Source organism: Cnephaeus nilssonii (assembly GCF_951640355.1).
Source record: "Cnephaeus nilssonii genome assembly, chromosome: X".
NCBI classification, from domain to species: Eukaryota; Metazoa; Chordata; class Mammalia; order Chiroptera; family Vespertilionidae; genus Cnephaeus; species Cnephaeus nilssonii.
In genome coordinates this window covers 119,694,722-119,838,900 of record NC_137071.1, presented here as the reverse complement: position 1 = coordinate 119,838,900, position 144,179 = coordinate 119,694,722, and the positions used below count along the sequence as shown (strand labels likewise).

The window sequence follows — 144,179 nt, the reverse complement described above, 5'->3', positions numbered from 1 at the left end:
GACTCCACCAAAAATCTATTAGAAGTAATAAACAAATCCAGTAAAGTCGCAGGATACAAAAATCAATGTACAAAAATCCACTGCTTTCCTGTATATTAAGAAAGAAACTTCAGAAAAAGAAATGAAAAAATTCCTTTCTCCATTGCAATCAAAAGAATAAAATACCTAGGAATAAACCTAACAAAGGAGTGAAAGACCTATATACTGAAAACTACAAAGCATTATTAAAAGAGATTGAAAAAGACACATGAAATAGAAAGACATTCTGTATTCATGGACTGGAAGAATAAACAGTTAAAATGGCCGTATTACCCAAAGCAATATACAGATTTAATGCAATCCCCAACAAAATCCCAATGTCATTTTTTAAAGGAATAGAAGAAAAAAATTTATCAGATTTGTATGGAACCATAAGAGACCCCTAATAGCAAAGCAATCCTGAGGAAAAAAAGAACAAAGCCGGAGGTATCACACTACCTGACTTCAAATTATACTATAGAACTACAATAATCAAAACAGCATGGTATTGGCAGAAAACCAGGCACACTGGAACAGAATTGAGAACCCAGAAATAAAACCACATGTATATGGGAAGATAATTTTCAACAAAGGAGCCAGAAACACACACTGGAGAAAAGAAAGCCTCTTCAATAAATGGTGCTGGGAAATTGGAAAGCTACCCACAAAAGAATAAAACTAGATTACAGTTTGTCCCATGTACAGAAGTTAACTCAAAATGAATTAAAGACCTACATATAAGATCTGAAACAATAAATTACATAGAAGAAAACATAGGTACTAAACTTATGGACCTTGGTTGTAGAGAACATTTTATGCAAAAGAAGTAAAGGCAAAAATAAATGAATGGGACTATATCAAACTGAAAAGATTTTGCACAGGAAGAGAAACTGACAACAAAACAAAAAAGCAACAGACCCAATGGGAGATGGTATTTGCAAACAACACCTCCAGCAAAGGGTTAATATCCAAAATACTAGTATATAAAGACCTCATGAAAGAACCAAGATGGCAGCATAGGTAAAAGCCTGTACTCATGCCTCTCACAATCACATCAAAATTACAACTAAAATACAGAACAACTATCATTCAGAACCGCCTGAAAGCTGACTGAATGGAAGTCCTACAACTAGAGAAGTAAAGAAGAAAGCACACTGAGACTGGTAGGAGGGGCGGAGGTTTGAAACGGTCTGGACCAGCACCCACGTGTGTCATTATTTCAATTGGGAGGGAGATAATTTCTGTGAAGGCTGCCCATGAGGAGCCAGGGGACCCAGCCCCATATCAGACCCCCAGCCCAGAGTTCCAGAGCTGGGAAAAGAAGTCCTTGTAACTTTGGGCTGTAGAAACCAGCAGGGATTGGGGCTCAGTGGCATGGAGGCTGCTGGAGATGCAGGGGTTTCTTTTAAAGGGCTGGTGCATGAACTGCACTTACAAGGTCCTAATTCCTCTGAGCTCAAGTGCCAGGGCAAGGCTCTGGGGGACTCAGACACATACAAGGAAGAATAGGATTGTCTGGCATTGGGGCAGGAACTTGGGGCGGCTTTCTCCCAAATAGACGTGGTCCCAGGGGTCATTGTTTCTGTGCTGTGACTTTCTCAGTCACAGGGCTGACTGGCAGCCATAGCTGTTTGTTCCACCATGGTGATTCCCTGAGACCCCAACCCATCCAATTTTCAGCCCCACCCAACCTGTTTGCAGCTGCTTTTGCATATGAATGGTCTGTCCTTAGTTAGGCTTCAGACTTTGCTAAAATCTCTCAAACAAACTGAAGCTTGGTCAGGGAGCCCCAAAACTATCAATAAAAGGTGCAAGACCCTGCACTAGCATGAGCCTGCTTTGCTTCACAGCTGGACCTCACCGGAGCACCTCCAAACACAATACAAATAGCTCCTGCCAGGTGGCCCCAGGAAATGGCTGACTTTGCACCTCCCTGGAGGCCCTAGAGCCAGTGCATCTGGTGGACAGCTTCAGACCATAGCAGATTACAACTCTACACATCCATAAGTGACACACTCAAGGGGCAGACTCAGTGAGCACCAAAGCACCACTGAAGCAATTCCTGCTCCATAGGGGTGTTTCCTGCACAACAGCTCTCCCACTGTAGCAACAACTGGTCCTCATAGCCAATTGACCTGGAGGTCAATTCCTCCCAATGATGCCAACAGCAATCAAGGCTCAACTACAAGACTGTGCACACAGCCCACATAGGGATGCACCTAGAGTGCCCAGCTCAGGAGACTGGGGTGGCTGAGTCACTGGGCCCTACAGGACACCTACTATACAAGGCCACTCTATCAATTCCAGGAGACATAGCAGCTCTACATAATACATAGAAACAAACACAAGGAAGAAGCCAAAATGAGGAGACAAAGAAACATGTCACAAATGAAAGAAATGGAAGCAAGCAAACTTCTAGATACAGAGTTCAAAACCATGATTATAAGATTGCTCAAGGATCCTCATGAGACTTTCAAGGATCTTAGTGAGAATGTCAAAGACATGAAAAAGGACCAGTCAGAAATTAAGCATACACTAACTGAAATAAGGAATAATTTATAGGGATTCAACAGTTGGATAGAGGAGCCTAAGAATCAAATCAACTATGTGGAATATGAGGAAGCAAAAAATACCTAATTAGAAGAGCAAAAAGAATCCAGAAGTACGAAGATGGTGTAAATAGCCTCTGGAACAACTTCAAGCATAGCAACATTTGCATTATGGGGATGCCAAAAGAAGAAGAGAGAGAGCAAGCTATTGAAAACCTATTTGAAGAAATAATGACAGAAAACTTCCCCTACTAGACTTACATGTCCAGGAAGCGCAGAGAGTCCCAAACAAGAGCAACCCAAAAAGGCTCACACCAAGACACATCATAATTAAAATGCCAAGGGCTAAAGACAAAGAGAGAATCTTAAAAGCGGCAAGAGAAAAACAGTTAGTTACCTATAAGGGAGCACCCATATGACTGTCAACTGATTTCTCAACAGAACCTTTGCAGGCCAGAAGGGAGTGGCAAGAAATATTCAAAGTGATGAATAGGAAGAACCTACAACCAAGATTATTCTACCCAGCAAAGCTCTCTTTTAGAATTGAGGGTCAGCGAAAGAGTTTAAAGAAGAAAAATCTAAAGGAGCTCACCACCACCAAACCAATTTTACATGAACTGTTGAAGGGTATTCTTTAAGAAGAGGAAGAGATACAAAATGCAAACAATAAAATGGCAACAAATACATATATATCAATAATTGAATCTAAAAATCAAAAGAAATAAACAAGAAATCTAATGAACAAAATAAACTGGTGAATAAAATAGAACCAGAGTCATGGAAGCATGGAACAGACTGATGAATGTCTGAGGGAAATGGGGGCAGGGGGAGGCAGGAAGAGATTAACCAAAGATCTTACCTATGGACACAGAAAATAGGGTGGTAAAGGCCTGGAGCAGGTTGGGAACCGGGTGGAGAAGGGCAATGGGGGGCCGGGGGGAGGAGGGAAGGAGAACATCTGTAATACTCTCAACAATAAAGATTTTTTAAAAATCATAAAAAATAAAGAACACATAAAACTCAACACCAAACAAACATAATCCAATTAAAAATGGGCAGAGGACCTGAACAGATACCTCTCCAAAGAAGACATACAAATGGCCAATAGATATATGAAAAGATGTTCAAGCTCACTGGCAATTAGGGAAATGCAAATCAAAACCACAATAAGATACCACCTCATACCTATTAGAATGGCTATTATCAACAAGAAAAGTAAGTATTAGAGAGGTTATGGAGAAAAGGGAACTCTTATTCACTACTGGTGGGAATGTAGATTGGTACAACCACTATGGAAAACAGTCTGGTGATTCCTCAGAAAATTAAAAAGAGAGTTACCATATGACCCAGCAATCCCTCTCCTGGGTATCTACCTGAAAAACTAGAAAACATGTATTAGCAAAGATATGTGAACCCCAATGTTCAGTACAGCAAGATGGCCAAGACATGGAGACCTTTAATAGAGGATTGGATAAAGAAGATGTGGCACATATACACAATGGAATACTCAGTCATAAGAAAAGATGAAACTGCCATTTGTGACAACATGGATGAACCTTGAGAACATTATGCTAAGTGAAATAAGTCAGTCAGAAAAAGCTAAGAACCATATTATTTCATTCATATGTGGGATATAAAACTGAAACTCGTGGATGCAGACAACAGTGTGGTAGTTACCAGAAGGAAGGGGCTGGGGGTTCTTGAGGGGGGAGGGGCTTAATATATGGTGATGGAAGATGATTTGACTTTGGATGGTGGGCATACAGTGCAATATACACATTGTGTATCATGGAAATGTACACTTGAAACCTATATGATCTTATTAACCATGTCACCCCAATAAAAATTTTTAAAAATAAATAAAAAACTACAAAATCATATCAATAGATGCAGGAAAAGCATTTGATAAAATTCAACATCCGGTTGTGATAAAAGTTCTCAGCAAAGTGGGAATAGAGGGGACATACCTCAACATAATAAAGGCCATATATAACAAACCCACAGTCAACACCCTACTCAATGTGCAAAAACTACAAGTATTTCCTTTAAGATAAGGAAAAAGAGAGAGATGTCTGCTTTCACCACTCTTATTCAACACTAGTAGCCCATTTGCAGGATTCAATCCTGCAAGCGGCCGCTTCGTCCGCGTGCACTGCCGCTGCCGCAGCTGTTGTGGCCACCACACCTGCACCCGCGCCGCTGCCGCCCGCCGCGCTCCACCCAGCCGCACTCCGCCCCGCCGCGATCCGCCCCGCCTCGCCCCGCCGCACCCCGCCCCACCGCACTCCGCCGCGCTCCGCCCCGCCGCGCTCCGCCCCGCCCCGCCCAGCCGCGCTCCGCCGCGCCGCGCTCCGCCCCGCCCCGCCCCGCCGCGCTCCGCCCCGCTCCGCCCGTGCTTTCCCTCTGGCAGCCACCTTGCTTTCTGCTTTTCCTCCCTCTTCCTTCTAAGTTGTCTTCAGTCTTCACTCCTCCCTCCCTCAGCATATGCAAATTAACCGCCATCTTTGTTGGGTAATTTGCATACTCGCCCTGATTGGCTGGTGGGCGTGGCTTTGGCTGGTGGGCGTGGCTTGGGTGTAGCGAAGGTGCGGTCAATTTGCATATTACTATTTTATAAGGTAAGATTGTACTGGCAGTCCTAGCCATAGCAATCAGACAAGAAAATGAAATAAAAGGTATCCAAATTGGAAAGGAAGAAATAAAATTGTCATTATTTGCAGATGACATGATACTGTATATAAAAAATCCTAAAGATCCCACCAAAACACGACTAGAACTGATAAATGAATTCAGTAGATAATAAACATCCAGAAATTGGTGGCATTTTTTAATCCACACCCAAGGATATATTTTTATTGAGTTTTTAGAGAGAGAGGAATGAGAGAGAGAGAAAGAGAGAGAGAGAGAGAGAGAGAGAGAGAGAGAGATCCATTGGTTGCCTCCTTGATGTGCCCTGACTGGGGATCAAACCTGCAACCTAGGTATGCATTCTTTTTTTTTTAATTTCTTTATTGATTAAGGTATCACATATTTGTCCTGATCCCCCCAATCCCATCCCACACCCCTCCCCACGAATGCTTCCACCCCCCTGTTGTCCCTGACCACTGGTTAGGCTTATATGCATACATACAAGTCCTTTGGTTGATCTCTTCCCATTACCCCCACCCTCCCCTACCCTCCCTCTGAGGTTTGACAGTCTGATCGATGCTTCCCTGTCTCCAGGTCTGTTTTTGTTCATCAATTTATGTTGTTCATTATTTCCCCTAGATGAGTGAGATCATGTGATACTAGAAATACACTTATAAGAACCGAAAATGAGACAAGCAATAATGGTTATGCTGACAGGCAAATGAATCAGTCTGTAGTGAGTTTCTTTCTGGGCCAACAGTTCTTTTGAGTCCCAATTTCAATGTGAAACAGTTCCTTATGTGTACATGTTAACAATGATATTTCAGTTCTGGATGGCAGACAAATGGTGGTAATTCAGGTCCGACCCTCTCTGGTTTGGTCCTGGTCAACCTGCAGCGACGCAGAGCTGCTGACTGCTAGCATGGCAAGGCGTCGTCAGCGTCTTCCATCTCTGGACTATTTCTATTCTGTCTTCATGGCCTGTCAATTCCTCTCTGTTGCAGGAATCCACATGGTCTTGGAGTTGTTTTCTGAAAATATACAAACATATTCTCGACCAAAAATTAATACAGGAATCTTTTCTATAAATTTGACTTGGGATCCTTTTTAATTTTTTGCCCTAACGATTTTCCTTTGGCTTTTTCCCCCCATTTTTAATTAAGGTATTATATGTGTACATATCTTACCATTGGCCCCCCCACCCCACTCCCATACATGCCCTCACCCCCCAGTGTTTTGTGTCCATTGGATATGCTTATATGCCTGCATACAAGTCCTTCGGTTGGTCTCTTATCTCCCCCACCTCTCCCTAACCTTCCTGTTATAATTTGACAGTCTGTTTGATGCTTTACTGTCTCTGTATCAATCTTTTTGTTCATCAGTTTATAATGTTCTTTATTATCCATACATGAGTGAGATCATGTGGTATTTTTCTTTCATTGACTGGCTTATTTCACTTAGCATAATGTTCTCTAATTCCATCGAGGTTGCTGCAAATGGTAAGAATTCCTTTTTTATGGCAGCATAGTATTCCACTGTGTAGATGTACCATAGTTTTCTGATCCAGTCATCTGCTGACGGGCACATAGGCTGTTTCCAAATCTTAGCTATTGTAAATTGTGCTGCTATGAACATAGGGGTGCATATATCCATTCTGATTGGTGTTTCCAGGTTCTTAGGATATATTCCTAGGAGTGGGATTACTGGGTCAAATGGGAGTTCCATTTCCAGTTTATTGAGGAAACTCCGTACTATTATCCACAGTGGCTGCACCAGTCTGCATTCCCACCAGCAGTGCACGAGGGTTCCTTTTTCTCCGCATCCTCGCCAACACTTGTCGTTTGTTGATTTGTTGATAATAGCCATTCTGACAGGTGTGAGATGGTACCGAATTGTCGTTTTGATTTGCATCTCTCAGATAATTAGTGACTTTGAGCATGTTTTCATGTGTCTCTTGGCCTTCCTTCTGTCTTCTTTCGAAAAGATTCTATTTAGGTCCGTTGCCCATTTTTTTATTGGATCATTTATCTTCCTTTTATTAAATTGTATAAGTTGCCTGTAGATGTTGGAGATTAAAACTTTATCAGTGATAACATTTGCAAATATGTTCTCCCATACAGTGGGGTTTCTTGTTGTTTTGTTGATGGTTTCTTTTGCTGTGAAAAAGCTTTTTATTTTGATGTAGTCCCATTTGTTTATTTTCTCTTTAGCTTCCATTGCCCTAGGAGCAGTATCACTGAAGAAGTTCTTTCGGCATATGTCTGAGATTTTGCTGCCTGTGGATTCCTCTAGTATTTTTATGGTTTCCCGTCTTATGTTTAAGTCCTGTATCCATTTTGAGTTTATTTTTGTGTATGGTGTAAGTTGGTGATCTAGTTTCATTTTTTTTTGCATGTATCTGTCCAATTTTCTCAACACCATTTATTCAAGAGACTGTCTTCGCTCCATTGTATGTTCATGCCTCCTTTGTCAAATATTAATTGAGCATAGTGGTTTGGGTCGATATCTGGATTCTCTATTCTATTCCATTGGTCTATATGTCTGTTCTTGTGCCAGTGCCAGGCTGTTTTGAGAACAGTGGCTTTGTTATACAGTTTGAAATCTGGAATTGAGGTCCCTTCTACTTTATTATTCTCAGGATTGCTGTGGCTATTTGGGGTCTTTTTTTATTCCAGATGAATTTTTGGAGAGTTCTTTCTAGGTCTGTGAAATATGCCGTTGATATTTTAATGGGGGGTGCATTGAATTTATATATTGCTTTGGGTAGTGTGAACATTTTAATGATTTTGATTCTACCAATCCATGAACATGGTATGTTCTTCCATCTGTTTACATCTTCCTCTATCTCTTCTTTCAGAGTCCTGTAGTTTTCCACGTATAGGTCTTTTACCTCCTTGGTTAAGTTTATTCCTAGGTATCTTAATTTTTTTGGTGCCATGGTAAATGTGATTGCTTTTGTAGTCTCTTTTTGTGTAAGTTCACTATTGGTGTATAGAAATGCCATAGATTTCTTGGAGTTAATTTTGTATCCTGCTACATTGCCAAATTCATTTATTTAGTCTGATAGTTTTTTATGGAGTCTTTCGTTTTTTATTTTTTTATGTACAATATCATGTCATCTGCGAATAAGGACAGCTTTACTTCTTTTCCAATTTGGATGCCTTTTATTTCTTCTTCTTGTCTGATTGCAATGGCTAATACTTCCAGTACTATGTCAAACAGGAGTGGTGAGAGTGGGCATCCCTGTCTTGTTCCTGTTCTTAGGGGAAATGGTTTATTTTTTGCCCAGTGAGTCTGATGTTAGCTGTGGGTTTATCATATATAGCTTTTATTATGTTGAGGTATGATCCTTCTATTCCCACCTTGTTGAGAGTTTTTATCAAGAAAGGGTGTTGGATTTTGTCAAATGCTTTTTCTGCATCAATTTATATGACTATGTGATTTTTATCTCTCAATTTGTTTATGTGATGAATCACATTTATTGATTTGTGGATATTGTACCATCCTTGTATTCCTGGGATAAATCCTACTTGGTCATGGTGTATGATCTTTCAGATGTACTGCTGGATCCGATTTACTAGAATTTTGTTGAGGATTTTGGCATCTATGTTCATGAGTGATATTGGCCCGTAATTCTCTTTCATTGTGTTGTCTTTATCTGGTTTTGGTATTAGGGTGATGCTGGCTTCATAGAAGGAGCTTGAAAGTGTTCCTTCCCCTTTAATTTTTTGGAATAGTCTGAGGAGGATAGGTTTTATTTCTTCCTTGAATATTTGGTAAAACTCTCCTGTGAAGCCGTCTGGCCCCGGGCTTTTGTTTGCTGGAAGCTTTTTGATGACTGCTTAAATTTCTTCCATAGCTATTGGCCTATTGAGCTGTTTAGATTCTTCCTGATTGAGTTTTGGAAGGTTATATTTTTCTAGGAATATGTCCATTTCCTCCAGGTTGTCCAGTTTGTTGGAATAAAGATGTTCGTAGTATTTTGTAACAATCCTTTGTACTTCTGTGGGGTCTGTTGTTATTTCTCCTCTTTCATTTCTGATTTTGTTTATTTGGGTCCTCTCTCTTTGCATCTTGGTGATCCTGGCTAGAGGTTCATCAATATATATATATATATATATATATATATATATATATATATATATATATATATATTTATATATATATATATTTTTTAAATATTTATCTTATTGATTTTTTTACAGAGAGAAAGAGAGAGGGATAGAGAGTTAGAAACATCAATGAGAGAGAATCATCCATCAGCTGCCTCCTGCACACCTCCTACTGAGGATGTGCCCGCAACCGAGGTACATGCCCTTGACCGGAATCGAACCTGGGACCTTTCAGTCCACAGGCTGACGCTCTATCCACTGAGCCAAACCGGTTAGGGCTCATCAATCTTTTTTATCCTTTCAAAGAACCAGCTCTTGGTTTTGTTGATCTTTTGTATTGTTTTTTTGGTTTTTATGTCGTTTATCTCCACCCTGATCTTTATTATTTCCTTTCTTCTGCTTACACTGGGCTTTTCTTGTTGCTCTCTTTCTAACTCTTTGAGTTGTAGGGTTAGGTTATTTATTACCATTGTTTCTTGTTTTTTGCAGTAGGCTTGTAGAGCTATGAACTTCCCTCTCAAGACTGCTTTCGTTGTGTGCCATAGATTTTGGATTGTTGTGTTTTCATTGTCATTTGTTGCCATGATGTTTTTTATTTCTTTCTTGATCTCTCTGGTAACCCAGTCATTGTTTAATAGCATGCTGTTTAGTCTCCATGTGTTAGATATTTTTGGATTCTTTTTATTGTAGTTGATTTCCAGTTTTATGCCACTGTGATCTGAGAAGATACTCAGTATGATTTCTATCTTCTTGAATTTGAAGAGACTTTGCCTATGTCCCAGCATATGGTTTATCTTTGAAAATGACCCATGTGCACTTCACAAGAATGTATATTCTGTGGCTTTGGGGTGAAATGTTCTTAAGATGTCAATTAATTCCATCTGGTCTAATGAGTCATTTAGGATTGATGTTTCTTTGCTGATTTTTTTGTTTAGAGGATTTGTCTAATGGTGATAGTGGGGTACTAAAGTCTCCTACTATGAGTGTATTGCTGTCAATCTCTCCCTTGATATCCTCCATGAGTTTTTTTTTATGTATTTGGGTGCTTCTGTATTGGGTGCGTATATGTTTACCAGAGTTATTTCTTCTTGATGGATTGCTCCCTTTAGTATTATGAAGTGGCCTTCCTTATCTCTTGTTATGTCCTTCACTTTGAGATCTAATTTGTCTGATATAAGTATTGCTACCCCAGCTTTTTTTTTTTTTTCATTTCCATTCGCCTGGAAAACCTTTTTGAATCCCTTCACCCTCAGTCTGTGTGCGTCTTTTTTTCTGAGGTGGCTTTCTTGTAGATAGCAGATATATGGGTCTTGTTTTCTTATCCAATCCATTACCCTGTGTCTTTTGATTGGGACATTTAATCTAATTACATTTAAAGTTATTATTGATAGGTACTTATTTGTCGCCATTCTTATTCTTTACCCCTGTGTTCCTTCTTCGCTTCCTATATTCTTTTTTACAGCAGACCCTTTAACATTTCTTGCATTGCTGGTTTAGTAGTGATAAATTCCCTTAGTCCTTTTTTGTCTGTGAAGCTCCTGATTTCACCTTCAATTTTGATTGATAGCCTTGCTGGGTACAGTATTCTTGGATTCAGACCTTTCCTTGCATGACTTTGTATATTTCATTCCATTCCCTTCTGGCCTGATGAGTTTCTGTTGAGAAATCAGTCGCTAGTCTGATGGGGGTTCCTTTGTATGTAATTTTCTGTCTCTCGCTAGCCGCTTTTAAGATTCTTACTTTGTCGTTGGTGTTTGCCAATTTAATTATAATGTGCCTTTGCATCGGTGTTTTGGGGTTCATTTTGCTTGGGACTCTGTGAGCTTCTTGGATTTGTGTGGGGGTTTTCTTCCCTATATCAGGGAAATTTTCTGTCATTTCTTCAAACAGGTTTTCTATTCCTTGCTCAGTTTCCTCTCCTTCTGGAACCCCTATTATGCAGATGTTGTTTTGTTTCGTGTTGTCCCATAGTTCCCTTAGGCTCTCCTGCTGCTTTTTAATTTTTTTTTCTAGAAGCTGCTCTAATTGGGTATTTTTTCCCACCTTGTGTTCTAGCTCACTGATGTGGTCATCTACTTCTTCTAGTCTACTCTTGATGCTTTTATTGAGTTCTTTCAGCAGCGATGTCATTTTTCATTTCTTCTTGGTTCTTCTTCATTTCCTCTTGGTTCTTACTCATATTGTCGAATTTCTCTTCCATTCTTTTCATTCACCTTATGACCAATTCTCTGAATTCTTTCTCTGACATGCTGTTAGCCTCTATTTCGTTTACTTCCTTTTCTGGTGATGCCTGCTTTTCTTTCATATGCGGGCTGTTTCTCTGTCTCCCCATGGTCTCTCTTCTCTGGATGTCTAGTTATGTAGTTCTCTCTCTCCTTCTTAGATGCTTCCACTCTGCTCGCTCAGTGTGAAGTAGACTGGGTCTCATGCAGGGTTGGAGTCTTCAAAATGCACACTCTGCACCCAACTCTCTTCTGGGTTTTAGCTGAGTTCGTCGGCCCTTTTGCATTCCCTGGGTTTCAGTGCTGAGTAGTGAGCTGTTCTGAGCAGTGGACTGTTTCGTTTGTGTGCTGTTCCAAGAAGTGCAATGAAATCTCCTAGGTATGCATTCTGATGAGAAAACAAACCCACAACCTTTTGGTGTATTGGACGATGCTCTGACCAACTTAGCCACCTGGCCAGGGTGAAATTGGTGGCATTTTTCTACACTAATAATGAACTGTTGGAAAGGGAAACTTAAAAAAAAAAACAATCCCATTCACAATTGCTTAAAAAATACCTAGGAATACATTTAATCAAGAGTGTAAAAAAAACCCAACCCTATAGTTCGAAAATTTTAAGACAGAGAAGAAAGAAATTGAAGACGATACAAATCAATGGAAGCATATACCTTGTTCATAGACAGGAAAAATTAACATCATTAAAATGTCCATACTACCCAAAGCAATCTATGGATTCAACACAACTCCTATCAAGATACCAATGGCCACCCAGCTGGTGTAGTTTAGTGGTTGAGCATTGACCCAGGAACCAAGAGGTCATGGTATGATTCCAAGTCTGGGCATATGCCTGGGTTGCAGACTCAATCCCTAGTAGGGAGCAAGAAGGAGGCAGCTGATCAATGATGTTTCTAAATCATCAATGTTTCTATCTCTCTCCCTTCCCCCATCTCTTTAAAAAAAAGAAAGTAACTAATGGTGTAATTCACACAAGTAAAATAAATATTTCAAAAATTTATATGGAACCACCAAAGACCCTGAATAGCCACAGCAATCTTAAGAAGAACAAAATTGGAGGAATCACTCTACCTAATATCAAACTATACTACAAAGCTATAGTAATCAAAACAACATGGTACTGGCATAAAAAAAACACAGACATATAGATCAATGGAGTAGAACAGAGAGCTCAGAAATAAGCCCATGCCCTCATGGTCAATTAATATTTGACAAACGAGGCAAAAACATACATTGGGTAAAGATAGTCTATTCAATAAATGGTGAAAATTGGAAAATTGGATACATGCAAAAATATGAAACCTTCTTATACCAATCACAAGAAGAAACTAAAAATGGTTTAAGGACTTAAAGTTTGGATTCGAAACCATAAAAATCCAGGCAGAGAACATAGGCAGTAAAATCTCAGACATTTCTCATAGCAATATTTTTTCTTATATAATGTCTCCAGCAAGGGAAACAAAAGAAAAAATAAACAAATGGCACTACATTGAACTTAAAAGTTTTTGTACAACAAAGAAAACCATTAAAAAAAACTGAAAAGACAACCCACTAAATGAGAGGACATATTTGCCAATAATACATCTGATAAGGGGTTAATGTCCAGAATTTATAAAGAAAAAAAATTTATAAAGAATTTATAAAACTCACCCTGGACAGTGTGGCTCAGTTATTTGAACAACGTCCCATGCACAGAAGGGTCTCTGGTTTGATACCCAGTCAGGACACATGCCCAGATGTTGGGCTCAGTCCACAAGTAGGGGGCATGCAGGTAGGTGTTTCTCACATGGATGTTTCTCTCTCTCTCTCTCTCTCTCTCTCTCTCTCTCTCTCTCTCTCTCTCCCTTCCTCCATCCTTCCCTCTCTCCCTTCCTCTTTCCTTCCCTTCTTCTCCCTCTTCCTCTCCCTCTCCCTCTCCCTCTCCCTCTCCCCTCTCTGTCTCTCCAAAATCAATTAAAATATATAAAAAGAAGAACTTATAAAACTACACACACACACACACACACACACACACACACACACACACACATACACTCTGATTAAAAAGTGGGCAAAGGTCCTGAATAGACACTTATCTAAAGAGGACCCACAGATGGCCAATAGACATATGAAAAGATATTCAACATCACTAATCATCAGAGAAATACAAATTAAAATCTCAATGAGATATTACCTCATACCTGTCAGAATGGCTATCAGCAAGAAATCAACAAATAACAAGTGTTGGTGAGGATGTGGAGAAAAGGGAATCCTTGTGCACTGTTGGTGGGAATGTAGATTGGTGCAGCCAATGTGGAAAGCAGTATGGAGTTACCTCAAAAAATTAAAAATGAATTGCCTAATGACCCAGCAATTCCACTTCTGGGAATGTATCTGAAGAAATCCAAAACTCTGATTCAAAGGAATATATGCACCCCTATGTTCATTGCATTATTATTTACAATAGCCAAGATTTGGAAGCAACCCAAATGCCCATCAGTAGATGGGTATATAAAGTCTGTGGTACATTTGCCTTTTGCGACAGCATGGATGGACCTGGAGGGTATTATGCTAAGTGAAATAAGCCAGTCAGATAAAGATAAGTATCATATGATTTCACTCATATGTGGAATCTAATAAACAAAATGAACTAACAAACAAAATAGAAATATACTCATTGAGTGAGAACAGACTGACAGCTGTCAGATGGGAAGGGGGTTGTGAGGCTTGGTGAAAAAGGTGAAGGGATTAAGCAAATAAAACCATAGACACAGAAAACAGCATGGTGATTACAAGAGGGAGGTAGAAGAGGGTATGGGGGGATAAATGGTGATGTAAGGAAACTGGACCTGGGGTGGTGAAGACACAATATAATATACAGTTGATGTACACCTGACTTGTACACCTGAAACCTATATAATTTTATTAAGCAATGTCACACCAATAAATTCAATAAAATAAAAAGTATTTTAAAAAGTCACACTAGGCATATTTTTTTAAAGAATTGCTTATGGAAATATTTAGCATCGACATTTGTAACTTACTTTCAATACCTCAGCAAAAAAGCCCATATTTGAAAAAAAATGTCAAAATACTAACAATTGTTAAAATCTAGGTGATATGTATATGGTATTATACTATTCTCTTTACTTTTCTGAATGTCTGGGTATCGTCATGATGAAAAGAGAGAAAACCCTATGTGTGTTTGGGGGGATGCTTTCCAGGGGCTCAGTCTAATGGAGGAGACAGAGGTGAAGAGATAAATAGAATCCGGAGTGATAGGGAGAAGCCTGGGGCACTCTGGGCCTACAGGAGTCTCAAAATCAGGCTGATATGGAGAGAGTGGTTCAAGAATTGTTGACCAGGCAAAGGTGACCCTTAAGCTAATTCTTTTTAACATCAGTTCTATTACAAAAGTAATGCATGCCCACTGTTGAAATGAGTAAGCCAAGCCGCATGCAGGGAGACTGGCATTGCACGTGGATGGACTCTCTGTATCAAGTAACAAAATCAAGAGAAAAAAACATGGAATATTGAGGAGACAGAAAGCAGTTCTCGGGCTACAGAGGATGCTAAAAAGAAAGTGAGAGGGTATATGTGGCCCAGCCAGTGTGGCTCAGTGGGAACCAGGAGGTCACAGTTCAATTCCTGGTCAGGGCACATGCACAGGTTGCAGGCTTGGTCCCCAGTGTGGGGCGTGTAGGAAGTAGCCAATCAAAGATTCTCTCTCATCATTGATGTTTCTATCTCCCTCTCCCTTCCTCTCTGAAATCAATAAAAATATATTAAAAGAAAATTTAAAAATTAAAAAGAAAGAGAAGGTAACGTAATTAGAGCAGATCAGTTAAGGTCTGAACTTTAGTTTGAAGGCCATGAAGAGCTATTGAATGAAGCATTCAGTAGGGTACTGACATCTCAGATTTGTGCTTTAAGGAAGTCTATTCTTCCAACAATGAGGAAGAAAAGTCACAATGGGTGCCAGGAAACCCAGGTGACATGAGAGGAAGGGGCACCTTTGTGTAATGTGTCCCCAGAGGATATACCCTCTGTCAATCATTAGCCAGGACTGGGCACAAAAAAAGGTGGCTTTTTGATGCGTCACCCACAGGGGTGTCTTCCTTCCTTAAATCAGCTGCCAGCCTGAAGGGAACCCTTTTGAAAATTGCACAAAGGTTCCCACGGAGTGTGAGAATTACATAAAAGAGCTGCTCCACTGGGCTGATGCAGCCCTGTACGGCTTGGTTTGGCACCACACGCCTTGCAGCCCAATCCCAACTTGGTTCAGTGCCACAGGCCTTGTACAACTACACACAAACAATCTAGAGTCACACTGCTTAGGTTTGAATCCAAAATGTGTGACCTTGAGGGTGGTACTTTAAGCTGCTCTGTGCCTCCCTTTCCCCATCTCTAAGATGTACGCTACAGTTACTGTGTAGATTAACTAGCAAGGACTTAGCAGGGTGCCGGGCACAAAGTCAGTGTTAAAAGACTCTTGACCATTATTATTGTTTTTAAGAAACTACTTCTGAAATAAACTTTAAGAAGTGAAAGTAGTTTTGAAGCGAGGCTTGCAGAATGATGTTGACTTTCTTACCACTGGAGTCTGTTTCAGAATCAGAGTCACTGTCGCTATCGTCAGAACACTTCTTGAGTTTTCTTCTAGATGATTTTTTCTTTCTCCTTTTCTTGGACCTTCCTTTTGAATGACTAGACTACTTCTTCTTTTCCTCTACATAAAATACAAATAAAAACTAACTTCTAAAGAAGTATTTCTGAGTATCAATTTTATTATATTTGAAATACTGTCAAGGCAAAGATGATGGGTAAATTGAGTAAAAGCAAAGTTTAATGTTCAATTATTTATAAACTTAGTTTAACTTCCCAATATAAAAAGCTCTGATCTGGCCAGGTGGCTCATTTGGCTGGAGCCTCATCCTGTATACATTCCCGGTCAGGGCACACACCTAAGTTTCGTGATGGATCCCGAAACTTATGTTTGGGGCACATACAGGTGGCAATGGATCGATGTTTCTCTTAGTCTACCGCCTTCATAATAATATAACTATTTACACTTGCATAACGCTTTAGAGTTTACACAAAGTGCTATTCAAACTTACAGCAGCATGTAAGATTAATATTTTCAGAAGAAGCCTCAGAGCAAATGTAGGGAACCATAAGGAAGGATGAAAGAAAGTAGAGATAAGAAGAGCAAGAAAAACCTCACACACAACAGTATAAGCACATTTTGTTCTGTTGTAGAAAGTTCTGAAAGCTATTAAAATTCTATAACAGTTTAAAAAATTAAATTTTCATATCTTATAATCTTTTCCTCTGGAGATCGAATTTGGAATAACTTAGGCATCACCTGGAAAATTATTTTTTAGGAAGGGAAAGGGAGAGAGAGAAATATCAATGACGAGAGCCCAAAACCTGGGCATATGTCCTGCCTAGGAATCGAACCATGGCCTCCTGGTTCATAGGTTGATGCTCAACCACTGAGCCACACAGGCTAGGCTGAAAAATTATTTTTAGGGTTCCTTCTAACTCGAATTCCATTTCAGGTTGTTATAAGGATATCCGTAATAACAAGTTTCTGATAATAATGCTTATAACCCTGTCACAAATTACAAAGTTTACCTGTGAAGTACATTGTCTCAACTCAACCTAAAGTAGACACAGCAGCTTATAAATAGCACCAAAGAGAAAAGAAATAAGTAAAAAGAAGCACTAAGATTTCAGATAATATTAGATATAGGAAAGTTAAGTAAACAAAACCATACTGGTACATTCATTGTTAAAAATCCCTTTGTAATGCTAAAATCTGGCATGCAATCTGCCATTGGGTTAGTTGAGAAAAAATAATATAAATGTATTTTTGTGGTTAATCCTCACCTGAGGATATTTTCCCATTGATTTTTAGAGAGAGTGGAAGGGAGGGAAAGAGACACACAGAGAGAAACACTGATGTAGAGAGACACATCGATTGGTTGCCTCCAGCAAGCACCCCGACCTAGGTACATGCCCTTGACTGGAACTGAACTGGGGACTGGGCCCTTCAGTCCGTGGGCCGATGCCCTATCCACTGAGCCAAACCAGCCAGGGCTAAATGTATTATTTGCTTTAACACTGAACCCTTTTATGAATAATAAATTAGCACTCTGTGGATTATAATTTAAAGAGAACAATTAGCATGGTAAAATCCCCTGGCAGCATGTTTTAATTCTTAGGTATGTTTCATGTTTTTAAAACTTAAGGGATAGAGCCGAAACCGGTTTGGCTCAGTGGATAGAGCGTTGGCCTGCGGACTCAAGGGTCCCAGGTTCGATTCCGGTCAAGGGCATGTAACTTGGTTGCGGGCACATCCCCAGTAGGGGGTGTGCAAGAGGCAGCTGATTGATGTTTCTCTCTCATCGATGTTTCTAACTCTCCCTCTCTCTTCCTCTCTGTAAAAAATCAATAAAATATATTTTAAAAAAAACTTAAGGGATATAAGAGGATAAGTCACAGGGAAGAAGAAAAATGTGAGATGTACTTAAAGCTCTTTACTTAATACAAAATTTTTTTAAATATATTTTATTGATTTTTTTTACAGAGAGGAAGGGAGAGGGATAGAGAGCTAGAAACATTGATGAGAGAGAAACATCGACCAGCTGCCTCCTGCACACCCCCTACCGGGGATGTGCCCGCAAACCAATGTACATGCCCTTAACCGGAATCGAACCTGGGACCTTTCAGTCCGCAGGCCGACGCTCTATCCACTGAGCCAAACCGGTTTCGGCAACTTAATACAAAATTTAACAATAGATTCTGGACTTAACAAGTGTTATAAAATTTTTAAAATATTTTTAAAGAAATTACTCTGCTTCAGGATTGTATTAGTCAGCTAGGGCTGCCATAACAAAATACCACAAACTGGGTGGTTAAACAACAGAAATTATTTGCTCACAGTTCTGGAGGTTAGAAGTTGAAGATTAAGGTACCATCAAGGTTGGTTTCTAGTGAGACCTCTCTTCCTGGCTTATAGACTCTTGCCTTCTCCCTGTGTCCTCCTGTGGTCTTTCCTCTGTGCACTCCTGTTGGGCGTGGGGGCGGGGAGGAGAGATATCTCTGGTGTCTTTTCCTTTCAAATCAGGGCCAATCCTTATGCCTCATTTAGCCTAATTACCTCCTTAAAGGCCCTATGATCAAATAGTCACTTTGAAGGCTAGACTTCAACATATGAATTTGGGGGTAGGGGTTCACATTCAGTCTATAACAAGATTCTTTGGAGAAAATCCTCATACTTCAGGAACTCCCAATCCTTCAATCCTCTCTCACTTAATCTCTCAGAATATATAGATATGTCAATAATTCAATGGCTGAATTCTATTTTGTTCGTGTGTGTGTGTGTGTGTGTGTGTGTGCGCGCACACACACACACACACACAAGATTCATTAGATCCAGTTAGGTTCAAGTATCTCTTCTCGTTTTAAACTTCAATAAAACTTGGTATAAATGTAAACTCAACATTTAGGATTTGATGTTCTGATATCAAATGGTACAGACTACAGACAGCCTGAGAGGCTGGGCTAGAAATGCAGCCTGGGAGCCTATCAAGTGCATCCTTTCTGTCACAGGCATGACATAGCTCCCAACTGCTCATGTGACAGAAACAGTTTTCATTGGGAAATAACTGCATTTGTTGACACACATTTATAAAAGCAAAAAGAAGTCTGTTTCAGTTTGGTTAAAACTTTAGTTTTCAGAAACCCAGGAAGTAGTAAAAAACGAAGCACTAGAAGTAGTAGAAAATAAACGGAGCTCTGAAAAAAAGCTCCATGTAACAAAAATTAAATTCCATGAAATTCATTCAGGGTTTCTTTCCTCTGTTTCTTCCTTTAATTCCTTTATGTTTGTCATTTTTTGTTTTAATTTTTGCAGTTACTCATAAAGTGAAAACAAACAACTAACAGGGTCTCAATTTCCCAAAGTTTAGCTATGTCTCTATTTGTGTTTTTAAAATCTTTACCAAATAAATATATGTGGTTTCATTGTTTGAATAAATTTATTTTTTACTTCTTTATTCAGGGGAAAAGATACAACTATGCAAGGTTGGAACGCAGTGTCTCCCACTTCAAGAAGCAGGCAATCTCCTCCCCATGTCTCTATCCCCCTTGTCTCCTGCAGTCTGCTCTGCAAATGGGCTCCTTGGCCTAGTGCTCTCGTCCCTGCCACCTATGATTACACATTGCTTGAGGCCCTAAGGAAGCATCCTGGTGGCCAGCTCACCAAAGCCAACGCAGGGACCCCCATCCTTAGTGGCCACTACCAGGCACCAGATTTCCAGAGGCACTAGGCTCTTTTGAGGGCCCTCACCCCTCCTCCTTAACCCCCTATCCCCCCCCCCCCCCACCTCACCCATAGACTAGGCAGGCTTCAGCAAGTAGAAACAGTTGGGTTCTTTTTTTTGTCAAAACAGCAAAACACCAAAAAGGAGTTGCGAGAGGCCTGCTCTTGACTATCCAAGCCACAGGGGAGCTTTCCTGATACCCTGTAACCACAACCTCTTGCCTTTCACCAAGTGGAAAATAAACAAAAAGCAGCCAAAAAAAGAAAAGAGAGAAAAAGAGAAGCAGACAACCTAAAAGTAAACATAAGTAAACATGCAAATAGTAGTTCTTCTAATATATGAGTGTAGGGGCCAATGGAGCCTGCCAGACTATAAAGACACACAGTCTTTAAAGTGTAAAGCATAAAATTAACCTTTTGCACTCGGATGTCGAGTGTGACTCGACACGGTTAGCATTGGTAGCAGCTTTTTTTATACTCTTTGAATGTATCAATAATTTGAAATATAAAAAAATCCAAATAAATAAGTTTGTATGAAAAGAAACTCCAGTTTTTTATTCTACTGTCGCGCTTTGTAAAATCTGGGGTATTTAAAAAATTAAATCCCGAGTAGAATAAAGGAATCGAGAAAAAAGCAAGCGAGTGCCAAGGGTTAAGGCCCACTATTATGTACTGCCTAGACATCTGGGGAAACCAGAAGGGCATCCAATGGCCTAATGACAAATTACCCTCCCCACTTTGCTCCTGCCTATAGGTCCCCTAGCCAAACAACCTTCTTTATCAAAAGGTACAGTTCCAGATATGCCTGGGTAGTGAGTCTGAGTACCCTGTCAGTCTGTGGATCTCATTTGTCCAGTGTCAAGTAACCTGTGTTCAGCCTCCCCATAACTCTAGGGAGGACATCCCTTCCTCTCTCACCAACAAGGTGAGTAGGAGAACATTAAAATGGTCCCTGCTGCTAACTGGTTTCATCTGTACCCTTAAGATGAATTATCTTCTACATGCACAAATGCAAATGTCATCCAAGCTGTTCTTACATCTTTTGGTTTAGATTCTAAAATAAGAAGCTGTTTTGCCCTGGCTGCCACTGTGGCTCAGTGGGTTGGAGTGTCGTCCTATATACTGAAAAATTTCGGTTTCAATTCCTGGTCACATCAATGTTTCTTTCTCTCTCCCATTCCCTCTCTAAAAAAAATAAATAAATAAAAATAAATCAACAAACTTATCCTCAGGTGCGGATTTAAAGAAAAAGAAGCTATTTTGTTTTTGATTGTCAGACTGGCAGCACCTTTTTGAAACATTTAACTTGGAGAGGTAGGTCTCCACTATTACTCAGAGGACTGTTTTTACCATTTCTGCTCCCAGGCATGAAACCATAATAGCTAACACGGAATGTGTATTATGTTCCAGGTATTAAATCATCACAATACTAACAATGTCAGTATTATTTTTATCCCCTTTTTATAGGTGAAGAAAGGAAGCTTATAGAGTTTAAGGAACTTACCCAAGGTTTTGACTTCGTTAAATTAACATTTGTTAAGTGGATGGTGAGCCGAAGTTCAACAACAGACCACAAGAGTAATTGAAATAGAGTAGTTTATTACTCATAGGTCTGGAAGGACGTACACAGCATGCCTGGAGGGTCCACATAGGGAGGTCAAGACAGAATACAGATAAAGATGACAGGACCTGGAGCACATGCCTTTATTAAGGTCTGTGGGTGGAGTGCTTTGGGGTTCCCCGGCTAGGTCCAGATCAGTCCATTTGAAACAAAAGAGTGAGGTTTTGCTGAACCCCAGGGTGTCTTATCTTAGGGGCCATATAGTACACAGGTGCTAGGAGGCAGGGGAGACTGTTGATCACAAGGGCTGCTGGGTAAGTCATATCAGAAACGTACATTTGCTTGTGACTCTGTGTGCTGCTATGTAGGGCATGTGCTTGCATGAGGGGGATAGTGCCAATTTAAGGTCCCTGCAAGCCACTTGGCTGAACAAAATGGATGCTGAGGCAGTAATATCATGGAATAGCTTAGCTAAACTCTTCCAGCACAGGTATTAAGTGGCAACGCAGGGATTCAAACTCAGGCAGTCATAATCCTTCCACTATACTCGTTCTCACTGTGCTTTATTACCTCTCACTGCTGGAAGAAAACACACACCATCAAGACATGCCCTAGCCCTGACTGATTTGGCTCAGTGGATAGAGCGTCGGCCTGTGGACTGAAGGGTCCCAGGTTCGATTCCGGTCAAGGGCATGTGCCTTGGTTGCGGGCACATCCCCAGTGGGGGGTGTGCAGGAGGCAGCTGATTGATGTTTCTCTCTCATCGATGTTTCTAACTCCCTATCCCTCTCCCTTCCTCTCTGTAAAAAAATCAATAAAATATATATTTTTTTAAAAAGACATGTCCTAGCTGTTGTAATTTCAACCTACCCCTCAATGCCTGGAATGTTTTTAAATTTCTCATTTTTTGTAACACATCCAAGGCACTTAGTATTCTACCTGAAGTGAATACTTACACAGCAATAATTGTAACTCTTTCCTTCTCCTTCTTAAGCTAATTTTCCACTCCAATACTCAGTGTCAATAGAAGAAAACTGATCTCACCCTCCCCTCATTCCTTGAGGTCAAGATAGAGACCACTTAACAAGACCTTTCTTAAGGGAGACTCCTCTGCAGTTTAGCACATCACTTTCCCCACATTGAGCTAATCATGGCTTAGAGGAAGGTTTTTCTACTTTCCAATTTCAACCCTTAACTTCAATCCTTCCCAACACCCTACAAAGATTTTCCACTTACACATCCTGTTATCATCTCCAACCGATCAATATATATTGGACAAGCAATTGTTGAGCTCTTATTAAGTGACAAGTACAGCGAATTCTGTGATGAATAACTCACAAAACTCCTCCTTTCCACTCAGTATGATGGAAAATAGAAACTTGTTCAAATAACACAAAGCATATAAATGCTATACATAGGTCTGCGAGCCTTGGCCATATCCGGTACAAGACCAGAGGTGGAAAGTGTGTGTGTGTGTGTGGGGGGGGGGGGGGGGGGTGAAGGGAGCCCATGGCACTGTCTGAAGGGGCCCGAGGGTGAGTGAGAATTAAGGAAGCAAAAGGCCGAAAAGGGGGCTACCATGGATAGACTGAAGAAAAAATGAAAATGGGCGCAAGGAAGGTAGGAGGAAGCAAAATGCAAACGGTCAAGAGCGGGGTGAAAGATGAAGGAGACTCAGAAACCAGCTGTGCACTCCTCAGATCAAAGGCTCGTGGTTCCTACCCACTCCTCCCTGTCAGTGTTCAGCAACCTAAGCCAGGGCTTGTTGCCCGCGATAGGCAGCCAAGGAAGCAAAAGCGACCTGGCACCTAGCTCCGCTCTCGAGAACCATACCTTGAACTGGAGCAGTGGGGCGGGTTTCCGGGACCTTGGCGGAGGCCACCTAGCTGATGCCCAAGGCTACTCGGTCCCCTGACCATGAGCTGGGGGCCCCCCGAAGGGAACGCGCGGCCTCGCTGTGCTCCAGGCTCTGGGGAGAGCTGCGAGGCTTCCCCTGGGAGCCCAAGGCCTGCCTTCCGTCCCCCACGGGCGGGCGCGAGCGCCAAGCACCAGCGCCATCCTTGTTGCAAAATAGGTACCACTTTCCAGAGCCTGGGAACCTGCCTGACTCCCAGACCCCGCCACTGCGCAACCTCCCAAAGCTGGGAGACCATGGAAACCTTCCGGGTACATCCGCAAAACCCTTCCCCAGGCCTACGTGGCCAGCAGCGGACGTGAAAGGAGTGTGGGTAATCGTGTAAACAAGCCTCCGTTACAATCGGTTCCGGGCATCCTTGTGGTTCCCCATAGGGCCCGCCAGGTCCAGATTGGACCAGAGACCATGTCTTTCTCAGCCTTGTACTGGAAGTAACTAAAGGGAAGAATGACAGGCCACATGATATATTTCAGAGTGGTCCTATCAACAATTCTGCTTGTGTTACATATTCTATGGGTACTTACTGTGTTTCATATATGCGTGTGTGTGTGTGTATACACACACACACACATAATAGATGCATAAATAATATAATATGTGTAAATAAAGTGTGTGTACATATATACATATAGAAAGAATAAAGGTGGGACAAAATAGGTTTACAGTTTGTATAGAAAATAACACAATAATTAATAAATGATAATATAAGAATAAACTTTCACATACTCACAACTGTAAACCTACTTTTGCCTCACCCTATATATAGGAATGGCTCAAATATAATTAGGTAGTTATAGGCAGATTTTCAACTGCCTGGAAGATCGGTGCCCCTAACCACCACCGAAGAAAACACACAAAGTATTGAAACTATTTCCTAAGCAGCTGACAGTGTGTTTTAGTGTCAGATTTAGCAAAAGGAAATAATGCAGTAGGTCCACTTACATTTGAATTTCAGATACACAACAAATAATGTTTTAGTACAAGTATGTCCCATACATAATACAACATGGTATTTGCATGGTATTTCCCTTAGTTAATTCCATTCCCTGCTCATATATCATCTTTTCAGAGAGGCAGTCCCTGACCACACTATCTGCAATGGCACCCTCATCATTCTCTGTCCCTTTACACTGTTTAATTTTCTTCAAAACACTCATTCCTATCAGATGTTATATATTTAGGTAATATATACACATGTTTATTGTATGTCTCTCCCCTTTTTTAAAAATATATTTTTGTTGATTTCAGATAGGAAGGGAGAGGAGAGAGACACACAGAAACATCAATGATGTGAGAAAATCATTGATTGGCTATCTCCCTTCAGAATCTGAGTTTCATGGACTGAGACTTCATTTTGATGATGACTGTATCCACAGTGCCTACAACATTGCCTGGCACAAAGTAGGTACAAAATTATATGTATTTAATGAACAAATGAATGGATTTTTATGTCTGTGTTAATAGTAATTTCATTCTGTCACATATTCATAATCAACCTTGCTGTTTGGTCTTAGTCCTCCATTTAAATAGATTGGCTCACTGCAAAATGTCCATTTTTAATTCTTTATTTTGATTCATTTGTTATTTGATTTCATATTGTCAAGTAATTTTTATAAAGAATTCATGGGTATTATAGTCCCTCATTTTCTCCATATTTGAAATATGAAACTGCTACAGAATAGCAAGAAGCTAGGAAAATTCCAGGACAAGCGGAACAGGGAAACTGAAACATAAACAGCAGTTTGTGGCCACCTAGTAAATCCTATCTTCCCTAAGTGGTCTTCTCTGCTTTCCTACAAAAATTCATTTCCTAATCCTTGGATCACCTTTAATTATAAGTAATTTTTTATTTTAGTTTAGTTTTTGCTGAGATAGGGGGTGAGTGACATGGACAGAAGGGAAAAGAAGCTTCCTGGGCTTTGAATTAACAGATTTTCATCATACCTCATTTGCGGTTCCACACTTTCAAGGCCCTTTCGTGAAAGAAACCAAAAGGCAAGCCAATCCTAGGGGCAGCCGTGGTGCTGATCATATTGGTGCAAAAGAAGTTGTATTGAGTGTATCTTCCAATTTACTGAGTGGTAACCAAAAAACATTTGATATCAAGTGTGGCAGTTACTGCCATTGTGATCTGTATTTCAAAGTTAAGTCATTTTAGTTTTAGTCAACTTAGCTACTGAAAGATAAATAGATCCTAAACTTTCAAGCTGTACTTTGTTCTAATACCATATGATTTGATTTATATGTGGTATCTAAAGAACAAAATAAACGAACGAACAAAATAGAAACAGACTTATAGACAGAGGACAGACTGATGGATGTCAGAGTGGAGGGAGGTTGGAGGACTGGGTGAAAGAGGTGAAGGGATTAAGAAGTACCAATTGGTAGTTACAAATTAGTCACGAAAACATAATGTACAGCATAGGGAATATAGTCAATAATATTGCCATAACTATGTATGGTGCCATGTGGGCACTAAAAATATCAGGGGAAACACTTTGTAAAGTATATGATAGTCTAACCACTATGCTGTACACCTGAAACCAATACAAAATAATATTGAATATAAATTGTAATTGAAAAAATAAAATTTAGTTTTAAAAAAATATGTACTTAAAAAAAGATGTACTTTGTCCTATTTTCTAATATTTTTTGCTACTAAATTTTGAGGGAGAATGACTCAAAAATGGTCATTAATCTGCTACCTAATTTTGTTAAGTACTCAGTTGCCAGGCAAATACTACTATCTGTTTTACTTTCTTTTATAACAACACACTCCTACTTCACATGAAATGTATTTATATTAAACAATGAAATTTTTATAATTTTAAGTCCTAGTTTAACAAAACCAGTCCATATATATAAAAGGATAATATGCTAAGTGTCTGACCATTTGACTATTTGACCATTTTCTATGATGCACACTGACCACCAGGGGTCAGACGCTCAATGCACAGGCATGGAAACATGGAGCATACTAATGAATCTCAGAAGGGAGGGGGGACTGGGGAGGGTGGGAAGAAATTAACTAAAGATCTTGCATGTATACTAGAGGCCCAGTACACAGATTTGTGCACCAGTGGGGTCCCTCAGCCTGGCCTGCGCCCTCTCACAATCCAGGACCCCTTGGGGGATGTCAGACTGCTGGTTTCAGCCTGATCCCCACAGGCCAGGCCGAGAGACCCCACTGGTGCACGAATCCATGCACCAGGCCTCTAGTGATGTAATAAGTCCCACATAGTTTGTTTTCCCACAATATAAAATGTTGGAGAAGTAACCGAGTAATTTCATATGACTTTCTTATTTCCATGTGAAAATAAAACTGTATTACACTACTTTGACGCTTTACTATGTGGCTTTACTTTATTGAGGAGAATGTAGAGTAGATTGGGGATGTATAGATAGAGATATTCTTGTCTGATTTCATGTTGAAGAAAATTAGATATAGTTAGATCTGTTTTAGCCTGATGGATATTTTCAGTAAGGTTTTTGTAGGAAAGAAGCACAGAGATTCCGACTGAAAGGTAAATAGGTGCAAATTCAAGTTTTGGGAAACAGATGCAATACTATCCTATACCTATTTTTTAAAAAGAAAATTATACCCATGAGTCCTTTCATTGTCAAAGAAAAAAAACTACTATTTTGGTTCCTTAGTTGAATATGATCATTAACCAACCTAAAGGGAAATATTTTACTCTCCAAACACCAGTCCTGTTGCTTCCTTCATCATGGTACTCAGTTGGAAGTGTATTATGAGAGGATTTTAAAAAAAATTATCCGTAGCTGGTTTGGCTCAGTGGATAGAGCATCAGCCTGTGGACTGAAGGGTCCTCCCGAGTTCAATTCCAGTCAAGGACATGTATCTTGGTTGCAGGCTCCTCTCTGGCCCAGGGCTCTGGTTGAGGTGTGTGCAGGAGGCAACCAATTGATGTATCTCTCTCACATTGATGTTTTTCTCTCTGTCTCTCCCCCTCCCACTCTCTCTAAAAACCAATGGAAAAATATCCTCAGGTGAGGATTAAAAAAAAAATTACCACAACTCATTTATTCATTCATTAAACAATTACTGAACACCTACTATGCAACTGACACTAAAGCCCTCCGAGGAGGAAATGCTATGTAAATAAAAATAATAAATTAATAATGCAAGTGTTACTATTATTCATCATTCAAAGTACAGCTCGAATGTTAGCATTCAATATGCTATTCCCTTCCCTGTGTTCTATACCTTGTACAAACACTTTGGTCTATGTTCGGTGTCTATCTACTGAGCTCTTTGAAAAGATAGAGACTTGGCTTGTTCATGTTTGTATTCCACAGAACCTAGCATAAGATTTGGTACAGATAAAACAAGGTGGTCAGTAAATGACAGTTGAAATGAAGGAATTACAAGTACTGCATCATTTAGTGGTCAATTAAGAAGCTAGTACTTGTCCAGACACTAGATTTATGTCTTAAGAATAGTTACTGTAATGTAGTTATTATCCTACAACTTGAATTATCATAAGTTGATGAAATCTATTTGATTTTATGTATTCAGATTATATTTCAAGGTGGTTTATTATCTAAAAATCAGGCTAATCGGGCAGTTCCAAACTTGCTGAAGAAATGAAACCCGGATAGCCTCTCAAAGTTTTTACGCCCTAGATGCTTAAACTGAATTTAGATGAAAGCGTCTAGCTTCCCTTGCATCCCTAAGGCTCCTCGAGACTACATTACCCTATCTTTCCCTTTCCTTTTTCCCACCCTTTCGCCCTCCGGAAAGGGCCGAACCTTCCAAGGACTTCCCAGGCTTCCTCTGCCCACTTACGGAAGGAGCCGAAGACCCAGAGAGGAGCCAGAGCGGCCCGCCTGGAGCCGGGGCCCTTCCGGAAAGACCCGAGTGCACTCGGAGGTGGAAGGCGCCTTCGACTCCAGCGCTTCGCCTACGCGCGGTGCCCTCTGTCGGCCGACGTGGGGCAGCGGTTGCAGCGGTGGCGGCAGGAGGCGGCAGCCGCGTCGACGTCGCCCAAGACTGGAGCGACGTTTAAAGAAGGAGCGGAATCGCCGCGGAGTCTGGCCTCTTGTTGTCGGAGGACTCCCACCCTTCGGCGCGGCCTGAGGAGGAGAAGCGGCGACGTGGAAAAGCAGGTAAAGAGCCGGCCTGGCCCGGGAGCGGCTAGGGCCGCGCTGCTTCCTCCGTCCCCGGCCGCGCCTGCGTCTGCTTCCTCCTCACTTGAACCAGGAAGCGGCCGACTTGGAGGCTTCGCTCCTCCGGCCCTTTCTTTGTGTGGGCCCTGGAGTGAAGGAGGGGGCGACCGGGGAAGGCCGCGGTGCGGTCCTCTTCGCCGTCAGGGGCCCGAGGGCTGCGGGTGCTGCGGGTAGGCCCGGAGCGTGGGAAGCCTTCCACAGAGGCCCACTTGGCGTTTTCCTTGCCCCATAACCTGCCTTTTTGTGCCTCTCTTTCTGCTCCTTGTCCCTACTTTGTTTTAGAGCCTTTCTGCCGGGCCCATCCTCCCCTTCTGTCCCCTTCCCAGGGCATAACAATGCCGCCTGCTCGGCCTTATCCCCTCCCAGCACCCCCACCCTCCTCTTCGCCACCTTCTACTTTCCCCAGCTAGCCTTATTACCCCCTCTTTCACTGTGCTGATCCTACCTCTGTATTTGCGAGACGCTGCCCTTTTGCGTGAAAGGGGGTTAAAAACCTTGGTTGCAGCCAGCTGAGTGCAAATGGAGAAGAGGGGGGAGGTGGAGGAAGGAAGATGGGGTTCAGCTGCTGTTGGGAGCCGCGTGTCGGTTTGTTTCACTCCCTTGCGGCAGATGTCGTTTCTCGCTTTTCCACCATCACTTGCCCTCCCCTCTCCCCCCCGCTCCCGTTCCTGGGCCCACCCTAACGGGGAGGAGAGGAAACCTAAACAAAATGAAACCAAGTCCCAGTGTCATCAGGACATGCCCACTTCACGCATTCCTCCATTGGAAAAAAAAACATTTGCAAATGACAAAAATTGTGGGACCCTATTCAGAAAACCCATCTATCCACTGAAAAGTGACTTCTTTCGAAATCCCCATATTTCTGAAGCCCTGGTTGCTGGCTCGCTGTCCAAAGGTCACCCTTTCTGATGAATGCCTAACCTGGAATTCCTTATTACTGTTAACAAGCAATGCCTTGTTACTGATGATGATTTAAGTCCTTGATCTCTAGGTTCTTCATTTACTTTTTTTAAGCTATAATTTTGAAATATTGAGAAGATATTTGAGATGCCTCTGTCTTCCATGTGTCCAGGGTGTCCCAAAAAATGTATACACATTTTAACAGCTGCTAGCTATTTTGGTAATTCTAAAGGGAAAGAATATTAGCAATAAAAGTATTTCTGTACCAAAAGTACTTATCAGCTAATCTATACTAATAAAAGGATAATATGATAATTAGACCGGGAGACCTTCTGGACGTCCTTCCGGTCAAAGCTATGGTGGGGCCAAGGCAGAGGCGGTTAGGGGTGATCAGGCCAGCGTGGGGGTAGGGGGGTGCAGTTGGGGGCGATCAGCCTGGCAAGGGGGGGAAGTTGAGGGCAAGAAGGCCAGCAGAGGGGGCAGTTGGGGGCAAGCAGGCTGGCAGGCAAAGTGATTAGGGGCAATCAGGCCGGCAGGCAGGTGAGTGGTTAGGAGCCAGCGGTCCTGGATTTCGAGAGGGATGTCCGACTGCGGGACGGACATCCCTGGAGGGGGTCCCAGATTGGAGAGGGTGCAGGCTGGACTGAAGGACACCCCCCCCATGCACGAATTTCGTGCAACGGGCTACTAGTTTATATTTATACTAGAGGCCTGATGCATGAAATTCGTGCAAGAGTAGGCCTTCCTCCCCCCACCCCCGTCCGCCCTCTGGCACCCGGGTCCTGGTCTTCCCTCGTAGCCCTGGCTTCATCGGGAAGGTCGTCTGAAAGTACGTCCGATCTAATTAGCATATTACACTTTTATAATTATAGATACTAGAGGCCCAATTCACGAGATTCATGCACTGGGGTGGGGGGGTCCTTCAGCCCTGCCTGCATCCTCTTGCAGTCCAGGAGCCCTTGAGGGATGTCTGACTGACATGGAGGTGGGAGAGGCTCCTGCCACCACTGCTTTGCTTGCCAGCCTTGAGCCAGCTGGGGGCTGAGCGGTGCTCCCCCTGTGGGAGCTCATTGAGCATCTGCCCCCTGGTGGTCAGTGCACATCATAGCGACTGGTCATTCTGCCATTCGGTCAATTTGCATATTAGCCTTTTATAGGATTGGGGCTGGCGGTGGGGAAGGGCCATGGGAGGTTGGCCAGCCCTGCCCCCAATCATGGTGGGAGGGGTGATCGGGGGTAGGGTTGGCTTGGGCGAGGGGCCATAGAGGTTGGCCGGCTGGCGGGCTCCGCCCCTGTTCGGGCTCGTTGGCCAGCCACAGTGCGCGTCATAGCGACCGGTCGTTACAGTCATTCCGGTCACTTGGCTTTTATATATATATAGAATTTTATTATATAGGATAGGATAGGGTGTCCCTGAAATATGTATATATAATTTAACAGCTGATAGCTCAATTTTGAAAATGAAAAGTATTTTAATAAACATTGCCTTTATAATAATTCAAAGTGTGCATATACATTTTGGGGGGACACCCTATGTATTTTAACAACTCAGGATCATTGTGACTGGGAATATCTATTAAGACGTGTAAAAATGTTTTTTACTGACGCTATTTACTGACATCCCCCCATTTTTTCTTGAGCAATATCTGCACTCTTCCAATAAGCTTATTTTCATTTTCACTAACTCATTTGATGTGAGAATGTTCTCATACCAATGCACATATTTCTTTACTAACAAAATGTTTTTGTGCAAATAGGCATTAAGAAATGGTAAACTTTTCCTTTATCTTTTTATAGTAGCATCTGTTGATTTCATTTGGCACTCTTTAACATTCCACCTCTGGAGATTGTAAGAGAGGTGAGGAGAAGGAGGAAGGGAATGAAGAAAGGAAAGGATAAGAAAGGTGTTTACTGGTTTATCCTGTTGAGGCATCACAATTTAAATAAGAATAGAAGAATAATGGGACGTTTAGAGGTAATAATTGTCAGTGCTTGTAAATGCTGATTTAGTCATTGGCTGCAGGGAGTAGTTTTTGAATATGTTCTTAAAGATAAGTTAAAATTTAGGAAGAGTATATATTGCAGACTCAGTTTTGTATACACCAAGCATATCAAACTTGTGGCCTGCAGGCCGCAAGCTTTTCTGACATTTAAATCATTCATTTACTGGTGAAATAACTTTTATGTGTTCATAATGAAGATTTTTCTTTAAAAAGTTTTAAGACAGCTAAAAATTAATTCTTAACTCTTCTTGAGAAAACAAAATTGGAACTAAGAAAATTAATTCTAATATTTAAAAATTGCTTAGTGGTGATACATGTATTTGAGATGTAAAGGGAGAGATTACTGTTCACATCTGTAGATCAGTTTAAAACTTGCTTGTCTCTTCTCAGGGGGAAGTCATGAGATTTGACACATGGTCCAGAACCATATGAACCATTTATATAAAAGCCAAAAAGTTATGCCAAACTTCAGTTAAAACTTGAACAAATTATTTAATGATGCTGTAGCTAAAATTCTGAATGGTAAAATACTTTTGCTTTTCTTTCCTAACCTTCTTTCATCCCTACCTTCTCCCTTTCTCTAATAGGCATGGAGAGTAGAAAACTGATTTCTGCTACAGACATTCAATACTCTGGCAGTCTGCTGAACTCCTTGAATGAGCAACGTGGCCATGGACTCTTCTGTGATGTTACCGTTATTGTGGAAGACCGAAAATTCCGGGCCCACAGGAATATTCTTTCTGCTTCTAGTACTTACTTCCATCAGCTCTTCTCAGTTGCTGGGCAAGTTGTTGAACTAAGCTTTATAAGAGCAGAGATCTTTGCAGAAATTCTCAATTATATCTATAGTTCTAAAATTGTTCGCGTTAGATCAGATTTACTTGATGAGTTAATTAAATCAGGGCAGTTGTTAGGAGTTAAGTTTATAGCAGAGCTTGGTGTCCCATTGTCACAGGTTAAAAGCATCTCACGTACAGCTCAGGATGGTAATTCAGAAACCTTACCTCCTGGTTCTAGTGACAAGAACCTTGAAGTACAAAAATCAAAAGACGAAACCCAAGATAATGGGGCAACTATAATGCCTATTATAACAGAGTCTTTTTCCTTATCTGCTGAAGATTATGAGACAAAAAAGATTATTGTTACTGATTCAGATGATGATGATGACGACGTTATTTTCTGCTCTGAGATTCTGCCTGCAAAGGAGACTTTGCCAAGTACCAGTGCAGTGGCACAGGCCCAGCCTAATTCAGGCTCTGTTGCTATTTCAGATGTTGCACCTTGTGCTAGCAATAACTCCCCCCCTTTAACAAATAACACACCTCCTCAGAAACTTCCTACTCCTGTGAATCAGGCAACTCTGAGCCAAACACAAGGAAGTGAAAAAGTGCTGGTATCTTCCGCCCAGACACATCTGACTCCTAACATCATTTTGTTAAATCAGGCACCACATACTACGCCACCAAATGTCAGTCCTTCACTTCCAAATCATTTGTCTCCTTCAATCAATTTACTTGTGCAGAATCAGCAGACAAACAGTACTGTTTTGAAAGGAAACAAGGCCAATGACGACGAGGAGGAGGAAATTATAGATGATGATGACGACACTATTAGCTCCAGTCCAGATTCGGCTGTCAGTAATACATCTTTGGTCCCACAGGCTGATACTCCCAAAAATACCACTTTTGACGGATCACTGGTACAGAAGATGCAGATCCCTACACTTCTGCAAGAGCCACTTTCCAATTCTTTAAAAGTTTCCGATATAATTACTAGAAACACTAATGATCCAGGTTTAGAATCAAAACATCTAATGGAGGGTCAGAAGATCATTACTTTAGATACAGCTACTGAAATTGAAGGCTTGTCAACTGGTTGCAAGGTTTATGCAAATATTGGTGAAGATACTTATGACATAGTGATCCCTGTCAAAGATGACCCTGATGAAGGGGAGGCCAGACTTGAGAATGAGATACCAAAAACAATTAGCAGTGAGCCAGCAAACAAACGTATGAAAGTAAAACATGATGATCACTATGAGTTAATAGTAGATGGAAGGGTCTATTATATCTGTATTGTATGCAAAAGGTCATATGTCTGTCTGACAAGCTTGCGGAGACATTTTAACATTCATTCTTGGGAAAAGAAGTATCCTTGCCGTTACTGTGAGAAGGTATTTCCTCTTGCAGAATATCGCACAAAGCATGAAATTCATCACACAGGGGAGCGAAGATATCAGTGCTTGGCTTGTGGCAAATCTTTCATCAACTATCAATTTATGTCTTCACACATAAAGTCAGTTCATAGTCAAGATCCTTCTGGAGACTCAAAGCTTTATCGTTTACATCCATGCAGGTCTTTACAGATCAGACAATATGCATACCTCTCTGATAGGTCAGGCGCTGTGCCTGTAATGAAGGATGATGGTATTGGGTATAAGGTTGATGCTGGGAAAGAACCTCCAGTAGGGACCACATCCACTCCTCAGAACAAGCCAATGACCTGGGAAGATATTTTTATTCAGCAGGAAAATGATTCGATTTTTAAACAGAATGTAACAGATGGCAGTACTGAGTTTGAATTTATAATACCAGAATCTTATTGAACTCCTGTGAAATATCAAAGTTTTGGTTTGGATTAAGGGGCAGGGCTTTCAGAAGACCTATAAAACAAATTAAGAAATTTTATGTGACACGTCATCTGAAGGTAGTTTAGTTGGATTATTTGTTGATAATTTTTAGAAGCAAATTATTCTGAAAGTTTGTAGAGATTGAGAAGTCCCACCCCCAAGTTTATATAGTTAGCTATCAGCTCATTTAAAAGGGGCAAAAAAAAGCTGGAGAGATAGTTTCCAGAATAGAATTTGAAGCAGTCTGAATGTTTTTTGAAGATAACTGGAGTTATTAGCATACCCTAGTATATCTTAAACTTTCCCCTTCTATGTTAGCACTTTACTGCTCAATTCTCAATTTTCTTAATATTGAGACTATAAATGTGTGTTGTGTTTTGTATATGGCATAAAAAGTAAACAAGAACTTCTGAAGTTGTTCTGGAAATTTTTGAAACAAGGTTCCGCGTGGTTGTGTGTTCTGCTAGTCCAAATGGATAGCAACCTCCTGCCTCCTTCCATGAAAATGGCCATGCAGTCAAGTCTCATCTGAAGAATTAGTTTTAGCTAATTAGATTTAAATCTTGCTTTTATTGCCATCGTGTGGAAAAGACTTTGGTGGCTGGGACTAGTGTATATATACCTTTGCTATGTGGTCTCTGGTAAAAAATACTAATCTCTAATGCAGACAGGAGGCAATGAAAAGTTCTGTTGCATTATTTTTGAATTTTTACTCTTACATGTTAGAGGCAGAGTAGAAGTGATTGGAGATTGCCTTTTTGTTCATTATGGTTAAAAATAGTCCCATGAAAATTTGCAAAATTTGAATATGTAAGCCACCAAAATAAATCTTTAATTCTATATAAATCTTTATACATGATAGGTTCCAGAAATGAGACTCCTACGTATTTTGGGTAGGAGGCTACTGGCATATATTTTTCAATGTTCATATTACTTAGAATCTCTAATAGGAAGTTTTCATTTTAAATAGCTGAATCAGTGATCTAGTACTTCCTTATCAGCAGGACCTTTTAGGTTTTTACCCTTTCGAAAATAAGTTCCATTCCATCTGCAAATTTCTGCAATGTTATAGCAATCAGAAACTATATATGGAATGTAATATAGGCTTGTTGATCCCCATTTATCTTGAGACCAGTAAATACCACCTTTCTTCCTTTTTAAATGACACATATTTAAACATTTAGAAAATAAAGTCAAAACTTATTGAAGTGCTAGAACTAAAAGGAAGCAGGTTGGAAAATATAGCCTAGCATTTATAACAAGATTAACTTGTTGAACTTCTGTAAATGACTTTGCAAAGAAAAAATTTTAATAGATACTGAAAAAGATTGTTGTGCATAGTTATTAGTCATGTGTAACTTTGCTTAAGTATTTCTTAATTCAACATATTTTCTTTCTCCTTAACAATGTATTTTTAAAAATAGTCTATTTCTTGACTTCAAACTTAAATAAAGCTTTAATCGTAATTTCTCATGTATACATCATTCTTCCGATGGTAAACTAGATTTAAAGATAATGGTTTCAGTGTTTCTAAAGTTGATAGCTGAGGGTATCAGGCATAAGTATTTGCAATAATACAAGGAGAAAGAAAAAGTAATCTGTTGCTTACCGAGGCTTAGAATGACGTACATCTGTTTTCTGTTCTGAGTCTATACTGTCAAAAACCATTTTGTAAACTAATCCTTGGAAAATTTTAAATTACCTTATAACTCAAGACTCGGCGATCTCTGGATTCACAATATCTACTTCCTTTCTGTGTAGATGTTGATAGCATTACTCTTTGGCTATAGGTGCATTCTGAAATATTTCACCAGTTAGACATAATTACAAGTATGAGTGATACTGATGCCAGCAAGGGCTTCCAGACGTTTTAGACTTAAGTGCTAGGTAAATTAGTTTGTCATCATAAAACTTGGTATTTTCTACAGGAAATTATGTCAAACCAGGAATTCTGTAATGGAACACTATCCATTCTGAGTAATATGGATATTATTTTTTGCTTCTGCTGTGCTTTATGTAAATTCTGAGTCTGAGATTTAAACTGTGCCTACTGAAGGTATCTTCCAGAGTTTGGGGGGAGGAGGAAAACCGGAAAATTAAATTGTATTTTTGCCAGAAGACTCTTACTTGCATGTATATCAGAGTCTTCAGTTTTTCTAGAAATTTATTTGAAGTTTGGAATTCATGTGGAATATTCTAGTAAAGGGTTAACACCCTTTACTCCCAGTATTTATTAGGTTGGAAATCTGCAGCAAGATATTATATAAAACTTATTGTGGGTTTTCTTATTTTATAGTTTTCTGGCTATTGAACTTCACTTTTTCTTTCAAGTTGACTTCAAATTTGGTTCTGGGATAAATTACCCATAAATATTCTAGATAGAAACTATTCGAAATAGCAATTTGTTAAGATGACAGAAAGTGAAACTGCTCAAACTAAGCAAAGATGTTTAAATGATCATTATCATTTTGGTGGTAATTATTCCCCACATGCAACTACTATGAGGAATTAATGCTGCATTGTTTCCTATTGTACCAAAAAAGATAAAACAAATGGTAAAAATGACCCAAGGTATTTTGTATGGTCAAGGCATGCATATTCTAAAAAATTAATTGCTATTCAACAGCATTGGCTTCCTCACCTCTGTCAATCATATGAAACCTTGTTCATTTTCACCTAATGCTGTAATATTCATACTTGTACAATCTTACCTATCATGACTTTTAAGTTCTACATTTCAACTGTTACCTGATATTAGTTCATAGAGATTCATATGGCAAAAATAAAACGTTTTGTGATTTTTGAGTGCATTTTTTTACAAGACTATCTTTCAGAAGTTATATAGACCTTTATATTCTGTGTTTTTTCAATTTTTTTGTAGCAGGAGATTGGAGCTATATATCTGATGACAGCAAGACAGAATTCTTCATTAGGTTTTATACGTTGGTTATTTGCATGCCCAATGTATCTTGAACCCTGATAGTCAAAAGTGAGTCGACTGCTGTCTGTCACTTTAGAGCAACAATTTTCAACCTTTTTCATCTCATGCCACACATAAATTGATTATTAAAATTTTGTGCCAATCTGACAAAAATAGGTTTAATTTTGGTTTATTCACACTGGACAGGTAGTGTGTTAGCTGTTGTCAGTTTTTTTATTTGACAATCTAAGGGAAAAGAGGTCAGTGTCCCTGACTAAATAGGTACTGCATGTTTTAAAAATTCTTGTGGCACATGGGTTGAAAATCACTGCTTTAGAACATTTGTGACACCCTTTGTAGATTCCATGAAGATGTATGTAAGTGGATAAGGAGGAGGATAATTTTATTAATTTGAAACATCACAAAAGCAGTCAGGATTTCCAACATGGCAGTGATAAAGATTTTAAGCAGCATCCAGTTAATAGGTTCTGGAGTAATATTTTAATATTTCATGCCCAGTTCAATACTTTAAAGCAGAATTAGGAATAAAGCAGTAAAGATTACAAAATACAGTTAAGGTACATATTGGAAATACAAATTCCTTCATTACAGCAAATGTTTTGCAAAAGTAAAGCAGCAAATATTAATTTTTTAAGGTAACATGCACTTCATGTAATTTGATGTAATAAAAAAGAAGCTGCTCAAATTAAGTGTTACAAAATCTGTACTGTTTCAAGTTATTTTGTAAAGTAAGAAAAATACATAGAAATGAGTCATAGAATCTTAACACTTTAAGAAATGTGATAAATGTAGGATATACTGTGTAATGATGCCTTTAAAAAATTAAATACATATTCACTAAAGCAAAAGGTAAAGTGTAAATAGCAAAATATTTCATTGAATATTACAAGTTGATACTTGTATTGTAAGTCAATTGGTTATTAGTTCCTTTTTGAAATCCAATAGAATTTTAATGTGCTCAGAACTATAGAAAATAATAGTAATTTTATATAACAAAAAGATTATAGTTTTTCAGATTTGAAATCTGGATGAGACATCATTCATGGTGCTGAAAATTAAACTGAAAGTCTTGCAAACATTTACTGTGAACAGTGAGTGCACTTGTCGTGCCTTGATAATTCTTGATGGCTGGGTGTCTGCAAGGTAAATGGGAGCACCAGCATTTGCCTGCTACCTCTAATCCATCAAGTCAGGAGGTAGCTAAATTGGCTGGAAAAATTTCCAGTATGTGTTCTGTTTGCAGAACTGTCTAATTAGGTACCCTCCTATAGCCCCTGTATTTTTACATGATACAAGTCTAGGGTTATCGATCTTTTTTTAAATCAATCCTCAGGTTAACATAAGATTGCAATGAAAGTGTTCGTTTTGAAGTGAATGCATGAGTGCCAAAGTGTTAAATCCATCAGGTTGATGGTTTAAAGCTATGCCTAATTAAAAGAACTGTACAAATACCTACCACAATGTGCCAGGTGGATTTTTAATCTACAATAACACAATAATTTGTCAAGTTGGCTACATTTGAGGTTTTGCAGGTTTAAAGCGGCATTGTAACACTTTCATAATCTTGAACACTGTCATAATTGGTCTCAACAGAAACGGGACCAATAAGAGCAATAGCATTAAAACATGATCTTTTGGGGTAGGGTGCAGATACGTGCGGTTTGCTAGGGTTGAAGCACAATATTTGAAGATTAAATAGTCACAAAGATTAGTAACAATTCATGTCACGACCCAAGAACCTAATCTAGCATTTTAATTCTGGATTTAATCATAAGATTTATATCTGTAGCAAATGTATTTTGTGATACTGCAACATGTAGTAGAACCACTGTCTCCTAAGTTATCAGATGTATAACAGATCTCCTTAAAATATCTCACATGTTGCTCTCTATGTATTTCAGTGCTTCTAGAACAATCAACCCTATTCCCCACTACTTGAATGGATATTGCACTTTTCCCTTTGGGAGGTACCAATAACAAAAGCTGAGCTGAATGATCACGACAGCCATTTTTACAATACTCATAGAGAAGGAAAAGATATGGGCAGCTTTTTATAACATCCAGACACAAGTAAACTAAATCCTAGTCACAACTCTGTATTGGAACTACTGTGTAGCCCCATCATCTGGGAAATTTTCCTTAGGAACTGACTTGAGTAGTAGGGAAAGATAGGGCATATAAGCCAGGTACTTCAACCGAGGTACTAGGGTGGCAATCTGCCAAGGGCTTGAGGACAACACTCCATTTACACAAAATGAAACAGATGACAACCACACTTTAGCTGAATACAGAGGCAGAGCCATAGGGTAATTAATACAGGTCCAAACATGACAAGCTTCTTGCTGTGCTGGCTTCCCAGCCTTGCTTAGAGCATGTGCACTGTTCTTCATGGAAGTCCTGGGTTCAGCCTAGCCACCCCTGTTCGGCACTGATAACAAATAAGCTTCATTCCTATCTTTCCCTAGCCTGGCAGGCTGTTGTAAAACTTGAAACTATGCATAAGAATCACACTTGAAATTGTGTACCCTATACACTTCCACTAAAGCAGAAATACAAAAGCCACAATAACCCCAATAGCCAGCAGACATTCCTCTAGGGGCTGTAAGGTGGTGGCTTTTCAAAAGGCGGGTAGTAGGGTGGAGAGTAACGGGGTGGTGCACTGGAGGACCACATGTAGCTGGGTGAAGGAGAGGCAGACTGAGGCTCATCAGAAAGTCCAGAGGGAGGCGAGGGTGGAAAGATACCAGAATGCTGTGTAATGAAAATAAAACAACATCAGTTTGGGCAGTGAGGTTTAATTCCCCAAAGTCAGTTATTTAAAAATGAAATGTAGACCAAATTTGTTTCTGTTTGGAACAACAAAGAGCTAAAACCACAAAGTTAATGAGGGGCATGAAGCTGGGCTGGTCTAACTTTCTCTTGGTCACTCAAGCTGTGAAGCTCATGCAGAAATATCTTGGACTGCTCCTACCCCTTTCATTGAACCCCTTTCCCATGTTTATAACTCAAGCCTTCAATACCTCTCTCTGAGCTATGGCAATAGCATCCCAACTAGTCTTCAAAAAGGTAGTTTGGGCCTTAAGAACAGTTGATGTTAAGTCACTAATACATGGGGACGTCTTTGCTACAAGAATATATCACAGAGCCCAGCTCATAAAACAAAACAAAACAAAAAGTAAGGTCAGAGAGGTTAAATGGCTTTCTTGGATCTGTAGTCTTTTTTTTTTTTTTAATCCTCACCCACGGATATGTTTTATTGATTTTTAGAGAGAAAGGAAGGGAGAGAGAGAAACATTGATATGAGAGAAACATCGATCAGTTGCCTCCCGTATGCACCCTGACCAAGGATCAAACCCGCAACTCAAGTATGTGCCCTGACTGGGAATTGAACCCGCAACCTTTTGGTGTATGGGGTGATGCTTCAACCAACTGAGCCACCCAGCCAGGGCTGGATCTGGAGTCCTAATCTAAGTTCAATAATTTCAATTTCATCTTAACTGTGGCCCACCCCCCGCCCCCCAAGAACAGGGTATGTGGGGGAGAAAAGAACAAAGGCATGAATAAGAGGGTGGAGCAATATGTCAAGTTGCAGAGACACTGAGGATTCCATTTTACTTTGTGTTGTCTGACTGGTGGTCTTTGAGAAAGGAGCAGATTTGGATTTAAGAAATACCAAATGAATTGGCATGTTAGGTGTCATTTGCCCCTTCTCTTTCTCTGGATCCTAATGATTTCCCTGCTCCAAAAGAATTGGCCTGTTTTGTTCATTGCTATAGCCCCCAGAGCTCAGAACAGAGCTTGGCAAGTAGTAGGTACTCAATAAATATTGAATGAGTGACTATAACGTCAGGAGTATGTAAAATGAACTTGGCATGTTTTTAAAAAAACGATATCTATTTTCAAAGAATACGGTCACATCTCATGGGGATCATTGCCTTGCTCCAATGGTGGAGCATGGCTGAGACCTGAAGGCTAGAGGAGGCTATAGGGATGGCAAGAGGCAAGAGGTTAGTTTTAGGCTCTCCAGAAGAGCAAACATAAGCCAACAAACAGGGCTGGGGAATGGTCTCAACTCGAGGAGGAGCCATTATACTTTTTTTTAAAAAAACCCACTTACACCAAAATTTCTCAAGAGTTCAAGTACTGTTCGGAGAGGTCACACCTTTACTTTGTTCAGCTGGCCAGACTCTGAGTAGATCATGTCTTTTTTCCAGGCCTAGAACAATCTAGAGTCAGCCTGAGACCAGTTGGCTGATTCTCCTCATCCCCAGTCCTGACCACTGCTCAGGTTTCTAGGCTTTACTTGATACACTGAAATATCTGTCCCTTATCACTTAACTAGAGGCCCAGTGCATGATTGAATCATGCACGTGTAGGGTCCCCTACACGCTTTCGCTTTTTGCGGTGGAGCTGGGTGCCTGTCCGCTGGTGCACCAGGCCTTTCAGAAGCCTCCGGCTCGGGGAAGGCTTCTGAAAGGCCTGGTGCCGGAGCAGACAGGCACCCAGCTCCCCCACTTTTGATGGTCCATGGCCGCTGAGGGGGGCTACCCTGCTGTTGAGAGGCGCAGCTGGGTGTCCACGGCAGGCCCCCTCAGCGGCCGCGGATCTGGCCATTGAGAGGCACAGGGGCGGGAGTCCCGCCCCCTGCGCCTCTCAACAGCAGGGTAGCCCCCCTCAGTGGCAGTGGATCCACGCCTCTCAATGGCCGGATAGGCCACCCCGAGTCCCGCCCCCCAGCCTCCCGCCTCCCAATCGTGGGCGTAGCGGAGTGATGGTAATTTACATGTTACTCTATTATTAGATAGGATGTTAGGACTGAAAAGAGAATGTAGCTACAATCTTCCTCCTTTCTCTCCCACCCCACCCATTACCAGTATTTCATCTTGAATGAAGGAATGACAGGTTCATACAACCTGCAAAGCTGTTCAAGGCAAAACAACTTGAGGCAGTGGACTCAAGCCAGATTCCTTTCTAAAATCTCAATTTTTTCCTCCCCTCCAAGAGAATATGTATCAGTATGGTGAATTCCCTAATTTTCTACTCTGTGTCCCAGAACTCTTTCTCCTTCTCTCCCTCCTTCCTCTTCTGCTGCTTTCTTCAACTGATAACACTGTCCTCTTAACCAGAGAGGAGAGCAAAACCCCACCAGGGACCAAATCTCTGCTGGGGGTGTGGTACTACTCTGCCCTTTGAATTCAGCTCTAGGATGGGTAGAATCAGGAGGCCATTTTCATGTGTTCCCAGCCACAAAAGGGAGGGGCACATTTCCTACAGTGGAGCTAAAGGCAGTTCTGTCCTGAGAGGCATTTAAAGGCTTCTGTGGGCAGCAGCTGCTGTGGGTGGCAGTTGTACACTTTGATAATAAAAGGGGGTGGTACAACAGTCTTTGGTTTTCACTTCTGAGTTTCATGTTTGGGAAGTATTGAGCGGGGGGAGAGGTGGGATGATTCTCACTTCCTTTGAGGATGCTGGGAATCTTAAGGATAAAATTGAAGGGCTCTTGGCAGAGCTACAGGGCTCATTGGCTGCAGTCCACACACCCTTGGGGTTTGAGTTGTTGGGTGTGGGGAAGAAGGGCCCACAGTACCAGTGCATAGTTTCCTAGCAACAGGCAGGCACCTTGGGAAAGATCTGGCTTTGTTGCAGCTGAGGAACTGGCCTGGTGCATTTTGGTTCCTGCCTAAGAGTCGACTTTACTAGTGGGACAGGCAACTCAGAAGAACAGAGCTTTGAATCCTTGCACACCACAAAGCATGAAAACCATCTAAAGAGCCTACTGCTATGCCTAGTTGGCTAAAACTTCCCAAGCTGCTTCTTAGAGGCTGGGGTGCCTACAGGCTGATGGCACTATAAGAGGACCACCACCTTTTCAGGACACACACAGCTGTCTTGCATCTTTGCCTGCCCCCTCTCTGCAGGATGGCTGAACCATACTCTACAAGACCAACCTGCATTTCTGTCACAGTGGGCTTCTCTCTTCAGAAGTACTGGGAGGTAGTAACTCAGAAAATAGCCCTGGCACTGACCAGGTGATAAAGGTTACCAGCAAGAGATGCTGTGTTCCCAGGGGAAAATCCAGAGTCTCCTGGTCTTTGCATTCCCCCTCTATTTCTGCCCCAGAAAGAAAAGCCAGGGGAGATTGAGAGAAGAGTAGCTAAAAGGAAGAGGAAGGAAAAGAAGGGAGAGGTCAGAAACCAGAGAAAAGAGGAGAATAAAGGAAAACCTTGGCAGAAGGAGGGAAATAAAGAGAAAAAGTTGAGTGGTGGCAGCAGCAACACCGTCTAAGGCTCTCAGGAACCTGTGCTATACACCGCCTCCCCCAAGAAAGTGAACCTTTCATTAAATGGGTCCAATTTATAATGGGTCATTTTTCACGCCTAAGATGAAATCTAGTGTGTACCCTCATGTGGTTAAATAAAGAGCATAAACAGAGGTGCTTACAGTTTTCAGAGGCTTAGACTTTTGTTTTAAGCTAAACTTGGCAATTCACCAAATGGACAGGAAACAGATCAGTCCATGGTTAGAATAAAGCAGGGGGACTTGCCCAGCAGCTAGACTGGGAAGTATGGCTGGAATCTTTAAGTGATTTACATAAAGCTACACTGGGTTGACTGTCCCAGGAGAGGTAGAAACTGATGCTTTTGACCTGACAGACTTTGGACTACTTGGCTGGAGCTGAAGGACAGGTAATGGGGAAATGAGTGCAAGGGGCAAGAAAATTGAGTATTGGGGTGATGAGCAGGGAGGCAAAGGTAGTCTCAGTTTATCTCCTTCCTGCCTTGAGGGATGGGTATTTCATTAGAAACAAGGACACCTTGGAGCCCAATGTTTGAAAGAGTCCTGTTTCTCCAAGCTCAGCTCTCACAGAATCCTCTGGGCCAGCTGACCAGACCCAAGTGCCTGCTCATGTCTGTCCACAAGAAATGTTTCCCAAGCTTCCTAATTGGACAGCTACCCAATAAGGGAATGACTTTGAGGGGTTCAATCAAAATCCTATAAATCTCTTTTCTCTTCCTTCTATCAGCTTTGGGGTAAAAAGGAAACAGAAGTCTTCAAACTTTAAGTCACCAGAATAGTCCTATTTGGAAATGAGAAGAATGGAGAAGTCATCCAGAAGAAAGTCTAGAAAGGTCAGTTTTCCTGATATGATTTTGGCCCTTTTATAATCTGAGAAGAGCATAGGGAACTCTGGCTTTTTTGGGGGCAGGGAGGTGAGGTCTGTGCTTCTGGTGGTTTTATTACAAGAGCTAGTGTACATTTTGCTGACTGCTTTCTGTTTAAAATTTTTTAGAATTTATTAAATGAGAGAGAGAGAGAGAGGGAGAGAGAGAGAGAGAGAGAGAGAGAGAGAGAGAGAGAGAGAGGCTGAAACTTGTGTGCTCTGACCTGGGATTGAACCCACAGCCTTGGCATATTGGGACGATGCTCTAACCAACTGAGCTACCTGGCTGGTCAGGGCCTGACTGATTTCTATTTATCTGAGAATATAAGCAGATGTTCCCCCATCCTTTTGTCTGTCTTGGGTAAAGACTGGTATTTCCTCCTATGAAACTATAAGGGAATGGAATTTAGTGAACACAAAAAAGCTCAACTCAAACACTAGAACAAAATACCATTTAAGTTCTAAAGGGAAGCAAATCACGTAACATACCCCTCATATCCCCATCATACAACTATAAAGTCTCCAAAAGGGAAATTCAAAAGACAGTTTGAACCTAGGGAAAGAACTAGGAGAGGTATGTGTCCCAGTAGCCCCTGCAGTGTTGAGCAATTTAATAATGTAATAAGAGACCCTTTCTGAGTCATGATTAGGAAGCCCATAATTTAAACCAGTAGAAATATAAATATCCTAAAATTAACTGGGGGAAAGATCTGTGCTGTGTTCAAATGTACAGCTTTTCCAAAGAACCTCAAGCCAATCTCTCAAGTCAGACATGGATACAAACCCTTGCTCTTCTACTTAACATCTCTGTGAGGTAGTCACTTTCTCCATGACTTAGTCATCTCATCTTTAAAATGGCAATGACAAAGGTATTTTCATCAAAGGACTAAGCAAGATGATATATGTAAAACACTTCTTAGCATAGTGCTTGATACATAGTAAGTGCTCGATGTATAGCAGCTGTTATTAAAAAGTAGAGTCCTCCTCAAATCTCTGGAGGCCCTGCTATGAGCCCATAGTGTAGGTCTGGGTGAGGTGGCTAGATTTGGATCCCTGCCCAGCCAGTGTTGCTCAGTGGATTGAGCGTCATCCCATGGACCAAGAGGTCTCCAGGTGGATTCCCTGTCAGGGCACATGCCCAGGTTGTGGACATGATCCCCAGTAGGGGGCATGCAGGAGGCAGCCTATCAATGTTCCTCTCTCATCACTGTTTCTATCTCTCTCTCTCCTCCCTCTCTATCTAAAAATCAATAAAAACATATTTAATAGACCTAGCCGGTTTGGCTCAGTGGTAGAGCGTTGGACTGAGGGCTCAAGGGTCCCAGGTTCGATTCCGGTCAGGGGCATGTACCTTGGTTGCGGGCACATCCCCAGTGGGGGGTGTGCAGGAGGCAGCTAAATCGATGTTTCTCTCTCATCGATGTTTCTAACTCTCTATCCCTCTCCCTTCCTCTCTATAAAAAATCAATAAAATATATTTTAAAAAAACATATTTGATAGATTTGGATCCCTTTGCTGGGTTAGATACCCTGTTTTTAGGGTTCCATAGCACTCTTGGTAATAGTCTATTTATGTTTTTGTCCCCACTGATGTCCCCTATCACCCTCTCAAGTCTAGAGACTGTCTCATTCATAATGCAGGGCCTATGCCTCAGTTTCTCTAACCACAGCTCTTAGTACAGTGCCTGGCACATGGGAACACAAAGTAAACATTAGCTGAACTGAAACCAATAGCTTGAGTAACCACTGGTATTGTCAATCTTGCCTTCCCCCTGGAGTAGTGTTTGAATGAGGAATGATGGAGAGAGAAATGGCTCCATACTCTAAGATAGTGCTTCCTATCTTAGAGTTTGCAGCAACCATCACTAGGGAGATCATTGTTCCTACTTAAGGGGCTCATTATAAAGTGAATATTCCTATAATCAGTATGTTTTACTTTGATATAGAAAAGTGGAGATGGCCTCTTCATTGAATTAATGTGTTTCCCCTCTATCTCAGGATGGCTTTTTATTACAGGGGCCGAAGAGAATGATGACCCTCCTCGTGTTAGCTTCAACATCCTTGCATTCTCTTAAATGATTCCCTTTTTTTGCCTCCATTACAACTGAAATTATCTATGCATTTTTAACATACCTGTGTTTTCTGGTTTACATCATCTATTTAGGTAATAAGTTCCCTGAATTACCTGTGAATATGTAGGTTTTAAAACAATTTATAACATTATGTTTTCCAAGTTTTAATGGACACCTCCTGGTTCTAGAATTGTATTTTATAACAGTGAACAAGTCCATGTTCACACTATATGTACAGTTGTCCCTTGATATCCATGGGGAATGGTCCCAAGACCCCCCACAAATACTAAAATCCCTGGATGCTCAAACCCGTATATAAAATGGCATAGGACAATGCAGACATATCCGCAGATTCCCAATCACAGATGGAAAATACTGTTCTCCAGCTGTGGTTGCTTGAATCTACAGATGCAAAAGCCTGAGATACAAAGGGCTGTGTCTTTATTGAAAAAATCCACGTATTAGTGGGCCTGTGCAGTTCAAACCTGTGTTGTTCAAGGGTCAACAGTATTACTATTGCAATGTGGAATCCTAGACCTCCCCAAACAGTATCTAAACCAAACAAATATATGATTTATTCAACTATATGGGGTTTTCTAGTTTCAATTATTTTGGTAATCTGAACCTCAAATTAGGTTTCCCAAGGGTTTTGCATTTCTAAACTAGCTGTTTAACTGGAAGCACCCCAAACACTCTTGCTTTTATGTCCCCTTGGAGCATTTATGGGCTCTTAATCAATAGAAGTAAATTCATTATGAGCCTCCCTTCCTTCAAAGATATTGCCTTTGGTTCCCAAATTTTGAATTAACCAGATTTTAGTGCAATTCTACTTTTCTGTGGCCAAGTTTACCACCACTAAAAATGCCTAAAGGATCGTTTCATTTGTTTTCTCAAAGTACTCTGCACACAATGAATCCCTTTTAATTAAGAGCCTTTTTTGGTTTCATTTTTCTGTGCTTAGTCTCAGCTCAAAAGGAAATAGGGAAAGTGCAAATTTGGTAACATTATTCCTGACCTATTTGATAATAGGACAACAAAGGCGAGGGGGGAGTTATAAAAATATTTTCTCTGTGTAGTCCTAATTAGGAAGTCTGGAGGAAAAAAAAGGGATTATTACAGATTTGATTCAAACCCTTGTGTGGCTCAGAATGTCCTTGTGCTAAGGATCAGGACGAGGCCTCTTCCTGTGGCAGAGAAATAGAAAATGCCACTGTTGGACAAGGGTTCATGGTGAGGTACTAATGAGTACCATGTTCTCATTGGTGTAGGTCAAGGCAATTTGAGATACCTTGATCTTTCTCTCCTCTATTCTTCCATCTCTCTGTTTCTTCTCCTCTTATGTCTTTCTCGCCCTTCTCATCTATCCTATCTTTGCATGCCTACATAGTCCTTATGTTAGTCACTGGTATCCAAAGGCTGCTAAAAGCCATCAGGGACAGAGAGCCTGGCTTCCTTATACATATTAGGGAGGTTCTATGATTAAGGAGAGAACAAGAGAACATGAATGAGAGCAAGGGTAATGGAGAGTTCTTTTTTTTCTCAAAACATACCTGAAAGTCATAAGCAGAATATGGTGGCAGGTGAGGAGGGCTATGGTAGTAGGTATTGTAGGATGCCACTTGAGGACGAGCATAATAAGAAACAGTTGGATGGGCATTTTCAACAGAACAGTTCAATGCCGGGAGAGTTGGATTCTGTAGAAAACAACACATTAGAAGCAGCATTAAAGTTCATCACTAGAAAAATGGTTAAATAAACAGTGGTACATCTATACTACAGAATACCATGAAGACATAACCATTATTGATAAACAATTTAGTGACAGAAAATGTTGTCCAGGATATGTTGTTAAATTTAAAAAAAAAATAAGCCACTGGCAAAACTATAGAGACAAGATCAGTGGTTGCCAAGGGTTGAGGTTGGGGGGAGGGATTAGTAGATGGAGCATAGAGGATTTTTAGGGGAGTGAAAATACTCTATATGATGTTACACTGATGGATATGTCATTATACATTTATCCAACCCCTAGAATGTACAATACCAAGAGTGAACATATGGTAAACTATGGACTTTGGGTGATTATGATGAGTCAATATAGGTTCATCCTTGGTAACAAAGGTACCACTCTGGTGGGGGATGCTGATAATAGGCTATGTATGTGTGGGGGCCTGGGGTATATGGGAAATCTCTGTATCTTCCTCTCAATTTTGTTGTAAGCCTAAAACTGCTCTAAAAAATAAGTCTTTAAAAAGGAAGCCACCACATCTAACAAATCACTACATGGAAATATGAAAATATCTGGGAGGCACACAATGGACTGACTCAGAATAAATTCTTTCCAAAATAAAAAAATAAATAAAAAGGAAGCCACCATGTTATATTAATATAGCATGATCCCAATTTATGTAAAAATAAAGACCTAATCAATTTTATATGAATATATGTTTGTAAATGAAAAGAAATTAATCTGGAAAGATTCACAACAAACTGTTAACTGTGTTTATCTCTGGGAAGGGGAGTAGTAGTAAGTGGTAAATGAGGACTCTTCACTTTCTGTTATATAGCCAGAGTTTTTACAACTAATATCAATACTTGTGTCATTTCCTCTCAGCTTATTTTGAAAAATTCAAACCTATAGAAAAGTTAAAATTATTTATTTGTGATATTTTAAAAGAAAAAAAACAAGACCCAAAATACACAATGTCAAATAGACACTGCTCTTGCTATGATAAAAATGTTATGGGTCACAAAGGGATTTTAAGAGTTGTGAGGATTCTGGTAGATTCCAATCCTTCGAAGGAGCTGCCACGTAGACATGAAGTGTATTTATTTCTCATCAGCTCTGCAGGCTGGAGGCAAAACCCTAGCAGTGAACAGAAACCAGGAAAGACCAAGCAGAGTATACTGATTATTTTTTGCAAACAAAATAATGCAGAAAAAATTAAATACCATTTTAATATGGTGATGTGTATAGCCCTTTAAATGTTAAGGCTAATATTGTCCCAGATGGGAGTCCTGCTCCCAACAGGGCCAAAGCATTGCTAAAGGAAGTCACCACTGCTCATTAGTTCCTAAAGAGGATTGTGATTTGTATCTTTTGAGTGCCACATGGGTCAAGGTGTGGGGCAAATATTTTTTCCATTTCTCATGTCATTGAAACCTCCATTTGTATGGATAATCAAGAGCTGTTTTCAAAATAAATGTGTCTTGTTTCTGGTATACATCCTATATATATATAAAAGGGTAATATGCAAATTGACCCTAATGGCAGAATGACCCAGAATGACTGGTCACTATGATGCACACTGACCACCAGGGGGCAGACGCTCAATGCAGGAGCTGCCCCCTGGTGGTCAGTGCGCTCCCACAGGGGGAGCTCCGCTCAGCCACAAGCCAGGCTGACCTCTCCCGCCTCCTCAGCAGCGCTAAGGATGTCCGACTATGGCTTAGGCCCACTCCCCCCATGGGGAGTGGGGGATGGGGCCTAATCTGGCAGTCAGACATCCCTTGAGGGGTCCCGGAATGCAAGAGGGTGCAGGCTGGGCTGAGGGACCCCCAGAGTGCAAGAATTTTAGTGCACTGGGCCTCTAGTATACTCTATATTAATAGAAAACAGAAGCTTACTCTCAAGTGATAAAAATGTGTGGGCAGGCTTTGGCAGTGGCACAGGCAACCATATTGGGGTGTTGGCAGGGGAAACTCCCTTATAGCAAGTTTCAACACAGTTCTGTTGCTCTCTTCCTTGGTGTGGGTTACTGTTTACATTTCTAGGAGGCTTGAAGAGCTACAAACCTGTCATTATGATGCAGCTCACAGATAACCAGAGAAATGTTTGTTAGCCTCTCTCATTTGTGGGAGAGAGCTGAGATCTTGGATCCCAAGGGTTTGTTCACTTTACAGAATAAGAGTGCTCAGAAATGCCCCTACCTCTCCACCAGAATTCTAAGAAGAAATTTCATCCCTGAGGAAGTCCCAGAAATCATATTCCCTAGGCCTTCAATCAATTAAAAAAAAACCCACCCTCTATAATCAAAAGAGATATGACTAACCAAGGTGGATTGGATAGTCATTATCCATCTTTATCAGAATACATACTTATACTTGGGTGCTAATGCTTTGGGTACAATAGCATGGTTTATCTAATACTGTGGTCGGCAAACTGCGGCTCACGAGCCACATGCGGCTCTTTGGCCCCTTGAATGTTGCTCTTCCACAAAATACCACGGCCTGGGCAAGTCTATTTTGAAGAAGTGGCATTAGAAGAAGTTTAAGTTTAAAAAATTTGGCTCTCAAAAGAAATGTCAATTGTTGTACTGTTGATATTTGGCTCTGTTGACAAATGAGTTTGCCGACCACTGATCTAATACATCATAATAGATCAATGGTTCATTGTGTACTTTCTCAGAACAACAACAAAATACTTCCAAATATCTTTCCCAACTGTATAGCTAACATATGGCCAATTTTGATTCTTGATGTAGTAATTAATTAAACAAATAATGCATTAATTATTTGTATTGAGTTAAAGAGGTAAGAAGATAAATAGTATTTCTATAACTTGGCATCCAATTAGAGTATTTCTAGATTCAATGCTTTATCATTGTCATTACTTTGTTTTCATAGATTTCTTTTCCTAAAAATGAAAGGTCACCAATGAAATCTCCATAATATCCACCAATAAACAAACAAATAAACAAACACACCCTCCAGCTCTTGCAAAGTGAAACCAGTTCTTCTATGTAAATAAATTAAGCCTAACCAGAGAGAAACCATCACGCAATGTAAACTCTATCTATAAAAGTTTTTTTTTGTGTGTATTTACCAAGTCCAGGGGGCCAGGATAATCTTTGAAAAGAAAGAAACACAGACAAAATATGAGAGGAAGATTGAATGAGCACTGAAAAGCCACAGAGAGAAGAAAGTTAAGAGTAGAGGACAGAGAGAAAATGGACCGGGCAACAAGATAAGGTGAGGGATTGAAGGAAGGTGGAGTGAAGAGTTGGGCAGGGAAGGAGCAAAAGAGATGGCCCCAAATAAATGGTCTGGTTATGTTTTTAAAGCAATAATTCTGATTTTACAATAAATTTAAATATTTTAATAATAAATTTAAATATTTTTTCCATTTTCCATGTCATTGACACCTCCATTTGTATGGATAATCAAGAGTTGGGCACTGTCTCTATTTGTGTGTGTATACAGGAGTGTGCGTATTTCTATTAAAATTTCTGGAATTTTTAAGCTATGAGACCCCCATTACTGATCCGTAGCTTTCTAAACTCCAGTGCAATAAAGGCTGCTAGGTAGCACAGGAAACGTTGAAAGCAATCTAGTCTGGATAAAGCGGAGTCTGTTCTGAGACAATAATTGCGAACTTTGGAAAGAATGCCACTTTTATTCCTCCCCACTTTACTCCAAACCAGAGACAACTATTAGGAGAAAATGACAAGATATTATCACTTTTGAAAGATTCATTTCTAATCCTTATAGCTTTGGTCAGCAAATACTTTATCAAACATTTCTTTAAGATCCTTTTAACCAAGCACCTCTGGTCAGAAAATGAAGTCCTCCTTTTTCCTTTCAAGATCCCACAACTGTGGAAATGGTGGCTCCTAGCTGATCCTGTTGAGGACTGCCAGCTCACAGCCCTTGGCTCCTATCCTCACTCCCTAGGGAATGGCTTTCATCAGCCAGCACCCCTGAGTCTCTGTGCGGACCTCAGGGCATTCCACTTAGAGGGAAGGTACATCATAAGTCACTAGCCACATTTCGACCTAGGCTGTAGATTTTAGTTAGGTTCATTTGGTTGATGTTCCAGGATTTTATATATCATGTATAATTTTAATACAGCGAGCTAAGTAATTCTTCCATGGTGGCCCCATCTTGCACTCCTATTAGTATTCTCTCACCTTATGAATCAAATATCTTGCCCCCTGACCTTTGCTTTCATCTTTTGTTTTCCTCACTGGTCCTTGCCAGAGTTCTTGGGCTTGGTTGGCATTTGATAATGAACAGAATTTCCCTTGCTTTCCTCCTCTACTATTGAAGAAGCTCCCAATAGTTATAAACAACTTGCTTTATTTTTTTTCTTTTTGAAATTAAAGCATCGAAACAAAGGAGGTAATTTCCATTAAAACCCTTGTAGAATTAGAAAAGGCTATCCAAATGTTAATTAAGAGAAGCTGGGATGGAGTAGAAAGAGCAAAGGCTCTGGCATCTGAGAAACCTGGGCTTCAGTCCCAGCTCTTCTGTTTAACTCTGGGCAAGTCACTTGACCTCTGTTTGCCCCTCATCTGTGAAATGGGGGCAGTAATACTTACTTACTTCACAAGTTACTAGTAGAGCAGAGAAAGTAATTGTGCAAAAGTATTTCATAGAAAGTAAAGGGCCATTGCTTCCACCTATGAGGACAGACCATCAACAAACCCCCTTTTCTCCCTAGAGAGCCAAAGTCACAGTGAAGTTATGAATCAGAAATAAACCTAGACATCAATGGTCCACTGAGTCTTGACAGGGGTCCTTGCTGGGAACCCCACTGAAACTACCAAGTAGCCACCACCCACTCCATTTGTGCCCATGTCTGAATGCTCTAGGAATGATTCAGAGTACTTTTCACACTGGTCCTCATGACCCATCTCCTCTACTCACCAACCTAGGAGCTTCTCCACCAGCCAGCCTATTTTAGATTCCGCTTTCACCTATACCCTGGGGAAATTCTTCAAGAACAAAGGACATTCTTTTCTCCAAAAAAAGCCCCAACCCAGAAACAGTTTTTCCGCTCTCACACCCAAAGTTCCCTCAGGCCCAAACCGGAAATCCTTCTCCCTCCTCCTTCTTCCTGCTCCTTCTACTTCTGAGGGCCCCATCTTGTTGATGCTTCCCCACTCCTCTGTGCTTGGGCTTTCCTGAATGAGAGAAGGGGCATGGGAATGAGAAGTGCACATTTGAAAGAGAGAGAGAAACAGACAGGCTGGGCATGAGCAGGAAAGGATTTCACTTGACTTCTAGTCACCAGCAGGAACACTCAATGCTTCCAGTCAGCCTGATTCTGCCAGGGATTTGCTGCCCAAAACTGCAGAGTTTTTCTTTAGCCCACCTTTCATTTTCCATTACGCAGCCTTTTGATAGTCCAGAGTCAAATTACAAACTGTCTTTCAGGTTCTTGTTCCTCAGGGACCCCAAAATGGGACAGAAATAGCCAACGGCCTAGAGGCTATCTGTCTCATTTCTGGAGTCAAAGGAAAACCGCTTTTAGGTACAAAATAATTCCCTAAACACATGAGGGACATTCCTTTAAAGCAATGGTACACAGTCCTGACTGTAGATCAGAATCACCTGGGCTTCAATTTAGACCATTTAAATAAGAATCTCTGGAGGAGGGGCCCAGGAATCTGGGTTTTATAAGCACCTCAATTGATTATATTCTCATAGGAAGCCAGGAGGATAATCAGTTCTAAAGCTATCTACACTAATGAAAGAGAAACATGCAAATTGACCATCACTTCGTGACGCCCACCAGCCAATCAGGAGTGAGTATGGAAATTAACCAGACAAAGATGGTGGCGGCCCCACCCCCCCAGCCGCTCCGGGTCTCTGGGCAGCATGCATGCAGGCACGGAGTGGCTGGGCAGGGCGGGATGCCTGCTATGAGGAGGAGGGCGGGGGCAGAGGGAGCTAAAGGAGCGGCGCTCCAGCTGGAGCGAAGACTGAAGGCTCCTGGCAGAGTGAAGGCCTGGGTCCCGGGTGCCGGAGGAAAACCAGTGCCGGCAGCCAGTGGAAGGAAGGACTATTGCACGAATCTTCGTGCAACGGGCCTCTAGTTATCTCTATAATTTGAGATCAAGATTTATTAAATAAGCAAATAAAAGCTTAGAAATGCTTTAGAAACAAAAGAAGGAAGGAGCCCACTATTATGAAGCACCTACTGGATGCTGAGTCCTGGCAAGCCTTTGCAGACACACACACAAAGATGAAAAAGAGTTGAAAGAGAGGTTAGGGAATGTGGGGAGACTGAGATTGAGGTTGAGGTTGAGGTTGAGGTTGAGGACAAGACCTGGCAAGCAGTTTAGCCCACAGCTGGCTCTTCAAATGCAGGCAGTTGAGGGGGAGTAAAAAAAGGAGTCCAGATGCTCTTTCTGGAGAAACTCCAGGATGAATTTCCTGAGAGGGGGAAACTATCATTACTCTTACCTGTAGCTAAAAAAAACCCCAGGAACCAGGTATAGAGGGGCAATGGGGGGGGGGGGGGGAAGAGGGGTGCATCTGTAATACTCTCAACAATAATGACTTTGAAAAACCAACTCTTTCCTTCCATCTCTCCCCAAGTCTGTTGGGGAAAAATTACCCTAAAAGATTTCTGCTAAAAGTGTGTTTAGGGTGGGGGAGAGTTTGAAAAGGTTATCTATTAAAAGCATAATATGATAATTAGACCAGACAGCCAAATGACCTTCCAGACGAAGCCGGGGCTGCAAGAGCCGAGCCCCTTGCACGAATTTCGTTCATTGGGCCTCTAGTATTTACATAACCAGCATGAACCAGAAAATTGATAACACCCTCCTCTCCCTCCACCCCAGAATGTGCCATAAGAACATAAGCAACTCATGTTAACAAGAAATATTTGCAGATGTTTGAAGGAAGTTACATTCTTGAAGCAATTGCTTCTGATTCCTCCCTTCAAAACATGCCCATTGTTCCTTACCCCAGCCTGGCTCTCACCCCCAACAGGGGCCTCTGTGGAAAGGGAAGACTCTTCCTTACCATGTCCTTAAAGCCTCCAAGGACAGCGGCAGTGATGATGCCCAGGAACAGGCCGACGATGTTAAGGATGGTGGCAGACCAGAGCAGATGGTAGAGGTGGATGATGTCCTGGCAACTGCTGACATCGATGTATTCATAGTACCCACCAGTAATTTCCACCCGGCTGGACAGGGAGAAGCACACTTCAGTCAGTCCCCAGGGAGCAGGTTAGGCCCTAAGGCTTTGGCTACCACCCAGCTCAATGAAAAACAGGTTAACCATCATAAGGGACATCATAGGTATGAATGCACTTGGGGAGCAAGACACTATAATAAATCCAAGTGTGATTGCTGTTTATTAAAAATCAACAATAAAAAACTACTACCTGCCAGAGAAACATTTGTTATCACTAACTAATTCTAGATGACATTATTGACACTTGGCAATATGCCAACACAGTGCTAAGGATTTTACATATGTGAATTCATTAAAACTGTGCTAATATGGCAGTAACTAGTCACATGTGGCTATATATATTTACATTCATTAATTTAAAGTAAAATTTTTAAAATTCAGTTCTTCAGTCTCATCAGCTACGTGTTACATGCTCAATAGCCACACTAGTGGCTGGTTACTGTGCTGGACAGAGCAGATTACAGAACATTTCCATCATCGCATCAAGTTCTATTAGACAGCATGGTAAATCCTTAAAATACTCTGTGAGGTAGCTACTATCACTATTCTCTTTTTACCAATGAAGAAACAAGCACAGAGAGGTTAGGAACTTGCTCAAGTCAAGAGGTAGGGCTGGGATCTGAATTCAGGCTTCAAAGATATCAGTGTTTCCTTTCTCAAGACAAAAAACATCAACAGCCCTAGCTGGTTTGGCTCAGTGGATAGAGCATCAGCCTGTGGACTGAAGGGTCCTGGGTTCGATTCCAGTCAAGGGCACATGCCCAGGTTTCAGGCTTAATTCCCAGTAGGAGGCATGCAGGAGGCAGCTGATCAATGATTCTCTCTCATCATTGATGTTTCTATCTCTCTCTCCCTTTCCCTTCCTTCCGAAATTAATAAAAATATATTTAAAAACAAAACACCAATAAACAAAAAACAATCCTACCTAATAAAAGAGTAATATGCAAACTGACCGCACCTTTGCTATGCCCAAGCCACGCCCACCAGTCAATTAGGGCAAGTATGCAAATTAACCCAACCAAGGTGGTGGTTAATTTGCATATCAAGACAACATAGGAAGAAGCCAAGCACTGAAGAAGGGAGCGAAGCTTCGGAGAAGCAAGCAGGCGGGGCCAGAGGAGAAGGGAGGCAAGCAGGCGGGGTGGGGGAGAGCCCAGCAGGAAGCCCTATTGCAGGAATCTTCCTGCAAGGGGCTACTAGTGTCCCAATAAAGAACTACAGCTGAGTTGCTGAACAAAACCTATCATCTCCTTGGAGAGGTCTTCCCTGACCATTCTGTTTAAAGACAACCCCCTCCCCCCCCCCAAAAAAAAAGCTCAGTCATTCTCTATCACATTACTTGCTATGGACTGCATTGTGACCAAAATTCATATGTTGAGGCCCTAACTCCCAATGTGACTGTACTTGAAGAAGGGCTTGTAGGAGGTAATTAAGGTTAGATTAGTCATAAGAGTGGGGCCCTAATCCAATAGGATTGGGGGTTTTACAGAGAGAGAGAGAGAGAGAGAGAGAGAGAGAGAGAGAGAGAGATCTCCATACACAGACCCCGAGAAGACACAGTGAGAAGGCTACCATCTGCAAGCCAGGAAGAAAGCTCTCCTGGGAACCCGAGCATGCTGGCGCCCTGATCTCAGACTTCCAGCCTAAATATCTGTTGTTGAAGCTACCCAGTCTCTGATATTTTGTTATGGCAGCCCCTGTGCCTGACGTAGTTGATGCTACATAAATACCTGGTGAATGAATTAAATGAAGTTCCTGTCCTCCTGGATGTGGCAAACTAATTTACAACTTGACCACTGGAAGCAATAGTGAATCTGAAACACTGTGATTCTTGCCCTAGCCGGTTTGGCTCAGTGGATAGAGCATTGGCCTGCGAACTGAAAGGTCCCAGGTTCAATTCCCGTCAAGGGCACATGCCCGGGTTGTGGGCTCCATCCCCAGTGGAGGGGCTTGCAGGAGGCAGCTGATCACAATGATTCTCTCTCATCATTGATGTTTCTATCTTTCTCTTCTTCTTCCTTCCTCTCTGAAATCAATAAAAATATATTTTAAAAATAAAACAATAAAACACTGTGATTCTTAAAATGAAAGTCAGAACCAAACGCCCTGGCATCAAGATGGTTATTACACGTGACTCCCCTGCTATAAGAATGCTGAAAATGAAAAAGGGAAACAAAACTAAAGGTTAACCTTCAGAATGAATCAAGGAGGGATTAGTCACACAAGAAAAGAGTTCAACCTGGGAGATGAATTTATCTTAGGATTCTTTAAAATCAGTGTTTCTCTAACAAATTGAAATCAGTGTGATTACAGAACAGCCTGAGTCAGAATCATCTGCGTTTGTGTGTATGTGTGTCTGCCTATGTGTGTCAGTACATTATTTGTGTGTGCCTATGGGTGTCTTTGTGTATGATCATATGTCTTTGAGAAAGAGCTAGTTAACACTCAGATTCTTAGGCCCAGCCTCAGTCCTACTGAATTTGGCAGAATTAGGGGGGCGGGGGGTGAGGCTCAGGAATCTGTGTTAACATGCTCACTGATGTTAGAGAACCACTGTTTTACATAGTAAGCTGTCGTAGTGGAATTTTAAAGGTATTTCAATTCATCAGAATTTTAATTGGATTTAAGTATTTTCCAGAACATAATTGAAGAGACCATCCATAAGCATACATTGAGTGTCTTCTGTTAGTTGGCACTATACTCAGTCCTGGGGATGGGGTTAGGGAGGACACACAGATTACTTAAACTCAAAAAGGCACAGCTGGACAGGGACTATCCCCTGGAAAGGATAGGCCTGGGTATAAGGGAAAGTGTGGGCTTGTAGGGACCCAGGAGAAGCTTCTGACTGCCACCAAAATATCTATGCCTACCTCCTAAGACACTGAGGGCAGGCTGGCAGTACATATAGATACAGCATAGCAAACTCTGGAGTAGGACTGCATTTGAACCTTGGCTCTGTCACTTATTTGTGGTCTGACCCTGAGCAACTTTCTTAACCCTTCTGGGCCTGTGGGATTTAATTAAAGAATGTATGAAAGCAGCACTCCAGCACATAATAAGAGCCCCCACCAAAATATGCAGCTATATATTTTTTCCCTTCTAAGAGCCAGCCGCTGGCAACAAGATTCAACTTTGAATCTTGTTCTTAAAGGCATTAACACTTTAAAGGCACAGGCCACCACATGGAAGATCAGCAGTTCATTTAAAAATATTCAGTAATTGTAGAGAATATACGTTTGGTTTCTGTTTGAGTGGGTTCAGTAGCTATTGAAATATTTTTTACTGAACTATGAAGCAAAAGACCGTTAATACTTAGATCTGGTTCAGGATTTAGCAAATTAGTGTGGTTTGTTTCTGTTTGAGATTTATGGTTCCATTTGGTTTAGTCTCTGGAATTACAGAACTTCCTCTGGAATTTCATCTTTTGCATTCTCAGCACTCCTACCCTCAAGCCTCCATGGTTGCAGGGATCCCCTGCCAGACCCTACCATTGCCTGATTTAGCTTCCTAAAACATTTTAAAAACTAAGTCATTTATTTAATCAAAACCCTTCCATGGCTTCCCATTACCTTCAGGAAAATGTGTCCAAATTCCTCAGTCTGCCATAATCTGACTCTAAAATGGAGTTCACACTCCAGCCAGGCTGGAGTCCCCAACTGGCCTTGCTGGGCACTTATTCCAAAATTTGCTCAGATTTCTCCCCCTGTGTGCAAGATACTGCCTTCTATTCTCTGCCTATCCTAATCTCTTCCACTGCTCAAAACTTCAATAGTCAACCTCACTAGGGCTTTCTTCAAGGACTCCAGTGCCAATTCATTAGCCTTTTCCCTGGATTCCCATAGCCTCAGAGAGTCTGTTTTTCTTTTTTTAAAAAATCCTCACCCGAGGATATTTTTCCAATGATTTTTAGAGAGAGAGAGTGGAAGAAAGAGGGAAAGACAGAGAGGAATATCGATGTGAGAGAAACACAACGATTGGTTGCCTCCTCCTGCACGAGCCCCAACCAGGGCCCGGGCTGGGGAGGAGCCTGCAACCGAGGTAAGTGCCCTTGACCGGAATCTAACCTGGGGCCCTTTGGTCCGCATGCTGATGCTCTATCCACTGAGCCAAACTGGCTAGGGCGAGTCTGTTTTTCTTAGTTTGCACTTTACATATGTCAATAATTCAGTTATTCATTTAATCCAATGTCTATTGAGAGCCTACTCAGTACTGAGTACTGTGCTGGGTACTGAAGCTACAACCAAGCCAAGGTGGACATGATGTCTCTGTCTAAACTGTAATCTCTTGAGGGCAAGGGTGGTCTTTTACCTACATTTGTTTCTCCCTCACTGCCTTGCACAGTTGTAGAAATGTTATAGGTCATCAATAGGTACTTGCTGAATGAATAACAGTTCCAAGACTGATCATTGCATTGATCATGAGATTGATCACTCAATAATGGGCTCTCATCCCCTTGCTGGGTGTACCTGTGTTGCAGACCCCATTTACCCAAGTAGGAGGCAACAGATCCTGGATAAGGCAGAAGGGCATGCTTCTGCTCTTTGATAAGAGCCTGGAACCATATGCCAACTCTTGATTGGCAGGCAATGACAAGGGCAGCCTCTGTGCATCTCTCTTTTACTGTATGCATTCTGTCTAATCTCCCAACCCTTCCCACAATCTCCCTGGTAAATTAAGTTCCTTAAGGGTAAAATTATGTTTTATTGAAAGGTATTCTTCTAGAATAGTCTCGGGCACATAGTAGGAGCTCGATAAAAGTTTGTCAAAGGAAGAAATGAGTAAAAATAAGCTATCATCTTTCATTTTATTACCAACTGAAGCAGTTCACAAACCACCCCCGTTTCCTTTCACTTCCTTTAAGTTATACAGTGAAAACCAGTGATATTGACTTGGCCTCTCCAAAAGCTGAGTAAAGTGCTCTGAAAGGCTGCTACTGAGGAGCTGTGTCCTAGAGAAAGCCACCTTCCTGCACAAGGCAAAATGAAATAATCTATGTTTGCTATTAAAACCTCACTGCCCCTGACGTCAGAGAAGGTCTGTGGCTTTGAGGGGACAGTAGCAACTCTGTGTTTCCATAGCACTGAACAAATGACTGCCTGATGTGTTTGTTCCCACTTTTTTTTCTTGGCCTCCTTTCCAGGAAACGGACTGAAGGATCTGGCAATTGATTAAAAATAGGCTTCATGTGAGGAAAACAAATACGTATTCGGCAAAATTAAAGACTCTGAGCCCCAGAATGCTTGCGGCTAGCTATATTTAGGCCTGGAGTTTAGGTCTCTTCGGGCGCTGGCTGGAAAAAGCCTTGGGTCAAGGTAAACTTTCTCCTCTATTGTAGGATCATCACCTCTTAAGTCTTATGGTCTTGATTTATGACCCAGTGTGACGGTTTCCTGATGAAGAGCTTAGTAAGTGCTTTTCTAGTGGCCTTGCCCTTGGAATCTTAGCATGACAGACTTTGGAAAGGGCCTTGACTGCTGCCTGAGGCTGGTCACCAGGCACCAGGTAGGTGAAAACCATTTCCAGGTTTGAAGATCTTTAAGAGCAATGTCCCCATGACCCTCTTAGTTGCCTAGTCCCATATTTTATTTTCCTGGTGAAAAGGATGTTCCTCTTTTTGTTCCTTTTCAATAAATGTCACTCCCTTTTCATCGGGCTTTTACTCATGCCTGGGCCTGTGCTGGGTGGAGCCTGGGATATAGATAACATGAAGTCATGTTTATTGCCTTTAGCGAGCCCAGAGTTTAGCACAGCTCCTCATAAAATTCCTTTAGAACCTTAAAGATAATACTAGCATAACTTGCTTTAAAAAAGTTAGAAAGTCAGCCCTGGATGATGTTTCTCAGTGGTTAGAGAGTCAGCCCACACCCCAAAGGGTTGTGGGTTCAATTCCCAGTCAAGGGCACTTCCATACCTAGGTTGCAGGTTCTATCCCTGGTCATGGTCTGGCGAATGCAGGAGGCAACCAATTGATGTGTCTTTCTCACACTGATGTTTCTCTCTCCCTCTCCCTCTCCCTCTCTCTCTCCCTCTCCCTCTCCCTCTCCCTCTCCCTCTTTTCCCCTCCCTCTTTCCCTCCCTTTCACTCTCTCTAAAAATCTATGGAAAAAATATCCTCGGGTGAGAATTAACAAAGAAAAAAACGAGAAAGTCAGTTATTATGAAGATTAGATTTGACAGAAAGATAAACTGGGCTTGATTCTCTACTTTAAAAAAAAATCTAAGGGCTCAGCTAAATGGAATTTAAAGTAGGATTTAGTTTACTCAAACCTTCATCATAAATACACCTAATTGCAAAGAGAAAGGTGTGTCTGCAAGGAATCGCTTCTCAGCCTCAGTGAGCCTCCTGTTTAATTCTCAGATCTCAGGCCCTATTTTGGCCAACTTCCAGCCGCCGCCCCAGGAGGCCTTGAAGCCGGAAAGGAGATGGGAGCAAGGAGTAGGGAAGAGGCTGTTAAGAGGAGGGAGGAGGAAAAAAGAGAGGAAATGGCAGAGCAGGGGAGGGATGGATAAAGAGAGGCAAAAGGAAAGATAGCTACAGAACCCCAATTCCCCTGGGACCTATTTTACATTCCTTTGATCATTTTTGGAAGGATGGACTCAGGAAGTACAATTATAGCCAGCTCTCAATCACTGCTGCTATGAGGGAAGTCCTTTACAAGTGTTAGTTATTATTATAACATGAATAATTAAACCTCCCAGATAATCCCCAAACCTCATTTGAGTTTTTAAGTTTCCTTTCCTCCACCAAACCTTTTAACGAAATGAAACTGGTGCTAGCAAAGAAGGTAAAAGACTGGTGTGTGTTCACCCCTTCTCTTCCCTGCCTCCAGTCTGTCCATCTGTCTGGTTTTAATCCTCAATTTAGAGAAACTACCCCGCCCCATACAGAAAGCAGAGAATGTGAGTGAGGGTGGGGGGCCTGCATCCATTTGACCCCTCTGGATCTAACTCCATTCAGACTTCTTCTGCCAACTCCCCCCTTCCTCCCTCCCTCTCCTGGCCCTCAGCACTCCTGCACTGAGAGTCTAGAGAAAATATGTGCATGGGCAGGAATTGGCTGACACACCCCACAGGCAGGGCTATTCACTTATACTCTGTACCTTTTGCTCATGCATTCCTGTCAATTTTACTTTCTAAATTGCTCTTGAAAGTGTTCCTTGCTGTCTATTATCTCCAAAGCAACTTAATCCAGGATCCATTCTCTTTGGTCTAAACTCTTGCAGTGACCCCTTAGCTCCTTTCTAAACACTCAAATCCATTTTCCACGCTATATCCTCCAATGGATCCTAATTGTTTACAGAGTCAAGTCCAAAGGCATTTCTATGGCCAAGGAGTCCTCCATAATTTGACCTGTGACTACAAATCTGCTCTTACCACCTACCCCCTTGTATAACTGTATAACCCCACCCCCACAATTCTTGGGAATAATTCTCAACTTCCACCCACTTTTAGTTTGTTTCCTAACTTCCTATTTATCCTTTAAGTCTCAGCTCCCACACCAACTCCCCTTTGACACTGCACCCCCCAGCAACTCTGACTTTCAATCATTTGTGTTGCCAGTGTCCCCAGTACATCCACTGATTCCCCACCACACTTATCATACTATATTGCAATCAATTGTTCAGATATCTGTCTTCCCTACTAGCTTGTGAACTCCACAGCAGTAGTCTCTGTATTCCTAGCTCCTTTTTGTTTTGAAAGAAAGAGTAAATGATATTTTCACAATTGGAGGGCAGAGAGCCAGAATGGTTGTAGCAGAAATAGCACCAATTCTGCTCCTGCCTCAGGGCATTTGCACTTGCTGTTCTCTCTGCTTGAAAAACTCTTTCCCCCCAGGTATCTACTTGGGTTTCCCTCTCACATTACTCAGGTCTCTACACAAATGTCACCTCCTCAAAGAGGCCTTCCCTGGATACTCCATCTAACACAGCACACACATTCCCCTCCTGTTACTATCTATCTGCCTTTCATGCTTCTTTTGTTTTCAGTGCTCTGATTAATACTTGGTATGTTATACAGGGTGGTGTAAAAGTAGGTTTATAGTTGTGAGTACCCAAAACACGAACTTTATTCTTCTACAAATATTTTTAAATTATTGTATTATTTTCCATATGAACAACTGTAAACCTACTTTTGCCCAACCCTGTATATTCATGTTTATTGACTGATTTCCCTAATAAAATAGAAGCTCAAAGAGGGCAAGGATTTTTGTTTTGTTTGCTGCTGAATCTCCAGTGTCTAGAACAGGCCCATGCACAGAGAAAGTCTCAATAATGACTTGTTAATCCTCACCCGAGGATATTTTTCCATTGATTTTTAGAGAGAGTGGAAGAGAGAGGGAAAGACAGAGAAACATCAACGTGAGAGAAACACATCGATTGGTTGCCTCCTGCACGAGCCTCAACCAGGGCCAGGGCCAGGGAGGAGCCTGCAGCCAAGGTACGTGCCCTTGACCAGAATCAAACCCAGGATTCTTTGGTCCGCAGGCTGGCACTCTATCCACTGAACCAAACTGGCTAGGGCAACTTGTTCAGTATTGTTCAACTTTGACTTAGAACTCTGTTTGACCCTATCTCTATCATTTTCAACTTCTGTGTGACCTTGGTCTAGTTGTCTGTGTCATCTGAGCCTCACTCTCATCATCTGTAAAATGGGGATAATAATTCTACAGACATCATAGACAAGAATGAAATGAGATCAAATATTTAAAAGCACTTGACATGCTTCCTGGCACAGAGAAGGCAGGTAATGCATCTGGGCTGAAATCTGGTAACTGACCAGGGTCTTCTACTTCTCTGATCCCTATGGCATGTCCTTCCCCCATTCTAACCCTTCTATCATCCATTGTGATCAAACCAATATTCCCATGCCTGGAGGCTCCACTCTTACTTGCCACAGTTGTAGAGGTCACAGCAGAAGCAGGTGTTGCCCCGGATGCGAGGCGTGCAGAATCCACGGCTGAGGTGAGGGCAGTTCACCTGAGGGCACACAATAGTGAGGAAATGAGCTGGCATTGCATGGGAGGCAGGACCCTCTGGGATTGTAAATGTGAGTTAGCGACTGATGGAGACGGTAAAGATGGCTGTGAGATGAACACACCAGTGCACGGGAGGGCTAGGCAGGGGACTGGCTGAATTGTGTATGAAGCAAATCACTATGTAGCTGGGCTCAAATCCAGCCTCAGCCACGCCCTCAGTGCCCCATCCCTGAAAGGTGGAGATGGAGAGGAGGAAGGATGGATGGAAGAACAGACAGAAGAACAAATAGACAGTAGGAAATGAGGATATGAAAGGGGAAGGCAAATCATGGTATAGGAAAGGGGACCAGATGGGAAGGAAGACAGAGGGACTGTCACATGCACTCTGAAGTACAATGGTACCTCTCTAGCTGCCTGGGTAAGGTTCCTCATAACCCTCGTGGAAGGAGAATTTTTGGTTGAGGAACTTATGACCTTATATAGGAAAAATAGGGTTAGGGGGACCAGGATTATCAGTGAACCTATGGAAGTTATTAATTAACATTTTTACAGTCACCAAATTAACACAAGAAAGCAATGACGACGAAATCAAGACAAGAGCAATGACATTTTACCCATCTTGATTGGCAAATAATTTTAAAGATTAATTTCCATTTACTCTTGTTGGTAAAATATTTTCCAGACTCTCTCCCACATATGGATGAATATATAGATGTAATGAAGTGCTTGTAAATTTGTTCTGTTGTGTTATAGAGAATATTCATAGTAAATGAGCATTCATTTTCATCCAAATGCTCATGGCCTTTCTGATAAGCATACATATTTCTACTCCTCCCTTCTAACCTGAGGATAGTTAGAAAAATGGTAAATTTGTAATTGGGGAAAGAAAAAGAAGGCAAGTGGGTGGCAGGGCCATTAAAAAAAAAAGTATTTGCCCTGATGCCTTGGGAGCAGGGCTATCGCTTTGCCTAACTCCATAAAATATAACTTCACATTATATTTTATATAGAATGGCTTCCCCTGAAGTTGTGCAATGCAGTGGTCATTTTATATCCACTTGTCTCTCTTTTCTCCCAATCACAAGTTTAAATTTGTTCTAACTATTGGGGGCAGGGGCGGGAGCTGACTTTCAATTTAGATATTAACAGAGAACCAAAGTGTCAAGGTTCCTAGAAGCACACAGTACGGTTTCCTATGAAAGTGATCTCTGGGTTTGGGAAGGGCTATTATGTACTGAAATGGAAGCTCTCCAAAAATGACATGGAGCCGTGCTTCACCTTACTGTCCACCAACTCTAGTTCTGCATGAAAGGACATGGAATACAAGGAGAGCTGTGTGGGTCAGTGTAGAGAGACTGTCATGTACCCAATTCAAACATTATCAGACTGGCCTCATGAAAGGGGCCAGGCTAACAGTCCGGCCCTTCCCAGAGCCTCCAAGGGAACTAGGCCTCTCAATTACCCTCATTTGACTTCCTGACCCCTCGTGTGTGGGAGACGCAGGATCTGCCTCCTAGTCTAGGCCTAGTGCCTTGGTGGAGCTCCTGATTTTCTTCCAGCTTGGGCACCTGAACCACAGGCAACTGAACCATTATCCACAGAGATGGGGGAGGACCCTGCACTGTGGCCTCTGTACTCTTATCTGTTTCTCTAGGGATCAAAGCCACAAACTGAGAGGCTGCCTGCAGGGGCAGAGGGGCAGCCTGTGTCCATAGAACAAAGTAAATCTTATTAGGCCTCATGAGGCTCCAACCTATGACCATAACCTTATTAGCACTGTGCTCTGATCCGAAGAGCAAATCAAATAGATACCTAGCAGCCAGCCTTAGGCCCCTGGAAAGGAGTAAAAGAAAAAAGTTTTAGACAGAACAGAAGACTCCCAAAAGGTAAGACATATAGCCTCATTCTGGCTCACCTCCTCAGCTTCCTTCTGGGATGTCTTGGGGACATAGTGGCACCGGTTAGCGTAGAGTGGTTTCAGATCCTATAAATGGAAACACCAAACCAAAGGGGTTTTGGCTTTGGAAAATAAAGCAGCAAGTGGTCTGATGGGTAATAAAAGATTTGAAAGCACACACACACACACACACACACACACACACACACACATACACCCCTGAGAGAGTAGGCAGTGGGTTGAGTTAATTAATCTAAGAAGACTGAGAATGTGAAGATCAGATAAAAATGTTCTAATAACTGCTTTCAATTGGACCACTTGGTTAATGGGAAATTAGGGAATTGATTGAGAAATGGGTTTCCTCAAATTTCCTCTCTCATTTTATTCCTAGTCTTTTTCTTCTTGCACAGAGTTCACAGGGACTGAGCTTCAAAGCTCCAGGTTATTGCAATATCACACTTCTAAATGATGGGGAGGGGCTGGGGTTGGACAGCATAGCTCTAACAATGAGGTCTCATTATCGCCTGAGGACAGGACCAGGGCTGGCTGACAGGTACTCCCTGCTGTCAGAGCCACAGCTTTTCCAGAAGGAAGAGCTCAGGAAGCAAGCTCCAGGGGGATGGGCAGCTACTGAGATTTTAACTCACCTGAACTATGAGCCATTTTCACAAATTAGATAAAGACAGAGAACTCCAAAAGTACCGCAAAATCCCAGAAAACTAACATGGGCCTTAAGAAAAGTTGATTTACCTACTGGCCTGGCCAACTTCCTAGTAAGGAAGCTCTCAGGCACGGGGTACAGGGGGTGGGGGTTGGCATAGAACAGATAGACACAATGCTACCTGGAAGCTTGCAGGCAGGGGATGTTGTTCACTTTCAGGGTAACACTAAACATCCCCTGAGTGGTAGGGGGCTTGGGCCAAAAGCAGGTTGGGACAGGACAATCAGTTTATGCAAACTGACCTTAAGGGTTTGCCCAAAGCACCCTGGCAATGGGAGTTTACCAATTGCTTCCCACCCTGCCCCCAGTTCTCTCAGCATTTCCAATGATCCTGGTGGCTGCTTTTTCCCACATATGTGATTTAGCATCTCCTGTTCCTGGCACCCAAGTGCCTCCTGTCTCCTAGCCTCCATACCATCAAGGACCTAGGACTTTCCATCAGCTGCTTCTACATAAGCCTCCTGGTTGCCCAATGTTCTAAAAGTACATTGTCCTATTGCCTTAGCTTGGAGTTGGGCTGGAAAGGAATGAGAGTTCTCATGTTCAAACCCAGCAGGGTTTATTTTCCATGTTCGGGTGATAGCAGAAGTCATTATTATCCTGTGGAATGGGAGACTTGATGTGCTTGTTGGTCACAGCACTCCTGACCTCCTGGTTCTGCAAAAAGCATTCAGCCACCAAATGCCCTAAATGAAAATGCACATATGCGATGGTTGCCCATTTGGTGTTTCTGGTTGTTATTCTACATTGAGATCCCAGAGGAAGAACAAGCCTATGCAAATGAGAGGTAAGGAAAGGTCACTCAGCCAGGGCTCAGCAACCTTTTTAATCTAATGGCTCACCATCTCTGGAGTGAAGGGATGGAAACAGATATTGCTTTGTGGTGAGTATCTGCTCTGTGCCAAGCCTTCTTAGGGCATGTACACACCCATGACTTCATATTGTCCTCATACTTACCCTGACAGGTAGGTTATTATTATATCCATTTGGAGAAGGAGAAACTGTGGCACAGAAAGGTACTATGACTTTCCCATCTAGTTAATGGCTATATTTGGGGGAGGGAAAAGGGAGGAATTAGGAGATGAGAGAAAAAAGGTATAAGAAACATTTATAGGGGTGTGTAGGAAAGTAGGTCTTGAGAAGTTCATATGCCCCAAGCCAAAAGACAGGGCAAGATGACATTAAAGGGCTTCAAAAACAGGAAAAGCTGGCTTTAACCCATCCAAGCGATACTAGGGTCAAGATGTACCTTTAATTTAAACTGGCCAACAGATATTACTATAGATGAATAAAGCCTCATTCCTCAAAAGTCTCTGGGTATCAATGAGGACTGGCAGATGTCTTAGGACAGGTACCGTGGAAACACAAAGGTTTTCTTAAAGATTCATCCAGCCTTACCCCAACCCCCTGAGTCAAATGTGCTACCTTCAGGCCACTATCTGTGGGAGGTACACAGAGCCTGGAGTCAAAGGCAGATAGAGGTCATTAGAGGAAACTTCTGGTAAATATAATTTGGATTTTTACCCATTGCCTTTGACTGAAGCCAGTAATAAAACATTAAGTGTTTCCGGCAAATGCAAATCAACCCCACAATCAGATACCACTTCAAGCCCACTAACCCACTAGGATGGCTAGAATTAAAAAGTCAGATAATAACAAGAGTTGACAAGGGTGTGGAGAAACTGGAACACTCATACACTTGCAAGGGGAATGTAAAATGGCACAGCCACTTTGCGAAACTGTCTGGTAGTTTCTCAAAAGGTTAAATATAGTTACCACATGACTCAACAATTCCATTCATAAATATATAGCCAAGGGAAATGAAAACATATGTCCATACAGAAACTTGTACATGAATGCTTATAGCAGCATTATTCATAATAGCCAAAAGGTAGAAACAACTTAAATGTCCATCAGCTGCACAAACCAACTTTGGTATATCCACACAATGCAATATTATCCTACATAATAAAATGGTAATATGTAAATTACCATCACTCCGCTACGCCCACGATTGGGCCAGCAGGAGACGCAGGGGGCGGGACTCAGGGTGGCCGGGGTAGCTGATTGGGCCAGCAGGACACTGAGCTCGCGGCGCCAGTGGCGCCGCGAGCTCAGCGTCTGTGCCATGGCTGCCGGAGGCTTTCGGAAGGCCTGGGGCACCGGCGGACAGCTGGCCGGGTCCCCCGCGATCAAAGGCCAAAGCGGGGGACCCGGCCGGCTGTCTGCTCCGGCGCAAGGCCTTTCGAAAGCCTCCGCAGCGCCGGAGGCTTTCGGAAGGCCTGGGGCACCCGCGGACAGCCAGCCCGCTGGTGCACCAGGTGCATGATTAAATCATGCACTGGGCCTTTAGTTAGGCCATAAAAGGAAATGAAGCACTGATACATGTTATAGCATGGATGAATCTTGAAAATATTATACTAAGTTAAAGAAATTAGGTCACAAAATACCACATATTGTATGATTACATTACTATGAGATGCTAATTAATATAGGGAAATCTGTAGCGAAAGAGATTAGTGGTTGCATAGGACTGGGAAGTAGGGAGATGGGGAGGTGACAGATAAAAGATATGGGTTTTCTTTTGGGGATGATGAAAATCTTTTAAAATTGATGTGGTGATAGTTTGCATTAACTGTGAATATATAAAAGTCACTGAATTGTATACTTTAAATGGGTGAATTATATGAGATGTGAACTACATCTCAATAAAGATGTTTTAAAAAATTAGGAGTGAGAGGAGGGAAATGGAGGAAGCCATTTTAGCTCATGATGCCATCAAAATCTACTGCAGGCTTCTTAGCCACAAGGCCTATGTTGCCATGGAGACTGCCGTAGAGTGAATACTGTTTGTCAAGTGGGAATAAGAATGTCTGCCCTACATACCTCACAGGATTGTTGTGGGTCTCAAATGAAATAATACATGTGAAGGCACAATGAAAAGCTACATGCATTACACAAAAATAAGGCATTATTATTATCAAGATGGTTCCTATTGAATACACAATAGCATGCATATTATGATTGAGTGCAACCATGCTACAAAAACAGGTATGTGCTCTGAAGGTAATATGCAAAAATGATAATAATTGGTATATGAGAGTGATAGGATTGCAGATAAGTTCCTGATGTGTCATTTGCCTTTTTAAGAAGAAAACGAGAAAGAACAAGATGGCTGCTCTCAGCTCAAATCAGAGGGGATGGGTCTGATCTAAGGGCCTACATTTATATCCTGGCCCTAAAAGAAAACTGGGCAAAGGGCCAGTTTTCTCTCTCCCACCTTTTTCTTTTACCCCTTCCCAGAAATTATTTCCAGAGATGCCATTTCAGAGACTGCTTGGGTGGCAGCACGGACCATATGAATTCCTCTAATCTTGGCAAAGAGGGAATTAACTGTTATGTCTGAGAGGAGGGCCCAAGAACAAGTTGAAATTGAAATAATAGTGTTGCAAATCATAATTTTCCATATCCAACCATACCTATGACACTCCCTCCGGATGACCTGCACTATTAACCCATGACTGAAATGAACTTAAATATCATTGATCCACAGAAGATCTCAATAATACAATTTTGCTCCAATTCAATTGTTTTAGAAAAACAAAACAAACAAACAAAAAAAGTCAAACTAGTTCATGAGATGTTTTCATTTTTGATGTTGGTTCAGTTGGAATCAAATGACTAGTGGAGTTTGTTGTGGGGGCTCAGTTATTTGCTGTGGCTTGACTTTTGTTTGTGGGCCAGATCAGAACTACACTATGACTTCCCTGGGACTTAGACACTTTTGCCTTTGTGGGCCCCTTCCTTCTTCAAAAAATACTGAAAATTATATTTTATTTATTTTAATTATATCTTATTTAATTGCCGTATATTCATATTATATGAAAACTTCCTTTTGACCTAAATGTGCATCATTTTCTTCTGATTTGAAAAGAAACAATATTTTTATGGGCCCCTGAAAATAGTGTGTATCATAGGTACTTGTGCCTATTGTGCCTAATGGAGAAGTTGGCCCTAGGCCAGATGTCTAGAATAGTATGAAATAGAAAGTGCTGAAAAAGGGAAATGGAGAAAACCATTTTAGCTCATGATGCCATTCTCTCCTATGGAGAGCCACATAGGAATGCTCTGAATCGTAGGCTTCCCCAGAGAATAAGCACAGATTTGGGTTTCAGGAGTAAAATGGCCTTTTTCAAGGCACAGATTCTCCAGAGTAGGAAGCATTTGGCATCTTAACACCAGGACTGGGCTCTGAATGGAGGCTTCTAGTTCTGGGACTTTCCCTAGACCCCAATCACATCTCTACTCTCCAATAACTGCTGTAGTTGACAGCAAAGTTCAGGCATCCAAGAAAAGGTGGTCTGCTCTTGTTGCTATTGAAGGAGAGAGAGGCCATCTATTGAAAACTTCAAGTCTCTCAGGAAGTTATGTGGCTTCCTGCTCTTCTCTCCCTACCTCCTCTTTGCCAACATCAGTTCCAAGCCATTCCCCTGGTCCCACTGCCCTGTCTTTGCCTTTCCAAATCTCACCCACATGCCAAAGGTTTAACTCCAGCCCCACCACCACTGGGAAGCCTGCCCTGACCTCTGAAGTCCAAGATAAACCACTCTGGCACTTGGAGTCTATACCCTCAGCCTAGACTCAGTTCTCTAGATGCCTGTGTGTTCATGGGTGTCCTCATCTTGACTGTCAGCTCTTAATCCTATCTTCTCTCTCTTCTGTTCCCGTCAGGGCACTCAGCACACATCCAGCACAGATTTAGTGAAGCCTTGCTATAGAGCACACTTACTTTAAACCAGGACTAAAAATACTCACAATATGTCTGGCAGCAAAGACCCCATCGACTATGGCACAACAGAAGGCTGCAATCACACCAAAGCTGATAAAGACGATAGAAGCCACCAACTGTGAAGGGAACAAAACAAAAGTGTCTGTTAGCTTTCCACTCTTGCTGCTTCTGGAGAATAGATGATCCCCAAGAGACTGCCAGACAAAGCAGAACTCTGACTTGCCACTCCATGAGGATGCTCTTTGCGGCCATGCAGGATTAGTGGGAGCTGAGGAAGGGCAAGGCAGAGAAGGGGCCAATGAAGCACCATTTACATTTTCAGGGCAAATAAATTCACTCTGTGAGCACCAAAGAAGAGGCTTGCTGGTATCCAACATGCTGTCTATGGCAGAATTTGACTGTGTGACTCTTCCATTCTCAGATTCAGAAAAATGTTGGACCTTTGACATCATGTAGTCCAACTCTCTATTTAATTTATTGTGAAATTAGAGGCTCAGAGAGGGGAAGTGGTGTGTGTGCCCAGGATCACCATCTAGTCCACACAAGAGTCTGGTGCCCACCAACTCCTAGTCCAATGTTCTTCCCAACCCCTCATAGTGGGCACTGATGAATACAGAGATGATTCTGAGGCCTTGCAAAACCCTACATGGTCTTCTGCATCATTGAATAAAGAGAACATTCAACTTAATACTTAAATGTCAAAGACATTTTACAAAGGTTGAAGCCTCTGACACTGAAGCCTCTCTGTGGTGCATATGAAAAATTTCAAGTAAGAAAAACGTTTGCTTGAACTAGATTGCCCTATTCTCTGACCTAGTTAAACAACAGAAATATTCCTAATAATTTGTCTTCCATTACAAAGGTGGTAGGGAGTAGGTGTTTCCAGGGGCATGGATAGGTGCAGCCTGAGTCCACTATCTACTCGTGTTGACCCTCAGAACTAGATAGATTCAGCGTTTTTCTTCCTTTAGGTGTTTGGGGGATAGAGGGGGAAATAGCATGGCATTAAGCAGCTCTCCGGGGAGAAGGAGGAATCAGAGCCAAGGCCACCCTAAATTTCTCCCACCTCAACAGGCTAGGGGGAAATGCTTATCTCCTTTGGGAGTTGTTGAGAAACCTCTCCCCATAAATCTCACTTCACAGCACTGAGAACTGGTAAATAATGGATGAACAATGTCATGAAATTGGCATTATTAGCTATGCTATGATCAACTCTACAACTAAAACTCCCCTATTATTTTGAATAATTTAGGTCCAAAGTGCAAACACAACTGGCAGGGGGGAGTCCAGATGAAATGGAAAACAAGAACTATTAGAACTCCCCTGAGGGCGATTCCCCACATTGCTGGGGAAGAGATATGGTTAGAGTTCTCTGTCCCTAGAGCTATTACATTATCTGATTAAACTTGCTGTTAAATAGACCCCATTATCAAAGTCAAGATGCACAGAGACTTATACTGGGGGAGCCTAATCAGTCCACCATCTGACCACTCACCAGGCATCTTGATTTATAAGCCCTATAAAACTACAATATGATTGCAATTCAGTCTATACCTTCTTCTCCTGCCCTCTAGGAAGCTTTCTCAGACTGAACCAGAAAAATACAACAGCTTGCCCTTGTGGGCCCCCATCAGGACATAGAACTTTCTAAATTTTAACTCCTGTTATATATGCTCATTCTCCCTTTCAAATTTACAACATACTTAGTTTTGAACTACAGATAATGAAAATACTTCAGGGCTCCATAATTTTATTTTGTCTTTTATGTGCTTCAAGTATATTTGTTCTCTTAATCAAAGTACCCTAGATTATAACTTCCTAAAAGTGGGAACCCTCTACAAAAACTTCTTCAAAAGATTATACATCAGAGAGAAAGATGTGACAGTCCAATAATCCGGGGCTGTGGCAATGAAAATCACAGAAACAAAGGCATTTTAGGGGAGGATAGTTGCCTGACTGGATAGGCTGGGGCAGTCCTCTGGGAGTGAGGAGGAAAGCTAAGGGCAAGATCCAAAATATTGTATCCCTGTGACTTGAGGAAACTAGCTAGGCCACTGAGGGAGCATCAGACAAGATGAGAACAAGTCCCAACCACAGGGTCACTGAAAAACAAGTTCCCGGGAGGCTTAGGCGAAAAGGCAAAGTAGCAGGTTTTTTTTGTTGTTGTTGTTTTTTGTTTTTGTGTGTGGCCCAATTTGGGCAACCTTAAGAAATGTGTTACTTTCAGATGAAGAACTTGATTCTATAGTAATGAAAACTTACCATCTGCCGTTTGTTCTCAACGAGGTTGGATCCGATGATTCCAAGGAATGATCCGAAGCCGAGCTGTAAAGCAACAAGGCACACATAGGATGTGGGGAAATGGTCAGCCTGACCGCACAATCATTCAGCTTCTGGATATGATTCAGGTTAATGGAAAGTGACTGGGGTATAGATGCTAAAACCATATGCAGTCGTTATTTACACAAATAAAGTGTGTGCAATAAAAGTATTTCTCCCACCAGTTGCCAATTTTTCCTTGTACATAGGAATCACGCCTAAAAAGAAATGTATCTCCCCAAAACTAAAAGTCAACCATAGCTTTTCAGAGCCTGCTAATTTCAATTTCAATATCCATTACCTAGCATGTAACTGGTGAATCAGTAAGACACATATAATGGGAAAAGCACTCATTATATTCTGATCTTTATCCTTTTCTTTTTAAAGCAACCTTCCAATCTGATGTATGAATTACAAATTAAAGGTTTGAAATAGCAATTTTTGATGCATCTGGCACACTAATAAAACCCAGGAAGTACTTTAGAAAATAGCAAGCACCTTAACCTAAACTTAAAAAAAAAAGAACAATTTTTTTTGGAAGCCTGTATTTGTGGTTGACCCACTGCAATTTATGTTAGCACTTATTCACCTCTCCTTCCATATCTGCTTCATTTATGGACAGAAAGCATTCATTAAAGGACGTACAGAAATGGCAGCATAAAACCCTGAAAAACAATTTCCCTATCTAAGTGGCTGGGATGATGGTTCGGTGTAGCAGATCCCACCTTCGTCTCAGTTCTGCCATTAGTGGACTGAATCTGCCAGTCTCAGCTGAAAATGATCACTAACTGATAGCTGTTGATGGGGATGAAAATCAAAGAAGTAAAAAGTGGTGAGAATGGACCAATAAACCTTAACACAAGTTCAGCGATGTAGTTACATATTTCTTTAGCCTCACTAATGATGTGGGTTTCCATCTGCAGCCTTACCTTGGCTCACAGGGGCATCTATTTCAGTCCAAGGCCCTAAACTTTACACGTAGGCTTGGAAATCGAATGGACCCATGGATTGGGCGGGAGTTTGGTGGGGCAGTGTAGGGGTACTGGGTGGTTGTCTCAGAAACCCAAGAGTGAAAGAAAGGAATGAATACAAATGTACAAAGACACACTCTGCAGGGCCACTCAGCCAGCAAACCCTCTTGGGAAATACATAGAAGCTGAAGGTCAGAAGGTTGTACAGATCCCATGCCATCCAAGACTCTACTAAGAACATCCTCACTCAACAGCTAAACTATACCGATCTCCCACCTGGTCTTATTTTAAAGGTAATTAAAAAGAGTTGTCCTAAAATATACTGATTAAAACCTGGTTATTTAAAAAATATAAAAAACCTGGTTATCAGACTAACTTGGCTTCTAACCCCAGCTTGTGTTCCACTTATGTTTGTGCAATCTTGAACAAGCTGAGTGACCTCTCTAAACCTCAGCTTCCTTATTTGGAAAACAGTGATTGTAGTAGTGATCCTGTTATAGGACTTTTATAAGGATTAACCAGGATGATACAGTCAAAGAACTTTGCACAGTGCCTGGTACATAGTAAGTACTCAGTAAATATTACTCTTCTAGTAATTATTATTACTGTTTTTAAAAAATTAACTTTTGAGCAGTTCTAACCTGATTTGAGCTAGAAAATTCTACCATTATTTGCTGTCTTCCATAGTAGACTTGTGCTCTATCTCATTCGCCCCTCCAATATGTTTCACAGCTTTTATTTTTTAGGAAGAACTCCATGAATAGTATGTGCTTATGGAACTATGGGCCACTTGTGGACATTGAGAGAAAGTTGGAGGCATCTTATTACATGGAAAATAAATGCTTTTACTGAGTAGTTCCGTTTCCACGGGTGTTCACTGAATGTCTCCTGAACGCCAACAGCAGTCTGCCTTAAGATGGGAAGCAAAGACACTAACTATTTCTGCACTCTCATATGGCTCTCTAATGGCGTGACCAGAGTGGGCTCAAGTCTCAGGGAATTGACTGGCAAGACAAGGCACTCTGGGACTGGAAATCCCAGGCAAGCCAGTTACTTCATTCAGTTCCCTCACGTATCCTTCCATTCCATTCTGTTCTACTCCAACTCATCCAATTTTCTAACATTCACTGAGTATTTTGTCAGATAAATAAGAAGTTATGGCCCTGACATCCAGGAACTCATAATCTAGTAAAGGAGATTCAGACTTTAGGTTAAGGACTACAGGTATAAACAAAGTGCGATAGGTGCAGAGAATAATTATTTTTTATTATATCCCTGGCTCTGTTACTTATAAATTGTGTGGCCTTGGGCTAGTCTCTTAACCACTCTGTGCTTCATTTTCCTCATCTAAAATTGGGACTCATGCCCTGGCCAGTTTGTCTCAGTGGATAGAGCAACGGCCTGCGGACTGAAGGGTCCCAGGTTCGATTCCGGTCAAGGGCATGTACCTTGGTTGCGGGCACATCCCCCGTGGGGGGGGGGGTGAGGAGGCAGCTGATTGATGTTTCTCTCTCATCGATGTTTCTAACTCTCTATCCCTCTCCCTTCCTCTCTGTAAAAAATCAATAAAATATATTTTTTTTAAATAAAATAAAATAAAAAATAAATAAAAAATGGGACTCATGCCTGTCCAGCGTGGCTCAGTGGTTGAGCATCGATCTATGAACCAGAAGGTCACGATTCTATTCTCGGTCAAGACACATGCCCGGATTGCGGGCTCAATCCCCAGTGTGGGGCATGCTGATCAATGATTCTTTCTCATAATTGATGTTTCTATCTTTCTCTCCCACTCCCTTCCTCTCTGAAATCATAAAAATATATTTAAATTTTAAAAATGGGACTCACAATGTTACCTATAATGCATGGCTACTATGAGGATTAAATGTGATAAGGTACAGGTATACTTTGGAGATAACAACTACAATAAAGCCAGTATTGCAATAAAGTGAGTTGTAATCTATTTGTTGGTGGAGGTTCTTGCCTTCACTTTGTAAAACACGCAACATCTGTGAAGCATAATAAAGCAAAGTGCCATAAAATGAGATATGCCTGTGTGTAATGTGACTTGCATAAAGGAGGCTGCTAAATACATGGTAGATCTAATGTTTCACAGAGGAGGAGGCATTTTAACATGAGCTCAAAAGATAGGTAGATTCACTAGGCAGGAAAGTAATATATTTTGAGTCCTGGCTGGAAGAATTCACTCTCCTGGATGACAGGTTGATGAACTCAGAAGTGTCGCTAAAACTACCATACCTTTGAAAAGTATTTTAATTTTGAGAAGCACTTGCCCTCCATTTTGGTCATAGTAATGTTATGGAATTTGGTAGCGCTCATACCCATTTGATAGAAAGGAAAATGGAGGTCTAGAGCATTGTATGGACACGTTCCCTCTTGTAGCAAGTTATTGGAAGGGCCAAGACTAACCCACAGGTCCCATGAGAGTCTGGGTACTTTCAACCATGCTTTGCTGCATTTGTGGCCAGTGTTTGCAAGTATAGTGACCTTTATAGCTGCCCCTCCCCCATCCCGGGAAAAAGTTCTCTCTAGGGATGGAGTGAGAAGTCCTATCTGAGGAAGAGCTGAGGGGTTGAAAGAAGGAAAAAAAATCAACAGAATTTCCTGAAAATGGGCAGCTGCTTCTAATCAACTGTTTGCTCTCCTGTAGCCTCAGAAAAAAAAATCTCTAAAGAGAACCCTCGTGCACTGTTGGTGGGAATGCAGATTGGTGCAGCCACTGTGGAAAACAGTATGGAGGGGCCTCAAAAAATTAAAAATGGAACTGCCTTATGACCCAGTGATTCCACTTCTGGGAATATATCTGAAGAAACCCAAAACACTAACTTGAAAAAACATATGCACTCCTATGTTTATTGCAGTATTATTTACAATAGCCAAGATTTGGAAGCAGGCCAAACACCCATCCATAAATGAGTGGATAAAAAAACTGTGGTACATTTACAAAATGGAATGCTACTCAGCTGTAAAAAAAAAAAAAAAAAAAAAAAAAAGGAAAATTTACCCTTTGCAATAGCATGGCAGGACATGGAGAGTATTTTGCTAAGTGAAATAAGCCAGTCCGAGAAAGACAAATACCACATGATTTCATTTATATGTGGAATCTAATGAACAAAATAAACTAAAACAACATAGAAACAGACTCACAGATACAGAGAACAGACTGACAGCTGTCAGAGGGGAGGATGAGTGGAGCGCTGGGTAAAAAAAGGTGAAGGGATTAAGCAAAACAAAAAAAAACAAATACCTCAGAGACAGACAATAGTATGGTGATTACCAGAGGGAAAGGGAGGTGGGGGTGGTAGAAGAGGGTAAAGGGGGGATAAATGGTGATGGAAGGAGACTTGACTTTGGGTAGTGAACACACAAAACAATATACAGATGATGTATTATAGAATTGTCCCCTTGAAACCTATATAATATTATTAACCATTGTAACCCCAATAAATTCAATAAAAAATTAATTAACTATTTTTTAAAAGAAAGGTAATCTCTGTGGTCACCCCTTGAGAACTGCATGGATTCATGGAACATTCAGACCTTTGGACCTCCAGCTTGATTCCCTATTACATGAACAAATAACCAGTTTGCTTTATTTTGGCTACCCTCTACTTGTAAAAGAAAAAAGATAAATCATTAGAAATCAAAGTCAGAGTGTCAAGTGCTCTTTTTGGGCTGGACCCTAAAACCTATGCCTATTTCCATCTATTGCCCCAGAGACCCAGTGCTGAAGCTCAGAAGGATTAGTCATGCAATACACAGATATCAGTTGGACACTTATTCTGTGGCAGGCACTGTGATTTGGAGTCCAAGAGGTGGGGAGGGGTATGACACCAAGACCAATAAGATTCAGCTTCAGGAACTGTAATTAGGTAAACTGGTCCACAATTCCTTTCCATTATCCTGAAATCCACAAAGCTCTTAAAACCAAAAGGGTTTTTCATAACTAACTTGGTAGCAAAACCAGACTTTAAACTGATATGAGGTTTTTTTTAAAAAAATCATCTTTATTGGCTTAGTGCAGTGGTCGGCAAACTCATTAGTCAACAGAGCCAAATATCAACAGTACAACAATTGAAATTTCTTTTGAGAGCCAAATTTTTTAAACTCAAACTATATAGGTAGGTACATTGTTATTAACTTAATTAGGGTACTCCTAAGCTGGCCTTTGCTAAAAATTCAAGGGGCCAAAGAGCTGCATGTGGCTCGCGAGCCGCAGTTTGCCGACCACTGGTTTAGTGTAAAAATTCACAGTTTATTGTAGAAATATGAAAGTGCTCGATTATGGGGTGTTCCTTATGACCCCACTGGGATGTTAGATAACATATGATATATGCACTATATTGCTTTCTAAAATAAAAAAGTCTAAAGTCAAAACACATCTAGCCCGAACCAAGGGTTCAGATAAGGGATTGTGGACCTGTATAAACAAAGCTAAATGAGAATATAGTGCAATATCCCACAAAGCAGGATGCAAGAAATTTCTAGGAATCATTAATAGTCGGAATCTATGGTAAATTCAAAGACAGTAGACATCACTGTGGACCCTAGTAGCTGAGAAAGGTCCCTACTGTGTCGTTAAGTTGGGATAGGACAGAGCATTTAGATATACAGAAAGAGAAAGCAGGGTGGATGTTCTGGGCCAGGGGGAACCATGAAAATAATAGTATTAAGGCAGAAAAGCCCAAGTCATGTTCAGGGGACTGTGAATTAACAATTTTGGCAGAAGAGAGGTCATGGGAAACCAGGCCAAAGGCATCTTGCGAGAGCTTTGAATGAGAACACTCAAGAAGCAACAAGGAACCAATGAAGCTTAGAACCTTCTGGCATTATAAGTCTTATCTAGCAATCAAGTTTTGCATTTCATCTTTAAATGTACTTACTAAAGTAGCAACTTTAATTTAGAATGATCTTATATTTTAGAAACATTTTCAACAAGAGGTGGACAAAAATTCTGCCTAATTCATAATAAACCACCAAATCCCACTATCCAGAGCTCCTTGTATTTCCAGAGCATTCAAGTTAGTCAAAACTTGGTTGGATTTATCAAGAGTCTACCTGTGAAGCTCAAGTCACACTGGCCTAATGAAATTTCTGGGCTATTAATTGTTTCTGAATGATCCTTGTTGTCCCTATCTCCTGATGTAATTTTCAATTAACTGACCCCCAGCCCCCAAAGGAAATGGGGTAAAAACTCATGTGGTTTTTTTTCTTTCCTGAAAGAAAACCCAGACTGGTGTGGGCCCTATCAGTACAACAGCTGGGGAGAGGGTTCAAGAATGAAAGGCTTTCTGCACTGATCCAGTGGCCAACTCCATCTTGTGGGTTGCTTGGGAAACACATTTAAAGGCCTCCCTCTTCTGGATCTAAAATTACAGAATTATAGGGAAGGAGCAGGTTCTCTCCCCTGCCTTTTTCAGTTTCATACAACCCAGGCTCTTATTTTTTTAGGCCTCCAGAGTAGATAGTTCACCAAAACTCTTTTGGAATAGGATGTCTGAAATATGTGAAGACAGTAAAAATGCTAAATTGATGTCTTTCTTTGGGGATTTTAATTTTTTTAAATTGTACAATTCAGCCTGTATAGATGAGTATAATTTTAAAGATGCATGTGTACACGTGTGTCTTAGGGTGATGATACCACATTCTAGCTCAGGTGAGTAGCTAACACTCTATCATAATGCACCTTGTTGTACAAGGGCATCTCTTTTGGCAAAATAAGTATGCCCAGAAAAGTTTCACATGACTTAGAGTTATGCAAATGCTATTATATTTTAAAATGCTCAAGATCTCAATATTTAAATGAATTGTATGGTAAGTCTTCTTTCTTTTAATCTAATAATTGCTCCCTAATTTATCTGTTTTTAAATTTAACTTCTCATATATTGTTAACACATTTAACCAGTTTCCAAAACAGCAGTGCTCCAAATAACCTGAAAAATTTTCACAGTCCTATCAATAGCATTTTATATTCAAAGTGACCAATTTGACAGTATAAATCTTAAAATGCCATATTATGCTCATTCTGGTTTTATTGCTAAGCACACTGTATTTATTGTTTTAGTTGCTTGTACACCTGAATTAGACTCCCCTGAGGTGTTCATTAAAATGCATATTCAGCATGTCTTACTCTTTAAATCAAAGGTTAGCGCAGGAAAAGAAAGCTCAGGTCCTAGGGTCCTATCCAGACAAACTAAATCAGGATCTCTGGGGGTAGGGAGCAGAGCTCTGTATTTTCCACATGTTTGCCAGGTCATTTCTATGCACACCTAGGTGGGGAAACTACTGGCTTGGAGTTTATATAGTACCTCTCTAATTGCCAAACTATTCAATTAGTGAAAGTGTCCCATTCCTGGACAAATCTTGATTCTCAGGCACTTACTGTTTCACAGGTATGAATCCTAATTGTATTTGTTACAACATGATCTGACCTATAGACTCAAATGGATTTTTCTGCTTTTCAAACTGTAATCTTCCCCCTTCGCTTTCTATAATTAAAACCCTTTAAAAATCAACAGGAACTATAAGAACAAATTTTTAAAGATTAAACCATGGGGCACACTGTCTGTTAAAGATGGCTCTCCTATTAATATTTCCAGATTAGCTTTTCGTGAAGAGCACACACAGAGACACACGCCCCCACTGCTTCAACTTGCAGCTCTAGCTGAACATCAGGTACTCAAATAACAACAATCATGCACCCTCCTTCCTTTGTTAATGTATTCCCACCTAGCCACCCACACACAGCCAGATCTTCTACAGAGAAAGTTCATAGCCACCCTTCGTGAATACGAGTTCTTACTCTCAAATCACATGGAAAATGCTTTTCCTTCACCCATGGAGAGTCTGAATCTTGGCTTAAGCATTATTAGCTCATCAGTAAGAAATATTTCACTAAATGCAGCTACCTAAAACACACAAAGTCACACAGACCCTAATATTGCTTTTCTAAGTCACCAAAATGCAATCTTCCCTCCCTTTCCTACCCCCCACCTCACCTTGCTTGTGTTTAAAAGTAAAATCCAATTCTGCTGATGACTGGTTTTCTTGCCTCACCACAGGAAATGGACTGGGTGAGTTCTCACATCATATGTTTAACTGAGGGCACCAAACTGTGTCTGTGGGACACCTGCTCTTGGCTGGCTAGGGGAGCCCTGTTGGCCCTAAAACTGTAAAGCCACACCCCCAGGCCACCTTCAGCTCCTGGGAGTCCAGCCCATGTCATGCCCTAGCTTTGCTAGTGCTCTTGAGGAGGCTGACTATGGAATTAGTGACCTAGGCAAGAGGCATCAGGCTTGTTCACTGCTGGCTTGTCAAAGGCATCCATATTTTACCTCTTTCCCTCTCTTTGCTTCTCTCTCCCTTCCCCACCCCTCAAAAGAAAAGAGAGAGAGAGAGAGAAAAGAAAATAAAGAAAACAACAAATACGTCTGACCTTTTTGCTATTCTAAAAATTATATATTAAAAGAATGAACCATCCTAAAATACCTTCCTGTTTTCCCACAATTACAATTGGGAATTCATTTGATATTGAAAATATGATCCAAATTCTAGAGTTAGGTTTTGGGGTTTAACAGCAGTGTGTGTAGATCCAAATGATATTTTGTTTGTTTTTCTTTCCTTCCCCCCACCCAGCTTTATTGAGGCATAACTGATAAATAAAATTGTATATATTTAAAGTGTACAATGTGATGGTTTTATATAAAATGAGGTTTTGTGTGCCCTGGCCAGTTGCTCAGTGGCTAGAGTGTCAGCCCTCGGACTGAAGGGTTGCAGGTTTGTCAAGGGCACGTACCAAGGTTGCCAGTTCCCTAGCCCAGTAAGGGCCAGTGGGGGAGGCAACCAATCGAGGTGTCTCTCTCACGTAGATGTTTCTCTCTCTTCTCTCTCTCTCTCTCTCTCTCTCTCTCTCTCTCTCTCTCTCTCTCCTCTCTCCCTCCCACTTTCTCTAGAAATCAATGGAAAAACATATCCTTGAGTGTGGATTACAATAAATAAATAAATAAATAAATAAATAAATAAATAAATAAATAAGGTTTTGTATGTAAAGAGTGCAGCAGTTTCCAAAGCGGATTGCATGCACCCTGGGAGTGGGTAAAACAATCCACTGAAGTATGGAAAGAAACTATTTGAACTCTTGTTTCCTATTTGTTTATTTAAAATAAGAAAGGAAATAAGTGTTACAAATATTCAATAAACAGACTGTTATTGGCACCCTCCTTCAGTGTGAATATCAGACAACAAGGTGAGCTACCCTGAGGGAGGAGGGAAAGTTCCAAGCAGCAAAGGGTTGATGGTGGAGCATTTTATGTGTGACCAGACTGTCTTATCTAGTTTTACTAGTAACTAAATTAGTCCCAACAAAATGGACAAGTAGTTCAGAAAGACTACTGCTGAGAAACCACAAACTGAAGATGATCCTAATAATGTAAGCACAAGCCAGCAATAAGAAAACAATAGAGTTGACACTTGTAACTCTTAGGATGAGCTTTTTGTCAGCCACATGGTGAGAGCAACATTGCCCTGGAGCCCTCCTCTGGTCCCTCCCCAGCTGGCCAATCTCCCACATCCCTCCAGGGCCCCAATCATGCACCCGTGGGGTCCCTCGGCCTCTTGCAATCTGGGCTGAGGGACCCCTCCCCCCCAGTGCATGATTTTCATGCACTGGGCCTCTAGTATGTATATAAAAGGCTAATATGCTAAGTGTCTGATCGTCTGACTGGTCACTATGACATGCACTGACCACCAGGGGGCAGACGCTCAACACAGGAGCTGCTGAGTTGTAGTGACTTGGCAGCAGAGGTTCTCGGGTGATGCACCCCAAAACCAGAGAGGAGGGAGCCTGATTCCTTGCGGGGCTGGGCGATTCCATCTTCTGCTGTGGGTTATGTTGTTTCTGGGGCACTGTCAGCTTCAAATCTGGTTTACTGCACACTTGTGTTTGCGTTCTATGCCCTGTATGACAGCAACTTTGCAGAGTGCCTTCTCAAACTCTGGGAACCCTTGGGGGATGTCGGAGAGCCAGTTTTGGCCCAATCCCCCAGGCCAGGCAGAGGGACCCCACCTGCCGGAGGGACCCTGCTCACTCTGCAGATGCTGGGGAGGGACCGCAGGAGTTTGGCTCCAGGGCGTGTCCGACCCCACCCAGTTCTGCCCCACTGGCCACCTTCTAATTGATTTCCTTTCAATGTGCACGAATCCGAGCACCGGGTCAATGATGCAATAGCAATCTAATCATCTGGGAAGAAGTCAGCCAAAAATATTCAAAATTATCTAGTGGATTATCTGAATAAGGATTTATAGCCACTATCTTAAATGACAGACTTCATGTGACATGCATATCATTCTTTGCAATTTAGTTAGTATTAATATAAAGATGTTAAAATTACTGTTGATTTCACTGTATCTAAATTTTGAATGTCAACTTTGTATATTTTATAAACATGTACATAATTTATAAAAGAACAAATATACATATTTTAGGAATAAATATTCTACACATTTTTCCTGATAGGAGTGCAGGATCACTTTGAATCACAGAGTGTCAAGCTGCCAGGGTCCTTAGATTTCAGGTAAGATCAGGAGACTTCTATTATATATTGGAAAGCAGATGCCCAGAGAGGAATGCTCCAAATCACACTGCTAGTTAGGGATGGAGATGCTTAGTCCAGTGTTCTTCTTAATGAGCTCAGAGTTGTCTTTGGATATACATATAGAGATATTTAAAGGAGGAAAACTGAGCAAACACTAGAAACTCAAACCAAATTGAAAACTATTGAAGTAGAACCCAAATGTCTGTAGCCAGCAAGCTACTGAGACCCACCTATGTCTTTTATACTTACAATAACTCCTGGGTAATAACCTCCAACAGTCACATTCTGGGTCCTGGTAGTTGCAGCAAGGCCCACCGTGAGAATTAACACGGACACAATCAGCAAAGTCACGGTGACATAGATGGAGTTTCGTTTCCTCCTATTGAAGGCTCCTGAAAGTACACAGAGAAACTGAAATTGCTCATTTTGACTGGGGAAGAGATGGACACAAAGAAAAAATCACTAGTAAAGTGTTCCTTTCCTATTCCAACTGGTAACTGGGGTTATCTCTGGGGCATGGAATTGTGGGGAAGAAATGGAGCTTTAGTATTTTTGGCAGTCATCAGGTGCCACATTCACAATAAAAAATATATTTCCAGTTTGAAAATAAACAACAGAAGAAATATTACCAGTTACATAAAAACAGCAAATTTTTGTGCTTTCAGCACTCTATAAAAGATGTGTCATACCCACTTAGTAGCGTGTTTTTTAGTCTAAACTATAAGGCATATGATAAATGGGAAGTGTGCGTGTGGAAGTATTAAATGAAAATATTTTAAAGCCAATGTGTAACTAAGAAGGGCTTTTTTCATAAGCTGAAGATATGAAATTTCATTTTCAGTGTAAATATCAGAACCAAGCTAGGAACTGGGATTTTTTTTTCATTTATTTCTGACATTTGCCACCTCATATATAAACTTTAAAATGGTGTGTTGGCAAGATCTGTCACATAACAAATGTGTGTAATAAAGTAAGTGTTTAGAGGCCATTAGTCCGCAAAGATATGTATCAGGGGAGGTAGATGGGGAGGATTATAACTTATACACTTATAAGCTTATGTGAGGATGACATAAATATAAATGACGATAAACCCGTTCTCCTATCAGTGCTTATCAGACATGATCGTGCAAACCAATATTTTTTTCGAAAACAGGCTTATTAAGTCAGATAGAAAAAATGGTATCTAGACTAGCTTTTCAATTTAATTTTTTTTTTTAAGGAATCGAGCACTGGAGCACTACTGCATACTCTTCATGCATTTCTCTGACCTGGGGAGGGGCTCTCAACAAGAAATACCAGGCATGAGTTATCCTATGAGAATCTAGCTCTCCAGGGAGGATGAAGCAGTGGGGAGCCTTCTGATGGGGTCGCCCACCCAGTGGCTTGACTGTTATTTATGGGCCTAAAGAGGCCACTTGGGTCTGTTCATTGGATCCCGTCATTGGGGAGGCCTCACTGCAGCCTCAGGAAGCTGCTGCCAAATGAAGCTGCCTAGACTGCACCACTAAGAAGGAGGGGAGAGAGGGGTTGAGGAAAGAGGGAGGGAGGGAGAAACTGTTGGGATTCAAGAGGCCTGGTGGTGGTGAGAGGGAGGGGTGGTGGCTGACCCTTCAGCCCCCAGCAGACATCCCCTTCTATAGGGAAGAAAATCGTCAAGGGTGCCATTCTGGATTAGCCCCACCATCCATCTTGTCTTCTCTAGTGCAGTCCCTGCAAGGCTCCAAGGGAGGTGGGAGGGGCTGGCGGTCTCCCCTGACGTCAGCCTTGAAAGTGAGGGGCATGACTCATCGGGGTCATTTCTAATAGGATATTAGTCTAAGACTACTTTACGTTGAAATGTAGAAATGGCATGAGCATTTATAGGCACCCACGCTGCACCCTATTGCACCCGGGGAGGAGAGTAAGGAGAGTTGGCAAATGAGGCTCCCCTCCAGTGGTGCCTAAGTCCAGCCTACATGGGAAAACAGAAAGGACCACTAGAGACATCTGTGACATCAGGGCCCTTTGTGTGAAAGGGCTATTTGGGATGCAAATGACAAGCAGACTGATGGTAAACAGGATGAGCAAGCCTGGGAGAAGCCAGACTAGAAGTGGTGCGGATAGAGGAGCAGGACTTATTTCATCTGTTTACCTTGAAGGTTAGTTATCCTTCCTCTGGATTTTGAGGGGATCGAAATGATTCTCTAAACAAGGGCCCCTACATCTATTCAATAATAGATACTTCTCAGTGAATCTTCCAGTTGGTTTCACAGAGGGGCTTTGAGCTAAACTTACCAACATCACCTTCCATTCCTGTCTGCCTTTCTCATTTGTCACTCATACCATCTCTGCCCCAAATTGGCAAAAGAGAGTAAGGGAAACATCTAGATATGCCAAGATTATCTTTGTGACACATGAAAGTGTCTTAACACCTCACATGTAACCTTAGAGACTTAATTGGGGGAGTGTATATGTGCATGGTCTTTCTGATTTTTTTGTATCACTCACCTGCTCCTTCCCCAAATGGCTTTTGATCTTATTCACAGCCTTTGGGTCTCCTTTGCAAATATCACTCTAACTCTTAAAAGCACAGGAACCAGGTCAGAAAAGTGACTCAGCAAACCACACAGTGTCATTTGAAAATCTATTTTTTCCCCCTGCTTTAGAACCTGAATTGAAAATCCAGTCAGCTGAGAAACCCAGGCAAAGATCCTAGAGCTCCACCGGGGCCTTGCCTCTAGTTAGGATTTGCTTTGGGTAAAATTCCTAAGAAAACTCTCCCATCACTAGGCTGAATATCTATTCTCTGTCCCCTCCTCCTCCCACATGTCACCCCTTATTTTACACTATAAGGACCATACTTGTGTAAATGAAATCATTTCTAGTTGCACTTGGGGAATGGACCATTTTAAGGAACGCTGGAGGTGAATCCTTTTGAAAAGTGTGAAGAATCATCCCTCCATTTATCTTTAGTGTTAATTTGACTTAAAAATCACATCTACTTAGAGCAAGACACACCTTTTCTCTGAAGGTGTGGCCCGGGCTCCTAAAAAGCAATTCATGTGTTTGCTTAGGACATTTTCCTGGTGGTTGTTTTGTTTTGGAAAGTAGAGCCCTGTTCTTATTATAGTACTATTTGGCACCTGTTTAGATGTTCTTGTAAACAGAGGATCATCTGATTCCGAATATGTCTAGTAAATGAACAAATCACAAAACCTCAAATACCACGAAGTACTTAAATAAAGCAGCAGGTACTTGAAAACAGTGCTTATCACAATGTTTGATACCTAGTGAGCAGTCAATACTTGTTGAATAAACAAGAGGCAACGTCTCAGAATTGCTTCCTTTCTAATAAAAAAGGCCATGGGTGTGTGTGTGTGTGTGTGTGTGTGTGTGTGTGTGTGTGTGTGAATAAATATGGGTTACTTTTATGGAATTGATTTTTTAAAATAGGGTACACCTGATGGCTCTCCAGAACTAAAAGCTTTCTTGCCAACTAGTGTCACATCCCCAATGTCTCTCACTAGCCTGTCTACTTGGTGCCCAGCATATTCCAGTTTGAATAACAACAACCTCCCCTGTGACTGAAAGCAGTGGGAGAGTCTGAAATCCCGTCATTGGCATTGCCTGCCCCCCCCCCCCACTCCCGCTCGCTGGGTCTGGGCAGCCTCCCTGCAGAACTACTGCAGCCCTCCTTCTCCGCAGTGCCCCACCTCCACTCCAGATTCTCGAGGACCAGGATGCTCAGCTCTAGAAGCACCCAATTATTTGCTGTCTCCACCCTTTCAAATACAGCCTCTGGTCAGAGTCCCCCCACTCCATCCCCATACTGCAGTTTCTGAATCTTGGTCTTTCCCTTCCTCTGAAACCTGTTCAAAAGTCACCTCCTCCAAGTTTTTCTTGGCCAAGTTCACTCTACTGGAATCACTCATTATTTCATGTCCCTATGTACCTTACTCAATAAGTATATTAATTATAATTGCTACAATTATAATTGTAATTGTGAGTCTGGTCCACAACTCATCTGATGTCCACCAGTTTCAGGATTATATATCTGACAGGAACCAAGGTGTGGGTTGCCAGTAGGTAAGGTGATTGTCTCTGCTCACTTGTGTTTTACCTTGTACATGTTCTTGATTACCCTCTTGATTATAAGTTATGTAATCCCAGTGCAGGGAGGATGGGGGGCCAGCATCCTGTCTTGTGCACTGACTAATTTGTTGTTGTTGATGACGGACTAATTTTCGAGGCTGATCTTTTGAACTGATTAGGATTTGCTTATCTTAGCTTTGCCACACGGGGGGAGGGGGGGTCACAGGAAGTCCCAGCCTTGAGCATCCATGGAAACAGGTGGCTTCCCACAGAAGAGCCTCAAGGCTCTGCCAGTCTCCCAAACATTTCTGTAAAGGCACTGAAATCCCCCCACCCTCATTGGCAAATCTTTGACCAGAGACACCCACCAGTGAGTTACAATGTTATTTGGGAGGGAATGAGTGCCCAGCTGTAGTAGAGGTGCCTTAGCCGCTGGGGGTGGTGTTGCTAAAAGGGAAAAAGGGGTGCTGGAAAGGGATTAAGGGACGCTGGAGTCAGATTACCATCTTTCTATTGCCAAGCACTCTGCTCAGCTCCAAGCTATGGACTAACCATTCATCCCCGGGCAGCGAGTAAACAAGTAACTCAGCATATAGTGCAGGCACCTTGGTTCGGTGTATCTGTGTGTTTTAAATTTTACTGTTTTGTCTGTGGTTTTGTCTTGCCTGTAGGGAGAATCCCCTCAGAAATGCTGCCCTTGGAGACTGACCCATGCACTCCCTTTCCACTCCATGCAAAGGAAGATGGTGTTGCCAGAGCTAAGTGGGAGTAGCTCCGAAGTAGCCTAGACTCCCTTGTCCAAAGTGTGAAAATCCGTGGTTACCACTCCACTCAGGAATTTGCTCGCGCCTTGGATCTGTGGACTTTCCAAAGAGGGATGCATAGAGCATACTCCTGCTCCATAAGGGATCCATGATTCTTCTCCCGCAGTATCTGGATGAAGCCCACTCAGCTTCCTGTTGCGCAGACCTTTCAGGAAATGCAAGATTGGCCGAGGGCCCCTGGGAGCCCAAGAATCTCTTCATTTTGTTCCCCAACCCACAGAGCAGTGTGCCAAGTAGCAACATTTTAAGCCCTGGGCTACTAACCTGTCTACTCCTCCACAAGCGGATGGCCAGGCACGAGGGAGAGGGTGGGCTGCTTGGCAGGTGGTTGTGGTGGCTGCAGGCAGTGTGCTGCAGAACCCCCCACCCCGCAACCCCCTTCCCCCTCCCTCCAGCCCTCCTGCGCAGCAGCCTAGAGTCTGGGAGCCAGGGCAGCTTTGGCGCCACAGCTGGCCAAGGTGAGGAGTGCATTGTGTGTGCCTGTGTGTGCGTGTTAGGGAGAGAGCTGGGGGCAGTCTGGTACTGCTGGGTTCTGGTTCCGACCCAAGTCCTTGGCCTCATTTGTACCACGTTGCAAATAACTATGCCCTTTAAAAAAAGCAAATTATTATGCTGAATATGCAAAACCAATAAAAATATGGATCTTTCCCCCATCTAGGAGACTATACTTTATGAGGCCCCTCCAGTGAACTAATTCTGCTGAGACCTAGTCTTTTGCCAGCAATAGGGAGCTCACAGACTGGGTGCAATCCTCTCCCGCCCTTCCTCTCCAGGTGTTCCCGCAAATTCTTCGGAGAAGACCTGAGCAGACTGGATGGCAGAAATTCAAGACGGAGGGATTTTGCAGAATGCAAAGTATGTTGGAAAGAGAGAATTCTATTTGGTTAAAGTGTATTTGAGGCGATTTTTAAGATTAGGTGGGATCAGGGTTTAACAATCCCCTCCCTCTCTCCTGGGCTCCAAATTAATTTCTACGCCCAATGAAATCATAGGGCTTGGGAAGGTGCCTAACAGCTGAGAAGAACTGGGTTTATGTTTTGTTTGTAACTATGAGAAAGCAGCTTTGAGGGGCAGCCAATTTAGTGCCTGGAGGTAGCCATCCCCCAGTTTTGATGAGGAAAGGTGTTGAACCAAATCAGGCTAGTGGGTTCCCGCCCCACCTCTATTCCACCCAGAGAGGGAAACTGCGATTTCAGAAGATGCGCGGGCTTGCGCTCGATCTTTCTTTCTCGTGCTCTCGACCCACCTCCCCCACCCAACACACACACACACACACACACACACACACACACACACACACACACACATTACATATCTTGTATTTGGAGCAGAACAGGAATCAAATTCAAGAAATGTTGATCCTGCCATTGCAGACGGCAGGGCTGGACTGTCTTGAGCGATTCTTCAGGAATTCCCCTCCCGCCAGCTCCACCTCTTTTCTTCCCCCACCCGCCCATCCCCCAGGGTTGCGCAAACCTCCCCGTCAGAGAGGTGCAAGTCAGTCTCCCTCCCACTATAGCTCTGAATTTCAGGGCAGCTTCGATGGAGTTGGGAGGGGGCGCGGACCCCGCTTCTTCTAATTATTGTTATTATAGAGCTCTTAGAAGTGACGCCGACTTTGCAAAGAGAAACCGTCGAATGGAAAGCGAAGGCGCAGGTTGCAGGGAAGTGTTTTGATCCCCAGACAGCTGGGATTTACCACCCGGCTGCAAGTCTGTCGACACACTCACACAAACACACTCACACCCACACTCTGGGCAAGGAGATTCCCAAGCTAGCTGGGCGCTCCGACCTCAGAGCTTTGCTCCCTCCCCCGCTGGGCCGCTCCCCTGGGGCTCTGGTCCTAGACCCAGAGGCTGGGGCGCTCGGACCCCCTCCTTAACCCAGCTCCCCGCCTCTCTGGGCAGTCAAGGCACTCCCTGTCCAGAAGGCAGTGCACTCACCCCTTGCTGCCGCCTCCTAGGAAGAGCGGCTGGACTTACCCATAGAATCGGGCAGAGACATATCGCTGGACCGCTGCTGAGTCAGGGACTGATGCATGGTGAAAGCTGCCCTGTTGCCCTGGCCAAAGAGGCTGCTTCAGGCGTCCCTGGCTCAGGGCGCCCCGAAGAGCATCCTACTCCTCAGCAGCCGCTCCCCCTCTCTCTCAGAGAGAGACTGCCTGGGTTTGCGAGCTGCAGCTCAAGTGCCGCCTCCTCCTCCCCTCTCCTCTCCTCCCTCCCTCCCTCCCTCCTCTTCTGCCTCCCTCTGGCAAGGGAGGCAGCAGCATTGACGATCCAGCATTGGTGTGCGCTTGCGCAAGACCCCCCCCTCCCCCTCGACCCCCCCCCCATCCTAGTTATCCACCTCCCAGCCTCCCAAGCCAGACAGGGAGCCGTTTTTTGCCCCTTGGGGCCAAGGCTGCGCAGAGAAAGAGGGGGAGGCTACAGCCTGGGACCAAATGGCCTTCTCTGTAGTTTGGAGAGAGGGTCTTGGGCAAGCATCGTGTTCTAGGATTTATAATTGGGGAGTGGGCAGAGTCTGAGGTTCAGAGCTGAGGAACACACACACACACACACACACACATTTGTGCAGGTTTAGTCTTAGTGCTTCCAGAATGACATAATGGAGCTGGACATGATCCAGAGAAGGGCCACTCTATAATCAAGGGGATGGAGGAGGGTGGAGGGGACTGCCATATGAAGATAGATTAAACAAACGCAGACTCTTTAGTCTAGAAAGATGAAGGCTAGGAAGGGATGTGACCAGAGTGTATAAAATTATGCAGAGATGGAAAGAGGGAACACAGCCTTATTCACATCTGAGAATTCTAGAACCAACAGCATCCAAGAGCCAGAAGGAGATCCAGCTAAAACAAATCTGACTCTGTATCAGCTCCCCAGTTTGTGCTTTTGTTGAAGGAGCTTTGAAGTCAAACACCTAATTTTCTCATCTTAGCAGACATGCAAGGCAGAAAGAGGAGTTATCAAGAACCCCATTTTACAGATGAAGAACCTGAGTCTCAGAAAAGGAATGAAAATTTCCTGTAGTCACTCAGCTAGCAGGTGGAAGAGGTGGGATTTGAACCCAGTTCTGTTGGACTCCCAGGTCAGTGATCTTCCCACCATGGCAGCAGAAAATAAACATTACTCTATATGCCATATTAAAAACCCAAGGAATTCATTAGCCCCAAGAGGTACAATAGGATGAAAACATAAGTAGCTTTGGAAAGAGTGATAAAGTCATGGCTGAGAGATCCACTGTGGATTGTTAAGGAAAACTGGGGATGAAGTGGGAATGTCCTTAATCTTGGAGGACAGCCAAGTCCTTCTCCAACGCGTCCTTTCGGACCCCATTAGAATATTGGGCTGGGAGCATTATGTTGTCAGCCCAGAAGCATGGTTCTGATGCCCTCAAAACAGTCACAGAACAGGATGAGGCTTCCTTGAAGTGCCCCAAGACATCTGCCTGGTGGCCACAGAAAGTGGAAGGTGAGGGAGGGGATAACAGTGGGTGCCAGCTCCTTCTGGAAACTCAGCTCTGTGCATACCAGGGAATTGACCTTTTTGAAGGCATCCATCTGTCCCAGTGAGAGCTCCCAGATTCCACTTGCCAGGTTTCCTTCCAACCACCTTCCCCTGATGATTGCTTGCAACCTTTTCTCCATGACCACTCCCCACCCCACCACCTCACACACACACACACAAAAAAAAAAACACAAAAAAAAACACAAACCCATCTCAGAACTGAGCATAAAACTTCTGAGAGTTGATGAAGAAGAGTAGTAGTTTTCTCCCAGCTCTGGTTTGCTAATCTACTCTGAGACTTTGTTTCCTTTTGCAGGAAATGGAACCAAGGGCCCTGGCCCTTTCCCATCTTCCAAAGGAAGAAAAGATGCTTCCTGAAGGTTAAAAAGGAAACCCTTTGTAAAGAACTTGGACACACCCCAGGGGCCAGGCTGAATGCTGTGTCAGGTATTATTAGCAACCCTACACTATAGATGTGGTTTAGAAATCTGTGATATATGTCCTAGATAGAGATGAGATGTTGTAGAAATGTATGTCTTAAGCATGTTTGGCCTATGTGTTCATCTCCATGAGCTGCACAAAGGCAGAGAGAAATCCCATATTTGCACTCTTGCCATGTTTGTCTTCAGGTCTGTTTACTTATCTCTTCTTCCCCCATTCTAAATATCTCATATATTTAATGTAAAAAACTCTGACAATCAGCACTACTTCATAATTAACTGATTTTGTTTCTGTGAAAGTAGCCTGGAAGAAAAGAGGGTTTTATACAGGCTGGAAAAGACTGTTTTATACCTTCTTTAGAGATTTTTGGCTTCCCTAAAGCAACCATATAGCTAGAGATCCCTAAAGAAGACAAATAGAAACTTGTTACCATGCTGATTTCAAGGGAGAGAATGCGGTCTTTTCATTTTAGAGAGAAGCACATTACTCATCAATTGACACAGAGGGCATATGTAATTTTACCTTTGTAGTCAAAGCCATATACTAGTGAGGTGCCCTTAATGGGGGTGAGCCTTGCTTTATGCAACATCTGTATTACTGAATCCTGTGTGAAGATTAAAAGCTATTTTAGAAATTGCTACAGGATCTGGCTATTTAAAATAACTATGTATATTTCCCTTAGACTCTCCCTTGAGGTACCTTATGGAACTTGGAACACAGCAGGCTCTTAGTCAAGTTAAAAATGACTTTGAGTCCAGTGGTAGTGACAATAGCAGCAGCTGTGGCAGCTCAGAAAGTAGTAGCAGTCTTCTCCCCAGGGATTGTATGCTTGTTTGGACAGAGGAGGAACTGAGATAAGGGGAAGGACTAGAATGGGAACTGGGGTTGTGGGGGGAGACTCACATTTCAACCAAGCCTGGCACAAAGAACTCCAAAAGAAAGTTTATTTTAACTCAGAATGAGCTGGGCAATTAAAAAGCAAAGGCAATTTTTCATGAGCTCCATTCTGATTTTATTCAAAACACATGTAGATTTGATACATTAATAGAGTCATAGCATCATAGCAAAACTGATCAATAGGCAAGCCACCTAGATGCAAGAACAAGAGAACAGGTGTTTCATGCCAGTGAGGGCTACTATAACACACACACACACACACACACACACACACACACACACACACATCCCAGCCATTGTCTCTCTAGCCTGATTATTCTGATTATCACCACCCACCTCTCAGCTCCCAGAATTGAGTTGACCAAGGATATAAAGGAAGCTTCAGAATAATGGAGAACCTCAAAGGCTCTAAAACAGCCAAATTGAGGTTGGAGTTGTGCCTACTGGACTACTTTAGGTTAATGCCTGGCACCCAGTACTCACACCACAAGCAGCTGAATTTTAACTGAGGAGAACTATGGTTGATGGTGCGATTTCAACCACGAAGTTTGACTGGTTCCCATCGTCAGCTGGTCATTTTCTGTGTGTACCAGGAAAATCGCCACTGCATCAGGGAGCAAAACTGGTATTTGTCTTTGTTATTGTTTCCTTCCTATTCTGCAACCTGCTTCAGTTACCAAACACTATTATCGTAAGTGTTTTCCAATATCAGTAAGACATTTTTGATGACATGATTTTAAATGGATGGAGCATCATTTATTTACCATTCCCTATTATTGAATATTTTAAAGGTTTTTAATTTTTCAACATTATAAATAACACAATGAGCTAAATCTTTGCATCTTTATTACCATAGGATACCATATTATGGTGGAATTATTGGTTCAAAAATTCCAAATATATTTTTCTGATGAAAATATTTTTTCAACATGTACATAGTGAAGTGTCTTAAGTGTACATAGTGATGCTTTTTTTACATATACACACCCTTTAACCATCCAGATCAAGATGCTGAACCTTTCCAACATCCCAGATGGCTTCTTTGAGCCCCCTTCCCAGACAATAACCCTCTTAGAGATAAACGATATTCTGATTTTTATCATCAAATCCAAATAATTTTAAGGTTTTTAATACATATTGCCAAATTGTCCTCCAAAATGTTTATAGCAAAGTACATTCCCACCATCAGCAAGTGCAAGTGCCTGGGTCCTCACACACTCTTTACCTGCCAAAGGAGATGGCACACCTAGTTACAGTTAGAAACAGGCAGGGCCAGTCAAGAAGCCAAACTGGAGTTCAGCTGGGCACTAGGCAGCCAGTAGGAACCACAGATCTAAGAGCCAGAGGCTGAGTGCAGTCCCAGCAGGCAGGCAACAGTATGTCATAGTGCACAAGTCCCTTAGAGACTTGCAACTTAGAGCTCTCAGTTGTTTTCATTGTCCTATTCATTATTGGTCTCTGTTGCACATACCCAAAGTCTTCTTTTTATATAGCTATCAAAATTTCTCTAATGATCACTTAGTTATGCTTGGTACATAGTAGGCACTTAAAATACTTGGTGAATATGTGGCACTTTTAATCTTGCTTTACTGTGCTTACTAGAATAAAACATGACATTGTAAAAATTCCCCAAACTGCAGAGGTGCACAGTGCAGCAAGTTTATCCTCTCCTCCACAATGCTTCTCCCCAGAGATAGCAACAATTTTCCAGTTTGGAATGCATTTTACCCGAATTTTTCTCCATATGTACTTTTACTTCTATTTATTGTGAAAGTTAAATACTCCTTTTAAACAGTAAACTTTTTCAATAATAAAATATATTTTTGTTAAGCATTGTAAGTTGAATTTAATAGCTTTCAAATACACCATATCAAAGTCCACCTTAAATCAATCAAACTGAACCAGTAGTTCATTCTTGTACAATAAAACTCCCTTTAACTTATATTAGGATACCTACCTTGCTTTTATGGACAGGGGATGAAAATTGCATCTTGTTTCTGATTATTAAAGCGTGATAAAGAACATCAGGAGAACTATAGGAAAGTGAATATAAATTATTCTGATTTTAAAATACATTGTTTGGAAACATTAACAAAAACATCAAAATGATACAGGTATGCATCTAGTAAATTCTTGATAGGCAAGTTCAGAAGAACAATCTGTTTCTTACTACGCAAAGGAGGTAGTTTCTTTTTAAGATCAAAGTCTTTTTTTCACAAAATTTCATATTTTCCTAATTTGAAGGCATAAAATAGCAACAGAGAACAATATTTTAAAAGGCTAGATAATGGTTTGGGAATTTTATTTTTAAAAAATATATATTTTATTGATTTTTTACAGAGAGGAAGGGAGAGGGATAGAGAGTTAGAAACATCGATGAGAGAGAATCATCGATCAGCTGCCTCCTGCACACCCCCTACTGTGGATGTGCCCCGCAACCAAGGTACATGCCCTTGACCGGAATCGAACCTGGGACCTTTCAGTCCGCAGGCCGACGCTCTACCCACTGAGCAAAACCGGCCAGAGCGGTTTGGGGAATTTTAGAATGAATGCAACAGAGGTTAATAATTACAAATGTTAGGCATAGAGCGAGGTCAATCAATGAATAAGCAACATATTTTATACAGTAAACTATGCATTGAAGCAAAAATTTAAACAGAAAAATCACCACATGTATTACTTTTTAATTAGGATAAAAGGGCAGGAGATGAGGATGAGTGGCCTTAAGCCCACAGGAATGGGTTGGGAGATCACTAAGGGGGTCTCACAGTTTAGAGAGAGAGAGGTTTACCTGCCAGAGATGGCGGTTGGTGATGATAGGATTCAGTTAAGCTGTAACTACCCTGTTTCCTTCCTCTAATTAATTACAGAGCTCAATACATCCTTTTCCTTTATCACTATAAAAAGCGCTCATTAAACACCTAATTAGATGTGGCATTGTTACAGGCAGGGTGTGTGTGTGTGTGTGTATGTCCAACTGCTTGGTTCAGGTTTGGACTAGAGAGGATTTCTGTGTTTAGTGGTTTCTGGGAAATCAGTAGATTTGCTCCCAGTTCAAACTGCTCCACAAAGCCTGTAAAAATGTTTACACTCTGTGACCCAGTAATTCCACTTCTGGGAATCTGTACTAAGGAAAGAGAAATCTGGACTAAAATTTGTGTGCAAGGATGTCCATGGCAACATTATTTAAAATAAGGATGAAAATTGGAAAAATACCGTGAAGTGCCCCAATTAGGGAAATGATTAACTAGATGACACCACAGCCATAAGATGCATATATTATATACAGCTATTACAATCATGTTTTCAAGTGGTAAGGACATAGAAATATCCATAATAATGAGGTAAAAAAGCAGGCTAAGGACTGCATGTATAGATTGGTCCCAATTTTTGTTTAAAATTGCATATATATGCAGAGAAAAATGAATTGAGGAAAGTCATGAAAATATTTACTTTATCTCTGGGAGATGGAATTACAGGTGACTACATTCTTCTTCATATTTTTCTATATCTTTCAAATATATTCAGTGAACATGTATTATTATTAAAATTAGGAAAAAAACTACAAATTCCATTTTATAAGTAAACAAGTGAATGCTTCATTAATTGCACTCTGTTCTGCCTGAGGGCTGCTCAGGACCCACCTCCCACCTCTCTCAAGTTTCAGGCAATATGTCACCTCTCTCAAAGGAATTTGTATTACTCTTTCATCGTGTGATTAAAGCTTATTGGCGCTGGCAGGTGGGCAAGTACTTTTTCTGGTCCAGCTCTTACTATGCTCCTGGAATTACACCGATAGGGGGCTGTCTACTCTGTGGATTGCCAGAAGGGAACAGCTTTCTGGGAAACTAACCTGTCTGGGAAGGTAAAGGAAGTCTGCCTGGGGTGGGATGATGGGAATTTGAGGGACAGATAGAATATAGAAAAGGATAAAATGAGCAACTTTATTAGAGAGGACTTTTTTTGGTAAGATTGTATTTTAGTGTTTTGCTGTTTAAATTAAATACTTGCATTGCAGTTCAGTTGGACCTGTAAGAAGTTCTATTGAAGGTAACATGCATCTAACTTCATGTCTGCCCCTCAGCTCAGCTCAGGAGCCCAGAATCCTGCTATAAGGAGGAAGGGGGCTGTTCAATAAAGGCAGCTGTCCTTTAACAAACAGCCAATAATTACAAAAATAAAATATGCATCTAAATTTCAAAGAATTACAGACATATATAAATTAAAAAGTGAAAGTCTTTCCCTCCCCAATCTCACTCCTCAGAGGTAACCTCTATTAAAAGTCTGGTGTATATTTTCCCAGACTTTTCCACTTTTCTTATGCACATACAACAAATATGTGCATACACACGGAGTTACACACATAGGCATTTAAAAAAATGGAACAAAACTATAAATATTACCCTGTAACTTACCTTTTTAAAAACCCAATACAATCATTGTAATGGGCACATTTCCATGTCACATATATAGATTTACCTCATTTTTTAGCAGCTGCATAACATTTCATCTTGCAAATGTTTCAGACTTATTTAACCAAGCCCCCGTGGTTGTACATTTGATTTAGTTTGTTTTTTCATAGCTACAAGCAATACTGCAATAAGCATCCCTGTACATATACCATGGAATCAATTTAAGGGGAAATCTTTCCATCAGCTGTGCATTACCTAACCATTTGCAATTAGTTTCCTGGGCTCTTGAGAACAGATCTTAATGGCTATGCCAAATGTTCTGTAACGTCTCGAATGGTCAAAAGCATCCTTTCCAATTAAGTTGCAGTCTACTACACACTGCATTTTAAATGACATTATGCTTTAAGGACAGGACACTGTCTTACATTACTGATACAGTGTTATAATGCTCTTTATTCTAATTACCTGGACTTGAATGGTTACTGCCTAAAGAGAGTGGGCAGCCAGAGGCTTTTGGTACACATCAAGGGCAGCCCAACCCAGGGAACACAAATATGTGATCTTTCTGCCTCCATTTACATCCAGCATCTCTCCACTACTTCTGGCAAGAAGACTCAACTAGACATAAGGCACTTTATTTGCCACCTACCGGCTTGGGGGAAAGTAATAAGGGAGCACTAATATAACATCTGTATTGAAGACCAGGCTGCTTTCCAGACTACTCTCACCTCCCCATCTTCCCCCCGCCCCTTTACTCAGGTGTTCATTGTCTCCACAAAGCCTCCTGGCTGTTTGCTGACCTTTTCTCTGACACCCTACTTAGAGGTGACCTCAGCCATTGCCTGCACTCCCATCAAAACACGTCTCTTTTTAGAATTCTCAGTTGCCAGTATTAAATTGTGTGTGACAGAGAGTGCTTAAGGCTTGGCATCAAGAGACCAATTTCTAGCCCTAGGCCTTTGAGCAAATCAATTACTCTCTGAGCCTCCATTTTGACATCTGTAAAATGGTGATAGTAATAAGTTCTTCACAGTGTTGATGTAAAATGAAATGAGATAGCATATGGAAAAGTACATTAAAAACAAGGAAAAATTCTCTGTGATTATCAAGTTCCATTATTATTTATGGATTTTCTCTTCCAGATAAATGTTTTATTTGATTTTTTAAAAACAGAGGATTTCTGGAGACTACAATGTTTCAAATGAAACTAGGAGGAGCGCTTATTACAGTAAAAATGGCAGGTGGTGGAGCAGGCCAGTGGTGAAGCTATTCTAAGACGTAGAAACCCTTCTAGACCTTCAGATTCACAGATGTAGGGGGTTGCTGGCACCACCAAGACAGAAGGCTGGCCAGAGTCCCCCAAGCAAGAATGTCAGAAAGCTCTCTAGAGAAGAAGATCAGTTAGAGGGGGCGAGGACAATATAGATTTCTGTGGGCTGGCCCAAGGACCTGTCCTCTCTAAGGAGATGTGTTCTAACAACTGTTTGGTGTATTTTTAAAGGTCAGAGAGGCTTTGGCTCTATAGGATGGAGTGGCTGTGACACCTGATTAATGTCTGTGCAGTACTTTCCAGGATGAAATTTAATCAGCAGAATGATTGCAGCAAGCAGCTGCCTGAAGGAAAACGATCCGGTTCTAATGGTGGCTTGTTTGATGTGTTGGCATTGTAGTAGGGCACGTACATTATTAGTCCAGCCCAGGGGGCCCCAACTGGGACGCTGGATCAACTAGTAAGGAAATGCAGCAAACACCAGCAGACCCTCTATGGCCCCATGTAGGATCATCACTATCACGTTGTCAGTTCCTCCTCACTTCAAGGAACTTTACTGTCAATCTCCCTCCCACCATCAGAGTCTTCCCTATCAGATCTTTTGACCTCCTCCTATCATTATTATCTATTCCCTGAGCCCCCTCAGATCCATCACTCTTAAGGCACCCCCAGCTTCAAGACCTTCACTCACAGCTTCCTCCAATGCACTGACACATACATTCAAGCATACAGCTCCCCTATTCCCACAGGTGTTCTCAAGGCTTAAGTGAAATGAAAAATGGCCTCTCCTCACAAAATGACGGGAGTCCTCTGGTCTAATTAACCCTTCTTGGCCTACTTTTCCATCAGAAACACAGGGATTATTATACTGACTTGCAGAAATTCTGTAGTCGGTATTATACTCCCTAACAGGTAGAACATACAGCAGAGACCTAGGTGACTGCTATGTCCCATCACTCAAATTACATGGTGTCCTTTATATTAAAGCTGACTATGCCTTCCTCACCAGGTTTTTTTTTAAAAAAAAACAAACTTTATTGTTCAGATTATTACAGTTGTTCCTCTTTTTTTCCCCCATAGCTCCCCTCCACCCGGTTCCCACCCCACCCTCTGCCCTTACCCCCCCGCCGCCCCACTGTCCTCATCCATAGTTGTACGATTTTTGTCCAGTCTCTTCCAGCACCCCCACACCCCCTTACCCCTGAGAATTGTCAGTCCACTCCCTTTCTATGCCCCTGATTCTATTATATTTACCAGTTTATTCTGTTCATCAGATTTTATATTCACTTGATTTTTAGATTCACTTGTTGATAGATATGTATTTGTTGTTCATAATGTTTATCTTTACCTTTTTCTTCTTCTTCCTCTTCTTAAATAATACCTTTCAGCATTTCATATAATACTGGTTTGGCAGTGATGAACTCCTTTAGCTTTTTCTTATCTGTGAAGCTCTTTATCTGACCTTCAATTCTGAATGATAGCTTTGCTGGGTAGAGTAATCTTGGTTGTAGGTTCTTGCTATTCATCACTTTGAATATTTCGTGCCACTCGCTTCTGGCTTACATAGTTTCTGTTGAGAAATCAGCTGACAATCGTATGGGTACTCACTTGTAGGTAATTAACTGTTTTTCTCTTGCTGCTTTTAATATTCTCTCTTTGTCTTTGCTCTTGACATTTTAATTATGATGTGTCTTGGTGTGGTCCTCTTTGGATTCCTTTTGTTTGGGGTTCTGTGCACTTCCTGGACTTGTAAGTCTATTTCTTTCACCAGGTGGGGGAAGTTTTCTGTCATTATTTCTTCAAATAGGTTTTCAATATCTTGCACTCTCTCTTCTTCTGGCATCCATAATTCAGATGTTGGTATGATTAAAGTTGTCCCAGAGGCTTCTTACACTATCTTCATATTTTTGGATTCTTTTTTTCTTTTTCTTTTCCAGTTGAGTGTTTTTTGCTTCTTTGTATTTCAAATCTTTGACTTGATTCTTGGAAACCTCTAGTCTGCTGTTGGATCTCTGTATATTATTCTTTATTTCAGTCAGTGTATGCTTAATTTCTAGTTGGTCCTTTTTCATATCCTTGAGGATCTCACTAAATTTCTCAGAGGTTTCTAGAAGATTCTTGAGTAACCTTATAAGAGTGGTTTTGAACTCTATATCCAGTAGTTTGCTTTCCTCCATTTCTGTCATTTGTGACCTGTTTCTTTGTCTCCGCATTTTGGCTGCTTCACTGTGTCGATAGAGTAGCTTTGTGTGCTAGGTGTCCTATATGGCCCAGTGGCTCAGCCTCCCCATTACCTGAGTTGTACACTCTTGTTGCACCCCTTTGTGGGCTGTGTGCACAGTCTTGTTGTAGTTAAGCCTTGATTGTTGTTGGTATCACTGGGAGGAATTGACCTCCAGGCCAATTGGCTGTGAGAATCAGTTGTGTTTACGATGGGAGAACTTCTGTGCTGGAGACACCCTTATGTGGCAAGACTTGCTTCAGTGGGGCTTTGGTGCTCACTGAGTCTTCCCCCTGAGTGTGTCCCTTATGGATCTGAGGAGTTGTAATCTGGATGGTCCCACTCTGACCACTGGGTACACTGGCTCTTGGATCTCCAAGGAGGTGTAAATTTAGCCTCTGCCTGAGGCCACCCAGCAGGAGCTACAGAGAGATCTGCAGATTCCTCTTCTTTGTTTGGGGTTTGGAGGTGCCCAGATGAAGCCTAGCTGTGAAGCAATGCAAGCTGCTGTGGGGCCTTGGGCCTTCTTTTGGATGTTCTGGCACTCTATGACCCAGCTGCAGTTTGTTAGGTAATTTTAGATTGCAAAAGGCCAGGCCATTCATATGCAAAAGCCTCTGTGCACAGCTTGGGTGGGGTTATAAATTGGGTGGGGCGGGGTCTCAAGGAATCAACAGGGCAGAGCAAACAGCAATGGCTGACCTTCATCCCTGCCCTAAGAGGCTCCTGGGTCTCAGTGTCCTGCAGTAATCGCTGCAAGCACATCTGAGAGAAAGCCACCCTCGTGTTCTGGCCCTATGCCAGGCAGTCCAGTTTCTCCCCAGGTGAGTCTGGGTCCCCAGAGTCTTGCCCGGAACTGGAGTTTGGAGCAGTTTGAGCAGTTGGGAGCTTGTGTCTCCCTCCTGATTGAAAAAGCCAGCCGCATACTCAGTTGCCAACCCCATTCCACGAGCGCACCTCCGTACCTCTGCACCTCCTCTGAGTCTCAGTATGCTTTTCTCTTTCCTTCTAGTTGTAGAATTTCCACTCAGCCAGCCTTCCTGTGGTTCTGGATGATGTCCGTTTTGTCTTTTAGTTGTAGTTTTGAAGTGGTTGAGCGAGGCAGCAAGTTCAGGTGTTTACCTATGCCACCATCTTGGTTTTTCTCCCCTCACCAGGTTTTGTAGTTTGAGATGTTTCCCAGTAGTGGAGATAGGTTGAATGAGCTAGTCACACTTTCTTGAAGATTTTTGTTTCCCTTTAATATGAAAATTTTTCACGTAAGCCTGCTAGAGTATACCCCAGAATCACCAGAAGGATCTAACCCAGGATGACAGCTGTGTTTGTAATTAAGGCCCCAGTTTATAGTGAAAGGGTAGTCTTTGAGGACCAAAGGGACAAAAATGGATATAGCTGAAACAACTCTCTCTCAACTCAGATAAAAAAAACTCAGCAGTTTCTTCTCTCTGGGCAAGATTCCTAGGTTTTGCCTGAGGCACCACCCCACAGCCCTATGTATGAAATAAATTTGGAATCCAGGAACAAAAAAACTGACTAGTGTTTCTGGCCACATTAAGTTGTGTATGTGTGTAGGAGGATTTGGAAGTGGAATTGAACCATAGAGGGTAGAGATGGTATTCAAAGTTAGAAAACACCTTGAATATTATAGAAAAAACCATTATTGAATACTTTCAATGTGCCATGTCCTAGAAATAAATAAGATTCAGATCCTGCTCTCAAGGATTTCACAGTTAATTGGGAGAGAGAGATTTATTAAAAAAATTTATAATTTCAGCACAAAAAACTAAATACTGAGAGAGAACTAAGAAGGGGTTCCTAACTAACCCAGGCAGGAGGAATATAGGGAAGTAGTGCATGATTTAAGTATTAAAAGACTTATTCCTTCACTGATTCTTTAGGATATAAGTTCTATGAAGTCAGGGACTTGTTTTGTTCACTGTTATAGGTCTAATGCCTTAGAATAATGCATGGAATATGGTAAGAGCTCAATATCTATTAACTAAACTAGAGGCCTGGTGCATGAAATTTATGCATGGGGGGGTCCCCTCAGCTCAGCCTGCACCCTCTTTAATCCAGGACCCTTCAGACATCCCTCTCACAATCTGGGACCGCTGGCTCCTAACTGCTCACCTGCCTGCTGGCCTGGTCACCCCCAACTCCCCCCCTGCTGGCTGAGTTGCCCCTAACTGCCCCCTGCCAGCCTGGTTGCCCCCAACTGCCCCCCTCTGCCAGCCTGGTCACCCCTAACTGCCCCCCCGCCAGCCTGGTTGCCCCTTACTGCCCCCCTCTGCTGGCCTGGTCACCCCTTACTGCCCCCCCTGCCAGCCTGGTCAACCCCAACTGCCCCCCCCCCTACTGGCCTGGTCACCCCACGCAGCCTGCTGTTCAGTCATTTGGTTGTCCCTCACTAACCCCCCTGCCTGCCTGGTCGCCCCATGCAGCCTGCTGTTCGGTCATCCATTGGTTGTTTCAGTCGTGTCGGCCCCTGGCTTTTTATATATTAGGATGAATACATGCCCACTATGTGCCAAGTACTATGCTCAGCACTTGGGATACATGGGGAAAGGGTGATAGAATCAAGAAATATTTCTCTAGGTTTCTGGCTTGAATACAAGGATTGGTGTTAAATCTTTAAGTGCTTCGTAAAATTCACCAGTGAAGCTCTTTGGTCCTGGAATTCCCTCCTCCTCCTCCTCCTCCTCCTCCTCCTCCTCCTCCTCCTCCTCCTCCTCCTCCTCCTCTTCCTTCTCCTTCTTGGAATATTTTATTACTGACTCAATCACTTTACTTGCATATATCTGTTCAGACTTTCTATATCTTCTTGAGTCAGTTTTGGTAACTTGTATCTTTCTAGAAATTTGTCTATTTCCTCTAGGTTATCTAATTTGTTGACATACAGTTGCTCCGAGTATTCCTCTATATTTTCCTTTTGTAAGATTGCTAGTAGTGACTCCCACTATTATTGTTGAATTGTCTATTTCTCTCTGCAATTCTGTCAGATTTTGCTTTGTACATATGGGGGAGGGGTTTCTGTTTTCTGTTGTGTATATATTTATAATTGTTATAACACCTTCCCTGACTTATTGACCCTGTTATCATTATAAAATGTCCTTCCTCATCTCTAGTAACAATTTTGGTCTTAAAGTTTATTTTGTCTGATATCAGTATATCCAGTCTAACTCTCTTTTGATTACTGTTTTCATGATATAGTTGACCCTTGAACACAGGTTTGGACTGCATGGGTCCACTTATGTGCAGATTTCTTCAATAAATACTGTAAATGTAGTCTCTTTTTCTTATGATTTTCTTAATAACAGTAGAGGCCCGATGCATGAAATTCATGCAAGGGGCTCGGCCCTCACAGCTGCAGCTGCTGGCCCTTGCAGCCCCAGCTTCGTCCGGAAGGTTGTCTGTGTGGTCATTCTGCTGTTCGGTCTAATTAGCATATTAGTTCTTTATTATATAGGATTATATAAGATTTTCTTTTCCTTAGCTTACTTTATTGTAAAAATACAGTATATAATATATGTAACATACAAAATATGTATAAATCAACTGTTTGTTACTGGTAAGGCTTCTGGTCAATAGTAGGCTCTTAGTAGTCAAGTTTTGGGGGAGAAAAAGTTAAATGTGGATTTTCAACTGCATGAGGGATTTGCATCCCTAACCCCCACATCATTCAAGGGTCAACTGTACATTCTTTAACTTTCAACTCAATTGTGTCTTTGAATCCAAAACATGTCTTGTAAGCATATAATTGGGTCATGCCTTTTAATCCACTCTTTCAATTTCTGTCTTTGGAGTGTAGTGTTTAAACTGTTTGACTTTAATGTAATTACCAAAAATATAGGATTTATGTCTGCTATTTTGCTTTTTATTTTTTCTGAAAATCCAGTTTATTTCCATGTTGTGGACAGATCCAGTCAGTGTGATCAGTTTTTCTGCTCATGTAATAATTTATCAAAATGCTTTTGTTTTTTTCCCTAGCTAGTTTTGCTCAGTGGATAGAGCATTGGTCTTCAGACCAAAGAGTCCTGGGTTCAGTTCCGGTAAAGGGCATGTACCTTGTTTACAGGATCCTCCCCGGCCCAGGCCCTGGTGCAGGAGGCAACCAATCAATGTGTTTCTCTCACATCAATGTTTATCTCTATCTTTCCCTATCTCTTCTATGCTCCTTGAAAATCAATGAAAAAATATCCTCATGTGAGAATTAACAACAAAACGCTTTTGTTTTTTATATTTCATGTCTTTTTTATTCATCAATTCCTCCATTACTGCCTTCTTTTGTGTTAAATTGATTGTTTTCTAGTTTATAATTCTATTTGCCTTGTTTGTTTGTTTCTTTCTTTTTTTTTTACTATATTTTCAGTTATTTTCTTTCTTTATTGTTGAAAGTATTACATGTGACCCCTTTTCTCCACCATTGACCCCCTCCAGCCAGCCCCCGCCCCCCACCCCAGGTTTTCAGCACCCTATTGTCTGTGTCCATGGGTTATGCAAATATGCATACAAGGTATTTGGTTGATTACCTCCCACCCACTCACCCTCCCCCACCTTCCCTCTGAGATTCCGCACTCTCTTCCATGCTTCCATGTCTCTGGATCCAATCCGTTCATCAATTTATTTTGTTACTTAGATTCCACATATGAGTGAGATCATGTGATACTTATCTTTTTTTCTGACTGACTTATTTCACTTAGTATGATACTCTCCGGGTCCCTCCGTGCCATCTCAAAGGGTAAGAAATTCGTCTTTTTTACTGCTGTACAGTATTCTGTGGTATAAATGTACCACAGCTTTTTTATCCACTCATCTACTGATGAACACTTGGAATTTCCAGATCTTAGCTATTGTAAATTGTGCTGCTACGAACATAGGGATGCATACATTCTTTCTGATTGGTGTTTTGGGATTCTTAGAATGTATTCCTAGAAATGGGATCGCTGGGTCAAATGGCAGTTCCATATTTAATTTTTTGAGGAAACTCCATATTGTTTTCCCTAATGGTTGCACCAGTCTGCATTCCCACCAGCAGTGTATTAGGGTTCCCTTTTCTCCACATCCTCGCCAGCACTTGTCATTTGTTGTTTTGTTGATGGCAGCCATTCTGACAGGTGTGAGGTGATACCTCATTTTCGTTTTAATTTGCATCTCTCTGATGATCAGTTACTTTGAGCATTTTCATATGTATCTTGGCCATCTGTATCTCCTCTTTGGAGAAGTGTCTATTTAGGTCCTTTGCCCATTTTTTAATTGGATTGTTTGCCTTCCTTTTGTTAAGTTGTATGAATTCCTTATATATTTTGGATATCAACCCTTTATCTGATGTATCATTGCCAAATATGTTCTCCCATACAGTGTGTTCCCTTTTTGTTTTGTTGATGGTTTCTTTTGCTGGGCAGAAGCTTTTTCTTTTTATTATTTATTTATTTTTAAATATATTTTTATTGATTTCAGAGAGGAAGGGAGAGGGACAAAGAGATAGAAATATCAATGAGAAGAAAGAGGGTCATTGATCAGTTGCCTCCTGCACGCCCCATACTGGGGACCAAGCCCACAACCCAGACATATGCCCTGACTGGGAATCAAGCCGTGACCTCCTGGTTCATAGATTGATGCTCAACCACTGAGCCATGCCGGCCAGGCTGTGCAGAAGCTTTTTATATCACAATACCAGGTTTCAAGTTATACTACAAAGCCACCGTAATCAACAAAGCCTGGTACTGGCACAAGAACAGGCATATAGACCAATGGGACAGAACAGAGACCCCAGAAATCGACCCAAGCCATTACGCTCAATTAATATTTGACAAAGGAGGCAAGAGCATACAATGGAGTCAAAGCAGTCTCTTCAATAAATGGTGTTAGGAAAATTGGACAGATACATGCAAAAAAATGAAACTAGATCACTACTTTATTCTTATACACAGTAATAAACTCAAAATGGATAAAAGACTTAAATGTAAGTCATGAAGCCATAAAAACCCTAGAAAAAGCCATAGGCAGCAAAATCTCATACATCTCTCATAGCAATATGTTTATGGATACGTCTCCTAGGGCCATAGTCAGGAAATTGCAGCTAGCGAGCCACATGCGGCTCTTTGGCCCCTTGAGTGTGGCTCTTCTACAAAATACCACGGCCTGGGCGAGTCTATTTTGAAGAAGTGGCATTAGAAGAAGTTTAAGTTTAAAAAATTTGGCTCTCAAAAGAAATTTCAATCGTTGTACTGTTGATATTTGGCTCTGTTGACTAATGAGTTTGCCAACCACTGTCCTAGGGCAAAGGAAACTAAGGAGAAAATAAACAAATGGGACTACATCAGTTATTTTCTTTAGTGGCTTCCCTGGGGATTGCAATTAACATATTAACATATAAAAACCTAGTGAAAATTAATGCCATATTAATTTCAGTATTATTCAAGAACTCTGCTCCAACATACTTCCATTCTCTGCCCCCTCCTTTGTACTGTTACTGTCATACAAATCACATCTTTATACATTGTATGTCCATCAACACAGATTTGTCATGATTGCTTTATGCAGTTGTCTTTTAAATCAGAAAGGGAAAAAAAGAATAATGTATACAGCCTGGAATTAATATCATGTGTTGCCTTGACATCTGGTAAAATTGGGAGTGCCTCAAATGGCCTAACTACAATTTCACCTCCCCATTTTGCTCCCACATATAAGGTCCTCTAGCCAAACAGCCCTCCTTATCATAGAGTCCAGGTACAGAGTCTGCTTATCCCTGAGTAGTGGTCTTCAGTTTTCTGCCAGCCCATAGAGTTATTTAAATAAGCCAATCGAATTCTCCCCTGAAGGGTGTCCCCATTCTCTTGATACTACAAAGCCTGCCTCCCACAGTCCCTGGTTGTTCACTCTGTTTTCAAGTGCAAACCACTTGTGGGTCTTTGTGACATGCAGTATTATCATCTTCAGGGCTGTGAGTACATGTGAATAATAAACTGTCAGCCCTGGCCGAGTAGCTCAGTTGGTTAGAGTTCTTCCTGATATACCAAGGTTGTGGGTTCAATCCCTGGTCAGTGCACATACAAGAATCACCAATGAATGCATAAATTGTAAGCGGAACAACAAATCAATGCTTCTCTCTATTTTACTCTCTCTCTCTCTCTCTCTCTCTCTCTCTCTCTCTCTCTCTCCCTCTCAAGTCAATAAAAAAGTGCTGTCAATCTCATTTGGTGTTTAGTGGTCCCCATAACCCTAAGGCAAGATATCTCCCTCACCAATGGAGTGAAGAGGAGGAAATCAAAAACAATTGGCATCATGAATAGGATGAACCAACCATGACCAAGGACATCTGGTCAGCATTAATTCATTGCTAATGGCTAATTAACTGGTTCCATGATATGGCAAATGCTGTCTGGGACAGAACTGCCAATTGCTGGTGGTCTTGCACTTTGGCCTGCATGTCATTGTGTTGTCTTTGCCAGGTATTGTCATCTCTTTCCACTCTAAATGCTCTAATCCTCAAACCAAAAATTGCTGCTAATTGACTATATCACATCAGGATATGCCAGTGGTCGGCAAACCGTGGCTCGCGAGCCTCATGCGGCTCTTTGGCCCCTTGAGTGTGGCTCGGCGTTAGAACCACTTCTTCAAAATAGACCCGCCCAGGCCGAAAACAGACTTCTGCTCATGGGCCACAAAGTTTCAATCGCACTGTACAAGCTCGCCGGCACGTGGTATTTTGTGGAAGAGCCACACTCAAGGGGCCAAAGAGCCGCATGTGGCTCGCGCGCCGCGGTTTGCCGACCACTGGGATATGCCATTGGGTTTTGCCTGCTTTTGGCTGGTGGTCTCTGAGGCTCTGGCCTGTGAAGGCAGTACACACAGCATCTTAGCCAGTTGGCACTTGAGTCTCAGTTACCAAGGGTGGGACTGTAGCTCTCTGGTCATTGTGTCTAGCTTGGGCAGCCATGCAAACCTTGTTTGTGATTGTACATTTCCAGGACAGCCCCAGGGACACCTCTTTATGAAGTTTGTGGAAAGGAAGGAGATGACCCTCCCCGGGAGAATTAAGCATGGCACCCAAGTTGCCTAATAGTCATGGTTGTTCAGGCAAGGGTAGCATCCTTGCTTCTCTCCTGTGCTGTGGCTTCCCTTGCTGCTGTCATGTATGCTTTCCTGACCCCCAAAGATATTAATGTGCACATCCTCAGTGGCCCATGGCCCAGATACTGATGATTTAAAAGAAGTGGGAAGGAATATTTCATACTTAATTACTCTCTTAATGCATAACCCCTAGCCAATGCATCTAGGCTTTGCCTAGAGCTGCTGCTTACCAGCTCACTAAAGGGTTAATCTTGTGATCATGGGGCTTGATAGATCCCTATCCATGCCTTACATAGATGAAATGATTTTACTGGATGTGAACTTCGAGCTTAGGAAGATTGACTGGCATTTCCTGGAGGAGGAGGCAGCTGCCTATGAACCGCTGAACATTTTCCAATAACCATCAGAAGGTCCACATCATAGGAAATTGGGCAATGACAAAAATTAAAAGCAATGGCTTTCTGTGACTAGAAATCTAAATTATTATGAGGGAATTTGTAGAGAGAGGAAAGAGGGGGGAAAAAGAAGCCCCTGTTGGGGAAAGACTGGGGCCATAGGAGAATTGTGGACCCAATGCTCTGCTATGCCACTCTGCTTCTTATGCTTCCATGGAAACAAAAAGCTTGACCCTCAAGGTTGCAGGAAAAAAGATTAAATTGAAAGAAAAGTCCACACTGACACAATTGGAAATACAAAATTTACTAAAATAATTTTGCAGCAAAAAGAATAAAGGGCACTTTTGTATCTCTACAACATAGGTTCTGAATGAATTTCAACATTTGCTGAAATGCACCAGTTGGCAAATATTCATGGTCTTAATCAATATTGAGGCTCAAATTACAGTTATACCTGGGGACACATTAAATTTAAACAAGGTACCTTCTACAATCTTAAGGGACTCATTGAATATAAAATAGAAGACAAATAGATATGCCTCACTTTAACCTTCAGAATTATTATTTTGTCCAAATTTCCCATGGTCATAGCAACCATTACTGTAAAATATCTTGTATTGGGCATGAACACTCTGACCCAATGAGTAATAAATTAAAGTTAAACAAAGTATTTAGCACTTACAAACTGACTAGGCTAAATGAGATGCCATGGATCCCTATATTAAAGTTTTAATATGGCCTAATGTAACTTGAAAAAATTCGTAATACTTAATCATTAAAGGGGTTATTATCCCCCTGCTCCTTGATTGAACATTCCAGTTGGTGTGTTCTTAAGCCTGGCAAGAATAAACTGTGCCTCACAGTGAATAACTGCAAGCTTAATGCTGTGGTCCCATCCATTAAGGCCCCATATCCAATACTCAGTATTATTTGGATTACTAATTTCATCCACTCAGCAACTCACAAATATTTTGTTATTATCTATTTGGATAATATATTCTGTTCAAAAGCTTCTCAAGTACAATTTGGCCTTACCTCCAAAAGGGCACCTTTACCAGGCGAATCCTGTGGTACCTCAGCAGCCTTGTAATTACATACAGTCCATGACTGCATCCACCTTTCTCTAGGAACATAGATATGACATTAAATTGATGACATCTTCCTCCAAGGAGTTTTATTTTACACATATTAAGGACATATAAATATTTACACAGGAACTCAGAAAGGGAATAGAACATTGCTACATACATAGTGCAAGGTCCCACCTCCTCTGCTACATTCCTAAAATTATTTTATAAACTGAGGGCTTTTCCATCTCTGACACTGTCAAGAAACAGCTATTGAACCTTTCCACACTCACAATGTTAATATAAGTTCAACATCTTTCAGGATTTTTCTTTTTCTTTTTAGTTCTGGAGGTACCATATTTGTCATTTAAAATTTTTACTTAATTTCACTGGTGCTGCTACTTGCAAATTAACCCACCTTGAATAGGATTTTCTCCAATAATTAGCTTCAGAATCTGTCCAAATTGAAATCAGCAAGCATTCCTGTTAATGTCCTCAAGACTTCTTCGTTGTCACTTTAGTAACCTCCTTTCATGCCTCCTGCAATCTCTAGGCCACCTATGATGACCATAAGTTATAGCCTTCTGATGCAAAAAATTATCCTTCATAGTCCTGCACTATACATATACCATTAGGGCAGCAATTGCTGGCAACATACTGAAGTCTTAACATTGAGGCTCTTACAGTCCTTTAGTGTGTGACTTTCCATACCCAGCTGTCCATTATGCCTTGTGTCATGGAGGCAGTACCCCCACAAGCACATCACAGCTATTGAGACCTCCTGCCACAGGAAGGAGGCAAACCTGGGCTCTTTAGTAGATCTCACCTACAGGAGAGGTCATCTCCTCTATCTTCAGTCACTTGCCAAATTCCATGAAGCTGGAGGAGGTCAATCCTCTCCCAGACCCTTGACTACCTGGGGACCCCTTTAGGACCAACACTGGGAATTCATACACTTTATAGATGGTATTGCACCTCATACTTGATAGAGTTCAGTAGACAGTTGCTGTTTTTCATCCCTTAAGCAGAATGTCTCTGAAAAAAATACCACACAAGAGTCAGCAAAATTGAATTGGCCACACTTCAGGTAGTCATTTTAACATTGGATGCCTTGGCAAAAAGATAGTCCCATGTGCACATATTTACAAAGTATTGGGAATCTCTTGTCTCATAAATATAAATCAAGGTCACGTATGTCTCTACATGTGCTAAGGCCACAATACTGATAGTGACAAAGGCACTCATTTCACTTCTCAGAATCCACAATGCTGGCTCTTACAGAAAATATTCAGTGGAACTTCCACCTCTCTGATAGACCTTGGGAAGTTGGATTAATTGAAAGACACACTGAGCTCTTCAGAGAACTCTTATTTAAAAGTTTCAAAGTGGCAGATGGATTCCCCACTGGGTGTCACAATTACCACAGGCATTGATTAACCTAAATTTCTTGCCCCTGGGGACATAAACTCCCTATACCAATGCCACACAGGTCCTTCAAATGCCCTTATTGACCCCAAAGGGAGACACCTTTAAAGTTAAGGTTTTGTGATGATCACCTTGCCATGCAGCCCTTTTCCTTCTGGTCAAATGCCTACTTCTCTTCCTAGAGAGGCACTTCTACTCCCTAAAATTTCAGCCATAACCAAGATTTAAATTGATGTCAAAATGTTCAAGTGGTCAGTTGTGACCTGACCTAAAATTAATATTAAATGCTGCCTTGATAGCTTGTAAAATCAGGAAGGCTTTAAATACCAAGTTCCCCTCCTCATTCTGCTCCCATGGACAATGTTCCCTTAGCCAAAAACTCTCCTTATCATGGGGATCAGACACAGTTCTTGCTTATCCCTGAGTAGCAAGACTCAGTTCCATGCCAGCCCATGGAGTTATTCAAACAATCACATACTTCAGTGGGAACCAAGGGTAACCTCTCCCTCTTGATACTATGTTTGACTCCTTCCGACCCTGCTTGTTCACCATGTTTCCAAATGCAACCCCCTGTGGCCCTAAATGGCCCTCCCCTGGACTTTCAGTATATGTGACTGATAAACTGCTGTCCATCTCATCTGTCCAATGTTGGATGTTGGATGTTTGGCTATCTCTATAACCCTAGGATGGGGAATCCATTCTTCACCAATGATGTGAAAAGGAGATGATCAAAACAAGAAGTTATAAAGAAAAAAATTATGTTGTCTTTTATATTTACCTATTCAATCAGTTTATTTTTTCATGTGGATTCAAGTTACTACATAGTGTTCTTTCACTTAAGCTTAAAAATCTCCTTAGTATTTCTTGTACAGCTTGTCTGCCATCAATACATTTTCTTTATTTTTTGTTCATCTGGGAATGCCAGTCTATTTTTAGCTGACAGTCTTTTTTTTGTTTCAGCACTTTTAGTATGTCATCTTACTGTCTTCTGGCCTCCATTATTTCTGGTGAGAAATTAGCTGTTAATCTTGTTGAGCAACCCTTATATCTAATGAGTCACTTCTCTCTTGCTGCTTTTAAGATGACCTCTTTGTCTTTGTCTTTTGACAGTTTGATTATGATTTGTCTAGATGTGGATCTTTTAACATGTATCCTACTTGGCTGTATTTTTAGTTTCTTGGATGTGTAGGTTCTTTAAAAATATATTATTATTGATTTCAGAGAGGAAGGGAGAGGGAGAGAGAATCATTGATAGGCTGCCTCCTGCACACCCCACATTGGGGATCAAGCCCATAACCTAGGCATATACCCTGGCTGGGAATCAAACTGTGACCTCCGGATTCATAGGTTGACGCTCAACCACTGAGCCACGCCAGCTGGGCCTGACATTATTTTTTCAAATATACTCTTTGTTCCATTCTTTCTCTCTTTTCCTTCTGAGTCTTCCATTGTGCCTATGCTTGGTTGTGACCAACAGGTCTTTGAGGATCTGGTGTGGTTTTTTTTCTTTCTGCTTCTCAGGTTAAAAAACCTCAACTGACCTATTTTTAAGTTCATTGATTCTTTCTTCTGCCTGCTCAATTTGTTGTCAAATCCCTGTAGTGAATTTTTCATTTCAGTTATTCTACTTTTCAACTCCATAAATTCTATTTCATTTATTTTATAATTTCTCTTTATTGTTAATCACTACTTGGTAAAATATCATTTTCATACTTTGCTTTAGATCTGTTAACTTGGGTTCCTTTATTTGAGCATATTTAAAACATCTCATTTAAATTTTTTATCTAGTAATTGCGAAGCTTGGTCTTTCTCAGGGACGTTTGTTCTTATTTCTTTGCATGTCACATAATTTTTTTTGAAAACTGGATTTTTTCTATAATATAATGTGGTAACTGGAAATTAGATTCTCTCTTATGCCAAGGATGCTTTATGTTTTGTTTTATTTCATTTCTCTGTTTTTATTATTGTTGCTGTTCTTTGTTTCATGACTTCTGAAGTAATTCTCTGAAGTGTGTATTCTTTGTTATGTGTGACCACTGAGAGTGCTGTCAATCTTCTTTTTTTTTTTAAGCTGGGTAGTTGTTTCCCTATGGTATTTGTTTTTTTAAACTTTAATTTAAAGTTACACAATAACATTTTATGCATCAAATTTGTATGTAATCATTATTAAAAAGAAATGAGCTATTCAGCCATGAAAATACATGGAGTAACCTTAAATGCATATACTTAGAGTAGCCAATCTGAAAATGTTATATACTGTATGATTTCAACTATATAAAATTCTGGAAAAGGCAAAAGTATGAAAACAGTGAAAATGCCAGTTGTTTCTTGGGGGCGGGAGGGATGAACATATGTACCACAGCATATTTTAAGGCAGTGAAACTATTCTATATGATACTATAATGGTAAATACATGTCATTATACACTTGTCAAAATGCACAGAAAGTACACGCCATGAGGGAACCCTAATATAAACTATGGACTTTGGGTGATGGTGATTTGTCAATGTAGGCTTAACTATTAAAAGAAATGTACCACTCTGGTGTGGGATTTTGATAGTGGGGGAGTTGTGTGTGAGGGTAAGGGCAGAGGGTATATGGAAACTATACTTTCTGTTCAATTTTGCTGTGAACCTAAAACTGTTCTAAAAATAAGGTCTATTTAAAAATCTGTATATTTCACAATTTTTAAAAGAGGAAATGTCTAGAGAAACGTGATTATAGTTATAGTGCTCTAAGTTTCTCATTTTTTAGGCGATACATCAATATATTAACTTTACACTTAATAAGTATACTTGGCTGTCAATGTCCAAATTCTTACTTTTCCCATTACACCATCCTTCTTCTGTAGAATCAAGTTTGGAATTATTAACTACCCAAGTTCTCCTAGGTTCAGTCTTGATAAGTGAACAGCCAGATTCAGCACCTGGGCTAATTTTTGCAGTTGTCCTAGCTTCTTTCTCTTCCCTGCTTGTAAGGGTCTCCTTGCTGTCATGTTTGAAAGTTTCTTCCAATATCATTCTCTCCAAAGAGCTGGTTCCTCTCCTTGATCTCCAAGTTATAATAGCTGAGAGATAATGACCTCCTCCCTCATGCCCTCCCCTGAAGTTAATCACCCTTTACCCCTTGCTTCGGGGAGGAACAGTGACAGGAGCCTTGGCATACTACTTGGAAAGGTCCCTGACTTGTGATCAAGAAGATTAGACTAAGAAAGAGGCCGAGCTAATGATTAAAGAGAGAGTCAGGGATCATGTTTCCTTGATTCTATTCCTAGCAGTACTGTACTAGTATGGGAATGGTTCAAATTAACACCTGACTTTCTATCTGTGAAACTAGAGATACCAATCTATTTAGGCTCACAAAATACTTGGGGGAAATGTTTTTGTTGATACCATAGGAGTGACTTACCAGAGAAGTCTGGGAATTTTTATAAATAAAATAACCATGAATCGGCTTGTAAACACCATGCCATTCCACAGCATCATTCCTTTTTTTTTTTTTTTTGCTAGTTTTTTTTTTTTTTTTTTTTTTGTGTGTGTGTGTGTGTGTGTGTGTGTGTGTGTGTGTGTGTGTTTGTTTTTTAGAACAGATTGTGTCACCCAACAGATGCAGGCTTTGCTAGGAAGGAAAGGAGTGAAAGTGTGTTACAATGCGCCCCTGGGTCTGGGAGAGGCCACGCGCCCCTGGGTCCAGGTGAGGCCACGCGCCCCTGGGTCCGGGTGAAGCTGGATCCCGGGTCCGGGTGAGGCCGTGTGCCCCTGGATCCGGGTGAGGTTGGGTCCCGGGTCCGGGTGAGGCCACGCGCCCCTGGGTCCGGGTGAGGCCACGCGCCCCTGGGTCCGGGTGAGGCCACGCGCCCCTAGGTCCGGGTGAGGCCACGCGCCCCTGGGTCCCAGTGAAGCTGGATCCTGGGTCCGGGTGAGGCCGTGTGCCCCTGGATCCGGGTAAGGCTGGGTCCTGGGTCTGGGTGAGGCCGCGCGCACCTGGGTCCAGGTGAGGCCACGCGCCCCCTGGGTCTGGGTGAGGCCACGCGCCCCTGAGTCCGGGTGAAGCCGTGCCCCTGGGTCCGGCCGAGACCAAACCAGAGGGAGTCGGACCTGCATTACCACCATTTGTCCACCATCCAGAGCTGAGGGGTCAGTGCCGACATGTACACATAAGGAACTGGTGGACATTGATATTGGGTCTCAAAAGAACTGTTGGTCCAGAAAGAAACTCACTACAGACTGATTCATTTGCCTGTCAGCATAACTATTATTGCTCGTCTCACATTCAGTTCTTATAAGTATATCTCTAGTGACACATGATCTCGCTCATCTAGGGGAAATGATGAACAACATAGACTGATGAACAAGAACAGAACCAGAAACAAGGAGGCATCGATCGGACTATCGGGCCTCAGAGGGAGGGTAGGGGAGGGTGGGGGTAGGGGGGAGAGAGATCAACCAAAGGACTTATGTGCATGCATATGAGCCTAACCAATGGTTAAGTTCAACAGGGGGTTGGGGCATCCATGGGGAGGGGTGTGGGATGGGAATGGGGGGATGAGGACAAATATGTGATACCTTAATCAATAAAGAAATTAAAAAAAAAAGAAAGTGTGTTACAAGACATATGTAAGGTACAGGTCTTGCCTTCAAGGTTCTTACAATCCTACTGGAGAGAAAGAAAATTCATGTAGGAGGAGGAAGGATGATAGCAAACCACTGAAAATATCTCACTGGTTTGGAGTGCATGATCATTGCTTTATAAGTCAGAAGTGAGGCTGACCTTGGAAGAAAGAGAGGAAGTTTTGTGTAGCTAATTAACTAAAACTTTAGGGCACTCCATATCCTTAAGAGTGAAGGCCAAAAGATCTGCTTTCAGACTCCTTCAGAAGCTGTTTTTTTCTCTTAAAGAATGACTCTGTTAATGTCAACTGGGATCTGGTTTTTCAAGTCCTCAGCATATTTTACTGGTAGAAGCCTTATTTTCCTGACTCTCCTTTTTATCACAATGCTGCTGCCTGTCTTGGAAGTAATAGGACTCCACTCCTTGGACAGTGTTCTACATCCTAGCTGGTCTACAAGTTTAGATTGACCTTTTACCTAGTTAGGGTTCAGAAGTAAAGTTTGACTCCATCAAGGAAAAGTGGTAAGAGATATGATCCTTTGTGGACAGTGTCTCTCAGTGAGGCACTGTAGATCGAATAAGGGAAATGGGGATAATATTCTCTTCCATATGTTATGCTTTCCTGATGACCAATAATTTTGATTTATTTGTTTAATGACTATTTTCCTAACTAAATGGCAGATTCTTGGAGGGTGGTGACTATATCTTTTTCATTCTCTGCTGTATCCCCAATACTTAGTACAGTATCTGACACATAGTAATTGTCCTACAAATATTTGTTAACTGAATGAAGAATTAATTAAATGGGACTTAATTTTTTACAAATTAAAAAAAACAGGACTCAAAGAGGTTAGATAATTTGCTCATGGTCACTATTGTGAGATAATTTCCTGTGTATCTCTCCTGTTTCTGCCCATCTTCTGACCAGAGACACTGACTAACATTGTTCTGGACTATTTTTTCAAGGATATTTATATAGTGAACAGCTTTGGAAGATACAGTGTCTCCCTGTGAAACCAGGAAAGACATACTTACTTCCCATCTTAAAGATTCATTCAGCCCTAGCCGGTTTGGCTCAGTGGATAGAGCGTTGGCCTGCGGACTGAAGGGTCCCAGGTTCGATTCCGGTCAAGGGCATGTACCTTGGTTGCGGGCACATCCCCAGTGGGGGGTGTGCAGGAGGCAGCTGATCGATGTTTCTTTCTCATCGATGTTTCTAACTCTCTATCCCTCTCCCTTCCTCTCTGTAAAAAATCAATAAAATATATTTAAAAAAAGATTCATTCTGCTCAATTCAGATTCATTAAGCTCAGTGTTACTTCCCTGTAACACAGCCCCATAGTATGTTAACATGTCACCTGGTCCTTTTCAAGTAGCTCCTATGAGATTTGGGGGAAATGGGAACTGACACAAGAAAATGATATACTCTGGCTATTGCTATTGCTGCGAGAAATAAGTTGCCTTATCTCTGATCCAGGAGTCTCATGTCTTATGCCAGCATCCATGAAAATGTGGCAGGCTAACTTGTTAGCTTGCAAGTACACATATATAGTGGAATATCACTCATCCATAAAAGGAATGAAATCTTGCCATTTGCAACAACATGGGTGGAAGGTATTGTGCTAAGTAAAACAGACAGAAAAAGACAAATACTGTATGATTTTACTTATATGTAGAATCTAAAAAACAAACAAAACAAAATAGAGCCTGGCCAGTGTGGCTCAGTGGTTGAGCATGGGCCTATGAACCAGGAAGTCACAGTTCGATTCCCAGTCAGGGCACATGCCCAGGTTGTGGACTCCCTCCCCAGTGGGGGGCATGCAGGATGCAGCCGATTGATGATTCACTCTTATCATTGATGTTTCAGTCTCTCTCTCTCCCTCTCCATTCCTCCCTGAAATCAATTAAAAATATGTATTTTATAAAATGGAAACAAACTCAGACACAGAGAACAAACTGATGGTTGCCAAATGGGACAGGAACAGGGGATGGGCAAAAAAGGTGAAGGGGATTAAGAAGTACAAACTGACAATTATAAAAACAGTAATGGGAATGTAAAGTGTAGCCTAGGGAATATAGTCAATAATATTGTAATAACTATGTATGGTATCGGATGGGTACAACATTTATCAGGGCAATTACTTCCTAAGTTACGTTATATAAATGTCTAATCTCTATGTTGTACACCTGAAACTAATATAATAATGTATGTCAACTGTAACTGAAACTTTTTTAATTTTTAAAATTATATTGTAATAGCTACGTATAGTGCCACATGGGTAGATAGACTTATTGTGGTGATTACTTCATAAGGTATATAAATGTCTAATCATTATGTTATATGCCTGAAATTAATATAATATTGTATGTGAACTATAATTTAAAAATAAATTTTAAGATGAGTGGATAAAACAGCCATGGAACATTTACACAATGGAATACTACTCAGTTGTAAAAAGGAAGAAAATTTTACCCTTTGCGACAGCATGGATGGCCCTAGGGAGTATTATGCTAAATGAAATAAGCCAGTAAGAGAAAGACAAGTACCATATGATTTCACTCATATGTGGAATCTAATGAACAAAATGAACTAACAAGCAAAATAGAGACAGAATTATAGATAGCAGTCAGACAGCTCTGTTGTTGGGGGAAGGATTTGGCAAAAAAGAAAAAGAAAGAGCTTATGAACATGGACAACAGTGTGGTAATTGCAAGGGTGAGGGGTGCCGTGAGAGAAGAAAGATTGTGGTGAATATAGCCTTGAAAACTATGAGACTCCGAAGCAGCTTTAATTATCACCATATTTTTATCTTCCTCTTGTATAATGCTCCTGCTTCCCTCTGTAAGTCTGCTCTATTCTTCTCCCGATACTGACTTGAAATTCCCTCCACAGTCTATAGAAAGAGTTTCACAGGGTGCTGGTTGGATTGCCTTAGCTTGTTACTATCAATTCTATCAGGCAGAGCTCTTTGTGCCTTGCTACCTTATCTGTCACCAAATTGTTGGGCCCATTCCTGGTATAATCAAGGTCACCTCTCGGCCACAACTAGCTGCATTTGCTTTCCTGAGCAGTATGCAGTAAGTATAGTATTGGACATGGCAGTCACCATGACTAATATGGTCTAGTACAGAGGACTTCCCTCTGAAGGTTTATGTCAGCCTTGGTGACAATTCACCTGTGAGAGATTTAGCTGAACAGGATAAAAGACAGGCTAGTTCTCTGTGTATATGGAATAGATAACTGTCTATGCCAGTGTTTCCCAAGTCATGATCCTTGAACCCCTGCATCAGATTTATCTTAGTGCTTTTTAAAAAATATTTTTATTGATTTCAGAGAGGAAGGGAGAGGGAGAGAGAGTTGGAAACATCAATGATGAGAGATAATCATTGATTGGCTGCTATCTGCATGCCCCCAACTGGGAATCGATCCCACAACCCGGGCATGTGCCCTTAACCAGAATCGAACCCGGGACCCTTCAGTCCACAGGCTGACACTCTATCCACTGAGCCAAACCAGCTAGGGCTTAGTGCTTTTTAAACATTCAAATTTATGGGCTTTAATTCAGACCTATAGAATCAGAATTTTGGAGTTGGGATCAAGGAATCTGCATAGTTAACAAGTTCCTAACGTACTCTGTGCACACTAGAGTCGAGAACCTCCGCTCTATAGTCTTCAAGTTTCACTTGACTTGTTGCTTCTTTCTGGAAAGTTCTTTCCCTATTACCTCTGCTTGGCAAAATCCTGTCCTATCCCTGGAGGCTATGCTCAGATGTAGCTGCCTTCATGAAGCTTTCCATGATTACATATCTCCTTAACTCCAACTATATCCAGTTGCTATGGCATAGGGGATAGTAAGTGTATAAGAGCTGGGGTGCAGGGGAGTTTTTTTTTTTTAAATATATATTTATTGATTTCAGAGAGAAAGGGAGAGGGAGAGAGAGAAACATCAATGATGAGAGAGAATCATTGATCAGCTGCCTCCTGCATGCCCCCTATTGGGGATCGAGCCTGCAACCTGGGCATGTGCCCTTGGCCGGAATCGAACCTGGGACCCTTCAGTCCACAGGCCGATGCTCTATCCACTGAGCCAAACCGGGTAGGGCATGCAGGGGAGTTTTGAGGATATGAGGAAGTACACCTGGAATAGAGCTGTAGGAAAGGATTTGTGTTTAACACCAAAATTTTTATTTAGAAAAATTTGAAAGTAAGCTGTGATGAATACCAGCGTACCCTTTACCTTTACCTAGAAATTATTAACATTTTAGATTTGCACACATGTTTTTTCTCCATACAAATATACACCCATATGTAATACAAATATATATGTATTAGGTGACAACATTTGAAATTAAATTGCAGTATCACATCACTTTGCACCTAAATATTTCAGTATGTATCTCCTAAGAACAAGAGCACTCACTCATTATCTTGCATAATCTAATAGCATTATTATATTCAAGAAATATAACATTGATAGAATAATATCATCTATATCAATTCCACGTAAAAAATTTTCAAATTATCTCTAAAACACCCCAGCTGTTTGTGTTGATACAGGATTAAATCAAGAATCGTGGATTTCATTTTATTATCTTTTCTCTTTAGTCTCTTTTAACCTAGATTCTATAACAGTACTTTTAGCCTTTTTCTTAATGATACTGATATTTTTTGAAGAGTTCAGTTGTTTTGTTTACACTCTGGATTTGTCTGATTGTTTCCTCATAATTAGATTCATATTAAACATGTTTGGCAAGAATACTACAAAAGAATGTTGTTTACTTCTCATTGCATCACACCAGGAGGTCCATATGCCATTGCCCTGTTATTGGTGATGTTAAATTTGATCACTTATTTAAGGTGGTGTCTTCTAGAACTTTTTGTTGTAAAAGTACATTTTCTTCTTTGAATTTAATAAGTAATTTGTGAAATAATAATGAACACACATATTTAACAAGCTGTCAAGGTGATTCTTGAGTGCACTGAATTCTGAATCACATCACAAGGCTCCTCAAAGGCCGTATCTACCTTTAAGATACTGACTCACTCCAAGCTTAGCATGTCTGCTTTCACCATTCACCTCTCACTCCACCTCCAAATACCTCCTCCCTCTTTCCTGGCCCCAAATCCTTAGCATGAGAGACATTAGTAGGCCAAATGGAGTTGTTGCCTTCAACCTGAGGAGGCTTGCTTGCTCCCTTTGCCACTCAGGTCATTGGCCTTGTGATGAAGAGCCCTTGAAAAAGAACAAGGTATTTTTGATTGTTTGATTTGTTTGTATTGTTATGAATAATCATTGCTATTATTTTTGAATGAACTAAGCCAAGCACTTTATATAAATTACATTATTTGATACTTATTCTAATCCAGTGATTTTACATATAGAAAAATTGAGGCTCAGAGAGGTAATGTAACATCCCTAAGGTTACACAGCTATTAAGAATTGGAACTGGCTTCAAATCCATGTGCAATTATAGAGCCCATGCTTTTGTTGTTGTTGTGTTTTTTTTATATATATTTTACTAGAGGCCCAGTGCATGAAATTCGTGCGCGGGGGGGGGGGGGTGTCCCTCAGCCCAGCCTGCACCCTCTCCAATCTGGAACCCCTTGAGGGATGTCCAACTGCCCGTTTAGGCCTGATTCCGGTAGGATCGGGACTAAACAGGCAGTCGGACATCCCTCTCACAATCCAGGACTGCTGGCTCCCAACTGCTCGCCTGCCTGCCTTCCTGATTGCCCCTAACCACTTCTGCCTGCCAACCTGATCACCCCCTAACCACTCCCCTGCCAGCCTGATTGATGCCTAACTGCTCCCCTGCCAGCCTGATTGCCCCTAACTGCCCTCCCCTGCAGGCCTGGTAACCCCTAACTGCCCTCCCCTGCAGGCATGGTCACCCCTAACTGCCCTCCCCTGCAGGCCTGGTCCACCCTAACTGCTCTCCCCTGCAGGCCTGGGTCTCCCCAAACTGCCCTTCCCTGCAGGCCCGGTCTCCCCCAACTTCCCTCCTCTGCTGGCCTGGTCACCCCTAACTGCCCTCCCCTTCAGGCTTGATCGCCCCCAACTGCCCTCCTTTGCTAGTCTGGTCCCTCCCAACTGCCCTCCCCTGCTGGCCATCTTGTGGTGGCCATCTTGTGTCCACATGGGGGCAGCCATTGTGTGTGTTGGAGTGATGGTCAATTTGCATATTACTCTTTTATTAGATAGGATAGAGGCCTGGTGCATGGGTGGGGGCCAGCTGGTTTGCCCTGAAGGGTGTTCTGGATCAGGGTGGGGGTTCCCTTGGGGCGTGGGGTGGCCTGGGTGAGGGGCCTGTGGTGGTTTGCAGGCCGGCCACGCCCCCCGGTGACCCAAGCGGAGGCCCTCGTATCTGGGATTTATTTATCTTCTATAATTGAAACTTTGTAGCCTTGAGCGGAGGCCAGGGTAGGCAGAAAGGTTGGCTTCCTCCATCGCTGGGGAAACCCAAGCCTCCTGCTTGCTCTGTGGCCTCAGCCATTTTTATTGGGATTTATTTATGTTCTATAATTGAAACTTTGTAGCCTTGAGTGGAGTCCAGGGCTGGCCAGGGTGTGCAGGGAGCTTGGCTTCCTCCATTGCTGGGGAAACCCAAGCCTCCTGCTCACTCCGTGGCCACAGCCATCTTGGTTGGGTTAATTTGCATACTCGCTCTTGATTGGCTGGTGGGTGTAGCAGAGGTACGGTCAATTTGCATATTACTCTTTTATTAGATAGGATTGCTTTTTTTACAGAGAGGAAGGGAGAGGGATAGAGAGTTAGACACATCTATGAGAGAGAAACATTGATCAGCTGCCTCCTACACACTCCCCACTGGGGATGTGCCCGCAACCAAGGTACATGCCCTTGACCAGAATCGAACCTGGGACCCTTCAGTTTGCAGGCCAACGCTCTATCCACTGAGCCAAACCGGTTAGGGCAGAGCCCATGCTTTTAAGCACTATACTATACACCCTAATGAGCAATAATTCCACCTGACTTCAGAGTTCTTTGACAATTTTCTTTTGAAAAGTTTTAGGCCCACAGCATTCCTGAGAATGAAGAAGCAGGGACACTGGACTTACTCTCTTTCAAAGAGATGAGATAGTGCAACAGAGAAATCAGTTGGCATTCCTGTGATCTTACAGCAAATGAGTAACTGAGCAGGGCTGTTGATGGGGAGACCTTAAGCTCTTGCTTATGAATTTGATTTTGATTTAAGAGGCAGCTAAGAGCCACTGTGATTTCTGGCTGGTGCTTACTAAATCCAGAGTGGGTTCAGGTTGGAATAATATCACTGTCCTTTGTGGGGGAAATGCTTCTGCTTGATAATAGACAGGCTTGCAGGATTTGGTGGAAAAGACTGGTGTTGACTAACAGCCCCTTCTGTGTTTGGCGCACTTGATTGGTGTCTTTCAGTTTACAGATCTCTGTCCAGCCTGTCACAGGGGAAAATGCCACACTTTAGATCAGTGGTTCTCAACCTTTCTAATGCCGCGACCCTTTAATACAGTTCCTCATGTCGTGGTGACCCCCAACCATAAAACTATTTTTGTTGCTACTTCATAACTGTAATTTTGCTACTGTTAATGAATCATAATGTAAATATCTGTGTTTTCCGATGGTCTTAGGCTCTACAGCAGCGTTTCTCAACCTGTGGGTCGCGAAAATAATTTTATGGTTGGGGGTCACCACAACATGAGGAACTGTATTAAAGGGCTGCGGCATTAGAAAGGTTGAGAACCACTGTCTTAGATTCTAGTTAGCTCAGAAAAAAATCCTCTTGTTCTCACTCTACATCCTCCATTCCCAACAAACTGAAAGAAAAGAAAAAAAACACCTTGTAAAGGTGCTCCAAATTTGTGTAGCCTACAGTTTTCTCTAGTCTACCAATTATCCCATGAGAATGCCAAACACTGCAGTGAAGCAAAATAAAACAAAACAAATCACAAAAAGCAAGACTCTCTCCTGCTAGCAAGAGTCACTTGTAATTGGGGGGGATGGGGTTATTGCACAATTTATCTTTAGTATCAGGTTGTCCACTTCTTAGTGACAGAAGTATCAGGAAAATATCTCTGCACCTGTTGCAAAATTTCATCTATGGCTTGAGATAGACACAGACAAATACATATAGAGTATCATCCCAATTTTAGCATATGTGCTGTTGGAACAAGCATATGTACAAATAAAGTATCATCCAAGTTTAGCATATGTCCTGATACACAAAACAGCATCGTATATACTGTAGACACAGAGGATTTCAAAGTGGGAAGAGTTCTAAGAGGTCATCTAGCAAAGCCCTCCATCCTAGTCATCACCCTCTCCCCACCCCCACCCTCACCCCTGCGCAGCCATGCATACTTAGAACATCTCTATACTGAGATATACCAAACTTTGGGCAGCTCCAGTGACAAGTTGTTGTTTTTTTAAATATATTTTATTGATTTTTTACAGAGAGGAAGGGAGAGGGATAGAGAGATTAAAACATCGATGAGAGAGAAACATCGACCAGCTGCCTCCTGCACACCCCGTACTGGGGATGTGCCCGCAACCAAGGTACATGCCCTTGACCGGAATTGAACCTGGGACCCTTCAGTCCGCAGGCCAATGCTCTATCCACTGAGCTAAACTGGTTAGGGCTCCAGTGACAAGTTTTAACCAAGTTTCAGAAGCAGCTGGTTTCTGTGACCAGCTTTTCTTTTCTTAACAAAAGCCTTTTATAAAATAAGGTGAAACCCATCCTCCAAGTGCCTTCTAGCCTCTGGGGGATACTTCCTTCCTCTGGAGTCACTCAGAACAAGGGATCTCCTTTTCCACCCAGGCCCTACCCCTGACCCTAGAGAGGTTGAAACTTCTAGCATCACAGTTCCCAGTCAGGACCCTCTCTGCAATAACTCATCTCCCCTTTCAACTGCTGCCTTTCAATGGCAGGTGTCTCCAAGGTTCGTTCTCTCAGTGGGTGCTGCCCACGTATATTGCTCTGCTCCTCCCTGCCTACCAAGCAAGCACAAGGCTTCTTGGTGTCTGGGCCTCTGCGGGCCCACTGCAGTGCTATCACTCTGCTTGCCAAAAGTCATTTGATGCAGCAGGTAAGAAAGCGGTTAGAGAGGTACATTGGGTTTCTGAGAGGCACCAGTCTAGCTAAGACAGAAATAGGCTCTAACTTAATAATAATCTGCTCATCACACACAGTAAGAGACACCCTGACTTATTCAAAGACACCGTGGGTGGTGCAGAGGATGAATAAGCATGATTCATTGCCACTCTGACACCCAGGGCATGAAGAATAATAAAACCCAAAGAATTGTAGCTGCGTGAGTAGTAAATTAAGAGATCAAGGGCTCAGCTAGACTCTAGACATCAATGTTACCATGGCAATAAAGGGCTGTAGCATTCAGCAGCTATTACAGAGCAGGCATCTAATAGCCTAGTCTATGTCACAGACAAAGCTCAAGGGGCTAGCAAAGAAGACCAATTAGCATATGCTTTCATTAGGGGCTGCTGCACACTTCTCTTAATTCCAGTTAGTTGTTTGTTTGAACCAACATATCTTGCCTGCGTTATACTCATTAGTGCCTTTTAGCCACTGGAAATAGGTTTGAATCTCCACACGGGCCTCATAATTTTCCAAGCCTTCATTTTTTCCTCTAGAGGTCTAGGTGTTTACAGTCACAAACCCATGGCCCCCAGTCCCTCGAAATGAAAACATCTCTCACTGTACAACTGTACTTGACAGATGGAAACTCTGTTCAGGAATGTGATGTGCTAAGGGTTCTTCCCGGAACCCAGTGAAATAGGGATCTGGGGCCATTATCTGGAACATTCAGGTCAAGAAAACCCTCTGGCCTTAGCCAGTGAGCCTACTGGCCCCGCTTGCTGGCCACTACTCAGAGGCTAGCTATGTGGGAGGGAGAACTTTGGGCACTGGGGATCATACTAACATCATCAAAGTCGGGCAGTAGCTGTTCCAGCTTAAAGGACTGCCCTTCAAGGTCCAGCCCAAACCCCGCCTATTCCGGGAAGCCTTCCCTGATCTTTGCAGCCCCAAATGAGTTCCCCCTCCTCCATACACTTCTAAGATGACACCCTATGCTGGGCAGCATTCACAGGCAGCCTCAGGCCCTAGGCCAGCCTGGAGTTTCCTCACCCATGACTTCAGAGTCCACTAGGCCATGAATGCTGGAAGGGATTGGGGTTCTAGACAGCACTCAACAATGCCTGGGTGACTCCAATGGCAAACAACTTTTAAGCTCCACTGCACATTATCTCCCAGAGACTCCATGAAGATTTAGCCAATCCCTAGGTAAAGAAAGCACAAAACTGCTCTTCGATGGCTCTGGGACACATTCCCCCCTCCCACCTCCCACAATTGTGGAAATAATCCACCAGAACAGATGCCATCTCATGGTAGAGACAAAGATTCTCTGAAGAGTGCTACCATCTCTTCCTGCCTTTGGGAACAGGAGGACCCAGTCCATAAGATTGTTTTTGTTCCATGTCAGCAACCATGTAGTTTTCCGGGGGGTTTTGTTAATCCTTACCAGAGGATATTTTTCTATTGATTTTTAGAGAGTGGAAGAGAGAGGGAAAGACAGAAAGAAATATTGATGTGAGAGAAATACATCGGTTGGTTGCCTCCTGCACGCACCCCGAATCAGGCCAGGGAACCTGCAACCAAGGTATGTGCCCTTGACCAGAATCGAACTCAGGACCCTTCAGTCCACGGGCTGATGCTCTATCTACTGAATAAAACTGGCTAGGGCAGCAACCATGTACTACCCTAACAGAAACAGGAAAAGGGGCTTATAGAAGCAGCTGCTAACACTTGTGCCCAAGGACTGGGCATATAGTTTTAGAGACTTGAATCATTTGCCTTTGAACCTACTGTCACATTCAAAGCTTCTTTCTCCCTACTCTCTTGCCTCTGTAGCCACTCCTGCATTATGTTCCCATTGGTCACTCTGTCTCCAATCTGCTGCACTGTCAATCAGATTGCTTTCCCCCCCAAATTGGTGGGATTGATTTCTCCCTTAGCTAGAATTTTTTTTCTTTTTTTTCTTTTTTTTTACTGTGGATTCATAGAGGTTTCTGTCTTTGGGATCCTTTGGGATTTTTTTATTTTATCCCATTCAACTGTCATTCCAGAAGGCAGCCTGGGTTATAGTCAAAATACATTGCAAATATATTAAGTATATAGCAAGCCTCAAATTACCCAGAATGCTAGGGAACACGAGATTTTGGAGAATGAAATATTTTGTTACCTGAGGTCACATTGTTCCAAGTCCCCTTTTATCTTCTCACCCTTGGGTTTTTTCCAGATTTATTGAAATATAATCCTATATAATAAAGAGGTAATATGCAAATTGACCATCATGCCCTCACAAGATGGCTGCCCACGATCAGGCCAGCCAGGGAGGTTAGTGAGGGACGACCAAATGACTGACAGCAGGCTGCATGGGATGACCAGGCCTGGAGGGGGGCCATGAGGGGTGACCAGGTTGGCACAAGGGGCAGTTGGGGGCCACCAGGCCAGCAGAGGGGGGCAGTTGGGGGCAACCAGGCCAGCAGGGGGGCAGTAAGAGGCAACCAGGCCAGCGTAGGGGCAGTTAGGAGCAACCAGGCTGGCAGCGGGGGGCAGTTAGGGGTGACCAGGCAGTCAGGCAGGTGAGCGATTAGGAGCCAGCAGTCCAGGATTGTGAGAGGGATGTCTGACTGCCAGTTTAGGACATCCTCCGAGGGGTCCTGGTTTGGAGAGAGTGCAGGCTGGGCTGAGGGGGGACCCCCCCCCCGCCATGCATGAATTTCATACACTGGGCCTCTAGTGGACATATAACATTGCATAAGTTTAAGATGTACAATGTGATTTGATACACTTATTTTTATTTTTATTATTTTCAATCCTCACCCAAGGATATGTTTTTATTGATTTTAGAGAGAGAGGAAGAGAGAGGGGAAGAGAGAAAGAGAGAGAGAGAAATATGGATGTGTGAGAGAAACATCAATCAGTTTCCTTCCATACCCACCTGACCAGGGATTGAACCCTCAACCTGGGTATGTGTCCTGACAGGGAATTGAACCCAAGAACCTTCAGTGTATGGGATGATGCTCCAACCAACTGAGACACACGGCTAGGGCTAAAAGTTTGTACCCTTTGACCAACATATCCCAAGTTCTCCTACTCCCAACCCCTGGTAATCACTATTCTACTCTCTGTTTCTATTAGTTTGTTTTTTTAGAATTCCATATGTGAGATCATACAGTATTTATCTCTCTCAGTATGACTTATTTCACTTAGCATAGTGCCCTCAGGGTCCGTCCATGTTGTCACCAATGGCAAGATTTCCTTCTTTCTCTTGGCTGAATAATATGCCACATCCTTTTTATCCATTCATCTGTAGACAGACACTTAGGCTGTTTCCATATCTCCAATATTGTAAATAGTGCTGCCTCCCACGCTTGATTTTTGAAATCTTATTAACATGACTATACTTTCTGTTTTGCCTTAGTAAGATAAGACCAGTTAACTATGCTTATGTTTGTGTTTTATTTTTTTATATTTTTTATTGATTTCAGAGAAGAAGAGAGGGAGGGAGGGAGGAAGGGAGAGAGAGAGAGAGAGAGAGAGAGAGAGAGAGAGAGAGAGAGAGAAAGAATCATTGATTGGCTGCCTTCTGCATGCCCCACACTGGAGATCGAGCCGGAAACCTGGGCATGTGCGCTGACTGGGAATTGAACTGTGACCTGCTGGTTCATAGATCGACGCTCAACCACTGAGCCATGCCAGCTAGGTAGGCTTTTTTTTTAGGCTTCCAAGGGTTCTCACATTTAACATCAGGAATTGCACAAAAGTCTCAAGTGGAGAAAGTATAAGAGGTAGAACTTGGTATCTACTGAGACCAGGTTATCCCTTGGAATACATTTGCTTTTATTAAAATCCAAAAAGAGGAATGAATTTCTTTTATTTTTTTAGTGGCCTCTCTTCAAATAAAGGTATGGGAGGAGATTCTGCTAAGGAAAAGTACCAATTAGTAACAATCTAGTAAATGAAGTCTTTATTTTAAATTAACCACTACCAAACTTATCTGCATCCAGATAGCCTAGAGTTGGAATTATGAATAGATAGAGAAATCTATTCAAGGTATTGTGCTATTTTTCTTGGTTATAAATCTGCCCAGAATATCAGTATCTGCAATATTCTTAGTCATCTGGGTGTAATGGGGAGAGAGGGGGAAGTAATTTGTGAAAGAAGGATTACAAACTCTACCCAGGCCTTTTAGCCACCCAGACTCCAGTGGGGTGGATCAAACAGCCAAAAATGCTATACACTGTTCTTGGCTGTTTCTATAATTTTTCTTCTGTTGGATCCCACTTTGGCTTCAAGAGATATGTATGTCTGGGAAACTGACACTGCAAAGTTCTGGCTTGTTCCCTGCCCCGATGCTAAGGGATAAATATAGATCTCAACCACTACAGAAATTTGGCCAGGATTCCAAGGGATGTGTGTGTGAGGGGCAGCGACTGATGGGGCCATTCTGACATGTGGGCTAGAAAAAAGCTTCTTTATGTCCAAGACCCTCTGGTGTGAGGAGGGGTAAAACTAAAGCCTGGCTTCTAAAATCAGGACCCATAATCTACATTTTCAGGAGCTCCTGGGTTGACGTGGATAAATATTGTAGGTGGCTTTGTGTGTGTGTGGGATGGGGAGAGCAAAGGGAATCTTTCCTGACACCCTAGATCCTTTTGCATGAGATCAGCCTTATGAAAAAAGAAAGTTATTCTTGGCCATCTCCCTTCACCCCCAACTCCCACTCATGCCCCACCTCCTGCACACACTGATATCCAATTCTCAATTGAGAAGAACACAATTTAAGATTTTCATTGGGCCCATAGTATCTCAGGCACTAGAGAAGGGCAGGGGGTGGGAAGAGACATGAATTGGGGGGAAGTGAGTTGCTCATCCTTGTGACCAAGAATATCTCCCCATCCCTGTAATGATGAGCTTGCTTTTCCATAGGGCTTTCCTTTGATTCAGGGAAGGGGCCAACCAATGAGAGAGGGGCATGTTAGATTATTTTGGGGAAGGACTTATGCCAGGAGGGTTCACTTTTACTAGGCAGCAAGTGGCCCCAGCAACCAGTGTCTCCTGCAGAAGCTCCAGAACTCTCACCCACTTGCCTGCCTCTGCTTCGCCTTTGCCCACTGAACAGCTATGAGGAGGCAGCTCCGGTCCAGAAGGGCTCCGGTCTTTCCTCACAGTTATCGCTACAGACTTGTGAGTCCCAGGGAACAGAATATTTTGCTGCTTCTTTTTAGTGGGGTGGGGTGGGGGTTGTGTAGGTCTTGGCTTGTGGCTTCTTCTCCTTGGGATGGCAGAACAGTGAAGTTTAAGGAAGTACATAATTTCAAGAGCCAGCAGTGACTCCCAGCATTCCATTTCACCCTAAATTTCTGGGTTGAAAGAGGAAGGTTCTCTTCCTATGGAAGAAAGATAAGGGAAGGGGAAGATGCTAGATAATGAGAGGAAATTTTTCTTGAGATCTTAGAATTAGAACAAACATTTTGGAGTCTGGGAGTAAAGGTTTCGTTCTGATAGCAGGAAATTTAACCAAGAGAGAGGGGAAGGGGAAGAGGAAATGAAAGGCACTGCCTACTCAGCTATCTCAGACCCTTTTGGTGGTAGCTTCTTAGAAACCCAGCTGCTCTTTTACTGAAGCAGAAATTCCAAACTATAGCTAAAATCATAGAATCCTAGATAGAAGCTGGTAGTAATCCTAAACATTTCTCCAGAACCCCTCATTATGTAAAAGAGGTTGCTGGGGCTCAGAGCACAGGAGTGACTTGAAAATTAGTGGAAGAGCCAAGGTGAAAATGCAAATTTTCTCACTTCTAATCTTGTGCTCTTTCCATTATACATGCAGTATGCAATTACCCAACCCTCTGACCCTCCACCACCCATTGCCATCCTGCCTGTCACCCCAACCTGACCAACACACACACACACACACACACACACACACACACACACGCACACACGCACACACACGCCTTTGATGCCACCATTTATCACCAGAGTGCATTACACATTTTTTGAACCCAAAGTTTCTTTACATTTACTTTGCTATAATTCATTAATATATGCCACACACAGTACTTGTTTGAAGGGGGGTATATTCTGAAATCTCCCCCCAAAGAGGATTTCTATCTGAGCCCCAGGAGGAAATAAAGCTTACTAATCCATTTTTCTTTGGGAATCACCACTTATATAATCAGGGAGTTAAGTAAAAACAACCAGCAGAGGAAAACATAAAGTATTGTAATCTTATATGCACCTAAAAAGGGCTTCCCTTAACTTTCCAGCTACAATTTGTAGAATCTTTCTTTTGACATCCCAAAATTCCTTCCAGCTCTTAAAGCAGTTACAATCTTTAGGACATATATAACTGTTCCTTATTTGACTTCTTTTCTGTGTAATGTTGCTAAAGTGTTGTATGTAATTTCAATGATTTGTTAACTTGTTTGTATTTTTTTCTTATTTATTTATTTTAATTTTTCAATTACAATTTACATTAACTATTATTCTGTATTAGTTTCATATGTACAACATAGTGGTTAGATAGTCATGTACTTTACAGAATGATTCCTTGATATTTCCAGTATCTATCTTGCCCCATACATAGTTATTACAATATTATTGACTATATTCCCTATGCTATAATTTACATCTCTGTGACTATTCTGTAACTACCAATTCATACTTCTTAATCTTAATTCCTTCACCTTTTATTCCCAGTCCCTCAACACCCTGCCCCGCTGTCAAGCATCAGTCTGTTCTCTGTATCTATGAGTCTGTTTCTGTTTTGTCCCAATTTGGATTTTCAATGCATCAGAGGATCTTGCTCTTCATAAAGAACATAATCAAATTTTTAAAAATTTTAAATTATTTGATGCAGTGAATAATTGTGTGCTAATTTCTCTTTGAAAATTAACCAATCATTTTTTAAATTTATTTTTATAATTGACAGTATTACAGATGCCCTCCATTTTCCCCCTTTGCCCCCCTCCACCCAGCCCCTGCCCTACCCCAGGCCTTCCCTACGCTATTGTCCGTGTCCATGGGCTATTGTTCAAATGTTTACAGGGTATTACTCAATGAAGGACACAAATTTATCCTTTGGGTCATACTGCTTGTTTATATATTTGTTTATATGTTTATATATTTAGAGTTCTCAAAATGGAGCCACCCTCTGTCCTTCAGACTCTTTCCTTTTAGGGCAACATGATGGCCCCAGCACACACCCACTATTATATCCCAGCACATTCACACTATCACATGAGGGCAGTGCCACTTTAGGAAACTGACAAAAGCAGACCCTCTCATTACCAAAGGATTCCCTACTGGATACCGTTAAATAGTTAGTTGCACAAAAGCACCTCTCTTCCACATAGTGAGGTTCCCCTGTACCTGGAAGCAGGGGAGTGGGAAAAGATATTTGAGGTTCTTGATACTGAGGCATCCTGAGAGCCGTGGGGAAATCAGCTCTGAGAAGGTTAATTCTTCCCTCGAGGGTAAAGCTTTAATGACAAGCCATCTTTAATAGGATTATAATGAGAGCTCATATCTACAAATAAGATCAGGCTGAGGTCAAGGCCAGCTGCCTCCTCTGTGGAGCAGAGGTGGAGGGCAGGCATATAGGCACAAGGAGAGAAAAGGAAGTTGTTCAGAAAATATAAAGGGAATATAAATTCCCCCATAATGAAATGTTACATTTCAAATTCTCTGAGATTTTCAGTTGCAGTAGATTCTTTGGGGGCCATGATGACTACCCACTGCAGTCTACATGACTGCTGAGGTTAGAGTGACAAGCTCTGTGAAAACATTTCCCCAGAGTCAGGCAGTTGTTATTGACATTTATTAAGTACCCACTGGTTACCTAGCTGTGGACTTTACATTGTGGTGGGCCATCAGGGTGTTAGAATATAGACACTGGCCCCTGGTGCTCAGAATACATTTGGGGAGGTTAAATGTGTACATATGTTCACACCCAAGTGAGATATAAGAACATTTCTTAATCCATTCAACATTGAATAATGGAGTTTATTTTCCTAAGCCTTACATTGTAAGTCCATGTCAGAGTCAGAAATCCTCAATTATAAGTACCTACTATATTTTGGGAACATAGAATCTAACATATTATTGTTCTCCATAAATCTGCTAAATCACCTTTAGGCACTTGTGCTCAATGTGACAGAGGAGAAACATTATTGCCTAGGGTATCAGGAGATAAAAGTTCTGGGACTGACAATTCTATCATGAACTTGCTGTGTGGCTCTGTTTAGAGCCTGTTCCCTCTTTGAGCCTCAGATGGACAAGGTTACTATCATTTTTTATATAGTGTGTGATATAAAGCTGCATATTTGAACAAATTAGGGAGTAATTCCAGAGTGCTTATAATCAAGAGTTAGATAGGGCTGGGCAGACTGAATGCTGAGTAGAGCCTATATCACTTTTATTGATTCTGAACAATCTAATTTTCTGAGGCCCCTCCCCATGAATGGCAGAATTTTTAGTTGAGTGTCCTCTAAATGACCTTTGAGGAATCGAGCAGGGAGGGGGCAGCATGGAGCCCCTGGCCTCTATCATTCAACACATCCAACCCCAACAGGTGCACAGGCCCCGCCACTCTGCAGATTTGGACAGTTAGAGAGAAGGGAGGGCGACCTCATTTTCTGCTGCTGCAGTGAGCCTTGGCAGATCCACAAAGAACAAAGATCCAACTCTCTGGCCTGTGGCTGGGAGGCATTTGAAATACCATTTGGTGAAGTCTGTTTCCCCCCCCCCCCCCCCCTTAGAACCACTAAGAGAATATTACAGTTTCACATCTCAAGTAATGGCTGCAATCAGTCAATCAACAAATATGTGCTGAGCACTTACTACATGCCCAGATTTTTGCCTAGTGTATGGGGTTTGGGAGGGGTGGAGACTAAGGAAGTGTCAGTTGGGGTACTAGCCCTCAGGTGGTCTTTTAAACCAGCTTAAGACAGAAAGAAGTTCCAGACAAGGCAACAGAGAAGCAGCAAATAGCAACCCCCCACCCCCATCACTTATTTCTGTTGGGAGTTGGGAAGGCAGTCTATATTTTGAGAAGGGGTATAGCAGTTGGCCTCTCCACTTGATGTCTATCCAAGGCTATTTTTAGCCACAACTTGGGATGGTGAGGTGGAGCAGCTGAAAGTGTACAGGGTGTTAAAATAAAGCTAGTTTGGACTGAGAATTTACCATCATAGACACAAATGTCTAAAACTACTCCATCCTCCAGCATTGAGCTCAGCTCTGTCCTGACAAGCCAGACAAAGTGAAGCAGGAGGCCAAGGCCCCAGGATAGAGTAATGACACAAGCAGTCCTGGAGGAAGAGCCCAAATACCTAAAGCTGAGAATAAAACTTACACCTCTATGGAAAGAATATTGAATCAAAATGGTCATAGCAAGGATATTTCTTTCAAAAGAACAGAGAGAAAGAAAATATCTCTTGTAACAATGGGTATGTTTATGGGGAAGTGGAAATTTGAAGCATCTCCAAATATTAAGTCGTTTTCCATTTATATTTGGCTGGTGGGATGTGCCACTGGAAATTTTTTTTTTCAAAGAGGGGGATTGTGTTTTGTGGCTGTTCCAGGATGATCAGGATGAAGTGAATCAGAACTACTTAGCAGATGAAGAGGAAGAAGCAGAAGAAGAGGCTCGAGTGATGGTGGTACCCAATTTGGAGGAAGAGGAGGAAGAGGAGGTGAAAGAAGAGGAGGAAAAGGATGAGGAAGAGGGTCAGGGTCAGCCAACAAACAACACCTGGTGGCGGAAATTGCAGATCATGAATGAGTACCTGTGGGATCCAGAGAAAAGGATGTCTCTGGCCCGAACAGGTCAGAGTTGGAGTAAGTCCCAGTTGTCCCAGTGCCCCACTAAAGTGTCCTTTCCTTTTGGCTTGGTGTACAGGACTCGTTTACCATATGTTGGATGGGCTTGTCTGCAAACTTTTCTTAAGTATCATGTAAAAGGATCAATGCTTAGGGATATGTCTGGACTATGGGCAGATGCCATCAGAACAAACTCTAAGTGGGTGAACAAAATTGAGTGTATGGCTGAAATCCACTGGGTTCAAAAACATTTGCAATTCAGAGAGACAGTAAGAATGAATTGGAAAGCACAGACATTTTTTAAAGTCCCAACTCTGTCACCTTCCATCTGTGTGACCTTGGGTTTACATTTACCCTCCTGAACCTCAGTTTCCTCACCCAGCAAATGAACAATCCCTTTCTTGCCTCTCTCACAGGATCAGCCTGAGGTTCCAACAAGATGTTATCATTGTACAGTTGAAAGTACTCCGAAAATTACTTCTAGGATATGATACTCAAATCCCTGCTAACCTGACCAAGGATTTATAAAGCCTCATAATTTCACCTAAAAATGTCAGAGAAAGAGTCATGAGGCCTGCCCCTAAACCCAGCTTTTGGTGGTTTACACTCCCATGATGTACACAGAGAAATTAGGTTTGAAAAGATAATTTCTAGAGATTAAGGCTGAGCCCCCAAATCACTTGATCAATAGAGGAGTCACATTTTTAGTATTTCCTCTTTGTACCACATGCTGCCACCACTTCCACTTCACAACTTCCCCAGCACTCCTCTCCCAGGGTCCTACTCACCTCTTAAACTATTAGTGCTGAGCCTTCTCCTCAGGAGATTTTGCCTGTGGTCAAATTCACACTTGCCACACTCTTCTGTGCAGCCCAGAAAAAGAGCAGATGCTGGTTTGGAGAAGAAAAATAATAGAGGACACCATGGATGAAATAAGAGTTCCCTAGTGCCAAGGGTCTAGGTTGCTGAAGTTGATGGTCATGCCTTCTAGAGGCCCTTTGGCTGAGAATTCTCTCCCTCATCATTTATGTTTCTAATTCAGCTTAGTGAGGGTGCAGTCAGGGTGAAGTTAGTCCTGCTTCCTGGAATTAGGAATAGCAAGTGTGGGACTCTAAACAACGTCCACCTCCCTTCACCCTTCCTCAGTTCTCAACCCCACCCCTGTACATCCCTCAAACACTCAACTGGAACAAATGTACCATTCAGGGAACATTCCAACATTCTGAAGCTGCAAACAAATGCTGGACACTCACTGGGGCTCAAAAGGGGCCACAGCTGTTTCTCCCTTGCCTAAAAAGGACTGAAAAATCAGGCCTTGTGAAAAGCAAGTGTGATTCTGGGAGAGGGTGCCCTACATTAACCCCCAAGTAGCCAGCAATTGGAACTTAATCAGATGAGCTTATTCAAATTGCTCTCGTGAGAACAAGTGATAAGCCAGTAAGTAGGGATGAGGGAGGAAGGTTCAAGTGCCCAGGGAAGATATGGCAGTGGGGACACTGCACAGTAGGCCCTATTCAGGCCTCTGGGTGCAGGTCTAAGGACAGTCTAGGAATTCTGGCTTCTTCTGTTCAGCTACCCCTGAGCAAAGGGAAAATAGTGATCCTAATGTTTAGGCCACCAAGCATATGCCTTGCTGCCCTCTTGCTTGAGAACTAGGTGTCCACTTGAGCTTGTACAGCAACATGACCAACATAATCACCCACCTATTATTATAGTACTAGGGGCCCAATGCATGAATTCGTGCAACTTGAAAGGAACTGTGGGTCTCGAGGCTGTGGTGGGCACAAGGGCAGGTCTTGGCCCATCCTCCATGCCCCCGCCCAGATCCTCCCACTACAGCCACTGGTCCCCTGTCTGCCTGCAGTCCTGCTCCTGCTGCCGCCGCTCCCACAGGCTAACAGCGCCAGCCCCACTCGCACCTGCTGACCCTGCAGAGCGATTGGGGCTGGTGCCAGCAGCAGGTACAAGCAGCGGCTGCTGCCCCGATCACCCCTCAGGAGCAGGGGGAGGTGGAGAAGCCCTCAGGGGCGATTGGGGCCAGCACTGGGCGCCAGCAACAGGTGGGAGTGGGGCCAGCAGGTGCGAGCACCAGGAGGGACCGTGGCACACGGGAGCAAAGAATTTTCAGTAACCACCAGACACTCCTCCCGATAACAGTGACCTGCGCCCCGCCTTGGTCTGGCGCCCCTGCTCACCTGCTCCACCAGCCCACCGCAGCTGACAGCTGCCATGTTCCGTGCTCTGCTGCCTGCTGTGGACGCCCGCCATGTTCCACGTGCACCCCCGGGTGGTCAGCGCACATCATAGTGACTGGTTATTCAGTTGTTTGGTTGTTTCGCCATTTGGTCTATTTGCATGTTAGGGTTTTAGATGAGCTTTTCTTTTGGTAGCTAGGCAACCTCTATTCTCAGGAACTGCATGCTATTTTATTGGATGAACCATTTGAGGTAGTAATGTTATCCCCATTTTACAGATGCAGAAACAGGCTTAGAGAGGGTAAGTAATTTGTTTAAAGTGACAGAGTTAATAAGTGGCAGTGTAAATATTTCTCTCTTTTCCGCATCCAGCGCGGCTAGAGAGTGGTCCAGTTCCTGAGTAGGGGCAGCTGGGGATTGAGAAAATGAAAGAAAGAGACAGACACAGAGATAGAAGGAAAAAGCCAGGGCCGAGTGGGACCACTGTCCTCTGACATGGACAGGGACAGAGACAGTGACCCCAAGCCAATACAGTGTGTTTATTTTATACAGCAAAAAACAGGAAGTTTTACTAAAAGTCAAGACAAAGGAGATTATGTGCATTCTTGGGTGGGCCCCGAGTTGTATTCATTCCTGGTGCTTGGCTGGATTTAAATAACAAAACCCACCCCCGGCACCTGGGCTGAATGTCAAGCTGACAACACTCCTGCCTTTTGGCAAAGCGTGTTTCCAGGACATGGCTTTGCCAACACCACTGGATTCAGATGACAATCATTAAAGAAATGCCCATGTGCCTTCACAGGTGCTCTCTACATGGCAGTACTGGGAGTCAAACCCAGATTGGATGAACACTAGGATTCATTCTCTTGCCAGAATACTGCACCATCTTCATGAACTGTAGCAATGAGCAAGGCCCTAATGGGTAGGGCCTCAGGAACTGATGAGGGTGTTTTGGTGGGAGGAGTGAAGAGTTGTGATCATGGGTACCTAGTCTATCCAAGATATCCAGATCTACTCATGCTTGGGTGGAGCATTCAGAAGAGAGCCTTGGATTACCTACAGGAGTGGCCAATTAAAACTTGGACGTCCAGAGTAGAAAGGGTTGATGGGGTCAATGATCTCAGATGGGTATGGTGCTTGGTTTTGCCTGTGGCTGAGATTCCAGGGTACAGACTCCTGGGTAAGGCTGAGAGGACTCATTGCTAGTGCCATTCTCCCATCTACAGCTTCCTGGCCACACATCGTAGGCAGGAAGGAAGATGTTTCCAAGGGAGTTTACCTGTATTCTATTGCTTTCCTTTCATCCATGAAACTAAGTATTCCAGTCCTCGAGCATGGCTTCAGCTGTTGATCCATTCCTAGGATGGAGATGAGGGTGAAGGAATGGAGGAGATGGCATAGGGCACATCCTATTAGGACAGCCACTGGTCAGTAGCCAAGTATCACAGGCACACAGGTGCTGCTATTTCTTCTCCAGGGACTCCAGCTGAATCAATGTATTCATGTTCCAGTTCTGCTTTAGTTTATCTTATAAAGCATAAACGTTCCATTTCTAGTTGGATTACTAAGGATTTTTTTCTCCTTCTCCAATCATTTTTGGTTAATATTTTGGTTCATGGTTCAATTAAAAAATTAATATTTGGAATTGGGTTTGGGTATAGCAAAGTTATGTGGTTTGTTCCAGTTTCTGGTTCATGATTCAGTTCAAATGTGTAGTTCCAACATCATGTCTCTGTTATGAGCAGAGCCAGATATTGTTGGCTGAAAGAGCCCAAGGAGGACTTGGAAAGAGCTTCTCAGCAACAATTTCACTCTTATTTACCTCACTCTGTGCTGCCTAATCCTGGGCAAAACTAATTCTAATATAGCCCACAGAGGAGGAATTCATACAATTATGCTTCTGGTCCTATAGTAATAATAATATTAATAATACTAATGATGAAGACTGCCATTTATAGAATACTTGGTATCTGCCAGGCAGTGCTATGCTATTTATGTGCATTATTCAAGTGCTATTATTGTCCTCATTTTACATATGAGAAAATTGAGGTTCAGATGTCTAAGATTAAATAGTTAGGAAGTAGTAAGGTCAGGATAGGATATAAGGAAAGACTGAATTTCAGATACAGTAGTCCCCCTTATCCTCAGGGGATACATTCCAAGACCCCCAGTGGATGTGAACCCTACATATACTAAAATTTTTCCTGTACATACATACCTATGATAAAGTTTAATTTATAAATGTAAAAGATTAACAACAATAACTAATAATAAAATAGAACAATTATAATATTATACTATAATAAAAGTTATGTGAATGTGGCATTATTAAATAAAACTAGAAGCCCAATACACGAAGATTGGTGCTAGAATGGGCTTTCCTTTCCCTGGTTGCTGGCACCGCCTTTCCACTCCAGCCCAGCCCCTTTCTGCTCAGGCCCCGGAGCCGCCTCTTTCCACTCCGGCCCTGCCTTCCCACGCTGCCCAGAGGACCTGAGAGACATGGGTGGAGCAGAACACCTGCGTCGTTGCCATGGTGACGATGCAAGTGTCCCGCCCTGTCACTCAGCACCTGTGTATGCAAATTAACTGCCATATTTGTTGGGTTAATTTGCATATTACTCCTGATTGGTGGCGTAGCGGAGGTACGGTCAATTTACATGTTTGTCTATTATTGTGTAAGATAAGGGTGACTTGAACACAAGCACTGTTATACTGTGACAGATGATCTGATAACCAACACAACTAATGAGTGGTTAATGAGTGGGTACCATATACAGCGTGGATAGCTTGGACAAAGGGATGATTCATGTCCTGGGCAGGATGGAGCCGGATGGTGTGAGATTTCATCATGTTACTCAGAATGGTGCACAATTTAAAACTTATGAATTGTTTATTTGGGGAATTTTCCATTTAATATCTTTGGACCATGTTGTTGGCCGTGGGTAACTAAAACCACAGAAAGCAAAACCGTGGATAAGTGGGGACTACTGTACTGATACAAATATGAAGAAGGGTGTGAGGTAAGTGCTAACCTTACTCCCATTTTACCTATGAGGAATCTTGGGTGCAGAGAGGTTCTGTAACTTGCCCAAGATCACAGGTAGAACTCACAGGTAGCAAGTGTCAATAATTAAGGATAATTTCCTACTCTTCCCTTTCCTGTCCTGTGTTAGTGTTCTTTTTGAAAAGCAGAGACACTTAAACTTTTGCTAAAGATGAATAAGACATAAAATAAGTAGGGTGAAACCTCATTTTACCTTGATTAGGGGCAAGTCCCATGGAAATTAATCAAAAGTTTGACTTATAGGTTATGGGAAAGTAAATGCTGTTTCCATCCATTGTAAATACATATAATCACTGGAACCAAACTTCTAGGACTCTTCAGGGCACCTGCTTTAATGAATAGTGAAGAATGATTTGTACCTAGGACATCAACTGTTGCCCAGAGGACTCCTAAGCAATTTACTCACTGCAGTACTTTAAACTCTATTCTGTAATCTTGTTCATTGTTATCATTTGCTCAGCAAGCCCTTCCATCAAAGACACAATTCTCACCAATTCCAAATTGTTGAAATCTGAATGAGCAAGGAAGGCTATACTGAATCTGGGGCATTAAAAAAAAAAAGCCATCTCATATGTTTGGATTGGTTCTGGTTCATAAATTCAAGTGAGGAGGCAGAATCTGTTGGCAAGCACTGACCACTTTCATCTCTGATTGTTCTGCAGGCTTGATCTTAGTCATTTACTTCTTCTTCTACGCCTCCCTGGCTGCTGTGATCACCCTCTGCACGTACACGCTATTTCTGACCATCGGTCCTTACATGCCAACATTCACTGAGAGGGTGAAGCCTCCTGGTGAGTGCCCAAATGCCCTGTGTTATCAGAACTTGCTGGACAGAAATCTGCTTGCACAGCATGTTCAGCCTCAATTAACTTTGGCTCTTCCCAGTAATGACTTAGGGATTCAATTATTAAGAGTAAAAGTAAATTGGTACTTGGCAAATTATGATCCTTTTCATTTCGATTGCCTGGGGGGAAAATGGTTTCATGGGAATCAATACCAAAAAATTATCCCACGAATGGGTTAATATATCCAAGACCTGTTTTCATTGCCAGGAGTTATGATCAGACCCTTCGCCCATAGCCTTAACTTCAACTTCAACGTTTCTGAACCTGACACTTGGCAGCATTATGTGATTAGCCTAAATGGCTTTCTCCAGGGTAAGTAAATTCCTCTGAATGGTGCAAATCTCTTTGGAAAGGTTCTGGGTGGGAATTCAAAATTCACCTGACCTACTCTTACTAACCCCAGCCCATCCTGGTCTTTCCTTACCTTGCATCTCCCTCAGAACCTGTAGATACATTCAAAACTGCTCTAATTTATGGTTGTATGTTTCCTTGAAAACATATAAGCCAACTTTCCAGCAATCTGATAAGTCAATTGGGGCAGAGAAACTGTCTTCTCTTCTTGAACACCCTATAGCACCTAGTTATGACTTGGGCACATCCAAATGGCTCAATAATGATCAATTATTAAAATATAATTCGGGGAGGGGGGGAGGTAGTGGTGAGAAAAGAAGAATGTTCTCCAGAACTGGAAGGTCCCTATCTCCTACACTTCTCAAGGTAAGATAATTCATTTCTTGGAGATGGGCCATCTTGAAGTAAGAAAGCAAGGGTCTTTATTTAACAACATTCCAGAGGGAGTTAGAGGAAAAAAAAACTCTGGGTGACAGTCACTCCTACATTTTAATCAGAAGAGTTTTCAAGATGCTTATGTCTATAGTGTCATCATATACATTTTCAGTAACTAATGAATGGCTTTTTGAAAAGCCCTTTCACAGGGTGAAAACTGAGGTAGCAGCTTGGTTAGAGTTAAACACAGAGCACACAACCTCCGTATTTATCCAGCTATGAAAGAGGAACTCCAGTGAGTTTACATTATTGACCTGTGATTTGTGGGGGGAAATCCAGTTAGACTAATTTCGTTGGCCTGGCCTGGCTGAAATGGGAGAGGGTGAGGTGGGAGTGGCCAGTAGAATGTGCACTGAATTAAGAGGAAAACAATTTCTTATGTGATAGGAAGTGTTCATTAAATGAATAAATTTTGTCATTTAATTTTAACCCTGAAGAGCAGAGTGTATTGTCTCATTTTACAAATGGGGAAACTGCGGCTCAGAAAGGGGGAGTAACATGATCAAAGTCTCCTAGCAGAACCAGTGTTTAAACCCACGTCCATGTTCTTGACACCCTTGGTACTCAAAGTGTAATCGAGGGACCAGTTACATAAGCATCACCTGGGAGTTTGTTAGAAAGGCAGAATCTCAGGCCCACCCCAGACCTGTTGAATCAGGACCTGCATTTTAACAAGATCCACAGGTCACTTTGTATGACCTTAAAAGCTTGAGAAGTGCTGCTTTTCATAT

The 144,179-nt window shown here is 42.0% G+C and overlaps 3 protein-coding genes across 6 annotated transcripts in view; 2 read left to right on the top strand and 1 right to left on the bottom strand.

Moving 5' to 3' along the window:
• Positions 1 to 28,248: 28,248 nt before the first annotated feature.
• On the top strand, positions 28,249 to 36,820 carry ZBTB33 (zinc finger and BTB domain containing 33). Its single transcript, XM_079764489.1, has 2 exons — positions 28,249 to 28,458; positions 32,009 to 36,820. Exon 2 carries the CDS (start codon positions 32,011 to 32,013, stop codon positions 34,024 to 34,026), a length of 2,016 nt encoding a protein of 671 aa, XP_079620615.1. The 5' UTR covers positions 28,249 to 28,458; positions 32,009 to 32,010; the 3' UTR covers positions 34,027 to 36,820.
• Positions 36,821 to 36,959: 139 nt separating this feature from the next.
• On the bottom strand, positions 36,960 to 91,496 carry TMEM255A (transmembrane protein 255A). 3 transcript variants are annotated; one of them, XM_079764496.1, is made up of 10 exons: positions 91,314 to 91,496; positions 84,686 to 84,828; positions 73,798 to 73,860; positions 71,562 to 71,651; positions 66,044 to 66,112; positions 64,532 to 64,603; positions 64,042 to 64,130; positions 54,979 to 55,141; positions 47,775 to 47,918; positions 36,960 to 39,742 (listed from the first exon to the last, which is right to left on the bottom strand). In XM_079764496.1, the coding sequence occupies exons 1-10, from the start codon at positions 91,369 to 91,371 to the stop codon at positions 39,584 to 39,586; spliced, it is 1,050 nt and encodes a 349-aa protein (XP_079620622.1). In that variant the 5' UTR covers positions 91,372 to 91,496; the 3' UTR covers positions 36,960 to 39,583. The 3 variants fall into 3 exon arrangements, with proteins under 3 accessions (XP_079620622.1, XP_079620623.1, XP_079620624.1); XM_079764497.1 differs by lacking the exon at positions 64,532 to 64,603; XM_079764498.1 differs by lacking the exons at positions 64,532 to 64,603; positions 66,044 to 66,112.
• Positions 91,497 to 131,782: 40,286 nt separating this feature from the next.
• Positions 131,783 to 144,179, top strand: part of ATP1B4 (ATPase Na+/K+ transporting family member beta 4) — a 21,148-nt gene continuing 8,751 nt past the window's right edge. For both annotated transcript variants that reach the window (XM_079765486.1, XM_079765485.1), the window contains exons 1-4: positions 131,783 to 131,914; positions 136,318 to 136,573; positions 142,480 to 142,608; positions 142,870 to 142,974. In XM_079765486.1, coding sequence (XP_079621612.1) covers positions 131,852 to 131,914; positions 136,318 to 136,573; positions 142,480 to 142,608; positions 142,870 to 142,974 — 553 coding nt within the window. In that variant the 5' untranslated portion in view covers positions 131,783 to 131,851. The remainder of the gene's footprint in view (positions 131,915 to 136,317; positions 136,574 to 142,479; positions 142,609 to 142,869; positions 142,975 to 144,179) is intronic.

Bases quoted from the DNA above. Each gene is read 5' to 3' on its own strand.
- ZBTB33 (XM_079764489.1), top strand. From the start codon at position 32,011: ATGGAGAGTAGAAAACTGATTTCTGCTACAGACATTCAATACTCTGGC.
- TMEM255A (XM_079764496.1), bottom strand. From the start codon at position 91,371: ATGCATCAGTCCCTGACTCAGCAGCGGTCCAGCGATATGTCTCTGCCC. The intron at 66,113-71,561 runs GTGAGTATTTTT...TTCCATTTATAG, and splicing joins TCTTTGCTGCCAGACATATT to GATCTGAAACCACTCTACGC. The intron at 55,142-64,041 runs GTAAGAGTGGAG...CTCCCTGTCCAG, and splicing joins GACCTCTACAACTGTGGCAA to CCGGGTGGAAATTACTGGTG.